This window comes from Tachypleus tridentatus, chromosome 7 (assembly GCF_004210375.1).
Source record: "Tachypleus tridentatus isolate NWPU-2018 chromosome 7, ASM421037v1, whole genome shotgun sequence".
Taxonomy (NCBI): Eukaryota; Metazoa; Arthropoda; class Merostomata; order Xiphosura; family Limulidae; genus Tachypleus; species Tachypleus tridentatus.
Genome location: NC_134831.1, coordinates 180,673,342 through 180,817,520, shown reverse-complemented (window position 1 = coordinate 180,817,520; position 144,179 = coordinate 180,673,342). Strand labels below are relative to the sequence as shown.

Sequence of the window (144,179 nt, the reverse complement as noted above, 5' to 3'; positions counted from 1 at the left end):
CTAGCTGCCTTCCCTCTAGTTTTACACTGCTAAATTAGGGACAGCTAGTTCAGATAGTCCTCGTGTAGCTTTGCGTGAAATCCAAACCAAACCAACGTTGAATAATTGATATCTTTGAACAAACAGGACAGACATACATGCACATCTTAAGGGATGTGCTACAATCTAGCAAAACACCTTCCTTCATGATGAAAGTTATGTCAAGTGGAGGAGCCCTGACCATCAAAGTCGCAAAGAATATCTCAATACAATATTATTAGACCAGGCCACTATAACACAGTGACCAATCATGATTAATCTTGTCAGTTATAACTTATGTGAAGTCAACGTTAAAACGCTTCTGTTATTATCATCAAGACTATAACGTGATTGGAGACTATTGAAAGTAGAAGTAGACATGCACCAGTAATGGCGGTCTTGCAAACTGGGGATATTTCGTGAATCTTCTATAGAGAGATATTACTCTATAAAGATTTTCTAAAACCACAAATTCAACCAACAGTGAGCAACTTGAGATTGTTTAGGCTTAGTTTAGTAATGCCTGAACCTGTAGAAAGTGAGTACAGTGGATGGCGGAAATGATGACCCAACAAGGGACATTAGCATTCTGACGAATCCAAGAACTAATAAATAATAAATGTTACGGGTTCCGAGGATTCTTTTATTTAGTGTGTTGAATCTGAAATATTTGACTGTTCTAATTTATTTCTTTGTTTGTAAGCCTATAGAAAATAACCAACTAGGAAATTGTATCCCTTTTAGAAATATGTGCGTGTTTACAAAATATGTACGTACATATGTGGTCTTCTAAACGTGTGTGAGCCCATTTCATTATACTTAATATCTAATAAGAACAGTTAAAATAAGATGACCTTATTGTGTACAATTGTTTCTTTTGGAATATAACAAACTACTGGTCAGTTAGGTTATTAACTAAAGGTTTGGTTTGTTTTGAATTTTCCGCAAAGCTATTCGAGGGCTATCTGCGCTAGCCGTTCCTAATTTAGCAATGTGAGACTAAAGGGATGGCAGCTAGTCATCACCACCAACCGACAACTCTTGGGCTACTCTTCTTACCAACGAATAGTGGGATTGACCATAACATTATAATGCCCCCACGGCTGGAAGGGCGAGCATGTTTGGCGCGACGGGGATGCGAACCCGCGACCCTCAGATTACGAGTCGCACGCCTTAACCCACCTGGCCATGCCGGGCAAAACAGCACTTCCAATCCACATTGTGTCTTTTCTGATCTCACACCAGTGGCTCAGTGCCAAGTCTGAGAGCTTATAATGCTAAAAAAACAAGGTTCTATACTCGCGATGGACAGAACATAAATAATCCCCTGTTGATAACAACAACAGAAAAAACAGACAATTTCTCGTCATCCATTTCAACTGACGAAATCCCTCGCTGTTAATAAAGTTGTTTCCAGAAATACCCTTGCACGGTAGCGTTTAATCAGCCTGGACGTTCGAATTTTATAAAACATATAGTCACACTAAAGGCCGAGCTTTGTGTTTGAAGTTTTTGGCTCATTTTTTAGTATAGTTGATAAACGTAGACGCTTCAAGAAAGCCTTAAGCACCTTGGCAGGAACAGGGGCGTCCAGAGAATTTTATGAACCCTTCCATTGATTTCTGTCTACGTTTTGTGTTTCTGTTGAGAATTGTTAAGCTAAAAGTCATCGTAAATTCCACTGTAAAGACTGAATTATTTCTAGCATCTAGAAAGTTATGATATGCACATCGTTATGATACGAAGAGACTCACCTTAAACTGACCAGTTCAGTACAGGTTAGTTTGTTTCAAAGATGTGTCATTCTGTTAAGGCAAGTTTGATCTTTCATAGCTATATAGTTATTACAAGAATATTCTGTTCTGATCAAAATAGGTAGGAATTAGATAGTTATAAATAGGTAACCACGAGGTACTTTCCTAAACGATAACCGGATTACTTTAGTTGTGCGCGGTTAAGATTCAATCGTCTTAAATAATAGACAGATAAAAAGATAGATTTATATTTCAATATCTTCAGATTTCAATTCTTTATTAGAATAATAATAAAAAATATATTATCACTTCTCGAAAGTAACAGTCCATACATATTACCACTTCTTTAAAGTAACAACACGTATATATTATTACTTCTTGAAAATAACAATACATAGATATTATTTCTTATTGAATGAAACAATATATACATTTACATTACTACTTCTAAAAATAACAATGTATAAATATCGTTTCTTATTGAAAGTAAAAATATATATATGTTACCACTCCTTGAAAGTAACAATACATAGGTAGTATCACTTCCTAAAGGTCACAATACAAGCCATTAACTATTCTGGAAAGTAAGAATACACACGTACATGTTAATACTTCTTGAAAGTAACAATATATAGATATTATCACGTGTTGAAACTAACAATACATATATATTATTATTTATTGAACGTAGCAATACATATATATTATCACTTCTCGAAAGTAACGATATATAAATATAGTTTCTTTTTGAAAGTAGCAAAATATATATGTTACCAATTCTTGAAAGTATCAACATATACATATTATCACTTCTTGAAGGTAACAATACATACATATTATCACGACCTGAAAGTAAAAATAGATATGTATTATCACTTGAAAGTAACAATACATACATATTATCTCCTCTTGAAAGAAACAATTCGTATATATTATCACTCTTTAAAAATAACAATACATAGATATTATTTCTTCTTGAAAGTAAGAATACACACAAACATGTTACCACCTCTTGAACGTAACAGTACATACGTATTTTGACTTCTTGAATATAACAATACATACACATCATCACTACCAGAAAGTAATAATACATATATATTATCACTTCTTGAAAGAAACAATACATATATATTATAACTTGTTGAAAATAACAAACAACATATGTATATTATCACGTTCTGAACGTAAGAATACATTATATTATCACTTTTTGAACGGAACAGAACATATATTATCTCTCCTGGAAAGTAAAAATTCATACATGTTACCACTTCTTGAAAGTAACAATATGTGTATCTTATCACTTATTGAAAGTAACGAAACATATATATTTCGACTTCCTAGAAGTAGCAACACATACATGATATCACTTCTTTAAAGCAATAACACATATATTGTCACTTATTGAAAGTAACAATACATACATACATATTACCACATATTGAATGTGACAATGCATATATATTATAATATATAATAATATAATAATTATCAGTTCTTGAAAGTACCAATAATACATATTACCACTTCTCAAAAGTAACAATGCATATACATTTTTCACTTCTTTAAATTAAGAATAATATATATTTTACAAATTCTTAAAAGTAAGATACATATATATATTATCACTTCTTGAACGTAACAGTACGTTATATTATCACTTTCTGAAGGTAACAGTACATATATATTATCACTTTTTGAATGTAGCAATATATGTATTTTATCACTTACTGAAAGTAACAATACATACATATTATCACTTCTTGGAAACGACAATACATGTATATTATCTTCTCTTGCGAGTAACAACACATTTATACAATTACTTCTTGAAAGCAACAATACATATATTTTATCACTTACTGAAAACAACAATATGTATGTATTATTTTTTGGTGAAAGAAACAATACACATATGTTGTCACTTCTTGAAAATAAAAATAGATATATATTATTTCTGCTTGAAAGTAACAATACATGCGTACATATTACCAGTTCTTCAAATAACGATATACAAATATAATTTCTTGTTGAAAGTGACATAATATATGTGTTGCCATTTTGTGAAAGTAAAAATACATACATATTACTACTTCTTGAAAAAAAAAAATATATTTATCATTTGAAAGTAACAATACATGCATACATGTTATCACTTCTTGAAAGTAACAATACATATATACATACTACCTCTTTTTGAAAGTGAGAATACATGCATACATGTTACCATTTCGTGAAAGTAACAATGCATATATATTATCACTTTTGCAAAGTAACAATACGTACATACATATTATCACTTTTGCAAAGTAACAATACGTACATACATATTATCACTTCTTGAAAGTAAGAAAACATACATATTATCTCTTCCTGATAGTAACAATACATATATATTATCACTTCTTGAAATTAACAACACATGTATATTATCACTTTTTAACGCGAGAATACATATATATTGTCACTTCTAAAAAGTACCAATAATGCATACATACATGTTACCATTTCTTTAAGCAACAATACATGCATATTATCACTTCTTGAAAGTAACAATATATAAATACATATTACCTCTTTTTGAAAATAAAAATACTTATTTGATATCATTTATTGAAAGTAACGATATATATATCAGGTTATCCCATAAGTAATGTCATAAAATTTAAGACAGAAAGTGTTTCATCATTTCTGTCTTTATAGAAAGCTTTAATAACTAAAATATGTAGTAGGACGTGTATAAAAATGTTCAAACAAATAAAAGAAACTAATTCAACTCCACTTTTTCAGATCATTAATCAAATAAACCTTGTGAAGATGGATGTGTCTGAGAAACACATTAGACATATAATACTTTAGGAGTTTAAAAAAATGCAATAGTGCAGCAGAAACTACACGAAACATTCAAGGTGTTTATGGTACAGAATCTTTCAATGAAAGAAAATGTCGAAGGTGGTTTCAGAAGTTCAGATCAGAAGACTACAGCTTAAGTGATGCACCACATTCAGATCATCCTGTTGAGTTTAATGATGACTTGCTGCTGGCTTCACTTGATGAAGATTATGCTGTAACAGTTGAAGAACTAGTACAGAAGCTTAATTCAACCCATTCAACAGTTCACCGTCATCTGCAACAGCTTGGAAAGGTGTCAAAACGTGGAAAATGGAACCCCACGATTTGACAAAAGCCAATCTTACAGCAAACTTGGACATTTGCACTTTCGTGAACGTAACTCATCTTTTTCGGACAGGTTAGTGACTGGAGATGAAAAATTGATATATTATAAAAATGTTAAGCTCCTCAGACAATGACTTAATGTAGACAAACTGGCTAAAGCACAGCCCAAAATGAACCTCCACCCTAGGAAAGTCTTGTTAAGCATTTGGTGGGATATTGTTGGTGTGATCCACTTTGAGTTGTTGCCACTCAGTGTAACGATTACATGAGACTTCTGTTGTCAACAGTTAGAGTGCTTGAATGTTGCACTGAAAGAAAAGAGGCCTACTTTGATCAGTCGTAAAGGTGTTGTGTTACATCAGGACAATGCACAGCCCCAAACAGCAAGGATCACATCTGTAAAGTTGAAGAGCTAGACTGGAAAAAACTTCCACATCCTCCTTATTCTCCAGACTTTGCCCCATCTGATTATCATCTATTCCGAAGTTTATAGAACTATCTTCATGTAAAAGAGCTTGAAACACATGAAGATGTCAAAACTACCCTCTCTGCATTCTTTTCCATAAACCCCAATAATTTTATAGAAGTGGCATTCAGAAGCTTGTGAATCGTTAGCAGGAAGTAATTAATAATAATGGAACACATATTATTCACCGAATAACATTAAAATCGCTCGAAATCCTTTCTCCCTTTCTGAACCTGAAATCTGACATTACTCAAGGAATGACCTGATAAGTTTCGCTTTCTGAACGTAACAATACAAACATATTATAACTTCTTGAAAGTAACATTACATATACATTATAACTTTTGAACGTAAAAATACTTATATATTATCACTTTTTGAACGTAACAATACATATATATTATCACTTTTTGAACGTAACAATATATATATATATTATCACTTTATCAAGTAACGTTAAATTAATACTACGATTTCTTCAAAGCAATAATACATGTGTATTATCACTTCTTAAAAGTAACAATAGATATATATATTATCACTTCTTAAAAGTAACAATAGATATATTATTTCGACTTCTTGAAAGTAACAACAGATATATTATTTCGACTTCTTGAATGTAACAATACATATATATCATCACTTCTTGAACGTAACAATATATATATTACGACTTCTTGAAAGCAACAATATGTATATATTATAACTTCTTAAAAATAACAATAGATATATATATATCACGACTCCTTGAAAGTAGCAATACATATATACATTACGAATTCTTGAAAGTAACAATACATATCTATTATCCCTTCTTGAAAGTAACAATACATATATATTTTCGCTTCTTGAAGGGAATAACGATTGATATTAAATAACAACCAAGAGATTTACATATGTTATTTTACAATGAGTTGTGCTTCTTATATGTTTTTCGCAAACTTATCCTTTCTTTCACAACGTGTTTTATGTAGGTGTCTGCGTTTTGGAGTGGATAGAACTGGACCTTTGTCCACTCTTGCTTTCCAAACATATCGGACAATAAGCGTAATAGGTTTAAACACGAATAGAACAGATATTACTTTTCATGAATGTTTTTATGTATCGCGTTACAAGCCTTCTAGGATTGTCGGGTTTCCCTATGTAAACATTTTCACCCTAGTTTTTATGCAGGCAGAAAGAGAAAGAAAGGCGGAACCTGCCGTTGTCTCCGCCATTTTAGGTAGCAGTAAGTGACTCTCGGACTTGTGCCGTCAGATTTTGAGTTATGCTCTTTGTCCAGGGGGGCCTGTCTACGCCTTCAATAAAGGACAGAGCCTACTTATTAAATAAAGGGCTCCAAGACTCGCTTGTCTATGTTTCTGAATAAGCAATCCACGTTATTGTCTCCCTTCTCAAGAGGTGATATATAACAAAACCACCGGCGGCACGTGGACGCCATCCAGACCAATTATATACGCACGCTTAGATCAAACACTACACATTAGAGCGTTTGTTGTGGGTGGGGATTGTGTGTCTACGTGAGTATGGAGGAGGGTAATTTATACAGTGACGTAATTAGAACCCACGACTATTAGAAGAATACACAGAAACACACATATACACTTATATATAACATTTGCTTGTTGGTTTCTTCAATCTTGCACAAAGCTACTCGAGGGCTATATGCGTTAACTGTCCATAATTTTGAAGCGATAGACCACAGTGAAGACACCTAGTCAAGACTACTCTGTTACTAATAATTAATAGGATTGATCGTCACATTGTAACGTCCCGACGGCAGGAAGAGCGAAGATTTTAGTGGCGGGACTCGAACCTGTGACACGCAGATTGCGAATAGAGTGTCGTAACCAACAGGCTTTATCATGCCTTACGTATAACAATTTAGAGAAACGCAAAACAAAATAATGACTTATCATAAGAGATTTAGTACGCTGTTTTGTCAAGAATTTCAAAGCTTTATAAGAATGACATGCAATCCAAGGTTTATTATTATATGACATATGAGCAAGAAAGAACATTTTTTCAGTTGAAAAGACAGACAAAAGAGCAGTCGAAATGCGAGCGTCATTTAATATTACATTGTTTTGTGGATTGGCTTTGCTATAAAAGACAGGAACATGGGCTCATTATTCAAATTTAATAATCGTACGTTTTCTTTCATGTTCAGTTGTTTGTAAAGTGTGATTCTTGTACGTTAGATGGCACCAGTGCAACGATGGGAGAGAAAGGAGGTTTTCTGTTGTGCTTAATTTCGGTTCTTCATTGAAACAAAAATCAGTTGTTTCTTTGTCTTAAAATAAAAAGTCGTATCTTATCTGATATCTTTACCATTATAGAATATCAGATTTACGAGATCAGTGGGCTACAACAAAACTCCCAGTTTTCGTAGATAAAAATTACGGATTAAAGTGTTTGTTGAGCGAGATATCGAACCCTAGATTTTAGTCTTGTACGTCTATAAATTCACCGTCAACACACCGGAATGGGTTGTCCAAAATTACGGAAAGAGGAGATCGTAGGCACAATTGTAAGGAAAGAACTAAGCCTAACTCTCATTAGTAACTGCATTGACGTAACATTTTATTTACAAATATATTATACAGTGAATCGTGAAAATTAAGAAAATAATTAAGTGAATAAAAGAGACTAAAGTTCAATCTATGACCTGAAGGGTAAAGGTTAGGGTATTCTGAAGTGTGTGTCGCTTCACTTTGTCTTTGCAGTCTGGTTTGCTTTGTTTTGAATTTAGCGAAAAGCTAATGAGGACTATCTACGCTAGCCGTCCCTAATTTTGCAGTGTAAGACTAGAGGGAAGGCAGCTAGTCTTCACCATCCACCGCCAACTCTTGGGCTACTCTTTCGTCAACGAATAGTGGGGTTGACCGTAAGATTATAACGCCCCCACCGCTGAAAGGGCGAGCATTATTGGTGCGACGGGGATTAGAACTTTTACAAAAAGACACCGTGACCTAGTGTTCTAACAGTCCACAGTTTCAGCTGAAAGGCCGACCATGTTTCATGTGACGGGAATCCACAAATGTGATAAATAAAGTTATCCTCACGAAACGTTCACAGTTAAAAATGTTGCTTGTAGTTAAACGAAAGCCTACACAATGAGCAATTTGTGCTGTGCCCACCACAGGTATAAAAACGTCATGAGCCCTCAGACTTATCGTTGAGTTATTTGGAGGGGGGTATACAAGAAAAGATTAGGCAAGTTTTCACAAGAATAAGCCACCCCATTGGCACAGCGGCATTTCTACGGATTAACGTCACTAGAACTCAGATTTCGATTCGCGTGGTGGACAGAGCTCAGATAGCCCATTGTGTAGTGTAATTCCAGACAAACAAACGCAACGATGAAAACCCTAATGAAGTGAGTAGGTCACGTTTGTGTTACAATAATCATAATACTAACAAAAGAGGAATCCTGAAATAAAGTGTACATTATAAGTTTATAAAAACCTAACTGGAATGCTTTTCTGTGTACTAGTGGTAAAGGCCTGGCACGGCCATGTGGTAAAGGCACTCGACTCATAATCCGAGGGTCGCAGGTTCAATCCCCGTCACATCAAACGTGCTCGTCCTTTCAGTCGTGGGGGCGTTATAATGTGACGGTCAATCCCAATACTCGTTAGTAAAAGAGTATCCCAAGAGTTGGCGGTGGGTGGTGATGACTAGCTGTCTTCCATCTAGTCTTACACTGCTAAATTAGGGACGGCTAGCGCAGATAGCCCTCATTAGCTTTGCGCAAAATTCAAAAGCGAACAAACCTCCAGTATGTACTAAAATTTTGAAAGTAAGTAGATGGATGAATGGATACATGGGTGAATAAATACATACAATCAAACTAAACTTACAGGCAGAGACATATTAATTGAAAGATATTTATATATTAACAGATCCAAAGTACATATAAGGCATGAAAACAGAAATACAGAACCAGAATAGCTTTTTAATGTTTTGACAAACTATGTTATAAAAAAAATATTACTTGTTGTTGTGTGGCTACAAAGTTGGTGTTTTTACGAAACAATCGTTTTTAGCCTGTTTTTCTCCTAATAGTGGCTACTGTTACAACGATGGTCGAAATATCTTGTGTATCTTTGTGCGAAATTCAAAACAAACAAACTAGTGGTAAAAATATGTTTTTTGGTCTGTTCTTTTAAAAATTTCCCGCAAATATACACGATCGCTTACCTGTGCATAGCTGTTACTAACTTAGATTTAATAACCTAATAAACCCATCCCAACGCTCTGCCTACTATTTTCTGATCAAAACGTAGGATTTTTACCGTCAGCGCGTCTTTAGCGGCAAAGAAACGCGAACTGTGAACTTTCGGGTTCACAGTTTGGGCATGTTAACTAGTGTGTCATGAAACCCATACAACTCATTAACATGGCAGTTTTAAAAAAGTATAGAAATTATTAACTAGAAAGAGTTGCGCTGTACTGAAAACCAATTTAACGATATTAAATGTTGGCTATATATTCTACGTTAAAAAAAGAAAGTTAAATAATAAACTATTTTTAATTCCCATTAATAGGTGCTTCAGTTTCAAAATTGATTGTTTGGTTGAAACAAACATTTGCTCATAAAAACATTATTATTTCCTTGTATGTTTCATTTAGAAATTTGATAATATAAGCTATAAAGTTCAAAGGTTGTGGACAAGACCACCCTGCGAAAGAAGCGCGACGGCACGTGCGCTTTGAGCTCCTTACATTTGATACACCCTTAAGAGGGCGCCGGGCGCTGCAGGCGGTGTGTCAGACTCGTGTATGGTAGACTTACGCTATAGTCCAGCCACAACTCACTGCTAATCTTATGAGAGAAGGAGAGAGAAATAAGTGTGTTAGATGCTTGGAATTGGATAATATTTCTTTAATCTTAATCGACTATAATTTGCAAGGCGTCGCTCTGTCCGTGGTTTTGGAAACTTGAAAATTCCACATTCACCAATCACTTCACTGAAAATTCCCTCTACGTGTTTTATGACTATTGAAGGCGTATACTTTAAAAACAACCTTAAATGTACACACAAAATGTTTGTCAGTGTTTTTTTTTTTTTTTTTTAGTTGCCAAGATAAAGTAAAATAAAGAGCTATTGTTCTCAATTCACAACAACCACTCACACAACAATTGAGCTGTGATTTCCTAACAATGGTCCATAGTGGCCAACACAGCAGAAAAGGTTTTGTGTTTCGCAACAATGAAAGTTCTCAGTTAACTAAACAAAACAAAAACTGTTGGGTAAGTTAATGTGGTGAGTTGTAGAAACAGAGAAACTGTGGATTAATGCTAAACCCACAATGACCTCTTCACCAGGATAAACAAAAATTGTGACTCAAAACGTCACACACGTGCAGAAAGCGCCATCATTCATCATTTGGAATCGATACATCAGGTTCAGGGCAGCAAGGTTTGACATATCTCACAAAAGAGTCTTCCAAAACAAGAATGTTTTTGTCCGAGAAACATTTGTAATAATAGAACACATACTGCAACAAGAACTGAAGAAAAATATCAGTTTCTTGTGGAATGTTTATAATTGTTTTATCGTATGTTTGCGTGCTTGTTTTATGTTTCTATTTTCAGGTTTTTATTCTTTTAAACTATTATGAAAACAGCTAAAACCAGACTTATTAATGCGCCATCTAGTGGGTAAAGATTTGTTTGTATAATCGAAGAAAATCCCAGCTGATAATCTTGCTTTATTAATTCTTTTACTTTAAACATTAAACATTTGTGTTTCACTAAAAACACCCCCTCTATGAAGAAAAAAATGTAAGAAAGTCCATCTATTCGTTTCTTTCGAAATTTTCCATATTTTTGAACTGATTGACCCGAGGGAAGGCAGTTAGTTAACAGCATTCACCGCCAACTCTTGGACTTCACTTTTCTTACCGAGAAGCAGGAATTTACCGTCATTCTTAGAACGCTCTCACGGATCTAAAGTGCAAAGCGCATTTTTGTTGCAACGGGGCACGAACAGTACAAAGGACACGCTAACCTTAGATCTACGCCCTTACTGTTTTTATCAAGAACTTAAAGTCGCTCGTGGCATTAAACACTTTTTGGAAATTTTTATTTTCTGACAAGGAAAAACGTAGTTGCTTTCTACAGTAAGGAATGATAATTATTAGGAGATTACCTTCGGAGCACAAAAATCAAACACTTACAAGTATTTCATGGTTTAAAAACCTTAGTTTATTAATAAAATACACTTTCATCTTTACGTTCTAAACAGAGTATTAGAAATATAATAGCAAATATTTCAATTATCAAAGAAAGCGTTTCCTAAGCCAGTGTTTTCTCAAACGTTTCGATACCGGGGACCCGCGCGCTGTCTCTATCAACCGTCGCAAACCGTTAACGTGCGAGTACAATAATAAATCACTTCAATTTACGAGAAGAATACGTTGTGAGCCATTTCTTTTTCGTGTTATTGTTTTGTTTCTATGAAATGTCACGGGAGAGAAAGGTGATTGTGACAGATCAGTGGTTGAGATGACCTAGAATGGTCGAAAGGTTGTTCTCTGCTTATCAATAATTGTTACGCGTAGTGGAATGTCCTAGGGCTGTCCATGATGATGAGAGAAAACAACGAAACGAAAACGGATTTAAAACAAGAGCTAGAAAAAGAGTGAACAATTAATTATAGGAGGTTTCATTAAGGCATCTTTGATAGCTGTTGTTTTATTGCAAAGCTTCATGATTGAGACACTGCGGGGATCGAGCCCCGGATTTAAGCGTTACAAGTCGGTGAACTTACCCGACTGAATCAAATGTCACTTCAAATCAGAAACCTGCCAGCGCGAAAAGCAATATTCAACTTCACTGCTAGATATTTTCTTCGAATCGAAGAGAATTCATCTGCCTTTTCTGAGAAATACTGGTCGTGACGAAAATGTGATGTCTTATTAAAATATCGTTAAATCAAATGTCCTTTCAGTTCTCATCACCTTAGAGTAATTTACGTACTGTCTTTTCGAAATCTAGGTTTTCCTTAACAGCTTACGTTAGCAATTGTATGGCTGTTGTAAATTAAGATTAGACATATCTTTTAATTAGGCTTAGGTGAAATAACTTGTTCAATTACAGTATAGACATTCGTTATTTGATGGCTGGAAGGCGCATTTTTACTGTATTTGACTTCAGATTAAGATATTTGTTACAACATTTGATGAATAATTAAGGTACATGTTAAAGTATTTAATGACGGCAAGGTACTTGTTACTGTATTTGTTGTCTAGTTAATTAAGACAATTGTTACAACATTTTATTTCCGGTTGTTAAGATAGTTCCTACTACATATGATGGTCAGTTAAGCTACTTGTTATTACATTTGATCGCCAGTTAAGGTATTTGTTATTAGATTTGCTGGTCAGTTAAGCTACTTGTTATTACATTTGATGGCCAATTAAGGTACTTGTTACTAAATTTGATCGCCAGTTAAGGTAGTTATTACGACGTTTGATGGTCAGTTAAGGTACTTGTAACTACCCCTGAGACTCAGTTAAGGTACTTTTTATTACTTTTGATGGTCAGTTAAGGTACTTATTACTATGTTTGGATCCGACATGTAAATTTGTGATGCAACCTTTCACTTGAGTGTCAACAGAGTACACACAATACAAAACCAAGTTTTCCTAGTGTTAGACAAGTTCTGGATCTCGAAACTGGTGAGTTGGACTCGAATTCGTGCGATAGACTAAAATGTTATCTGCGATTTAAGCTGTGGAAACATTTAAAGGGGACAACTAATCCCTTGGAGAGACGGAGGGCGTTACTGACTTTTCATCTTACCCTCTAGTTAGTAGATCAAAATATGGTTGCCAGCAGATAGCCTTACCCCAACTTTGTCATTTATTAATATAAACAGCGTCTCAACCACTACTATGTATGAATCATATCCCAGCAGATCTGATAAGTTACGGTATTTGGCTAAAAGCCTCTTCGGCACCGAATGAAGCAAATTTATCATGTTTTGTAAATTGTTATACAATCTTCTTTACTACACATACATGTCTTGTAATAAGTACAAAACACAGATTTCAAAATGGGACTTATTTATGGATATCCAAATTATTGTGCTCTCTGATTGGATAAGACTGAGGGAATGCTCTTGTCATCCATGAGCAGTAAATAGCACCTTTAAAAAGAGTGCATATGTGTTTTCATAAACACATTAATAACTCTCATAAATATTTAAAAGCTCATTTTCTGCTACAATATTTATTATAGAAACAACAATATGTTTTCCAGAAAGTTAATTCCAGATAACTGTGGATTTAGAATGAACGCGTTTATAACTCGGTTGCCTATGTCTTTTGTGGATATTTTTATATTTATGGCCTGGCATGGCCAGTTGGTTAAGGCGCTTGACTCATAATCTGAGAGTCGCGGATTTGCATCCCCTTCACACCAAACATGCTCGCCATTTCAGACGTGTAGGCGTTATAACGTGACGGTCAGTCCCACTATTCATTGGTGAAAGAGTAGCCCAAGAGTTGACGGTGGGTGGTGATGACTAGCTACCTTCCCTCCAGTCTTACACTGCACAGTTGGGGACGACAAGCACAGATAGCCCTTGTGTAGCTTTGCGCGAAATTCAAACAAACAAACTTTATATTTATATGTAATTATCGTGTACTTGTTTCTCTGCGGCCAAGGAAAAGAGTTTTTGTTTGGCTATTTTTGCCTCTTTTATGTGACAATATGGAAAGCACGTGAGTTTAACCGTATTTGTTTATTAACAACGAAGTAGCTCTCGATTGTTTAGCAAAAGTTTCCAATTAAAATACGTATTTTAACTAATGTACATTGTTTCTAGCTAATCACTAGAATCACTAAAAAATATGCGTTTTAACTACTGTATATTATATCCAGTTAACCAACCTTATCGGCTTCTAAAACCCTCCTATGGGTCCGAAATACATCACAGACTTACAATGTTGTTATTCGACGTTTGATTTCTCGTGATGGGCAGATGTTCCAAATATGTAACTTTGCACTATAAAAGGAAAACAACAAAAAACCTTTTCACCAAGTTTAATCTAGGTCTACGACTTTTTCGGTTACAAGGTCCATGATTTTATTGGCAACGGAATCGAAGACTTTATCAGTTACAAACTTCATGACTTTTTCAGTTAAAGGGTCCATGACTTTATCGGCATCAGAGTCCAACATTTCGTCGTTTATAAAGTCCATAATAACACATCAGTAACACAAAATAAGTGTAAATAAAAATAAAATTAATAATGCAAGTAATGGCTTAAAGTATTGCTGGGTTTCTGTGTATTTTAGAAAATAAATGAGTTTAACCAACAGATGTAGCGAATATTCACACTAGGTGTTGTAACAAGTAATAATTTATGGACCCCATCGGCGGTGAATGGTATAAAAACAAGTTAGTATTGTAACAGTTAAGCAGTACGTAGGTCTGATGATAAGTGGATACCTTTATCCACAAGTAGGTCTGATGACAAGTGGATACCTCTATCCACACGTAGGTTTGATGACAAGAAGATACATCCATCCACATGTAGGTCTGATGACAAGTAAATACTTTTATCCTCAAGTAGGTCTGATGATAAGTGGATACTTTTATCCTCAAGTAGGTCTGATGACAAATGGATATCTCTATCCACATGTAGGTCTGATGACAAGTAAATACTTTTATCCTCAAGTAGGTCTGATGATAAGTGGATACTTTTATCCTCAAGTAGGTCTGATGACATGTGGATATCTCTATCCACATGTAGGTTTGATGACAAGTGAATACACCTATCCAAACGCAGGTCTGATGACAAGTGGATACACTTATCCATATGTAGGTTTAATAATAGTCATGATTCTTTGGGACATCACTAATATTGTTTGATAATATAATAGCAGATTGATGGTGGGTTTCTACAAAAATATCGTACCATTCCTCAACAAAAAAAAAACTCCAATTCCTATAGGAAAGTCAGAGAAAGAATGGAAAGTTGAACTTTAATTTCCAGAATGCCAGGAACCTTTCAACGAACAATATGAACTGGTGTTTGAGAACAGGTAAAGAGGTCATCTTAAAATACGTCACCCTAGGACTTTTTTGTAGCAACTGTTTTTAGGTATCATAATCTCTTCTGTTGTGACGATTACGATAGATCTTCTAGTATTTGGAGTAGCCACACGTGTCTTTAATGAGTTGTCGCTACAGAGGTACACACCTTTCTGATAAAAACAAAGGCGGGATGATGACGACTCCCCTGTTCAGAACACTTGTGACCACTGATCCTGTTAACTACCCATGATGTGTTATGATATCGCACCTTGTTTACCACACATGGCACATCTAGTTTCCAATATTGAACCCTGAGCGTATATTGGTGGCTGTTGTCGTCTGGTTTGGGACAATTGAACTTGGCAGTTCTTATCACCCATAATTCTCTGTCTCTTCTGCTCTTTGCAGTCGAGTTCTTACCAATTAGAGTGTCTACAATGACACTACTTAGTTACTATTATTACTCACCAGAAACTTGTTTAAACGTAATTACCCTTGTTTCTGCCATACAAGTCCCTCCTTTAGAATTAGCTGGACATAATGTCTGGAACCTAAACATGCAGAATGTATGATTAATCTTATATCCAGGCACTTTAGAGACCTATAAACGAGGCTGCACCTAATTTGCATTGTCAAAGTCCAAGCAATGCTCTCGCGTCTAATATATGTTGAAATAAACAGGCTTTCTCCTTGTTTGTTAGTTTTGTTTTTTACTAACTCTGTATATGCTATTTATTCTGTCAAATAAAACATATAATAGCGTAGAAAAGTGGACCGAAGCGTGAATTATTGATTGAAGAAACACTCAAAATACAACTCATCTTTTAACAGGAAAACCTAATCAAACCAGGTCACACTTCATGGATAAAACAAGCAGTGAAATCGTTGGGATTTTTTTTTTTTTTTTGAAGAAATGTAGGTCAGAATCAAACGCTTTTTGTAGAAATAACTTACCGAGCTAAGACAGATTAGCTGAAATGTTTTTCATATATTTAATTGTATGTATTTAATTCTAATTTGAATCTTTTCAGTTGAAGTGGTAAGTATGTTACTGCTTTCTAAGTTTTTCGTTGGACGGTTCTGAAACCTCCGAAGCACCAAAGATGTCAGAAAAATTGATGTGTGCTCATATGATGTATCACTTTGACCATTCAGGTCGGGGTTGGAATTTTAATGTCTGCTATAGATCATCGATAAGAAGCGATGGTTTACTCCCAATCAGTGAGCATGTTTACAACTCTTGAGTCGTAAGATTTCGGATAATGAAAAGTGGTTTGACCATGTCACTGTTCCGTGTACAGGAACTTGTCGATGTTATCAGGTCCCATACTAAAATACATCGTGCTTATAATCTTAGCCGAAGGTTGGGCTAAACGACCTTTCGTGACCTCTGTTTCATTGCAGAAATGACAGCTATCAAAACAACTGAAAATAATAACGTTATTGCTGACATTTCGCAGTGGTCATACAAGTTTAATCTTACGAACCAAAAAATAGTCCAGCTAAGAGTTGCGCTCGTGATTAACTTAAACTGATAATAAACTGACAGCGAAGAAATGTTTATTTAACCGGTATCATTTCTTTACCAAAAACGTTTCACCCTTCCAATACAAGACCCTTAAGAACATATATATTCCTAGGCCTTATCATAAAGTCGTAAACTTGTGTGTGTATTACTTCGTTGATCAAACTATAGTCGCAGCGTAAACACTGGACTGTTAAACACTGCAACTTGATCTATACAAAGTAACAATTAGACGTTTAAACTTTCTGTCGGTTTGTGAGGGTTTGATATCTTAAGAGCAGATCGTTGCTTTATTTTAATGTATTTATTTGATATTCTGGTTTTCAAAACGACAAACAAAATACTGACTAAGAGTAATTTATACTTAAAAATATTTTCTTTTTTACCTCTTATCTTCTTTCGGTTAAAAGTTCCAGAATCAAAACTGCAAAACCCATGGCAACTGTAGAATATTATTTTATAACACTACCTGTGGTATACAGTCCAGTATTGTTATAAGATATCGTTTTATAACACTACCTGTGGTATACAGTCCAGTATTGTCGAGAAAACCCACTTTTAGAGAAAAATATATATCTATTGTTATAAGATATTGTTTTATAATACTACCTGTAGTGTACAGACTAGTCCTGTTACAAGATATTGTTTTATAATACTACCTGTGGTATACAGTCTGATACTGTAAAATATATTATTTTATAACACTATCTGTGGTGTTCAGTCTGATACTGTTAAAATATATTATTTTATAACACTATCTGTGGTGTGCAGTCTAGTACTATTACAATATATTGTTTTATAGCACCACCTGTGGTGTACAGTTGGGTACTGTTACAAGATACTATTTTATACCACTACTTGTGATGTGCAGTCTATTACTTTTACAATGTATTATTTTATAACACTATCTATCATGTACAGTCTAGTACTGTTACAAAATATTGTTTTGTAACACTACCTGTGGTATACAGTCTAGTGCTGTTACAAGGTATTGTTTTCTAACACGACCTGTGACGTACTGTCTAGTGTTGTTACAAGTAATATGCCATATTATCATAGAATATAAGCGCCGAACAAATTGGACCGCTGTGAAGTTATTGTTTGTTTGTTGTGTGTGTGTTTTTTTAACTCTACATTATTTGGTCTTTGACCCTAATATTCTCTTCCTTTCACAGAGAAGAAATACCTTGCTAATCGAGTAGGGCTAGCTACAACAGTACGGTGCTACGTCTGTCTTACTGCAGCCTTCGTCGGGCGAGACGATGGCCGTAATGGAAGAGTGAACTCGCCGATCAGTATTGTTTTTAAAGACTTTTGTTCAAAGAAATTATCCTTCTTATAAACAAGTCTGATGATCTCAGATTGGATGACATAGATCATAGATGTCTACCGTAATCAACGTTTTACTAAGATATTGTTCGAAATATTAGTTACGTATAATATCGTATGAAGATAGTGTCAACTAGCTATTGATTTCATTTATACCGGTGATACCGTATTTAATAATCGCCTAGAAAACAATTTGTTAATAAGGTTTATCAAATCGTTTCGTTTTACTTGGAATGAAATGTATTTCAAGAAAGTCAACCTTATTCGATTCAGTAAAAATATAGGAAACCTTTATACGACAAGTACAGTTGTTTGTGTGTGTGCATCCATTTATAACTCGCAAACAATCCTGGACTGATTGTCACCAAACTAAGTATTCCTTGGACCCCTTGAGGTGTTATATCTGCTTATAACTGACAAACCACTGCACAACGATTGTAACTAAACCTGGTTTTATCATAAATTCCCCTCTCGTGAAGTGATGTGGGGCGCTAGAGGGCGTTCGGATCTGACCCCCCGAATGTAATTCTCGTGTGTCGAGTGAGGACGTCAGTAGTAGTTGTTAAAAGTTAAGCTAATTATTTCTCGTCTTTGTACAGAAACAAATATCTGTAAATGTATCCTGCTCATGAAACTCCAACTTCATTTCTAAACGATCGGTCGTCATTTCAACATTAATAAATTTAAAGTTAAGTGGGTTTTGCTAGGAATTTTTGTTTGCTAATTTTAAAATAGATCGCTTATCCTACACTGATGTAAGAAAATTATTTTCTGATATCTGAAACTAAAGCTATTTTCTCACAGAAAAATCTTAACAAATTCTAAATACTTTTGAACGACGTAAAGACAGTTCAAATAAATAACTTAAGAAAAAAAGGCTTAACGTTTCTTAATATCTTAACATAAAATGGGAACCTAAAACAACACGTTCCATCACTACCAGGTGAAGGATGAAACTAGTTGAAATCTTTGATTGATCTCTACACGAGTTATGTTTGAATTCTAAACTTTGGGTTAATTTAAATCACGAGTTTTATATATTTTGGGCTACATTAAAACAAGTTTTATATATTTTGGGCTACATTAAAACACGAGTTGTTTTTTTCTCTCTACGCAAAAGTATTTATGTATATGTGTAATGTTCGTATTTCTTAATTTGAAAATCTATATTTGTAGGAACGTGCGGTCATTCAATCTACACGCCTATTTTCAGAAACACGTTTACCCATTACCTAACTATTTTCGGCACGTGAGCCACGCACCCCTGGAGTCTACCTCCTGACAGCTGAGGTGTTAGAAAGCATTCATGTTAGGTGTGCGTGGGACCGGAAGCTAGTGTCAGCTTGGAGTGAAACTAAAACAAACTATGGTGTGTACTTCCCTGAACCAGAGAATCAGAGAAGAAATAGTTGGAACTTGATTTAAAACTTACCTAAAACTAAAGATGTTCACCCGTAGACATAAGAAACATTATAGACAAGTGCAAAACTAAGTAGGACCTTTATTATCTTGTAATAGGAAACTAACAATTATTTTATAAACAGTTAATAGGTTTAGGACGGTTAAGATGGACTTAACCGTTGCTGATCAGACACTTATGTTGTTAATTGAAGACAAACAAGTTTGTATAAACAACTACGTATAATGGGAATCTTTAGCGGTTGCCCCAACTAACCATCACAGTACAAAATAAACGAAAAAATGTATATATATCACAGGTAAGTTTACAGTTAGATAGACTCCTGTTGACGGACAACAAAACTAAATTTAACTCATACGTTATGACGACATTTCCGGCTGTGATAATCGGATGTACTTTTCAGCTCGTGACCACACATGTGGGTATGTATATAAACATTAAGATTTGAAACTTAAAACCTCAGGTATACAATTGTTATTTATAAACTAAAGCCCAAAACAAACGCATGCACACTAAAAATAAAATAAAATTTAAAAAAAATTTGCATACTATAGGAAAAGACGAGGTGAAGATTTCGGAAGTCGAAAACTTATGAAATTATATTCACACACACGTACTCGAACTCGAGTAACCAAGCACAGATGGCAAACTTTTTTATTTCAATTTATTTGAGTTGATTTCTTGTGTTTCAACGTCCAAGATACGTCTTTAAACTATAGTTTTTTTTCTTTTAATTAGAAAGGTAAATAAATAATTAATAATGTAAAATGATACGTTTTATGTGTATTAACCCTATAAAAGTCACAGAGGAAAAACGTTGGTTTAAATAAAAATATATTCTTTTATATTTATTTGGCGATAGGTTTTTCTTAACTTTTATCAAAATGTGTAAATATCTCCAGTATATGAGGGTCGCGGGTTCGAATCCCCTTCACACCAAATATGTTCGCCCTTTCAGCTGTGGGAGCGTGATAATGTGACGGTCAATCCCACTATTCGTTGGTAAAAGAGTAGCACAATAGTTGGCGTTGGGTGGTGATGACTAGCTGCCTTCCTTCTAGTCTTTCACTGCAGAAGTAGGGATGGCTAGCGCAGATAGCCCTCGTGTAACAAATAAACCTTCCAGTATGTTATAAAATTTTGAAAGTAAGTAGATGGATGAATGGATACATACAATCAAACTAAAATTACAGGCAAAAACAGACAGACAGATTAATTGAAAGATATTTATATATTAACAGATCCAAAGTACATAGAAGACATGAAAACAGAAATACAGAACCAGGATATTTTTTTTTTTATTTTTGGACAAACTATTTTATAAAAAAAGAAGATATTACTTGTCGTTGTGTGTGGCAACAAAGTTGTTTTTACAAAGAAAATCAATTTTATGTCTGTTCTCCTAATTGTGGCTACTGTTGCCACGATGGCCGAAATATCTTCCACGACATAGGCTACACACCTTTTGCTATGATAGGCAGTATTTAGTACTATGATAAGCGAACAATCTTCAACTATGGTTTTGGTTTGGTTTTGGTAAAGCTACACGCGAGCTATTTGCGCTAGCCGTCCGTAATATAGCAGCATAAAACTAGAGGAAAGGCAGCTAGTCATCACCACTCATCCGCAACTTTTGACCTACTCTTTTACCAACGAATGGTGGGATTGACCATCGTATTATAACGCCCCCACGCCTGAAAGGTCGAGTATGTTTGGTGCGATGGGGATTCAAATCCGCGATCCTCGGATTCAAGTCAAGTGCCTTAACCTCATGGCCATGCATGGCCCTTCTACCATAAAAGTCGAAATATTTTCCTTCTCCAAGAAATTGTTTTCTTTTTCTTTGTCCACTGATATACTGATAGTGATATATGAATTGTATGTGTAAAGCCTTCAGTTGGTCTTCTAGGATTATGAATTAACCCTAATCTAATGTTGTTATCATTTCTGACTCTTCTTTTTTCGTTTTCATATTCGTAAAAAAAACAAAAAAAACTTTTTTTCTTTCTTTCTAATTTATTTGGCGGTTTATCTTTCTTGCTTCTGGAAGATTTTCCCATAAATAGGAGGGCGGCTCTGAAGCAGCCAAAGGCTTCTGTCTTTAAGGTGATTATGCGTCTTCTCGAAACAAAGCATAGCCCCCCCCCCTCCAAGAATGAAAGCTCGAGACCAGGTGTTCAGTCTAAAGAGATACACAACGTGATAGGGTGCTCGCCTTACTCGCGAACTGTGTTACGTTCGGGTGAATCTGACAGAATGGAAGGAAGGTAAGGCCGACGGTGGATCACATTCGACATCCACTTATGTCAGCGCCCCCTTATTCCTGTGTTCTTACACCTTAAAAGTGAAGAAAGTTTATAGTCACCTTACAGATGTTTCTATATCCACAGTTCTGCACTTCATCGTTGAAAGGAGTAATAAATACAAGCTCATTTACATAAGCCATGTGGGTGGCCGGTTATAGAAAACATTTACAAATGTCATACAAGAGTTAACTTAAGCCTCAGCTAAGATGACGTGTCTTTCTTTATCTGTTAACTTCGAAAAGTTTCTTTTTAGTAAGAAGACTGGTCTAGTAAACCTGAAACCCAACTCATAAACCTTCGTTTTAGTAAATAGGTTGAGGTTGAACCTAAACTCTGTAAGCAAGGTTTTATTTTTACTTTTTTACACAATACTCCGATAACAAAATGCTTTTTGTCTTTATTAGGACTTTTTTCTTCCTAATCTCATATGTATGCTAGCCGTTTAAAAAGGAAGTTTTCTCTTGTTGTTGGTTACAGTATTCCCTTATCCTCGCTAAATGGTCAGCTGAAACTGGTTATGTAAGTCCTGAAGTTGGGATGTCCAATGGAACGTCCATGTTTTCCTTAAAGCCTTCTGTTTTTCTAACTAAGTGGTCAATAAATTTGCTTTCTAACCTCTAAGCTATTATGAAAGAAAAGGATCTTGGCGAAATGGTTGATCAGTCTCTTAAACCATTCAAGCAGTGTGGTGTTGCTGATGGTAGAGCAATTAGGATTTTAGGTTGTATCTACAGAAATATTGAGTAGGCCCGGCATGGACAGTTGGATTACGGCGTTCAACTCGTAATCTGAGTATCGCGGGTTCGAATCCTCGTCGCACCGAACATGCTCACCCTTTCAGCCGTGGGGGCGTTATAATGTGACGTCAATCCCACTATTCGTTAGTAAAAGAGTAGCCTAAGAGTTGGCGGTGGGTGGTGATGACTATGTGCCTTTCCTCTAGTCTTACACTGCAAAATAAAGGAATAGCTAGCACACATAACCCTCGTGTAGCTTTGCGCAAAATTCAAAAGAAAATTTATTCAATGCAAGTCTAAAGAGGTTATAATGTCATTGTACAGGCCACTGGTCAAGGTCACATTTGGAATACTGTATTCAGTCTTGAGTTCCTTACCTTAGAAAACACACTGAAGTGAAAGAAAGGGTTCAGAGAAGGGTTACTAAAATGATACTTGAGATCGAGGTGTTGTCACATGAGGAGAGATTAAGATCCTTAAAACTGTTTTCTCTTGAGAAAAAGAAGAGATAAAGGGGATCTGATGGAAGTGTTTTAGATTATAAAAGGAATTGATAATAGTGATGCATCAACAGATTTCATAATTAACAGCAAGAATTATAGAACTAGAGGACAAGATATAGATTTATGCAAAGTAGAAGCCAACTTCAGCTAAGACAGTTTTATTTAGCTGCGTTTGGAAGGCAGCAAATTTGAATGAGATTAAAAGAAAGTTTAATAGAGATACATAAATGATAAGGGCTAACTTTAATTTTTTAAAATATATTTAATAGTTTACATTGGCTTAGAAGATGGGACAGCCGAGATGAACCAATAGAGTCCTTGTTGTTCCTAAACGCTATGTTACAAAAGTCTTATGCAGGTTAGTGTTAACAACTGCTCCTAACATAAGACATCGTCCACAATAAGAAGCAAAAAATATTTGTGTTCATTCCCTACTTACCCTTCAGTTATCGCACAAATTCAATCGTTAAAACGTCATCTCTTACATCAGTAAAAATGTAACCACTTCTCATAATAATCCAACGAAAAGGACTGGTGCGTCATTTTTTCTTTCTTTTTCACACAAACGGCCTCTTACAATTGAAAGAGCTAAGTGGTATTGATTTATGACGCTGACCAAAGACCTCAAGCAAATACCTGTGACATTTAACGTTAACCTTTTGACTCTAAGTTTGGCTTTTATATGAGAACAGCCCTTCTTTTGAAGAATAAAAAAAAATAATATATAATAAATAAATGGTAGATGAAAATGAACACAATGTTTATCTTACACGGAATGAAATGTTTATACAACACAATCGTAACCAATTAACTTCCACTTAAAATCAAAACCAAATAGGTTTTTTTTAATTAGTGTTTTAACTCCCGTGCGCACTCCACTTACATTGAAGCAATTATTTCAACTTTCCATAATCGCTTCACTTACTTTGAAACCATTATTTTAAGTTCCATGTTCACTTCAATTACTTGAAAACTACTATTTCAACTTCTTTGTTTACATCACTTCTTTGAAATCATTATTTTAACTCTCGTGTTCACTTCACTTACTTTGAAACTACTATTTTAACTTCCGTGTTTACATCACTTACTTTGAAACCAGTTTGTTAACTTCCATGTTCACTTCACTTACTTTGAAACAACTATTTTAACTACCATATTCACTTCCCTTACTTTGAGACCATTATTTTCACTTTCATTTCACTTCACTTAATTTGAAACCACTTTTTTAACTCCCATTTTACTTTACTTACTTTGAAACCATTATTTTAACTTTCACATTCACTTTACTTACTTTGAAACCACTTTTTTTACCTTTCAGGTTTACTTCACTTACTTTGGAACCATTATTTTATCTTCCATAATCACTCCACGTACTTTTAATCCACTATTTTAACTCCAGTGTTTACTTCACTTACTTCCATATACATTTCACATACTTTAAAACCACATCTTTAATTTCCATGTTTACTTCATTTACTTTGAAACCGCTATTTTAATTTTCATATTCGCTTCATTTACTTTGAAACCACTTTCTAACTTCCATGCTTACTTTACGTAGTTTAAAACCACTATTTTAACTTTTATATTCGCTTCACTTACTTTGAAACTACTATTTTAACTTCCGTGTTTACATCACTTACTTTGAAACCAGTTTTATAACTCTCGTGTTTACTTCACTTACTTTGAAGTTATTATTGTAACTTCCATATTTACTTCACTTACTTTCAAAATAACCTTTTTAACTTCCGTTTTTAATTCACTTATTTTAAACTATTATTTTAACTCCTGTGTTCACTTCACTTACTTTGAAACCACTATTTTAACTTCCATATTCATTTCACTTAATTTGTAAACATTATTTTAACTTCCATATTTACTTCATTTACATTAAAAATCATTTTAACTTTCATATTCACTACACATACTTTGTTTATTTTTTTAATTTTGCGCAAACCTACACCTAGCCGTCCCTAATTTTGCAGTGTAAGACTAGAGGGAAAACAGCTAGTCATCACCACCCACCGCCAACTCTTGGGTTATTTACCAACAAATAGTGGGATTGGCCGTCATATTATCATGCCCTCACAGCTGAAAGGGTGAGCATGTTTGGTGTGACGGGATTTGAACCCGCAACCCTCAGATTACAAGTGGAGTGCCTTAACTCACCTCGCCGTGCCGGGCCCACATACTATGAAACCACTTTTTTAACTTTCATATTCACTTAACTCACTTCGAAACCATTTTTTCAACTTCCATGTTTACTTTACTTACTTTCAAACCATTATTTTAACTCTCTTGTTCACTTCACTGACTTTGTAACTACTTTTTAACTTCCATGTTTATTTTACTTAGTTGAAAAAATTATTTTAAATTTTACATTCGCTTCACTTACTTTAAAACCACAATTTTAAATACCCTATTAACTTCACTTACTTTGAAGTCAGTATTTTAACTTTCATATTCACTTCATTTAGTTTGAAACCACTTTTTTAACTTCAGTGTTCACATCACTTACTTTGGAACCACTGTTTTAACTTCCATATTTAATCCACTTAATTAAAACCATCATTTTATCTTTCATAACACTTCACTCAGTTTGAAACCATGATTTTAACTTCCTTAGTATATTCTCTTAATTTAAAATCATTATCTTAAGTTCCTTGTCCACTTCACTTACTTTGAAACCACTATTTTAACTTCCATATTCACTTTACTTTCTTTGAAACCATTATTTTAAGTCCCCTTTTCACTTAACTTACTTTGAAACCACTCTTTTATCTCCCAAAATCACTTCACTTAATTTGAAACAATTATTTTAATTTTCATACTCACTTCACTTACTTTGGAACCACTATGTTAACTCCCATGTTCACTTCACTTACTTTGGAACCACTATTTTAACTCCCATGTTCACTTCAGTTACTTTGGAACCACTATGTTAACTCCCATGTTCACTTCACTTACTTTGGAACCTCTATTTTAACTCCCATGTTCACTTCACCTACTTTGGAACCACTATGTTAACTCCCATGTTCACTTCACTTACTTTGGAACCACTATGTTAACTCCCATGTTCACTTCACTTACTTTGGAACCTCTATTTTAACTTCTATATTTAATCCACATAATTTGAAACCATTATTTTAAGTTTCATAATCACTTCACTCAGTTTGAATCCACTTTCTTAAGTTCAGAGTTCAGTTCACTTAATTTGAAAACATTATTTTAACTTTCGTACTCACTTCACTTACTTTCGAACCACTGTTTAACTTCCATATTTAATCCACGAACTTTGAAACCACTATTTTAACTCCCTTGTTCACTCCCCTTTCTTTGGAACCACTGTTTTAACTTTCATATTTAATCCACTTAATTTAAAACAATTATTTTAATTTTCATAATGACTTCTCTCAGTTTAAAACCACTTTTTTAACTTCCGTGTTCACTTCACTTACTTTGAAACCATTATTTTAACTCCCGTGTTCACTTTACTTACTTTGAAACTATTATTTTAAGTCCTGTGTTTACTTCACTTGCTTTAAAACAATTAATCTAATTCGTGCTTTGGTTTAATTACTTTAAGATAATTACTTTGACTAATGTGTAATTACTTTCAAATCATTATTATCATTGTGTATTTATTCTTTTGCGACTTGTCTATCTTGACTTTTGTGCTGATCTTAGATGTGTATCTATGTTTTTAGGCTGATATTACACCTGTGTCAATGTTTTACGAGGATATTAGATGCGCATCTGTGAATTTACGCTGATATTACATACATATCTGTGTTTTCATGCTAATATAACACGTGTATCTCTTGTTTTTTGTATGAAATTATCATTGCCTAATTAGTACTGTCTAAAAGTCAAACTTCGTAATATTTTTGTTCCTTATAAAGTTATCCTATTCGTGTGAAGTTTACTACACATTATGGTTTGGTTTGGTTTGTTTTTGCATTTTGCGCAAATCTACACGAGGGCTATCTGCGCTAGCCGTCCCTAATTTTGCAGTGTAAGACTAGAGGGAAGGCACCTAGTCATCACCACCCACCGCCAACTTTTAGTCTAATGAATAGTGGGATTTACCGTCACATTATAACGCCTCCACGTCTGAAAGGGCGAGCATGTTTGGTGTGACGGGGATTCGAACCTGCGACCCTTAAATTATGAGTCGAACTCCTTAACCACCTGGCCATGCCGGTCCCTACGCACTATGAGTCTCTTTCTTTGTTTGTTCTTAAGCCTAGAATTACATAATACGTCACCTATGTTGAACTCATTATGAGTATTGAAACCCGGTTCTTAGCGTTGTAAGTCTTCGGACTTTCCTCCGAGCCAATAAAGGAAAGTGGGTGAGAGGGAGGAAGCTCATTACGGGTTTTACAATGTAAGTATCAGAGAATAGGTGTAAGAAACGAAACGTTGAATGAAATAAGTATGTCCTTGTTTCGGAGTTGAACGTCGTATGTGATAATACAGAAACACACGTTTCTTTGCTATAATCGAGCTTTGATCTTCTTCTATATGTGCATTTAGGCCTAATAAATTCATTATGAGTCTTCACGTTTATGAACGTGTGACTTTGTACTTTAACTCGTTTATATCAAGCACGTGCTGTAAATGCGACTAAGAACACGAGACGTTGATTTATCTGTTTTATTTTGTTGTTGTCGTGTTACCTTCAACATTCGGCTTTTGTTTAAAAGCAAATGAAAACGGAAGATTTTTTTTTTAAACGAGAAAATCTAACAGCAGTTGGAAGAAGCAAAGTCTGAAATAGTTCGTCTCATTTCTCTCCGGTTTGTAAGCTGATCCAATCGGTTCCATTAGTATTAATCACGGGCACTGACAAGAAATACGGCCGAGCCTGGGCCGTCGAATCTCAGAGCGTAATCCGTCATTTTACTTCGACAGGATGTAAGTAGCCGGAAATACTATGTAAAGAAAGATGATTTTTGGCTGAGCTTTTAAGTCTATTTGCCAGATGTTCAAGCTTGAGTCAACATTTCTTGGCTGGTGATCTCTCTACATCACATAACTTTTAAATGTAGTAATTTTATGTGGCTTGTAATTCAGTACAAGATGCAAGATACTCATCGAAACCATTAAACCCACACTAGCTACAATTGTACAATACTTTAAAATGTATGCACGCCACGTAATTTCCTTTGTTAAAACCCCTAATTACTTCCTTTGGTATAATTTTACTTTGAGAATTTAAACAACAGCAAAGTTAGGGAGAGATGGGGGAATAGGAAAATGGAATTTGTTGCCTTCTCTAGATAATCTTTCTATAATAAAACGAAACGGCCATCGTGATTTAAATTAGTCGGATAAACGTATGAGAGTCACTAGTATAAATATTTTATTTCGTATGACTGCGTAATCTGAGGGTCGCGGGTTCGAATCCTTGTCACACCAAACATGCTCGCCCTTTCAGCCGTGGTGACGTTATAATGTGATGGTCAATTCCACTATTCGTTGGTAAAAGAGTAGCCTAAGATTTGGCGGTGGGTGATGATGACTAGCTTCCTTCCCTCTAGTCCTACACTGCTAAATTAGGGACGGCTAGCGCAAATTGCCCTCGTGTAGCTTTGCGCGAAATTCAGAACAAACCAAACCAATCGTATGGCTGAAATTGGAACCCCAAATAAAATACAACGTTTCGCTAGGTTAACCCAGCGAAATGTCAAACACAACGATAATTTTCGTTACCCTGGCGAAACGTTACGGGCTATAATTTTAATTTATTTTGTGATTCTTAGCATACGAAAACTTAGTGTTATTTTATTGGCTATTCAATTCGAACAATCTATTGTTGGCGAGAGTTTTTTCTGAAGTTTGTTTTCCCTCACTTCCACTATCGACTTCAGTGTGTTCTTATGTTTGTGATTTTCTTATAGAAAAGACATATTAGGCTATCTGCTGTTTTAGTGTTGTAAATCTGTAAACTTACCCCTGCATTAGCGGGTGACTATGGACCTCAGAAGCCATGGTTGAATTCAACTAGTTCAAACTAAGTCCATTGTTTTCTCCTGTGGATAAGCACTTTATTTTCTTTTAGTTTTTTGTGAAGAGTGAGAAAAGCCACCATAATTAGTTAAGAAACAACAGACGTACACATTAACTTAACAAAACGATAGTAAAACCTGTTAACTGTTTCGTGTTGTTACGTTTCTATTCCGCTCTGTTTCAATACAAACCGATCGTCGTCTAATGTCCATTTTGCAAATTCAATGCTGCATCGTTTCAGAACGTTTCATAAATGTGGTCCTCACTTTAGGGTCGTGAGTGCTTTATAAACGAAACGGTCACATCCCAATATTCGCTTGGACAAAAGTTGACGGGGATTGCTGCCTTCTCTTTAGTCTGACATTGGAAATTAGGCTCGGCTTAGCGCAATTAAACTGTCTTTTAAGATTTACGTAAGATTTGTGAATAAACGAAATACGTTCAGAAAGTGTCAAAATTCGCAACAACATTACTATAACTATAGCGCTGACAAAGATACATTGTTAAAATTCTAGGCTTAGAGACGAGAAAAGCAGTAAACAAAATTTAATTTAAACATAAAAACTAACGAAAAATGTAGAAGTTATTTAAATGGACGGCACAAAAATATATAGAGTTGTGTTAAAATACGAAGCAAAATGCAAAATAACTAGCTCGCCCCCTAGTGGCACAACGGTATGTCTGCGGACTCACATCGCTAAAACCTGGGTTTCAATACATGTGTTAGGCATAGCCCAGATAGCTCATTGTGCAGTTTTGTGCTTAATCACAAACAATCCCACTAACTAGCTGGGGTACTGGTCCCCTGGACAGAAGCTATGTACATATAGACGATTAATGAAAGATTATTTTAGGACATCGGCCAGGCGTGGCCAGGTGGTTAGGACGCTCGGCTCGTAAGTTGGGGTCGCGTGTTTGAATCTCTGTCACACCAAACATGCTCATCTTTTCAGCTGTGGGAGCGTTATAAAGTGACGGTCAATACCGCTATTCATTGGTAAAAGAGTAGCCTAAGAGTTGGCGGCAGGTGGTAGCTAGTTGCCTTCCCTCTAGTCTTACACTGCTACATTAGGGACGACTAGTGCAGATAGCCCTCGTATGGCTTTGCGCGGAATTCAAAACTGTAAAAACAAAACGCACACAAAAACTCCAAGACACAAAATCTAAAATTAAAAATTTGTATATATCTTTGCTTTAACACAACAAACCTTCAAGCTAAATTTGGTGAAGATCCATTCCTACCCTGGGCAGTAGTTGCATATACATCCAACAGACAGTAGACATTACTATTATATTTATACAAATGAAACCGGGAGCGAATTAGCAGCGAAACGCTTAAAACTGCAGATGAAAAACTAAACAAGTTTAAGAAAACAGATTGAGAACGAAGCAAAACGTTTAAGACTAAAACTTAGAAATTGTTATATAAAAATGTAAGAACTCGAAGATCCGGAAATGAAATACGTTCAAACCTCAATTCGATCACTTTACTTTATGATTTCCAATAAATCCACAATATTAATTTACATAGAATGAAGAATATGGAAGCAGTGAACCGAAACATTTTTATTTCAAGTGTTTCATTTTCCATAAATCAGATATTTCCAGTTAAGACTAAATCGACGTATAATTTTTCTTCTTTTTGTTTTGTGTAGGGGGTAATAAAATCGCCTGGAAATTAGCAATTATTCAATTTATTAAATAACCAATCAAGTGAGGTGGTGTTGGTTAAATTTATTGTACGTTTTTCTCTACATAAACTAAGTTTGGTAGCGACTAGAAAGTTAAATGACTTCTTTGTTTCAGTTGTTGGAATGGTTTGTTTTGTTTTGAATTTCGCGCAAAGCTACACGAGGACTATCTGCGCTAGCCGTCCATAATTTAGCAGTATAAGACTAGAGGGAAGGCAGCTAGTCATCACCACCCACCTCCAACTCTTGGGCTGTTATTTTTCCAACGAATAGCGGGATTGACTGTCATATTATAACGCTCCCACGGCTGAAAGGGTGGGCGTGTTTGGTGTGATGGAAATTCGAACCCGCGACCCTCAATTACGAGTCGAGTGCTTTAACCACCAGTTGTTGAATAGAAGTATTTCCAATATATTTTATGACGTACGTGTACCGTATTAGTAGTCTGTGGTGTATACTACCAATGTACGATAGGGTGTTAAGACCGAAAAATTAGCTGCATTTAAACAAACACAAGAACTCTGTTTATAACGTGTATAAAGACCTCTAAATTAATACCAATATGACTGTAATACCTGCTTAGTTGTCTATCAAACCACTACAGTTGAGCTCCATGACCATCATAGCCATCACAGGTGTCCAACATATCGCTAGAAATATACTCCATTGCCATTATTCTCCATCTGATATGCAAAGTTATACCCCTTTATCATTACAGCACACTTCGTTGTCCATCAGATTTTTAAAGCTATGTCCCTTAACGGTCATAGTCCTTGAATGTTCATCAGATCGTTAGAATTATAACCCATCGTAATGATAACCCGCTTCGTTGTACATCAGATCTCTAATGTCTCATTGCCAGTATATTCTGCTTCGTTAGCGGGTTCGAATCCCCGTCGCACCAAACATGTCCGCCCTTTCAGCCGTAAGAGCGTTATAATGTTACGATCAACCCCACTATTAGTTGGTGAAAGAGTAGTCCAAAAGTTGACGGTGAATGACTAGCTACCTTCCCTCCAGTTTTTGCTAAATTAGGGGCGGATAGCACAGATAGCCCTCGGATAGCACAGATAGCCCTCGAGTAGCTTTGCACGAAATTGCAAAAGAAACAAACTCCTGCTTCGTTGTCCATCAGATCACCATTTACATCCTGTCGTTATCCTAGGTCACTTCGTTGTCCACTTTTAGATAAACACACATTTGTTTTCAGTTGTTGAAGTTGTAACAAACCATTAATTAATTAACCATTAGTTAATTCTGTGCTTAATGTTTATGAATTGTCTATTTTGGAGCTAATTTGTGATTAGTTCTGTACAGCGTGTCTTCTTTTGCATAAGTTGCTGAGAAAACAATTGAAGGAATATTTGGGAAATATATTTGTTAATTCGAACTATAAGCGCAGTTCAACATAAATTTCGTGTCAATAAGAGATCTAATTATATTTCTAATTATGTGTCAGTTTTAATTATGTGTGGTAAAATAGTGGATATTTTAACCATATTAAATCATTGTCTATAGACTTCGATACACTTCGCAGTTTTATATTATTATCAAATACATTGTTAAAACTACTGTTGTTAACAGATATTTTAATAACGTCCTTTATCACGTGATACTGTTTTTTTGTAATTGGATATTTTTTGCGTGCGCGTGTTAAAACATTGTTCAGAACCGTTATGACAAAGAGCAATTCTGTACTGTTACATCCTATTTTTTTTCTTTATAATTCTTGCTCAAAAAGAATGTTAGTAAAATAAGTATTCTGCGAGGTCAAGAAATAAATATATTTTACGTAAAAAAGAATTGCATTCTTTCTTCAACTTGACAACACGTGAGTCATCTGACGTAAAGAGTGACTTCTGGGTAATCTTCTCCTAGTAACGCTGTTCCACCAATCAAAACCTGTAGTTAACACTGTGGCAACTTTCTCATTTGATGGTAGGTCTGCGAACAGATTGTCTGGATACGAATCCTGATGAGCAGACTCAAATAGTCACTGGTTCTCCACTGGATATCTGAATTATGTAAACTCACTGGGAGGCAGCCTGGAGCCAGCAACATAAAACATTTCTATCGTCTCTGCTTTGCAACTCAAAATGACACAAATGTAAATAAAAGGCCACTACAAATGACTGGCGGTGAACTTTACTACTTCGCCGACGGTAACCCTATCGCCCTAGAGCACGAGATTACGAATTGGCTTTTTCTGAGAGATCGCATAAAGAGGTCTTTATTAGAGCCGAAACGCCAATTGTATTCGAGGTTAAATTGTAGCACACAGTTTCCTACCCCCAGCAATTCTTTCCTCCCTCCTCCGCTCTCCCAGACTGGTCAGTTAAAAAGCTACAAGGCTTGTGTAGTTACCTCGCGTATTTGACAAAGAAACCCTCTAGTTACACGATTCATCATTTATGTGACGTCATAGTCTACAAAGACAAGTAAGATTAAAGTAGTGGGGTGAAGGGAAGTAATTAGTTTTTACTTAAACTTAATTTGTTACATAAGATAATATTCAGGTCACTTTCCACTGCAAACATCATTTAAAAAAACACCCGTTAAAAGATAAAATTAAAATTAACCATTTTTCTTACTGTATTTTTTTTGGGGGGAAGGGGTCTTATCCTATGGAAGTAACAATACTTCGGTGATTAATACCTAACTTATTCACCGGTTTTGTTTGATTTGTTTATTTGTACATTCCATATCACAACCATGATAATAATAATATATTTATTTTGTACCAATAGTATACGAATAACCTGATAGTTTCCTATATACTGTTTACGTGTCAAATCCCTTTCTGGTAAGATATTATGTATCAAACTAGAAGAAGGTGTTGATAATGTGTGGTTAGTTTGTTTGTCTTTAAGCACAATGGTAGACAACGGACTATCTGTGCTCTACCTACCACTGGTATCGAAGCCCGGTTTTATGCGTTGTACGTTCGCAGACATGCCGCTATGCCATATAGGTGTGGTATGTCACTTAATTTGCATTCTTATCTAACCGCACGGAAAGGAATGGCTATCCCTCAAGATATGCTTTCTCTAAACGTTCTTTGAAAACTGAAAACCATCTTTGGAAATGTTTATAGTGGAAGTACCCGTCTCTTCTTTGAAGCTTGATTTAGTCATCATATTTGAGTGACCCAGTTTGGCCAGGTGGTTAGGGCACTAGACTCGCAGTCTGAAGGTCGTGGGTTCGGCTCCCCGTCACACCAAAAGTACTCGCCTTTTCATACGTGGAGGCGTTATAATGTGACAGTCAATCCACTATTCGTCAGTAAAAGACTAGCCCAAGAGTTGGCAATAGATGGTAACGACTAGCTGCTTCCCCTCTAATCTTACACTGCTCAATTCGACGGCTAACGAAGATAGCCCTTGTGTAGCTTCGTGCAAAATTATAAACAAACAAACAAACAAACCGTTTTTGTGTAGTTGTTAAGGGAATTCTTAAAACGGAACAAAATATCGAATTTGTAAAAGAAAAATAGATTTTAGAAAATTACCCAGCCAATCTGTACATGTTCAAACATGTTTATTCCATGTACAATTTCTTTAAAATATGAAAATATCACGCATCAAAATACACCGTAGTGTGTCGTGCGGCCAAAACAACATGCAGGGTGTAATACAGTGTGAGTTATTAAGAAATACGCGAGATATAAACTTTTCAATTTCTTCCACTATTCTACCCGTATCGAAAGTACTGAAATTTTATTTGATGGAAAAACATATTTAATTTTCATGAAGTTTTTTCAAATTTGTTACACTGTCAGATCTTTACAATTTACATTTAGGTGCCAAATTTGGTTTAGATACAAGCTATAAGTGCAAAATTATTCAAGAAAAACCGTTTAAATATATCGAACATTTTTTGCGCATACCTACGGAAAAAGTCACTTGAGATATAGTTAACATTAACGGTAGACCGTCTTTACTTTTTGTCATTCGGTTTAAAGACGTCTGGTTTATAGCAGCAAGACTATGAATTGAAAGTACAAACGTATTGGTTAGGCCAAGCAAATTAAATTAGCAATTTCTAGCTCAAGTTTTCAAAATAATCATACGTGTGGATGGTTGTTATTCATTACCAACTTTTAAGCACAAGTTTGCTAAATGTTATGATACTCTCGTAATTAAAAAGAGTGTTTGGTGTCACGTGATATTAGCATAAATAATAATGCTTGATACGGCTATACTGAGAGAATGCGGTGATGACAAAAAACTGTTAATCTAAATTCTATGACGTTACTATAAAGGAAATTATCAGCACTATTTTAGAAAGAGAAAACTAACATCATATATTTTAAAGAATCTGGTTGGTTCTGTAAGATATAGGTCTGTTCCAAATAATAGGGTTGCGATCCTAAAGCTAATGTTGGTTACTATCTACTGTTACTTTCTTACTCGCTGTGTTGTTGGATGTGTAATAACAGAAGGTCATAATATCTAATAAAAAACACCTAAGATGTAAAAACATGTGTAACTAAAACATGATTGAGTGAACTACATGAAGGAATGAAATCAAAATTGACAACCAAACTGCCAGCTACACTTATAACATTGATAATTTTATATCAAATATTCATTCATTGTTTGTTTGTTTCGAATTTCGCGTAAAGCTACACGAGAGTTATTTGCGCTAGCCGTCCCTAATTTAGCAGTGGGTTACTCTTTTACCAGTGAATAGTGGAATTGATTGGCACATAACGCCCCCACGGCTGAAAGGGTGAGCATGTTTGGTGTGATGGAGATTCAAACCCACGACCCTCAGATTACGAGTCGAGCGCCCTAACCACCTGAGCATGCCGGGTATTATTCATTCATTAGTTAGCCAGGCCATGTTTTATGTTAAACATAGTACTTGGCCTGGCTAACTAACAAATGAATATTTACGGTAATTGTAGCGGCCAGTTTAGCCACCAGTTTTGGATTTTATGCCTTTGAGTCGCACCCTCAGTCCATTTTGGCTACACCTTTTTTTCACACCAAAGGTGTTATTGGTCAGATTATTACTAGTATAAAACAACAATAAGCAGTATTTGGTTTTTAAAAAATAATTTTGATGCCAAAACGTTAGTTGGGAAATTTTGTCAAGGAAGGAAATGACATGTTTTTGTCAGGTTTACACAAGTTCGAGCACTTATTCAGTAGTTATATGTGGAAGATGATAAGGGTTAAAAAGAACGATTTCCGGTGGCTCATCGGTTAGCTTGAGAGCTAAAAGCTAAAATTCGGAGTTCTATTCATATGTTAGGTACAGCGCATATGTTTTATCGTGTAGCTCTGCACTTAAAACAAACACACAACACGACTTCATGTTTAGATCTCACCGGTGGTTCAGAAATAAGCTTGGGACTTACAACACAAATATAGTTATTGTGTAAGGTCAGATCAATCTTGGTGGGGGTGAGGATGGTCTAGTGGGAATTGTGTACGAAGAGATCAACCTTGTTGGGTGGAGATGGGTTAGTTGTTATCGTGTAAGTTCAGATCAGCCTTGGTGGGTGGGGATGGTCTAGTAGTTATTGTGTAAGGTCAGATCAACCTCAGTGGGGGGGGGGATGGTCTAGTAGGAATTGTGTACGGACAGGTCAACTTTCGTGGGTGGGGATGGTCTAGTAGTTATTGTGTAAGGTCAGATCAGCTTTGGTAGGTATAGATAGTGTAGTAGTTATTGTGAAAGTTCAGATCAGCCTTGGTGGATGGGGATGGTCTAGTAGTTATCGGGTACGGCCTGTGAACGATTGGTGTCGTTTCTTGCTTCCCTTTACTACAAAAACACACATTCTCAAATTATTCGGTATGGATACGCTATATATGAGATAGACGGTGAAATAGGCTAGTTCTTAACTATCCGTGTATACAGTCTAGTTTGTTAGTTGAAACTTACGGACTGCTAAGCGCAGATAGTCGTTGTGAGTATATACAATAAAATGTTCGCGAAAGCTTTCATAGGATATAAAAAATCTAAAAAGTTTGTTATAAAGACCTAACATAAGGTTTTCGACCCCCAGCATTAAGTCTGCGGGCTCACCCCACAAAAAACAACAACAACGGCTTCCGATACAACACAGATAGCCAATTTTGTTACAGTGCGTAATAATAAACAAGCAAAACTACCTTTTTCTATAATGGAGAAAAAATGCTTTAAACAAATAGATTAAAATCTCTCTCTTGTCACGTAAAGGTTTCTCATTTCACAATAAAGATAGTTTAAACCTCATTGTTATCGTATTATAGATATATTGTTTCTGTTAAACGATTCGTAACTAAGATAACGTATTAAAAGCAAATACTTAAACACTTGCGACTGAATTTCTTGAAGGTTCGATGGTACTGAGAATAGCTTGAATTAAGCTTCTTATCTGTTATGAGACATCTCTTATCATATCCGGTGTCAGGCATTTATTATTTCTTAGTTTATCTGGTATCGGACATCTGTAATCTTGCCTCATGTCTGCTATTTATTATATTATATGGTGTCTGTTATTTGTTATTTTATCTGATGTCTTCTATGTTATATTGTGTCTGTTATTTGTTATCTTATCTGATGTCTGATATATTATATGGTATCTGCTATTTGTTATCTTATCTTATGTCTGCTACATGTTATATTGTGTCTGTTATTTGTTATCTTATCTTATGTCTGCTATATGTTATATTGTGTATGTTATTTGCTATCTTATCTGATGTCTGATATATTATATGGTATCTGCTATTTGTTATCATATCTGATGTCTGCTATATGTTATATTGTGTCTGTTATTTGTTATCTTATCCGGTGTCTGCCATATGTTACACTGTGTTTGTTATTTGCTATCTTATCTGATGTCTGATATATTATATGGTATCTGCTACTTGTTATCATATCTGATGTCTGATATATGTTATATTGTGTCTGTTATCTGTTATATTGTGTCTGTTATTTGTTATCTTATCTGATGTCTGATATATGTTATATTATATGGTGTCTGCTATATGTTATATTGTGTCTGTTATTTGTTATTTTATCTGATGTCTTCTATGTTATATTGTGTCTGTTATTTGTTATCTTATCTGGTGTCTGATATATGTTACATTATATGGTGTCTGATATTTGTTATATTGAGTCTGATATTTGTTATATTGTGTCTGTTATTTGTTATCATATCTGATGTCTAATATATGTTATATTATATGGTGTCTGCTATATGTTATATTGTGTCTGTTATTTGTTATTTTATCTGATGTCTTCTATATGTTATATTGTGTCTGTTATTTGTTATCTTATCTGATGTCTGATATATGTTACATTATATGGTGTCTGATATTTGTTATATTGAGTCTGATATTTGTTATATTGTGTCTGTTATTTGTTATCATATCTGATGTCTAATATATGTTATATTATATGGTGTCTGCTATATGTTATATTGTGTCTGTTATTTGCTATCTTATCTGATGTCTGATATATTATATGGTATCTGCAATTTGTTGTCTTATCTGATGTCTGCTATATGTTATATTGTGTCTTTTATTTGTTATCTTATCTGATGTCTGATATATGTTATATTATATGGTGTCTGCTATATGTTATATTGTGTCTGTTATTTGTTATCTTATCTGATGTCTGATATATGTTATATTATATGGTGTCTGATATTTGTTATATTGTGTCTGTTATTTGTTATCATATCTGATGTCTAATATATGTTATATTATATGGTGTCTGCTATATGTTATATTGTGTCTGTTATTTGTTATTTTATCTGATGTCTTCTATGTTATATTGTGTCTGTTATTTGTTATCTTATCTGATGTCTGATATATTATATGGTATCTGCTATTTGTTATCTTATCTTATGTCTGCTACATGTTATATTGTGTCTGTTATTTGTTATCTTATCTTATGTCTGCTATATGTTATATTGTGTATGTTATTTGCTATCTTATCTGATGTCTGATATATTATATGGTATCTGCCATTTGTTATCATATCTGATGTCTGCTATATGTTATATTGTGTCTGTTATTTGTTATCTTATCCGGTGTCTGCCATATGTTACACTGTGTTTGTTATTTGCTATCTTATCTGATGTCTGATATATTATATGGTATCTGCTACTTGTTATCATATCTGATGTCTGATATATGTTATATTGTGTCTGTTATCTGTTATATTGTGTCTGTTATTTGTTATCTTATCTGATGTCTGATATATGTTATATTATATGGTGTCTGCTATATGTTATATTGTGTCTGTTATTTGTTATTTTATCTGATGTCTTCTATGTTATATTGTGTCTGTTATTTGTTATCTTATCTGATGTCTGATATATGTTACATTATATGGTGTCTGATATTTGTTATATTGAGTCTGATATTTGTTATATTGTGTCTGTTATTTGTTATCATATCTGATGTCTAATATATGTTATATTATATGGTGTCTGCTATATGTTATATTGTGTCTGTTATTTGTTATTTTATCTGATGTCTTCTATGTTATATTGTGTCTGTTATTTGTTATCTTATCTGATGTCTGATATATGTTACATTATATGGTGTCTGATATTTGTTATATTGAGTCTGATATTTGTTATATTGTGTCTGTTATTTGTTATCATATCTGATGTCTAATATATGTTATATTATATGGTGTCTGCTATATGTTATATTGTGTCTGTTATTTGCTATCTTATCTGATGTCTGATATATTATATGGTATCTGCAATTTGTTGTCTTATCTGATGTCTGCTATATGTTATATTGTGTCTTTTATTTGTTATCTTATCTGATGTCTGATATATGTTATATTATATGGTGTCTGCTATATGTTATATTGTGTCTGTTATTTGTTATCTTATCTGATGTCTGATATATGTTATATTATATGGTGTCTGATATTTGTTATATTGTGTCTGTTATTTGTTATCATATCTGATGTCTGATATATGTTATATTATGTGGTGTCTGCTATATGTTATATTGTGTCTGTTATTTGTTATTTTATCTGGTGTCTGCCATATGTTATATTGTGTCTGTTATTTGCTATCTTATCTGATGTCTGATATATTATATGGTATCTGCTACTTGTTATCATATCTGATGTCTGCTATATGTTATATTATGTCTGTTATTTGTTATCTTATCTGATGTTTGATATATGTTATATTATATGGTGTCTGCTATATGTTATATTGTGTCTGTTATTTGTTGTCTTATCTGATGTCTGATATATTTTATATTATATGGTGTCTGATATTTGTTATATTGTGTCTGTTATTTGTTATCTTATCTGATGTCTGCTATATTATATGGTATCTGCTACTTGTTATCATATCTGATGTCTGCTATATGTTATATTATGTCTGTTATTTGTTATCTTATCTGATGTTTGATATATGTTATATTATATGGTGTCTGCTATATGTTATATTGTGTCTGTTATTTGTTGTCTTATCTGATGTCTGATATATTTTATATTGTGTCTGTTATTTGTTATCTTATCTGATGTTTGCTATGTGTTATATTATATGGTGTCTGTTATTTGTCATCTTATCTTATATTTGCTATACTTTATATTGTTTCTGTTATTTGTTATCATATGTAGTGTTAGACGTCTGTTATATTATATGGTGTCTGTTATTTGTTATTTTATGCAGTGTTAGACACCTGTTACACTATTCAGTGTCAGGAACTTGTTTTTTCTTACTTTACTATATTATATTTTATATTATCTGGTGTGGGTCAGCAGTTATATATTATCTGATGTCTGTTATTTGTTGTATTTCGTCAAAGTTCTATTATCTGTCATCTTATCTGAGGTCTGCTATATGTTATATTGTATCTGTGATTTGTTATCTTATCTGGTGTCTGCTATATGTTATATTGTGTCTGTTATTTATTATCTTATCTGATGTCTGCTATATGTTATATTATAAGGTGTCTGTTATTTGTTATCATATGTAGTGTTAGACGTCTGTTATACCATACGGTGTCTGTTACTTGTTATCTTATCTGGTGTCTGCTATATGTTATATTGTGTCTGTTATTTGTTATTTTATCTGATGTCTGCTATATGTTATATTATAAGGTTCTGTTATTTGTTATCATATGTAGTGTTAGTCTTCTGTTATTTGTTATCTTGTCTGGTGTCAGATACCAGTTATGTAACATATTATACAGCGTTGTGAATATGTTGTCTGTCTTTTTACCCTATATTTAAATTTATTTACCATTTTGGAGTCTTGACTTATTTTAACCGGTGGTTGACACATGGCAACTACTGTGTAAAGGAGTGGTGGACGTACGTTGAATATGATGTGTTTTTTACGGCACTTTAATGTGTACCGAATATCTGCTGTACTAAATACTAGAGTCAGATTTCTGTTGAATCCGATTCTGTTATTGTCAGATGTGTACTGTTTTATATCTTATCTGATATTGTATATAGTTTATATAGTGTTAAACATCTGTTATCTGTTTATGTTCGGATTATTTTATCCATTTTGTTATAATATATACGTGTGTGTGTTCTGTCTCGTCAGTCATCTGTTGTAATCTTATTCAATGTCAACTTTCTGTTATCTGCAATCTTATCTAGTGACTTAGATCATCTGTCGTGTTCTATATTTTACAAACTGTCGGTTATTTTATTGTATATGGTGTCAAACATTTGTTAATTGCTAGGTTATCTGGTGTGGGACATTTGTTTTCATATAGCTTCTGTTATCTGTTAACTGTCACCTTATTTTGCTTGGATAATCCGCTAACAATTATCTCATCAACTGTCTAATACTTTGCTAACTCTTATCTCACCGTATTAAAAAAAAACAACAATCGATAACTGTTATTTTAAATGGTTTTTAAGAGTTTTTAACCAACGTATTTCCTGATTTTGAACAGATTTCACTGATACATTTCCTGGTGTCGGACAGTTTTTAAGAGATGTATTTCCTGGTGTCCGACAGTTTTTAACTGATATATTAGCTGGTGTCCGACAGTTTTAAACCGATATATTACCTTGGGTGGAACAGTTTTTAACCAATATATTACCTGGTGTCCGACAGTTTTTAACTGACATATTACCTAGTGTCAGACAGTTTTTAACCAATATTTTACCTGGTGTCCGACAGTCTTTAACTGATATTTTACCTGGGGTCCGACAGTTTTAAACCGATATATTACCTTGTGTGAGACAGTTTTTAACTGATATATTACCTGGTGTTGGACAGTTTTAAACCGATATATTAGTTGGCGTCCGATAGTTTTAAACCGATATATTACCTTGTGTGGGACAGTTTTTAACTGATATATTAGCTGGTGCTGGATAGTTTTAAACCGATATATTACCTTGTGTCAGACAGTTTTTACCCAATATTTTACCTGGTGTCCGACAGTTTTTAACTGATATATTACCTGGTGTTGGACAGTTTTAAACCGATATATTACCTGGTGGCCGATAATTTTTAACTGATATATTACCTAGTGTCAGACAGTTTTTAGCCAGTATTTTACCTGGTGTCCGACAGTTTTAAACCGATATATTACCTTGTGTGGGACAGTTTTTAACTGATATATTACCTGGTGTTGGAGAGTTTTAAACCGATATATTACCTTGTGTGGGACAGTTTTTAACCAATATTTTACCTGGTGTCCGACAGTTTTTAACTGATATTTTACCTGGGGTCCGACAGTTTTAAACCAATATATTACCTTGTGTGGGACAGTTTTTAACCGATATATTACCTGGTGTCCGACAGTTTTTAACTGATATATTACCTGGTATTGGACAGTTTTAAACCGATATATTACCTGGTGTCCGACAGTTTTAAACCGATATATTAGCTTGTGTGGGACAGTGTTTAACTGATATATTACCTTGTGTGGGACAATTTTTAACTGATATTTTACCTGATGTCCGATAGATATTCTATTCAAGAGTTTTATCACATCTTTGAGTAACTGAAATCTTTTCTGCAGAATACGCTTTAAAAAATGGAGACTTGTGGAACTTCAAGAGCTACGAGAAAAATTCTGTCTTATGTGTGGTTTCAAGTGTGTTAGTTTAATGGGAAGTCTGCAGTCAGGACATTTTTTAAAATCTGTTCACAGTTTCTATGGATGAACTATTTTATTCACAACGATCCAGAAATTTTGAAACATGAGAAATCTCATCTGTACTTTATCCTACAAGATGATTGTTTGTTCATAATATTTACGTTGTGCACTTTTCAATAGTTCCCTTGTCACTCAGCGTTATGTCTGAGGGCTTACAACGCTAAAAATTGGATTTCGATACCATTTTTGGATAAAGCACAGACAACTCATTCTTGTTGTTTGTGTACAGCTACAAACATTGTAATCTAATTTTTCACTAAGTGTAGCCTCCTGGTAACTGAGCGGTAAATCTAAGGGCTTACAATGTTAGAATAAAGTTTTCGATACCAGTGGGGGGGCATAGCACAGATAGCCCATGGTGTTCCTTTTTGCTTAACTTCTAACAAAGAATAGATGTAGCCTACCTGGTGGGTGAACGGTGATTCTGAAGTTTTAAAACGCTAAAATGAAAATTCAATACCCGTAGAGGGCGGAGCATAGAAAAGTCACAAATTTGTTTATGTTGACAACAAACACACAGAAAGGAAATGTAAGGTGTGTTTTGTTTGTTTGTTTGTTTGGAATTAAGCAAAAAGCTACACAATGGACTATTTAGGCTCTGCTCAACATGGGTATCGAAATCCAGTTTTTAGCGGTGTGAGTTCGCAGACGTTCCGCTGTGCCAATGAGGAGAATCTGATAATAAGGAACCCCCTTTGAGACTAATAACGTTTATAAAAGTATAATTAAATTTGATAATGAGAACCTTCCTTTTGGACTAATAAAGTTTAGAGATATATAATTAAATTTGATAATGAGGATCCACATTTGAAAGTCATAAAGTTTAGAGATGTATAGTTAAACACGGGTATCGAAACTCGGTTTCTAGTAAAGTGATATCATAGGAGATTTTCCCGCAACCATTTTCGACTTGCAAAAAATAGTGCTAGAACTCCCTTTTCCGTTGGGTTTTATTTTCAGTTATTCTAAATTTCGGACAAGTAATACAACATCTTACTAGACAGATAAAGTGAGGTGTTTCGTTTTTCCAAAACGATCTATTATTATTTACGAATATATATATATATATAGGCGCTGTAGTTTATTATTGTTAAGCCCGGCATGGCTTGTAATCTGACGGTGGCGGGCTCGAATCTCCATCGCACCAAACATGCTTGCCATGTCAGCTGTAGATGCGTTATAATGTGACGGTCAATCCCGCTATTCGTTGGTAAAAGAGTTGCCCAAGAGTTGGCGGTGGGTGGTGATGGCTAACTGCCTTCCCTCTAGTCTTACACTGCTCAATTAGAGACGGCTAGCGCAGACAGCCCTCGTGTAGCTTTGCGCGAAATTCAAAAATAAGCCAACAAATTGTTATTTACTTTTAATTTTTACTAGGTTAATTTTAAACAAAATAATGTAAGTTGACAGTTACTTGACTTGATTTCTGCTTAGTTATTGTAGAAACTTTATGTTTAGAGCAAGTTAGCTTTGTGTTTCTTTTAGATAAAGTGCGAAATAAACAGCGATTTTGCTAAAACATGATCTCTTAGATTTACAGTCCTGGCACGCCATCCGCTTGGCTACTCTCAGCCCAAGTCCTTTCAGAGAGCCAAGACAAAGAAAAACCTTTTCGACGTTTAGTCTAGCTGGCTAACAGCGTTCCACCTAACCATTAGTTTTAAACTTTAAAATATGGACAGCCATGCCTGAATTTCAAGATTCTTTAACCTAACCTTTGAAACGACATGCGTATAAAGTTCCGTTCAGGTTAAAAGCAAAAATTCAATTCCATCTGTTCACGTAAAAAATTCCGTTTCCAGTTTAACATGCACGATTGATATTCGTTTAGTTAATGCTTTAATATGGAACTAGTGACGTCATTCATTCGTCGCAAAACACAAATGAAAGGCAAACCTACATTCACTTACCTAAATCATAGCAAATACGAATGAACACTTCAACTCTACAAGAGATCAAACTTTCATTCCTGTAACTCGCCCTTTTTAAGGGTTTTTAATATAAGCCTAACTTAAGATCTCAAGCCAAATATAGAAGTAGGCCTTCGTGATTCTTTCTTTTGTTTTCCATTAACTTACACAGTTTTGAAATATTGGTGACAAACAGACACAGAGAAACGCTGATGTGTATAAATTTGATTGGTTCTTGTTAAGCACAGCGTAACATGTTGGCTGGTTTTCTGTGCAGAGCCAATCAGTGGTATTAAAATCCAGTTTCTTTAACATTATTGGTTAACATTGTTAACATATATCATATTTTATCATTCCCTATTATTTTTATCATTAGAATTATTTTTTATTTAGTATTTCGAATAGATTTAAGCTTGATTTATTATTAATTACGCGCATTACTACAAGAGCTATCTGCGTTAACCGTCCCTAATTTAACAGTGAAAGACAAAAGAAAAGGCAGTTAGACATCACTAACCACGCCAACTCTAGGGCTATAACAATAAGTGGGATTGACTGATTCATTATAACTATTCACACAACTGAAAGGAAGAACATGTCTGGTGTGACGGGGAATCGAAGTTGCATAGAACTGAGACTAAACTTAACTTTCAACGTTAACGAACCTCGGGGTGACATTGGATGACATATTTGTTTGGAATTAAACATAAAACTATACAATTGACTACTTGTGTTCTGCCCACCACGGGTACAAAATCTCGGTTCCTAGCAATGTGAGTCTGCAGACATACCCCTCTACTACTGGGGATGGAGGGGGATATTGGATTACTAACAAAAATTGTTACTGGCAACGAGAGTATACAACTGATCTTCATAAGTTTGTCTTATGACACTAAGCACTCCTTGTTAGAGATGGTCTGTTAGATTAACTATATTAACTGTCAGGTTCTTGGTTAGCTATGATCTATGCAGGCTTTTCTATATCGGTATTCCTTCACCGATATAGTCATAGGATTCATTCAAGCAACTTTTTGTTGTTTTAAATTTAAATTTAAATTAAATTCGGATGACGAATAATAGTGCCTCTTTTTTTCCTTTCTTTGTTACCAGACTTTTCCAGAAGCAGAATTTGATAGTGACGTCATCAGGTGAACCGAGTTGCTAGTGTAAAATGAAAATTTTCATAGAAGAAAAATAAAAAAATCACCATCATATTTTCAATTTCTTGTTTCAGCTGGACTTTTAATGTGCAAAATTACCTCACATTTGTTATGGTTTTTGTTTACTGTCCAACACACGTGTAACGGTTCCTGTTCAAATGTACAAGGTTACCTCAGATTTGTTATGGTTTTTCTTTACTGTCCAACATACGTGTAACGCTTCCTGTTTAAATGCACAAGATTATCTGAGATTTGTTATGGTTTTTCTTTACTGTCCAACATACGTGTAACGGTTTCTGTTCAAATGTACAAGATTACCTCAGATTTGTTATTTTTGCTTTTTTATTGCACATTTCATGTCTAACTTCAAGTGTAGAAGAAATCAGGGTTAATAGGTAAATAGTCAGGGTTAATAAATACATAATATTGTAATACTATCCCTTACGATAAAAATCTACATTATTTAGATATAATGCATTATAACTATAATTACATTACTTCATTTAATTCCCTCCATAACAGTTGTCGTTCATAAAAACTGGTGATATAAATGGCGGCTAGACCATTACAATGTATGTTTTATCCCAGCTGATCTGACGAACCCTGGCTCTGTGCGAAAGGCATCATCGGCAATGGACATGACAGATGTAATGTAATTTTGTTTACAATCTATATCTAAATGATTTAAGAGAAATAAAGTTGTCCTTTTAAAGTTTCACGTGTAGTTTATAACACAAACCTATAGAACATATTTTCTATTTTGTACCCCATGGGCAACTGCACCCAAATTTTGGCGTAGAGTGTGAAAAAAGGTGTAGAATTATTTTAAATACATCTTTCAAGAGTCAACTACCCTGTGCATGCATTACGAAAAAAAGGAACGGGTGTATTAATGAAATAAAAGGATGGTGATATGTAAGAGAACACAATGCGAGTTCACTTTTTACTAATTTCTATATACCCAGTTCCAATGATACCAACTTTCGCCAGACGCATTTCGATGTGTTAAAGCATGTTTCCAGAACTCACTGAACTAACTGGTAGTAGCACCTTACAAAATGGTTCTAATAATTTACCGTAACTAACCCGAGAGCCAGCAGAGAGTGTCTTACAGTATAAAGTCAGTGTTGATAGTGATACGTAAGGTCTCTTGTCGAGTTAATCTGGGTTAACGTGCGTAAAAAGACCATAGAATGAGCCGGCGTGGAGTCTGATGTCTGTTTCTACTGCTAAGTAAGTCTATTAAATTGACTTCTGGCTTATGCAGAGGAAAACGTTCATCAAATGAGAGACCAACGATCCCGAGTACCTGGCAAATTATAGACGGGTAAATAGGGGGCGCAATACGAGTAAATACAGAGAAAGAATCTGTGAGAAGTGGGGATTGGTTGATAGACGAAGAAGTGAATGATATTGTGTCTTGTTCCAACAGAAAATTCTTATGGAAAAAAAAAGCAGATTTATTCGCTTCAAAGATTTAAATTGAAAGACCTAATGTAAACTTTCCAAACTATTGAACAGTGTTTGTTTGTTTGTTTTTTTAATTTCGCGCAAAGCTACTCGAGGCTATCTGTGCTAACCGTCCCTAATTTAGTAGTGTAAGACTAGAGGGAAGGCAACTAGTCATCACCACCCACCGCCAACTCTTGGGCTACTCTTTTACCAACGAATAGTGGGATTGACCGTCACAATTATAACGCCCTCACGGCTGAAAGGGCGAGCATGTTCAGCGCAATGGGGGATGCGAACCTGCGACCCTCAGATTACGAGTCGTACGCCTTAACACGCTTGGCCATGCCGGGCCGTCATTGAATCGTGATAACGACTACTATGTTACGTGGTTAATGAAATTTATAACGATAATAAACAAAAACATAAACAAGCCCCACAAGCCTCACTCCTTCCCCAATACGAAATAAATTGAAGTGCCTTATAACTACTTTTCTATAATGTTCTTCGTTTTTAAAGCCAAGCAATTCGTTACGGGAAATCAAAACTTGGATTTTAACGTTCCAAGTCCATAAAGTACCAGAAATGGTACAATTATTTATGAGAACTAATATAAAAATATAATTCCTCTTTTACTACTAACGTTTAAATAATTTCAGTTTGTTTCTTTGACTTTAGAATTTAGCGCAAAACTACACGAGGGTTATCTGCGCTAGCCGACCCTAATTTAGCAGTGTAAGGCTAGAGGAAAGGCAGCTAGTCACCACCACCCACCGCCAACTCTTGAGCTACTCGGTTACCAACGAAGAGTGGGATTGACCGTCACATTATAACGCTCCAATGACTGAAAAAGGGAGCATGTTTAGCGTGACGGTATTCGATTCTGTCATCCTCATATTACAAGTCGAGCACCCCTAACCACTTGGCCACGCAGGGCCAGATGATTTCAACGTATTTAGTCAATATGGATATACAAACGTGTCTACTTACTATACATGTTTGTCTAGTTACGAAAGATGTTTTTTTTTTCTGTTTAATTGTTACTTTATCTTATTATTTCATGACTTTTCATGACATGACACGGTTTTTGTATTCAACCGATTTCATGTTTCAAAGAATTTTAATATTTGTTGTTTGTTTCTTGCTAAGCACAACTCTACACAATGGGTTGTCTACACTGTGCCGATCAGAGATATCGAATCCTTGTTTTTAATGTCAGATATCTTTAGGCTTATCTATGAAACATTTCATCAATTTTGTTTAATAGAAAGCAGTAACTGTTAAAAATTATAATGCTAACATTTTAGGTTTGATTCCCGTGGTGGACACAGTTAAAGTTACAGTCCGTTCTTTAGCTTTACGCTAAGCCATTGATTTTTTACAATGGAAACTGTGCCAGATATATTAGCATTTCCATTAAATCAGTTCGTACAGTTATAATATAGAAATCGTCACGCTATGAGTCATTCGTTGTGAGGTTATAATTCATAGAAGCAGCATCTTCAGTTATGTTTATAGGTTAATCTGTTTTAGAATTTTGGGCAGAGTTACACAAGGGCTACCTTCCCATAACTGGCCTTAGTTTTACCCTGATAGTCTCAGGAAAAGATAACACTGCACAACAAAGTTTTTGCTTCTTGAACACTGTTGGGTGTTTCTTATAGATTTTTGGCTGCTGATCATGAAAATCACATCCACATTTGCCCATCACGTACAGTTTTATTGAAAACTTCAGTTTTGCTACAATGAAAAAACGATATCAGAGCAACTGGAATCCGTCAGTGCTTGCTGGCTACTGTTGGACACTGCAACGTGATGCACCGGACATTGAATACAAACGAAAATCAGGAGCAAAACACTTTTAATTATGTTGAACTTAACAGCGTGTTAGAAACATAAACGCAATTAAATATGTTATTGCAGGTAAACAGTTAACTGTCTATTTCTTAGAGTTCCTACGTGATGAAGCAAAACCAAAACTATATTTGTGCATACCCACCAGGTACCTGTTACAATCAGCAAAAACTTTTCAGGAAGCAAAACTTCTCAAAAAATTGTTGTGCAGTGTAGTTAACCACTGCACTAACAACCGACTCTTGGGCTACTCTTGTCTGACCGGAGAAGAAAATTTAATATTCATTATTACAAATTACTAACGGTCCTAAAGTGCAGGGTGTGTCTTTTAACAACGAGGCGTGAACCATGAATTTTCGGAGTATAGGAATAATTTGTAGAAAAAAATATTATTTCCCACGAGTCCAAAACATTAAACGCTAAACAATTTATCCCTTCAGTGACTTATCGGCAAGTTGAAATACCTGTGGTGAGCTAAACACAGATAGCCCAATATGTAGGTTTGTGTTTAACAATAAATAAACAAAGAAATTCAACAAGTTCAAGTGTAACAAATCTGTTACACTTTAGAAATATAATTAAAAAAAACTGTAAAAATTGTTCCCATTAATTATGAGTATCTTTTCAGTAAATTTGAGAACAAATACGAAAAAAAAAACCCAACAAACTTTCCATCATATTTACACAAACGACAGGCGACCGTCGCTCACTTGTTAACGTACCGGAGTATGTACCTTCAGTCCTAGCGTTCGGTTTGTTTGGTTTCTTTTTAATTTTGGGCAAAACTTCACGTCCCTAATTTAGCAGTGTAAGACTAGAGGGAAGGCAGCTAGCTAGTCGTCACCACCCGTCTTCAACTCTTGGGCTACTCGTTTACCTACGAATAGTGGGATTGACCGTTACGTTATAACGTCCCCATGGCTGAAAGGGCGAGCATGTTTGGTGTGACGAGGATTCGAACTCGTGAACCTCAGACTACGAGTTGAGCGCCTTAACTAGGTTCGCTTTTCATTACTGCAAATAACAGTAACAAATTCGCACTCCTCACTCTGGCACAGCGAACTCATTACAAAGTTGACCGTGAGGTCAGATGAGAGTAGCTGAACAGTTGGCGGCGATTGTTATTGGTTAGTCTATCATTTCAAAATTAAGGACGGCTGGAGCAACTAAGCATTGAAAATATTAGTCCGAAAATTTTAAACAAATGAATAATTAAAAGGACTGGAGTCAGGGTTGAGTGGGTTATCAAATATTCAGTTGTAGGTGTTTTGTTGTTGTTCTGTTATTTTGGAATCACAGAGTTTCTAGCAGCTCATTCCTTTTGAGTGTAATCTGTTTGTTTGATTCTTTTAGAGTTAGTACAAAGCTACACAATGAGCTATCTGTCCTTTGCCCACCATGTGTATCGAAATCCTGTTTCTAACGTTGTGAGTCCCAGACATGTCGCTGTGCCACTGGGAGAGTCGATTTCCAGCGGTGAAACAGTGTACAGAAATAAACAAATAAAAACAACCATTGTGTGACTCTATGATAAATAATATTTTCGACTAAAATAGTTGTCCATGAAATTATTTGTATCCGCTTTAATTTCCGTGTGAACTCATAACTTAACATCTAATAGATACCACAAACAATAAATAATAATTCTTCTGGCTATGAGTCTTTTATTTTATTTTTGTATTAGTGAAATGACTGTCAGGGGTCAATAAACCTTAAATACTTTTTTATCAACTAAACATCTTCCTCTCTCCTTAAAGTTGTTAAAGTTTCATATCCTTTGTTATTTCATTAAGATAGACGCATCCGTATTTTCCGATGTTTTCACGAATCGTTTCAAAATATAAACGAATTATCCGGAAGAGATCAACCACACGAATGTCATAAAACATATTTTAGTCACTTATTCTTCTTACACGAGTGTTTATACAAAACAAAATAAAAACCAATCAATTTAAGAAGAAAGGCCTGAATGTCCATCGGGTATACAAATACTTGAATCTACTATAAAAACCAGCATCTGAAATTTTTGTTGTTGTTTTGTGTAACAGCAGGTCTTTATAAAGTTATGGGTCCAATAACAACTCGCCCATACACAGATATGATTTAAGTAAACCCACCGGGATTTTATTCACCAAAGTACACAAAGATATTTAATAAAAGCTTCAAATCAACTTTTTCTCTTCCAGTCCATCAACACATAATACACATCACTAAATTTCGACCTACTTTTGATTCTAAATAGTTTGCTATTTAGTTAAAGCTGCAAAAACTAACTCAACTACAGTTCAATTGAGGCGGATTTAATTTGAAGATTAAAAAAAGGACAAAAGTATAAATATAACCGAGAGAGAGAGCTATAAATTCGAAGTCGTTTTCTCAAATACTTAAAAGAGTGAAAAATGAAAAGTAACAAAATTATCAAGATGAGAATTATGAGTTTCGATATCTATAAAGCGTTTCAAAAATCAACTAACTAATCAGTTATGTGAAGGGACTGTGACCCTAGGAGACAAAATTGAACAACTGATAATCGATTTTATGAAATGATTATATTGATAGTCCGAAAAATATTTTGAAAACAAAAAATAAGGAAAGAGTATGAAATTAAATGATGGATTTGAAACGTTATGAAACAAACTGTAAGGAGACATTTCACTCACTGGAAGAAATAACCAGATGCGTTAATAGTGGAATCTTGAATATGGAGGTCTGTTAATAACTACAAAAGAATAAAACAAGTCGGTTCCTAACTCAGTGAATAGATACATAAATCTATTTACTAAATAAATTTGAATGTGGAACTCTCTCACGACTTGGAGAAGATAGATAAACTGTATTAAGAAAATAACAACGAAATGGTTTTAGAGATGATAACTAGAATTATAAGATAAATTAAAGATCCCGGAATTTCCAGACTAGAGAAAAGTAATTGTAAATATTATTATAAGGTTATCTTTAATAAAATTAATGAGAAGAAATAAAATGGATTGACTTGAGAAAAAAATGTCTAAATAACGGAGCTCTAACTACATAAACTAAAGATCTAACCGCGATGTAGCTTCAGAATATTCATAATCCTACTGAGATTAATTAATCTTATGTTTTTGTCTTAATCTATCAGTAATTTTATTTACATCTCGGATTATCAAATAAACGGCGATATATCGAAGATAAACGTTTTAAAAGAAACAATATATATATATTGTTCAATAGGCCTGATATTTGTGATCAACTGAAAGAAACAAAGTAAGAGAACAAAAACAAAATTAAACATCTGTAGTTTAACCTGATTCTTATCAGATATGTTAGGCCCAGTGGTTTCCAGTGCTTCGCCATCTTTTGGCTTTAACTTTGAAGTATACATATATAAAGCTGTTGAATAATAAATTGTCATTTGCTCAGCAAACATATGCTATATGGATAACGCTTACAGTTTCTTTATTTAAACTTATTTTGGAGTCTTATACACTAACTTTTTTTCAATCTCTCATGAAAATAAAGCCTCGTGTATAGCAATATAATGATTATTTCCCGCTTACGTATAATGTTAGAGTAATATCTTTATTCTCAGCCAGCCAGGTGAAGCATCGTACAAGTACACGTGATGGCCAAACACACCCGCTGATGTCTGTTTCATAAGCAACAAACTGATTTCCCCGAGTTCAGCTGCTTTTTGCTGTTCCTTGTTTCATTGAACTCCACCAACGCCACATCTACAGATGTTCCGTCGCGAAGATGTTCACCAGTGCGGTCGCAGCCCCTGGGCTGCATGTACGGTCGGTCCCTGGTGACCACCCGGCTGACCCATGCACATGTTCATATAACCAGGCGCCGGTCCCCCTGGCCCACCGCCCAGAACACCGTTTTGCGGCAACCCGTTGCCAATCTGGTTGTAAGAAGGACTGGGATAGCCGCTCGCGGATGGAGTGTAAGGGCTGACGTTACAGCTAGTGGAGACCGAGTACGGCGGTGCCGGACAAGGCTTTCCGTCTCGAACGAGCACCGGAACAGCGACTCGTCGGGGAGGGTGCATGTTAGCGGCTGTCAGCTCAAGGTTCTTATCTTGTCGTTGCCGCTTGCACTTGTACCGACGGTTCTGGAACCAGATTTTAACTTGAGTGGACGTGAGCTTCAAGAGACTCGCCAGCTGCTCGCGCTCCGGAGCTGACAGGTATCTCTGCTGCTTGAAGCGCCGCTCCAACTCGTACACCTGGGCTTGTGAGAAGAGCACACGCGGTTTCCGACGGGTCCTCTGCCGCTGCCCAGAGTCAGAACTTCCGGTACCGCTTGCAGACGTTGCTGAAGAACCAGAGTTAGTGTGAAAACTTCCGGTCGAGGGTTGTGACGTCAACAGACAGCTGGATGTTTGTTCTAGTAATAACAGAAAAATCCACATAAATATTATGTGTAAACAATCAAATTTTATAGCAATCATTAATACCTTATAACGATGGTATAACATAATATACCTGTGACTGGAATTACGAAACAAAAATCGACTATAGACATCTAATTATAATTTAAACAAAATGTTTAAAAAGAAAACTGGTTTAGTTTTAAGTTTTTAGCGAAAAAGAAATATATCTAACGACTTTTTAAAATATATATATAATTAAGGAAAGGATTACGTTTGTGATTTTTTTCTGACTTCCGTCTAGATAAAAAACTGGTTTGCTATTTTCTACTTGTTCTGGGCGTAGGGTTGGTTATGGTGATCAAATGTTTCCCGCTGTTTTGTTTTAAGAGAAGAAAGAATTCTCAATTTTAAAATCAGGCCTCCACGTCATGCATGCCTAACACTCTGAGAAGAAAAAAAAAGACTGTGCCCTCTATCGGCTTTTTGTTGACGTTATCCAGAGAAAGGGGGGAAGTGAACCTAGTTGTTGAAACAAAGGATTTTTTTTCTCGAACTTCATAATGGCGCCTTTCATCAAATCAGGAGATTGAAAGTTTTTTTGAAATAACATAAATTCTTATAAAAAAATTGTTGGATTACCATTATCCAGAAAGCGTTATACTTTCAAGTATGGCTTTTCTCTTCAACCAACTTACCTAATGTTAAATTTATTGTTGATAACTTGAACAAATGAGGTTACAGCTGCTGTCAGTTCATCTAATTCTCTGGTAGCTCAGCGGTGAGGTGGAGGATTTTTATACCACTACAATTCGATCCTCTTGTCGGATAACACGCCACAGCACAGATAGCTTATTGTTCAGCTTATCCCTTTGAAAAACAAAACAAATCTTTTGTCCTTCCGTATGCGGTTTAATTATTGGTTCAATAGATGGAGCCACACGTCAAACATGTCCGTTACTTAACTTCACAGTTATCTTGAGTTACTCCATGATAGATTTCCAACTCTAGCTCTAAATATTATTATTGTACGCCTAACTCATTTTCTAGAAGAACAGCGTAGTGAAGTGTATACTGACACATGCTTTTTTCTTCTTAGTTGCGACGCACTGTTTCTAGTTAATATTACACTGATGTTCGTTGCAGATGTAACACAACCATCTCGATAGCGTAAACAGAGCGAACATCTCCAATATGCAGTTTGTAAACATAGACAATCTAGAAATCGCAAGCTGACGGGATACTTTGTCTCACATGGTATTTAAACACATGAAAGATGGTTGCCACGATCACGCCCATGAGTCTGATAACTTTGAGATTTGGCCACGAGAGATCCTAAAACCTAATTTTCAGCTTCAAATATACAGCAATAAAAATGAATAACATTTCCAACGCTTAGAAGAAGAAGAAAAAAAACGATTTACGAGCTAGTCAGATTTTGAATTTGGATTGAATTAGATGTTTATGCCATGATATAATTGAAAAGAAAAATATAGCCCCTTTTTTCTTATAGTATCCTATCACTTATGCCTGTTTAAAGCAACGTGCAATTAAATTTGGTAATGAGTATCTCCCTTTGAGACTAATAAAGTTTAGTGATGTGTAATTAAATTTGGTAATGAGGATCCCCTTTGAGACTAATAAAGTTTAGTGATGTATAATTAAATTTGGTAATGAGGATCCCCTTTGAGACTAATAAAGTTTAGTGATGTATAATTAAATTTGGTAATGAGGATCCCCTTTGAGACTAATAAAGTTTAGTGATGTGTAATTAAATTTGGTAATGAGGATCCCCTTTGAGACTAATAACGTTTAGTGATGTGTAATTAAATTTGGTAATGAGGATCCCCTTTGAGACTAATAAAGTTTAGTGATGTGTAATTAAATTTGGTAATGAGGACCTCCCTTTGAGACTAATAAATTTTAGTGATGTGTAATTAAATTTGGTAATGAGGACCTCCCTTTGAGACTAATAAAGTTTAGTGATGTATAATTAAATTTGGTAATAAAGACCCCCTTTGAAACAAAATAAAGTTTAGTGATGTGTAATTAAATTTGGTAATGAGGAACCCTTTGAAACCAATAACGTTTTGTGATGTATAATTACATTTGATAATGTTTGTTTGTTTTATTTTGTTTTTGGAATTCAACACAAACCTACAAAATTGGCTATCTGTGAATTGCCCACCATGGGCATCAAACCTGGTTTGCAGCGGTGTGAGTCCGCAGACATTCCATTGTGCCACGGAGGAGAGGATCTGATCATGAGGAAACCTCTCTAGAAAAGTTTAGAAAGGTTCTCGGAATTAATGTCTTTTGTTTCTATTTTTCTTCTCATCTTTACCTCTTCTCCAGTTTTTGACATAATCCAAACATAATGTCTTCCAGTCATCATTTGATTCATTTAATTAATATAACAACAATTCGGCTTGCTCTCAGACCAATCCTACAATATAATCACTAAAGGCTATTTTCGAAACTAAACCAATAATATTGCTATTGTCACATTACTCACTAGTTTACTCTCAGTTCAGTTCAAATATTATCACTTATATATGTGTGTGTGTGTAATCTTATATTTAATTCGAGGTTTAATCCACCACTTATAGTTCCATATGTAAATCGTAGTTTGATCCAACTCTAGTCATTACACATTTATTTGTAAGTTTACCCAATAGCATTTCCATTTTCCAATTTATTTTCAGTTTAATCCAACTCTAAGCATTCATATATTTAACTCGAAGTTTAATCCAATAGTATTTCGATTAATCAGTTACTGCTATTAAACTTAATCCATCTCTAGACATCTTATAGATATATTTAACTCTCAGTTTAATGCAAACATTTTGATGTTCACAGGATGTCGGTTTAATTCAACTTTGACAGACGAGTAGTGAACTCCACATTTAATCAGTAGTGAAAAACAGGTAGAGCAAATCTGGTTAGTTGTTTTAAGATGACGCATTCTGATGAATTGTTTGTTAGATGAAAAGAAAAACAACTACTATCTTTACGTAAACCAATGAAATATAGAAGACGCACTGCCCATAGAAATAATCAAAGCACAAAACGTTTTTTTCAAAACCGTTTATTGAACATGTTAGTTGTAAAAAGATCAAAATCCCAACAACAACAACAAGTCCTTAAAACGTTGTTAAAATGTTTTTTTTTCACTTGACAATTTTTTAATACAGAATTTCAAGACTGGAAATCTTTTGCCTTTTATCTTTACTTGAATAACTTCGATTTAGTCTTTGTATTAGACTTTTTTTTGTTTGTTTGTTTGTTTAATTCAGCTCTGTTTACTACCTGGAAAGGTCTCCGTTTAACCAGCTATGTTTAACCAAGTTCTGTTTACAACCTAATCTGGACCTATTTGACCAGTTTTGTTTGTAAGTTGAAAATATTCTGATTGACCAGGTATGTTTACATTTTGCTTAGCACCTCTTTGACCAGTTCTGTTTATAATTTGGTTGTATTTCGATTGCCCAGATCTGGTTACAACCTGGTTAGGTCCTGTTTGACAAGCTATGTTGAAGACAACCTGTTTAAGTCTTACTTTAACCAGGTTAATTTACAACTAGTTAGGTGCCTTTTGACCAGTTCTGTTTATAATTTGGTCGTATTTCGATTGTCCAGATCTGTTTACAACCTGGTTAGGGACTGTTTGACAAGCTCTGTTGAAAACAACATGTTTAAGTCCTACTTTAACCAGGTTCATTTGCGACTAGTTAGGTGCCTTTTGACCAAATCTGTTGATAATCTGGTTATATTTCGTTTCACTTCCAATCTTATTCTCGTGCAGATAAGTATAAATTTTACACGATGGAATGGATTTTGTTATATATATATATACATGCATCTGTATGTTTAAATGTTTAACTAATGCATATTGTTGACTATATCTAAGATATCAAACAAAGATGAGAATATATCCACCACCATAAACAGTTGTAGCTGTTGATTAGAATTCAAACACTGGAAACATGTTCCTAGTGTTTTCACGAATTCAGTTATCTTCCTGCAGAAATGGCTTATAACACCAAAAATCGGGTTTCGATACTCGCGGTGGGCTACAATCTGTAGCTCTGTGCTTAACAACAAACACTTATGCAGGGAACTGTAAAAACAAAACAGAAATCTGTTTCACTGTAGTGTTAGCTTAGTTTTAATTCTAGATAATCTTCTGATGCCAAATTTTTCCTCTCAATTTTGAACTTATAGAGATAACAAAGCTTTTAATCCAGGTGCATTAGTAAACAACGTGTTACGGTGTTGTATAGTAAATGTCAGGATTAAGGATTTGTGATATTAGATCACCTTCTGATAAATCAAGCGTATGATGTTCTAAATATATGGCTAATCCACAGAGATAGAAAACAGCATATAAAAAGTTGTAAACAGCAGTCAATAATATTGAAGTAATAAATTAGGATGAAGGCAGCTAGTCATCACCACCCACCGCCAAGTCAGCAATGAATGGTGGGATTTACCGTCACGTAATAACAGCCCCACAGCTGAAAGAGCAAACATGTTACGAGTCGAGCGCTATAATCACCTGCCGGCCCAACGTGGCTTGGTGGTTAGGGTACTTGACTCGCGGCCTGCAAGATACAGGTTCGAATCCCATTTCCAAACATGCTCGCCCTTTCAACTGTGGGGACGTTAATATTGTCTCGGTCAATCCCACTATTCGTTGGTAAAGAGTAGTCCAAGAGTTGGTGGTAGAAGCTGATGACTAGCTGCGCTGGCTTCTCTCTAGTCTTACACTGCTCTTTTACCAACGAATAGTGGGATTAACTGTAACTTTATTATGCCTTCATGAGTACGGATCGAACACGTGATCTGCAGATTGCGAGCCGAGTGCACTAACAACCTGGCCACGCCAGGCCTCATTATACGTAGAATAGAATACACAGATTATTTCAAATATATATATGTATATATATATCATGTTTTCAAATATAGTCCAAATACTTGTAAAAACAAAGACATAGAGAAATTTATAATACCATATAGTCACGAGTGATATATAAGTACTTACAAACTGTCAAAGAGCGTTGGACATGGTACGTCTCTTTCAGCTATAATCCAACACGAGTCAGAATATACTGTGTAACAATGCATGTACACATTTGACATTATAACAAAGTCTGGTTCACGTGCTTGAACCCATAATTTCCTTAATTTGAACGTTCTGATTCGCAGTTCGGCAATCTAATCAACAGGTCACGCTTAGACCTTTTGTTTTAAGGAAACTAACGACTATAACTTTTTTTTTTTCCAGAAGGGCCAATCATTTAATTGATAGAATGTGACGTTTGTTTTGCCCGTAATAGAAATGATTAATATATTCATTTATTAAGTTGAATTATCTGGTTAATGCCAGCGACTTATGAAACAGCGCGACAAAACGTCACGTAAACATTTCACTCATAATACTAACAATTTTGATGACCCCACAGCAGCTCACCGGTAAGCTCGAGGGCTTATAGCAGAAAAATATCGGGCTCGATCTCTGCGGTGAACGCAACAGCGTGTAGCTTTTTACTTAAGAGTGAAAAAAAGGAACTCTTTTTAAAAATATATATATTCTTAACACTTTATTAAGAAAATACTGTTACATTGGAAGATTGTTAGAGGCCTTTTCCTTTTTCACATGGCCAGGTGGATAAAGTACTGGACTTGTAATCTGAGGGTGACGAGTTCGAATCACAGTAACACCAAACATGCTCGCACTTATAGCCGTGGGGGCGTTATAATGTTACGGTCAATCCCACTATTCGTTGGCAAAGCAAAAGAGTAGCCCAAGAGTTGGCGGTGTGTGGTGATGACTAACTGCCTTCCCTCTAGTCTTACACTGCTAAATTAGGAACAGCTAGGGTTGATAGCCCTCGTGTAGTTTTGCTCAAAATTCAAAACAAACCAAACAAAACAAAACCTAACAGCTGACGTGTCTAGTTCCTGAGTCCGAAGATTCGTTGTTCGCGAACCCCCAAAACGCTGCTCCTCAATTCGGAACAATGGGCCCGGCATGGCCAGGTGGACAAGGTGTTCGACTCGTAATCTGAGGGTCGCGGGTTCGAATCCCCGTCGCACCAAATATGCTCGCCCTTTCAGTTGTGGGGACGTTATAATGCGATGTTCAATCCCACTGTTCGTCAGTAAAAGAGTAGCCCGAGAGTTGGCGGTGGGTGGTGGTGACTAGCTGCCCTCCATCTAGTCTTACACTGCAAAATTAGGGACGGCTTACGCAGATAGTTCTCGTGTAGCTTTGCGCGAAATTCTAAACAAAACAAAACCTTTTTGACGAAGCAAATCTTCGAAGAGGTCTGTAACTAAATAAAGGAGTCAATTTGTAACGAGGCTTGCACGTAAGTTTCTGTTTGGCGCGATAGTCATTTTTTTATAAGTCCTATTATATGAGCCACGATACGGTGAGCGGATTAATATATCGTACAGAAAAGAATAAATTGGCAAAATCCCGATGGTGGCAGCATCTGTCTTAAGAGTATTTCACTAAAGTACACTCGTTAAAAAAAACCGCAGAAACGTTTTACTTTTATCAAAAATGTTCTTAATTACAAATGAGAAACAGGTTTATTGTTTGTTTTGGAATTTCGCACAAAGCTACTCGAGGGCTATCTGTGCTAGCCGTCCCTAATTTAGCAGTGTAAGACTAGAGGGCAGGCAGCTAGTCATCACCACCCACCGCCAACTCTTGGGCTACTCTTTTACCAACGAATAGTGGGATTGACCGTAATATTATAACGCCCCCACGGCTGGGAGGGCGAGCATGTTTAGCGCGACGCGGGCGCGAAACCGTGACCCTCGGATTACGAGTCGCACGCCTTACGCGCTTGGCCATGCCAGGCCTGCAGGTTTATTGAAGAACGTGTTTGTTGAAGCGGAATCACAAGAGTGCAAGATGCGGATTTTTGTTTTATTACATATTACAAAAACAAGAACGACGTCCACGCAAACTACAGAGTATGGGGTCCTAGGCTCGAGAAATACTCTGGACTTTCAGCTTTAAATGCGCTATAGAAGTAATAATGAACTCAGTTGTTTGGTTCGAAGTGCTGACGGCGGATATAGAGGCAGTTCTTCCTCTGTCCAGTAGGTTAAAAGTAGGGGCGGCTACGTCTGAGCCCTAGGAGGAGGAAGTTCTGAGATGGTTGTTTAAGATAATGTCTCGCATAAGATGTCGTTCAAGTTGAAAATTTCAATTCTAAACATTAAAGTTTGAGTGCAACCGCTATGAAGAAAGCTGAGTGACATAGAAACTATTCACCCAACTCCAATCTGAGTGACACTTAAAAACTCTTCATCTGACACCGATTTGAGTGACACATAAAAGCTATTCACCCAATGCCAATCTGAGTGACACATAACATTATTCACTCGACACTAATTTGAATGCCAGGTAAAAGAATTATTCATTCAACTCCAATCTGAGTGACACATAAAAACTCTTCATCTGACACTGATTTGAGTGACACCTAAAAACTATTCACCCGACGCCAATTTGAGTGACACATAGAAACTATTCACCCAATACAAATCTGAGTGGGAGTGACATATAAAAATGACTCACACAACTCTAATCTGAGTGGCACATATTCAGCTGATAATGGTCAGACCAAACACACACACCTGATGTATTCAACTGCTATTGGTCAGACCAAATAAACGCACCTGGTGTATTCAGCTGCTATTGGTCAGACCAAACGCATGCACATGGTCTGTTATTGGTGCGTGTTTTAATTCGGCTTCTGCTCTACTTTACATATGATTATACAGGTTGTGCTGTATGTGGAGAACCACTCGGTAGAATCTATTGGAAATTCTTACAAACGTTACAGACCATTTCCATAGTTTCTCCAAAATATGAGACAACACAAATGTTGTTATAACAGCACTGCAACAGAGAAGTGCTTATAAACAAATACAGTTTTCCGAGATGACTAGAAAACTAGGACCAAGCGACACTCGAACCCTGATTCCGAACTAAATTATTCGAGGACACCACGGTCCTGCCCTTCTTTTTTCTTTGTTGTTGTTTTAAGACTGTAATTAATATTACTTCTTAATGGGTATTTATAATCAATAGAAATGAGGTTTCATCTGGTTTATGTTTGGTTAAGGGCAGCACCCGGACATATCAAAGCTAAGATCTAACGGAATGTGAACTCAGGTCATTCGACAAAAACATCAGTAGGCATTTTAGAATGGAAAGCTATAGAGACTAATGTTCTCGCTGGGTTATAGTCCCAACTAGTCAGGAGACGTACCTATTGTGAAGAGTGTGAGCTTGTTTTCTTATTGTACAGCCACATTGGGCTATCTGCTGAGCCCATCGAGGGGAATCGAACCCCTGATTTTAGCGTTGTAAATCCGTAGACATACCGCTGTACTAACGGGGAGCTATTGTGAAGAAGAGATTTATCTCGAAAAACAAAATAATGCCTTACATTTTCTTCCCACCCTCAGCGATAAGTTCACGTGTTTTCCTCCCACGTGGGGAATAATCTCCCAGACCTGAGTCTGTACGTTTGACGGACAAGTTTCTTTGTTGTTGTTGTTTTTAACAGAACAATGTGGTTTTCTTGGATGTAACAACTGCTCGCAACTATACAAAAAGAAATGCGTAGAATACGTATCTGTTCTTCGTACCGATTTATATCCTATTTCATAGGTGGCGCTATAAAAGACGCCGAATAAAATCCTTATTCGTTAAACGATATGTTTATTCAACATTGTACTCATTAATAAAAAACAAACAAACATGGTTACTGCATTCTGTTCGTGCTGGTCAAAGTTCATATCGGTTGTGCCACCCACCTCATGCCTAAAGCGGAAGACACTTTGGTCAAGGCCTAAAAGCAACCTTACAGCATTGTCTCACTCATGTTACACACACAGGCCTAGAATCAGTAGTGCTATGTATCCATCCGCGTGGCTTCTGTAGTAAATATCTAGTTATAAATGTTACAACTTACGAAAGGTTACAGTGTTTCTCGTATATGAACAATAAATTTATGCTTTTGTCTGAAAATTACCGTATGGCAAAGGGACGTGTCATATGTAACGTAAAGTAAAATATTTTAAAAGTATCAAATAAAAACGAGTCATTTAAAATAACCTGAAACTTCCTTTTAAAAGTAACCAATAAAAACGAGTCATTTAAAATAACTTGAAACTTACTTTTAAAAGTAACCTATAAAAACGAGTCATTTAATATAATCTGAATCTTATTTTTAAAAGGAACTAATAAAAACGAGTCATTTAATATAACCTGAAATTTACTTTTAAAAGTAACCAGCTTAAAAATAATAAAAGATAATTCATTTTTAAAACAATCAAGCTAGGATAATTCGTATGTAAAGCATACAGAAACTTTGAAAATATTTAATTTTAAGCCAAATGTACGTTTGTTTTTAAACACAAAGCGACGCAATGGACTAGCCTTGCTCTGCCAACTGCCAGTATTCAAATCTGATTTTTAGCGTTATAAGCTCCCAGACCTGCCGCTGAGCCAAGGGGAACCAAGTCAAGTGTAAATATGTCACACGTTCAAACCCACTTCTGGTTGTACCAAGTCTGCAACCAATAAAAACAAGACACACACACACACACACATATAACAAGTTAAAAGTTAATTTTATTACACGATCAAACTTCTAGAAAGGTTAACTGCAGCAGTGAACTAGATTCAACCAATAAAGTCGAGTAACAAAATAAATCGTTCGATTTATTTTCAACTTCAACGAACAAAAATAAGGGGAAAGAATTACTAAAGTTACAGATAATCCAATTTTTAGCCTAACTGTGCCTACAAGAATACCTCAAAAACTTTGTATTTCTGCTGTAGAAACTGGCGTGTTTGTTTCAGTGTGCACATACACAGCGTGTGGTGACTAGGGCTTAGGATGAATCTGTATGTGGTAGGTTCTGTGACACGCTAAACAAAACACAGAAAAACAGTCAATCTCACACGGCTCCAGTTACGAGCAGCTGGGCCCGCAGCGTTTATCACCGTATTGCTGGTAAGTTATCTTAATAATAGGGATCGTTAATGCCAGCGTCGTGCGTGATCATCTGAACAGGCATCGACCTTCAAGACATTACACTCTATTGTCCTTTTAATGGCTGATATCTTCATCCCTCCTACTCAATCTCCCTCTCTAAGAAAACAACAACAACTAAGCTTTCCTTATCAGCACAAGCTGCTCAACTAATACCACCTAGTAGAAACTAAAGTAGTATTAGTATTCAGAGTGTGTTGGTTTGGTTTGAATTTCACGCAAAGCTACACGAGGGCTATCTGCGCTAGCCGTTCCTAATTTAGCACTGTAAGACCAGACGGAAGGCAGCTAGTCATTACCACCTACTGCCAACTCTTGGGCTACATTTTTACCAACGAATAATGAGATTCACCGTCACATTATAACGTCCCTGCGGCTGAAAGAGTGGACATGTTTGGTGTGACGGAGATTCGAACCCCCGTCCCTCAGATTACAAGTCGAGTGCCTTAATCACCTGGCCATGCTGGGCCTATTTAGAGTGTGTCGGAGAAATTGCAATTGTAATTAAAGGAGGTTCATTAACTTAGCTCACCCCCACCCCGGTCTACTTCAGAATATTTATAAGATTTTCGTCTTTGTTTTAAAGTACAACTTTAATGTTTGGTACAGCCTATCTGAAGTTGCAGCTGAAGGAAAACAATGACGCACCACGTTAGATGAGAAAACACTTCTGTATTTCCATATTTCGTGTAATATAAACATATTACTTTAAAATCTTTGCGAAATATTAGTATAATTACTCAGCATTTAAAAGCTGTTTTGTGATGTTAACGAAACTAAATATCATTAGTATTTAAAAAAAAAACACTCGGCAGTTGTCTCAACTTTGTTTACGACCGCGCGTGACCTGTAATAGCTGATATTCTTGAATGCTGATCGAAGGATCCAAGGTCCGAACCGTGCTGTCGCTGAATAAGCTTCGTGCTTTTAGTTGTAAAAAAGGCGACCACCAAACTGTACTGGGAGTTGAACGAAGTTCTCGTGACGAGTTACTGTCTATACGGTAAGTATTTTAAAAATTAGGGGTGGGTATACCTGAAGTCTAGAGGTCTCTGATGTCACCATTCAGCCCGTATATCACATAAAGTGCTGTTCGGGTTTAAATCCCTGTTAAATTTATTTTTTTATGTTTTGCAGTTTCTACATGTTCATATAATCACAAACTTCTAATCTGTGGTAAAACCTGCTTGCTTGGATATAATAAAGTTTTCGTGGCTAAAAATAAACAGAACAAACTAATTGAACTAAGTTACATTGTTCGAAAGCTAACCAAGACATAAATAATGAAAACATTTCCTTGTTGTCTGATTTTTTATTTTCAGAGCGACTTTTTCAGATTACAAAATTAAAATACATGGAGATAACACAGTAACTCCAAAGAAAAGTTCCATGCTGAACTTTCTTTTAGAGAAAATCCGTATTAGATTATCCACTGTGTCCTCCGCGAAGAATCGTACCCCAGTTTTTAACATTATATGTTCGTAAACCTACCGGTGTCCCATCGGGGTACACCAGAACAGTTGATTTAGTTATGTGTAGTCATATATATAGCTGTTAAGAGTAGTCGTTCCTCGGATACTGTTTGATTAACTTATGCAAAGCGTTTCTTAAGTCCCAATTACTATACAATTCCTGTTTCTAAACGCAACATTACTTGATACGATCTGATTTTATCAGTTTTCACTGATCAACACGATACTCTGGCGGTTGACGTTTTAACACCCGTTTAGTTCAAACTTCCAAGTCTGTGTTTTTAGTAGAAAGTTGTTTGTCGTTAAGCTCAAGGATACACAATATGCTATCAGTGTTCTGCCCACCACGGGTATCGAAACCCGGTTTCTAACGTTGTAAGTACGCAGACTACCGCTGTGCCACTGAGAAGCTTTAGTAAAGAACAGCATTAGCTTCCGAGAAAAACGAAATAGTTCTCTGAGGACTAGTAGTTTCAGGATATAGTTACTGATGATATATGGGTTTATTTTATAACCATCTTATTGTTCCAAGTACAGTACGGTTTTAAAATAGAATACAAAGCGTGGTACTGAATATCAGTGCTAAGAAAAACTATATTTATTTCTTCATATTATAAATAACCTTTGTACATATTATTCTACGACAGTACACTAAACGAACACTCTCTTGATGTCTAAATATTAGAAATGTTTTATACTGTCCTGGAAACCTTAAGTGATACTTAACCTTTCCTGTTTTAATATAACACTTCGTATTAATCTGTAACCTTTCCTGTTTTAATGTAACATTTCATATTAATCTGTAACCTTTCCTGTTTTAATATAACAATTCATATTAATCTCTAACCTTTCCTGTTTTAATATAACACTTCATATTAATCTATAACCTTTCCTGTTTTAATATAACACTTCATATTAATCTATAACCTTTCCTGTTTTAATATAACACTTCATATTAATCTATAACCTTTCCTGTTTTAATATAACACTTCATATTAATCTGTAACCTTTCCTGTTTTAATATAACACTTCATATGAACCTGTAACTTTTCCTGTTTTAATATAACACTTCATATTAATCTGTAACTTTTCCTGTTTTAATATAACACTTCATATTAATCTATAACCTTTCCTGTTTTAATATAACACTTCATATTAATCTGTAACCTTTCCTGTTTTAATATAACTATAACTTTCATATTATCCTGTAACCTCTCCTGTTTTAATATAACTATAACTTTCATATTATCCTGTAACCTTTCCTATTCTATATTGTATGTTTCTTCATTTCCCTCTACTGATCTATGACTGTTATACTGTTCAACAGTTCTTTCAAATAATCCATACACCCTTCACACTATGACGTCTTTTATCATAACTGTCTATGCTGTGCTATAACCCTTCATACAGTTCTATACTACTTTCATACTCAATGTTTCAAGATCTCTTTCCATACCTAAAGTAAGCCTTAAAGCTTTACTTTATCTACTGGGCTATATTCACGTTTTTGTCATATTTCATTTTGTTTGTTTGTTTTGAATTTCGCGCAAATCCACATGAGGGCTATTTGCGCTAGCCATCCCCAATTTAGCATTATAAGACTAAAGGGAAGGCAGTTAGTCATCACCATCCACCGCCAACTCTTGGGCTACTCTTTTACCAACGGATGGTGGAATTGACCGTCACTTTATAACGTAGGGGTACCACCACTCAAAGGTCGGGCATATTTGGTGTGACGGGGATTCGAACCCGCGACCCTCAGATTACATTTCATTTTGATCTGATCTATGTGATAATATGCTTTAACGTAATAAGCCTTTATCATTTATAAGATTATTTCAGATCTTACAGCTGAAGTCAGCGATTTGTCCTGCTCTTCTATAACAGTTAAAAAATTAAAATTTTTTATGACAGTTCAAAATGGTTTCGGATCCCAAGGTCCAAGTTCGACTCTAAATATATCTCTGAACGTACTCTGCTTTTGCTGTGAATGCGTTTTAACTACGATAGTTAAACCCACTCTTCGGTTAATAGTGTCCGTGTAAATTACTGCAATGTGGTTGTCTTTCCTCTGGTCAACAGTTCAAAATCCCAGGTGGATTATGCCTAATTTTTATGGGTGTCTAACTTGGCCTATTAACCCAGCTAACATCCAAGTTGAAAATGTCGAATAAATGACCATTATAACCTATGTATTTCTTTGATACCACAGAATGATGTATTATTTAGTTATGCAATAAAACATTTTAAGAATTACAAAAATATAATATTTACTTGTTTTTTTAAGAATTGGATCAATATATGTCTTTTCTTTAATGGGTAAAACGTTTTAAAAATTATAATAAAATATATATTTTTATTCTTTGATTGTGCAATAAAACATTGTAAGGATTACAACACTTTAGATGTGAACTGAAACATTTTGTCAGTTGCATTTTTCTACATTCTCCAGCGATTTAACTACACTTCCTAAAAACGAATTTTTACACAATAATTCAGCAATATTTTACCGAAAATACGATTTGTTTGTTTGTTTTTTTGTTTTGGAATTTCGCACAAAGCTACTCGAGGGCTATCTGTGCTAGCCGTCCCTAATTTAGCAGTGTAAGACCAGAGGGAAGGCAGCTAGTCATCACCACCTACTGCCAACTCTTGGGCTACTCTTTTACCAACGAAGAGTGGGATTGACCGTCACTTTGTAACGCCCCTATGGCTGGGAGGGCGAGCATGTTTGGCGCGACGGGGATGCAAACCCGCGACCTTCAGATTACGAGTCTCACGCCGTAACGCGCTTGGGCATGCCGGGCCGCCGAAAATACGAATCCAGAATTGTTTATAATATTTAAAATTTGGCTCACAGCGAATACCCAAAACATTTACACAGCTAGCGAGCATCTCACTAATCTTTCTCCATGAAAGTGAGAAAACTTGTATGACAAACGATTAAGGGCATTATGAGCCCCGACACAACTAACCATCATCCGCGAAATGAAGTCTGTGATGACGAAGAGAACTCTCCAATAAAAAACCCATTATGTTGAATCTGGATATACCTCTTAGCATCTTAATCTGATATAAACAATGATTTTATATTGACTTCAAACGACACTGCCAAATTTAAAAACATTGATCTGTGTAAACGCGGTCCTATTAGAAGACATCCATGAACGGTGGAGAATGGGTAAAATATTTTTAAATACGACTTTGTCGTCCTTCGCAGAAATTTGTTGCAATATAAATCACAACGTTGGACAATACTGCGTAATCATTGTCATCAAGACTGAGCGGATATTTGACAGAATGTCTCTTAAGGTTACCTTTATCGTCTGTTGTAGAAACTTGTTGCAATGACGATAGCGGTGTCGGACAATAGTACGTAACCATGCCAATTAAGAATACTTTGTTTGTCCTTCGCAGAAGTTTGTTACAAAATAAATAACCGCGTTGGACAATAGTACATAACCATGGTCACCAGGAGTAAGCACGATATCATAAGTTTTGATTAACCATCAGTAGAAAATGTTCTCAACTGTTACATTGTCTACAAACATCATTAGCCATGCTTTCGTTAGAGAATTGTATTACTTTAAAATACCTATATTTTCTAATGATACTTAAACACTTTACCTCAATTTCCATGAGGGCAACAATGTCTCTGTCAAAAATATAAAATCTTTTTTTTTCACTTAAACTTGAAAAATTACACGAAATGCAATGCCAGTAGACCTTTTGGGGGCCCGGCATGGTCAAGCGTGTCAAGGCGTGCGACTCGTAATCCGAGGGTCGCGGGTTCGCATCCCCGTCGCGCCAAACATGCTCGCCCTTTCAGCCGTGGGGGCGTTATAATGTTATGGTTAATCTCACTATTCATTGGTAAAAGAGTAGCCCAAGAGTTGGCGATGAATGGTGATAACTAGCTGCCTTCTCTCTAGTCTTACACTACTAAATTAGGGATGGCTAGCGCAGATAGCCCTCGAGTAGCTTTGTGCGAAATTAAAAAACAAACAAACCTTTTGGGACTTTTTTTTCAGTTTCCATTTTGAAATCAATTAAGGTGTCGAAATTCTTCTAGCTGAATCCGGTGTGTCAGTTTGTGTTTGTGTGAAGAATATAATTATTTCTGCTTTGTAATGCTCGACCTTATTAAATCCTCTTCACTAACACATAATTGATTAATTTAGATTTAAACCTAACTCTGAAATTTAACACCGCGATACGTTGAATCGAGTATTGTGCATGTGTTCTTGGAGATGGTAAACACAGACCAAAAGAACAGTTTCGAAAACTTATAGTGTCGGTTATACGAAATACTAAAGTAGTTCTAATGACGTCAATGAGCTCGTGAATAAAGATATTCTTTAGAATAAACAAATAAAATGTTAAGTATGCGTAACTTACATATTTATTAAATTTTTGCTGTTTTATTTTTTTTAATACCTGGACATTTGCTGGAGTATCTGCGATCTGTCCAAAAGAGACAATCAGTCACTTCCAAGGTTTTAGTGTTGTAAGTCCACCAACGGTTTAACCAGTATCCAGGTTTTAGTGTTGTAAGTTCTCCAACGGAGTAACCAATCCCCAGGTTTTAATGTTGTAAGTTCTCCAATAGAGTAACCGACCCCAGGTTTTAGTGTTGTAAGTTCTCCAATAGAGTAACCGACCTCAGGTTTTAGTGTTGTAAGTTCTCCAATAGAGTAACCAATCCCCAGATTTGAGTATTATAAGTCTTGCACCGGGAACTATCACTCCCTAGATTTTAGTGTTTAGTCTTAAACTTACTGTTGGTCCACCGGAAGACAAAGGACTTCTATTGTTTTTATTTTTCTCTGCGAATTTTCACAAAGTCATGTTCAGCTGTAGGATATTATTTTTACAGTTAGCTCTCTTTTACTGCAAGGGTGTTAAACAAGATAATAATCACAGCCATTTACTGTAAAGATAACCAACAACATAGGATAAGCGACAGAACTTTATTTTAGTGTAACTTTACTTGTATTATAATACATGTATACATATATTTGCCAATCGGAATACATGCCACATTATTTAAGTTCTAGCGACAACTTTCTCCTTTAAACGTAACATCATATATGTATATAACACGAGATTTTATTTCCTTTCAACTAAAGTAAAAAATACCAAAGAAGGAAATACGATTAAATGTTTATAACTGCAAACAAATAACAAATATCTGTTGTTATAGTAAGATCAACAAATTGAGATTATCCGTTTAATGTGGGCTTTAATAAAATGTGAAGGTTCAGTACTGAATAAATAAATGGTTTTCGACCATTCTAATTATGTCCTAAGTTCTTAGGGCTCAGAATCTTACGTTCTACTAGAGGATTAGCGGTAAACGTACATACGCGTGAGATAAAAATCCAGCGTTCGATTCCCTGTGGTGGGGAGAGAGAGTGCATAGCTCATCGTTTAACTTTGAGCTGATGTTTTGATTTTTTGTTTTCGCGCAAAGCTGCACGAGGGCTATCTGCGCTAGCCGTTCCTAATTATGAAGGGCTAGATTAAAGGGAAAGCAGTTAGTTAACAATACCCAACGCCAACTATTGGGCTTATTTGTTTGTTTTGGATTTCGCGGAGAGGTGCACGAGGGCTCTCTGCGCTAGCCATCCCTAATTTAGCAGATTAAGACTAGAGGGAAGGCAGCTGGTCATCATCACCCACTACAAACTCTTGGGATACTCTTTTACCAACGAATAGTAGGATTGACTGCTATATTATTACATCCTAACAGCTGAAAGGGCAAGCATTTCTGGTGTAATAGGGATTCGAGCCCGTGACTCTCAGATTACGAATCGAACGCCTTAATCCACCTGGCCATGCCGGGCCTTTGCTCTGAAGTAATGATAAATGATTTTACTGATACATCAAGGGTCTTTTTTGTGTTTCCTTTTTACGCTCATCCATTACAAATAAAACCGTATTTCAAGATCCACCCCAACATCTAAGGCAATATTTTATGATAAATTATATCATCGTAAATAACAGCATTTTTTATACTTCCTTCCCACCCCAAGTTAATAATATTACGATCCTTTCATTCAGTCTTCCTTTGTATTATCGGAGTTTTAAAATCTTTATTTGGAAATATGTATTTTATATTTATAAACAAAATAACTGGGATTATAAAACACAACTAAGCTATAGTTATAATGACTAATATATTGTACGCAAGTGAAAAATTATAATTAATACAGTTTATATGATAGAAAAATTATAATTAATACAGTATATGAGAGAAAAATTATAATTAATACAGTGTGTATGAGAGAAAAATTATAATTAATACGGTGTGTATGAGAGAAAAATTATAATTAATACAGTATATGAGAGAAAAATTATAATTAATACAGTGTGTATGAGAGAAAAATTATAATTAATACGGAGTGTATGAGAAAAAAATTATAATTAATACAGTGTGTATGAGAGAAAAATTACAATTAATACAGTGTGTATGAGAGAAAAATTATAATTAATATAGTGTGTATGAGAGAAAAATTATAATTAATACAGTGTGCATGAGAGAAAAATTATAATTAATACAGTGTGTATGAGAGAAAAATTATAATTAATACAGTGTGTATAAGAGAAAAATTATAATTAATATAGTGTATATGAGAAAAAAATATAATTAATACAGTGTGTATGAGAGAAAAATTATAATTAATACAGTATGTATGAGAGATAAATTATAATTAATACAGTGTGTATAAGAAAAAAATTATAGTTTTTTTAGATTTCAATCATTCTTTGTGTTTCTTTTGTGATCTCTCTCGCCAGAGACTTCAAAACATTTATCACACACAGTTTAGTTCATTCGTTGAAGGGTTATATTTGATTTATCGCATAAAGCTACACAACTGGTTATTCACACTGAGTTTGCCGTAATAATTAAATTCCGAATTGTGCTTTACATCTACCAGAGAACTAGTTGAGTGCTTTGAAGGTGGGCTAATGTTGAACAAAATTTCGTATGTATCGTTTAAACAATGACAGACTAGTTATCACAAAATACCAAATAATAAAATACATCCTTCTAAGCAAGTTGAGCTACAGAAGAGCCATTACTTCAGTAGTGAAATACAACCTTCAAAACAAGTTGAGCAACAAAAAAGACGTTACTTTCGTAGTGAAATGCAACCTTCAAAACAAGTTGAGCTACAGAAGAGCCATTATTTTAGTAATGGAATACGACCTTCAAAACAATTTGAGCTATAATCTCAGGATACTACGAATACATTCGAATTTTTATTGTTTCTCACCTTAAAACAAAAACTACAGACTTTTCCAAATTTATGGAATTTTCGTTTATTAACAAAACAAGAAAAATTTAACACCTGGTGCTCAAAAATAAAATAACTACATCACACACACACACACACACAAAAGAAACTTCTGTATGCACAAAAGATCAAACATCTTAGTTAATTCCGAATGTATGATGTGCTACCGGTTTACAGACAATATGTACTAAGACATGGACACTGCAGTTCTTTAACGTACTTAAACGTTTTGCTTCATTGATGTTGAATCTGAAAAAATAATTACTGCTGCTATATAAACTTACACTATTATATGACTATATACACTTCGTTACGAAAATTACATACAGAAAGAATGATGGTAAATACTTACTTTACAAATCGAAACAATGTTCGCAAAGCCGACCAATTAGATTATCTATTGCAAACGAGTCCAGCGCGTGCGACATTGTATCACAACCAATGAAAACCGAGAGTCTGAAAAACGTATAAATTTGAGCATACAACTGGACCAGAATAACTTAACAGGAGCGTAGGGATAGGTGGAAGCAAGGGACCTATGATAAAGATAACCATTAATGACATAATGTTGTTTGCTCTTTTAAATCTTAAAGCTGAAACGTTATTGGATAAGCTTTAAATTCTCCTATATAGGAGATAGCTTAGATGAACTTGACCCTCCCAGATCCTTACCAAGACAGATCAATCTTTCAGTTCTGCGAAAAACGTTATATAATAATTACAATTGCTTTAACACTTGATTATATGTATTTCTAAGACATATATCACTCCTGAAGTTGCTATAAAGAGAAGTATTGAGTAACAAAATATATATTCTGTTGGAGAGATCGCTACTGTGTTTATCTTAACAGTTCTGTTGAAGTAACAAACTCTTGTCAGGATTACCAGAAAAAAGCTAAGAATAAACCTTTAAAAATACAGCAGTAAACACACATGAAAATAATAATACCTCACCGGTTGTTAAAACAGCAGTGGTTCTTTGTAATAATCGATAAATATGAAAAATTACTGACTTTCAATCTTACTGTATAATTATACAGAGGAACCAGGAGTAGTTACATACTGTATACTTATAGAGACGAACTTGGAGTAGTTACATACTGTATACTTATAGAGACGAACTTGGAGTAGTTACATACTGTATACTTATAGAGACGAACTTGGAGTAGCTACATACTGTATACTTACAGAGACGAACTTGGAGCAGCTGCATATTCTATAATTGTAAAGACGAACCTGATGTAACTACGTTTTGTATACTTAGCAAATGATCCAAGAAAACGGACAGAACAAAAAACCACAGAAATATTTACAGAAAGATCCGGGTGAGAAACCCCTCTCAAGTTTTCCTAGCGATATCTCGAGAGCAGGAAATGACCCAAGTATCCACTGTCAGAGACTTGTTTCACCATTTGATTGTTGGGAAAGTGTTCCATTGTGCTTTCCAGAAGTGTGCAGAGATTGTGTGATGTTTTTTAACCCCTAGCGACATTTATAAAGCGTAGAATGTTTATTTTCAAAATTGAGAGTAATAAAGAAGAACCTGATAAATTAACAAGTTCAGAGTAAATTTGGAGACGGATTCTTTCGACCGAGGAGAAACGAGATAGAGAAATCGACCTTCAAAGGTTTGTTAGTGGTAGAGAAAGGCCATAAGAGAAGTTTCAGATAACGATAACCGTAACCAAAACTAGCACAATATCATCTTGTTTTTCCAATCATTTCTTTCTTTCAAATGTTATTCGATGATGGATTATCAGGTGACAAAGAATGATCATGGGTCGTGGTGGTTGTTGTCAAGCGCAAAGCTACACAAATGGGCTATCTGTGTTGCGCCCACTACGGGTATCGAAACTCAATTTTTGACTTTATAAGCAATGAGATTTTCCGCTGAGCCACCGGGGAAAGGGAAGAGGCGGGAATATCATGGTAAAAGAATGAAATTAAATTAGTGTACGTGCATGATTACGAGGGAAGGGTGTGCTAAGTAGGAAGAGGGGCACGAGGGAAGACCTTGCAATAGACCAAAACATCAACATTGACAAACAAACATACACACACCAGTAAGTGACTACAATGCAACTTCTTGTTTTCTAGTGACTTAAGTAGTTGTAATGTTGTATTTAAAACTAAAATCACCGACTTGTTTTTATACCGTTCGCAGCCATATGTTCACGTGACTCGAATGTTATTAGAAACCCCGAATTTAACTAAGTCATGGGCCCATAAACAAAATGTGCCCCAAAACACGGTGACTAAGTCTACGATTCTGTATAATAAATGTTAGTTCTAGAGATTTCTACAGTGTAACGCTTAGGACACAAACTATGTATATTTCAGATTTCTACAGTGTAACGCTTAGGACACAAACTATGTATATTTCAGATTTCTACAGTGTAACGCTTAGGACACAAACTATGTATATTTCAGATTTCTACAGTGTAACGCTTAGGACACAAACTATGTATATTTCAGATTTCTACAGTGTAACGCTTAGAACACAAACTATGTATATTTCAGATTTCTACAGTGTAACGCTTAGGACACAAACTATGTATAGTAAATGTTAGTTCTAGAGATTTCTACAGTGTAACGCTTAGGACACAAACTATGTATATTTCTTTTGTCAATAATGCTTATGCGATTAAAAATCGGGTTACTATGCCCGTGGTGGGCACAGCACAGATAACCCATTGTGTGTTAACAACAAACAAACTGTCAGTAAGACATCTATAAACGACTACAGTGGTGAATAAACTGATGAGAAGAACAACCAAAACATTCGGTTCAGGACACGACGACTAGACTTAAAGAGAAACTAACAATGTATAAATAGATAGCTCTGTGAAAGGGCTAATTGAAAATCAAAGCCAGTGTACGAAACAACAACTTAGAGAGAAAGACACACACATATATACATATTTTGCCATCTTATCAGCTTCTCTCCCGTAAGCTTAGCGGTGAATCTAAAATCCGGACTTCGATACCAGTGGTAGTTACAACACAGACAGCCCATTGTGTTCTTGTGCCGTTAACAAAAATCAGAGTTTTATGTGTTTTTATGTTAGTTCTAAATTTATACTAATTAATAATTGGTTCAAACTATTTCGAAGGCTGGGGTTCGATACGGCGATTATTGTACTCGGACTCAAAATACTAGAATTCATAATTCACGATCTATTACTATAAAAAGGCTCTCCGCACTTAGAGACCCCAGTTGGAAGCGGATACTGTTTATAAGTTGCTTTTCCGTTAGTCCATCATCTCAAAATTAGGGATAGATATGTGCAGGTATCTCTGTAAAAGAAATTCTAAGATAAACAAAGAAAATCAAACTATTTCCGTTTCTTTTGTTTGTGTCGTTAGTGGTAACAGTGGTTTGTTTGAAATCAGTTTAAGAAAGTAACAACTATCTGTACGTTTGTTGTAAGAAATAATTCTTTCCTTCCTTTAAATTCAGTTCCGTTTGATTAACCACGTGATAACAACACTTCTTTTTGTTATTTAATCTTATTATCATTATAAGAATTATATCTTAGTTCAGTAAGAATGGGTTGAGGACTAACTTCAGTGTCGTAAGCTGTCCAAACCGTATGGATATTACTGGGATTATGGTCGATAATATCGACGATATATAACTGATGAATATAATATATTACACATATGATGAATTTTTAAGACAATACGTGGTTCTAATTAGACTGAAGTATGGATGAATTTCCAGTGATAGTTATAAACCTTATACAGGCGATAATACAATTCAAGTAAACTGGTCATAATTTTCTGTTTTAACTGTATACAATACGACTGATACACGACAAAATTTATAACTATTTGATTGTTCATTGACTTGTATATTTAAACATTGTATAAACGATACTACGAGATGCGAACATTTCGTATTTATCTAAGTATTCAGTGATTTTTTTTTTGATAACCTAAGATAACCTTGTTTGTTTGTAGGTAAGCACACAGCTATACAATTGGCTTTCTGTGCTCTGCCTACCACGTGTACCGAAACCCGGTTTCTTGTGTTGTTAGTCCTTAGACATACCACTGTGCCGCTGAGGGAGCGATACTAGGAAATATGAAATAATTGTGTATTATACTAGTCCGTCTATTTAAACTTTGTATGAATGAATAGAACAAAATCATAAATAATTTACATAAAATAGAGATAAAAAATCAACACAGACGCCAAATATAGTCAGTTGTAGTTATTTAGATATCAAATGAAGTTATTTAAATATTATTTTGATGTCATTTGTAGTTATTGAAACATTATTTTGGTGACAAATGTAGTTATATAAATATTTTTTTGTAAACTAAAGAAATCTAAATTATCTTTTGTTGTCAACTGTTGTTATTTAAATATCATTTTGTTCAGAACTAAAGTTATTTAAATGTTACTTTGATGTCAACTTTAGGTATTTAAATATTCTTTTGTGTTTATCTATAGTTATTAAATATTCTTTTGTGTTTATTTATAGTTATTAAATATTCTTTGTGCTTATCTATAGTTATTAAATATTCTTTTGACGTGAACTGTACTTACTTAAATAATATTTTATTGTCAACTATAGTTATTTAAACATTGTTTCGGTCACAACTGTAGTTCTATAAATATTATTTTGTTGTCAAGTAGAGTTATTTGAATATTCTTTTGTTGTCAACGGTAGTTACTTAAATATTATTTTATTATCAACTGTAGTCATTTCAATATTATTTTGTTGTCAACTATACTTATTTAAATATTATTTTGATGTCAAAAGTAGTTATTTTAATATTATTTTGTTCTACTGTAATTATTTAAATATTATTTCTTTGTCAACTGTAATTATTTAAAGCTTATCTTGGTGTCAACTACAGTTATTTAAATATTATTTTGTTGTCAACTATAAATATTCAAATATTATTTTGATGTCAACTACAGTTATTTAAATATTCTATTCTTGCCAAATATAGTTATTTAAATAATTTTATGTTGTCAACTGTAGTTATTTAAATATTCTTTGGTTGTCAACTCTAGTTATTTAAATATTCTTTTGTTGTTAACTATGGTTATTTAAATAATATTTTGGTGTCAACATCAGATGTTCAAATATTATATTGATGTCAACTTTAGCTATTTAAATATTATTTTTTCTCTACTATAATTATTCAAATATTATTTTGTTATCAACTGCAGTTATTTAAATATTATTTTGGTGTCAACTGTAGTAATTTAAATATTATTTTTTGTCAACTTTATTTACTTAAATATTATATTTTTGTCAAATATAGTTATTTAAAAACTATTTTGGTGACAACTCTAGTTATATAAATATTTTTGTCAGCTACAGATATTTAAATCATCTTTTGTTGTCAACTGTTGATATTTAAATATCATTTTGTTGACAACTAAAGTTATTTAAATATTCTTTTGTGTTTAAGTATAGTTATTAAATATTATTTTGTTGTAAGCTTTATTATTTAAAAATTGTTTTTGTCAACTGCATTTTTAAAAATTATTTTTGTCAACTGCATTTTTAAAAATTATTTTGATGTCAACTTTAGATATTTAAATGTTCTTTTCTTGTCAATTATAGTTATTTGAATGTTATTTTGGTGTCAACTGTAGTTATATAAATATTATTTTGTTGTTAACTGTAGTTATTTAAATTTATTTTGATGTCATTTGAGTTATTTAAATATTATTTTGATATCAACTTTAGCTATTTAAATATTATTTTGTTGTTAACTGTAGTTATTTAAATTTATTTTGATGTCATTTGAGTTATTTAAATATTATTTTGATATCAACTTTAGCTATTTAAATATTATTTTGTTGTTAACTGTAGTTATTTAAATATTATTTTATTCTCAACTTTATTTATTTGAACATTATTTTGATATCAACTCCAGTTATTTAAATATTATTTTGTCAAATGTAACTATTTAAATGTATTCTTTTGTTGTCAACTGTAAATATATAAACATTCTTTTGTTGTGAGTTATAGCTATTTAAATATTATTTTGTTTTCAACTGTAGTTATTTAAATATTATTTTGTTGTCAATTGTAGATACTTAAATATATTCTTTTGTCTTCAAGTTGTAGTTATTTAAATATTATTTTGGTGTGAACTATAGTGATTTAGATAATATTTTGGTGTCAACTGTAGCTCATGAAATATTATTTTTGATATGAACTGTAGCAATTTAGATATTATTTTTATGTCAACTACAATTATTGAAATACTGTTTAGGTGTCAACTACAATTATTCAAATATTATTTCTATGTTATCTGTAGTTATTTAAATATTCTTTTGGTGTTATATGTAGTTATTTAAATATTTATTGTGACATATGTAGTTACTTGATTTTTTTCGAATGCATTTTTGCTTAGCATTTGTCCAGTTCAATATCAGTATTTTGAACTGTGAAGCTTCAAACAGATCTTTCTGAAGAGAAAATATCTTACACGAGAATTTCTCTTGTTTATTTATGTTTTATTTTACGCAATAGTTTAGTTTGGGTGCGTTCTACATCCTTCTTTGGGGTTAACTGTGCCTAAAGTAAACTGTAGCATGTGATAAAAGCTCGACTACTTAGTACAAAAATAAAATATAATGTATTGTTTCTTTAAAATTGCTTACCCGCGGAAGAGAAAATTTAAGTATTTTTTGTACTAAAGATGTAGTCATCCACCAGAGGGTGCATAATGTGACACTTTCATTTTTTATGATTGTTTGGGTTTGTTTGAATTTCGCCCAAAACTATACTACGGCTATCTGCGCTAGCCGTCCCTAATTTAGCAGCATAAGACTACAGGGAAGACAGCTAGCCACCACCACCCACCGCCAACTCTTAGGCTACTCTTTTACCAACGAATAGTGGGATTGACCGTCACATTATAATGCTCCCACGACTGAAAAGGCGAGCATGTTTGGTGTGACAGGAATTCGAACCCGCAACCCTCAGGTTACGAGTCGAACGCCTAACCCACCTGGCCATGCCGAGCCCATTTGTTATGATATTCTACTTTTCGTTTTTTTGTCTTGTCTTATTTAGATTTAATAGTTCTTTATCAACAGATTCATTAATTTTTATAAATTCTCTCATCTCACAATACTCAAAGGTATTAATCTGCGTCTGTTTTCTGTTTGTGAAAAACTCCACTTTCTAAAAATACGAAACACTTAAGATTTGGAAGTTTAAGTAAGACGTTTTTAGTCCTAATTCTAACTTGTTCCAATTCTAAACGAAAGCACCTAAGCTGACTATATTATTCTTACAAAATAATAATGATCGAAAATCGTAAACAGGATTTAAAATTTTTTCTACTCAGTCCTCATTGGTTTAGTTTCCGGGTGTGCAACAGTAAGATTTGGGGTTCGATTCCACGTGGTGTACACAGTACAACAACATCCTCATTTTCTACTCAGGGTCTGAAGAGGATTAATCATATATTTACGATCTGAGTGAGAAAGCTGTAACATATGCGTTTAACAAGGGGTGGCAGGTAGGGTGATATTTTGTGTGTGGGCTTTGAAACATATTATCTAAATCTGGGTACATTTTAAATCGTTGTTTGTTTTCTTTCAACTTCCCTCTTTCCCCCAAATTAATTTCAATTAAAAATAAATCCAGATATTCAAACTGAAACTTGGAACCGCATCAGAAAACAATTTAAAGCTGAAAGTAAAATATTCAAAAAATGCTTACAAAGAGAAAGAGAGGAAAGGAAGTTGACATGTGGACTAAACCGTGTTTCTCATAATATTATCCAATCAGCTTGTTTGTCTTTATCCCCCTCCTGCTTCTTGTGGTAATTTTTAACTATATTACCTGACATTTCAAAACAGAAAACAATTTTGTTGAAAGTTTTAATCAGTTGGACTATTCAATTGATGATCTCCTTTTGACGACCCAAGTTTTTTGTTGTTTTTTTTAACCAAACACTTTAGCTTCTGGAGTAGTTCAAGATAGTCAATTATTTTAACATCTTATTTACAGAGTTAAGCCTAAAGGATCATATTTCAAATGAGACTTGAGTAACGCACGAAGTGTCGTGAAAAAAACCCACAAAAAAACTCTAAGAATCATTTATAGTTTTTTCATCGGAGAAATTACATTTTTTGTATGTGTTTAACAAGGATTAGAACATGTTTTCAGAGGAATAGGGTTGTTCTAGACAAAGATTACAACACGTTTTTAGAGGATTAGGGTTGTTCTAGACAAGGATTACAACATGTTTCTAGAGGTTTAGGGTTGTTCTAGACAAGGATTACATGTTTTAAAGGATTAAGGTTATTCTAGACAAGGATTACAACATGTTTTCAGAGGATTAGGGTTGTTCTAGATAAGAATTACATGTTTTAAGAGGATTAGAGTTGTTCTAGACAAGGTTTACAACATGTTTTCAGAGGATTAGCGTTGTTCTAGACAAGAATTACATGTTTTAAGAGGATTATAGTTGTTCTAGACAAGGATTACATGTTTTCAGAGAATTAGGGTTGTTCTAGACAAGGGTTACAACATGTTTTCAGAGGATTAGGGTTGTTCTAGATATGATGCTTATTTTCCTATGAAGATTCTGATTTTAAAAAATTCAGCGCACGTGAGAATGCATTCGAGGTAAACTTGGAACTAAACTTGGGAGCAGGACGTTTCGAAACGTGCTGCTGAGAAAACCTCACGCAAATCAGAGTGGAAAATATTCAGTTTACTGCGTAAACTAATATCTAATAACTAAAATATATCTAAATTTTAAAACTTTTATTTAGAAACACTACTTAATGGTTAAAGCTTAATTAATCCTTAAATAACTGTTATGGGTTTTTATACTATTCACTACGGGGGAGGATATTTATATTTCATCACTTTCCGTTAAATACAACGCAAAACGAACTGTCTAAAACATATTGGATTAGATCATTTATTTCCTATGTAAAACACATAGGGGACGCCAGCAGTAATTGCACTAACTCTGATATTTGTGTTAAGCATCTATGAGGTTTGTATACCACGATTGTTTTCCTGAACGAGTATGTTTGTGTATGTTTTATTATAGCAAAACCACATGGGGCTATCTGCTGAGTCCACCAAGGGAAAATGAACCCCTGATTTTGGCGTTGTAAATCCGTAGACTTACCGCTGTACTAGCGGGGTACTCTCCCTGAACGAATAAAGTCATAAGCCCCACAAGTAGTTTGATATATGAATAGTTTAGGAAAAGTATTTGAAAAACAAATTAACACGAGCTATCAAATAAGTTTTAGTATTCAATAAATCGCCCATCCTTACAATAAACTGTAGTGAATTGCATTTAATACGAACAGTAATACATTTGCGTTTGTGTATTGGTATTTTAGTGGGGTTACACATTCGATTTTTTAAAATTTCAAAACCATTCAATATACGTATATTGGATACAAAATCTTGTCACAAATATTACCCCTTAAGCTGATACATCGATATTAATAATTTGATTGGCCCAGCATGGCCAGATGGTTAAGGCACTCGACTCGTAATCTGAGGATCGCTGGTTCGAATCCCTGTTACACCGAACGTGCTCACCCTTTCATCCGCGGGTCGTTATAATGTGACGCTCAATCCCACTATTCGTTGGTAAAAGAGTAGCCCAAGAATTGGCGGTGGGTGGTGGTGACTAGCTGTCTTCCCTCTAGTCTTATACTGCTAAATTAGGGGTGGCTATCGCAGATAGCCCTCGTGTAGCTTTAGGCGAAATTCAGAAAAACCAAACAATAATTTCATCAAACTTCATTTTAAAAATCATGTAACATAAAAGAAACAAAACCAAAACCAAATATACCAGAGAACAAAATCACATGTTTCGAATGCCTTTCGAACGCAGTTTCTTCATAATCCGAATGATTTTCAGAGGCAGACCTTCAATAACCTGAACATTTTCAGAAACCAAACTTTCAGTAACACGAGCGCTTTCTGAAGGTGTAGGCAGGAGCTTCATATTGAATATGCATCATGACACAAATACATATTTCTATAACTGTTTTTTTTTATATTGTTTTCGGGTTTTCGCGCTAATCGTCCTTAAATTGAAAAGTGGCAGACTAAAAGAAAGGAGACCAGTCAAAATCATCCACTGCTAACTCTTTTACCAATTCAAAGTCGGATTGACCATTACATTATAACATCTCCACGGCTGAAAAAGCGGAAATATTCAGTGACAAGATTCGAACTCGCGACTCCACAGATTAGGAGCCGAGCGTCCCTAAAGGCCAAGCCATATTTGTAACAAACATACTTTATAGTATATATACGCTCGCACGTGTGACATTAAAATAGTACAAAATGCACATTAAATTTCAGCTAACACGCGAGGTGAAAGACCATGTCCGTTAGTTTTACAGTTCATAAAACAATTGTAGGTATGTGACCCAAGAATTCGTCACAAACTAACTCGATTAGGAACTGGAATTTCCAACGAACGACCAAAAGGAGGACAACCAGTTAGCAACACCTACCACCATAATTACTTTGTCGGCTCATTACATCAAATAAAGGAAGTTACTGCCATTTTCGTAATACCCCCCACAGCTGAAAACTTGGAGTGAACTTGGACCTTCGGATCAGCAGCCAGGATCAGATACTGGAATTTCCAAGTTGTATTGTGAATGCGGAGAATAATGAAAACTAAAATTAACTAAGCCTGATTATGCACGTTCTGACAACAAGCAGTTCAAGAAGGCCTTGTTTGTTTAGCAATATCACAAAGAAAACTATACATAAGATGTTCTGGTAAAGCTTACCCTAATTTTACTGACAGATTAAAAGAAATGCATTAAATCAAGAGTACCAACCGCTATCTCATGTATGACCGAGTGGTAGGAGTTTACCTATCATTTTTATACCGCACCTACATCACCAAAATAGTAATAGGTTGAGAACCATGAACCTTCGAATTCAAACCCCAGACACGCCTAACCATTGTCATGCTCAACAGATTTTTAATCGATTTGGTGATCTGCAGATTAAATATGGTTACATCGAGACTAAGCGATAACATCCCATCGTGAAACTTTGTGTTCGACAAACAAATAATAATAATTAGAATAACTTCTTTTATGTCTTGAATAAAAACAAAAAAAAAAATATGAAGGTATATAGTAGAACATACATGACAAACTAGCCAAGTCAATGAACTTAATGATTAATTAATTTTGTTTATAGAAAAAGTGTGAATATTTTACAGTTACATTAAAACTCAAAAGTCAAATATTTTTTCAGTGTGGATTTGGGAAGTGTAACTGAAATGATGACTGTGTTCAACACTGTCGTAATTTGGTGTTGAGACAATGTATTGGTTTCCTTCATAAAGCAGTCATCATATAACCCAGAACTGTAACTCAGTCCTTAATGAAGGAGTCAGTATATAACCTAGAACTGTAACTCAATCCTTGAGAAAGGAGTCAGTGTAGAATCCATAATTTTAGCTTAACTTCTCACTATGCAATCAACGTAGAACCCAAAATGTCACCCAGTCACTAGAACCCAAAATGTCACCCAGTCACTAGTGAAAGAGTCACCACAGAACCTGAAACATCGTCTCAAAATCAAATCAGGACATGAGAAGACTGCATGAAAAGTGTTGTGTGATTAAAACATTTCTGGTGTTGTCTAAATCCTTCAAGCTCATATGTAGCGATAAACACACCACAGAGACCCACTCACCTTAACACAGATGATTCACTCGGAAGATGACACGCATAGTTATTTACAGTTATAAGTAATTTAAATCACTTACAATACCAATATTTATTATTACGTATGGTTGTTATTTTATTTCCTTTCACCTTTCACCTGTCCATTATTGACCACTCTATCCGCACCTGCCAGTCACGTTAGTTGTAGTTTTCAAGCTAAACTCCAAGTCAGTAATTAATTAATAACTTTCCTTTACATACAGAGTTTTGTTGCTGTTATTTTTAATCTATTTCCACATCAATGATTATTACATTCTACTTACGCCTACTCTAATTCAGGAACTGATTTTGCTCTTGATCGTATTTCGTTGCTAATTCAATGCACATTTTCAACTAAATCATTGAGCTACATTAGGCCTAAAAAAAAATCTACAATCAGCCCTCCAACTCAAACGCTTTTATATTATCTCGTTGGTTCATTGATTAACATAAACACGTATTTCAATAAAATTTGTTTCGGCCTCATGGGTAAGGCGCTCGACACCAAGTCTGACGGATGCAGGGTTGAATCCCCGTCACCGAACATACCCGCCATCTCAGTCGCGGAGGCGTTATAATGTTACCGTCAATCCCACTATCCGTTGGTAAAAGAGTAGTCCACTAGTTGGCGGTGAGTCTGTCGACTAGTCGCTTCCCTTCCAATCTATAACTACTAAATTAAAGACGGCTATCGCAGATAGCCCTCGTGTAGCTATGCTCGAAGTTCAAACCAGATTTCTTTTATAGGTCTAAGTCACAGCCAGGAACTTGATACGTATAGTTTATGTTCTTCAAAGGCAGCGAACATATAGAACAGTAGGAAATACAGTGAAACTGAAACCAGGAGAAGTTCCTACCCGTGCATGTGAAGGAAAATTAATCCTAGATATCATTTTACAGTATCACTGGTTTATCTACACGATTTAAAAAGACTTATGTTGGCATTGAAAAAAACAACAACAACAAAGAGAGAGATTACAGATGCAGTTGTTAAGATCCGTGCAGTTAATAAGCTAGTGTTAAACTGATAATTTGGAAATGTATATGAGCGAATGTTCCAAATACCCTATCTTTTGTTTGTCTGTCTCTATTTCTATCTGTGTATCGGTTTCGCCTGTCCATGCTTCAGTTTACAAATTCTTCTGTCTATCTCTCTATTTGTGTTTTTCATGCCTACGTTGAAAATTAATTTTTCATCTGTCTATTAATCTCTCTTTCCATCCATTTGTCTGGTTTTTACGCACTATATTAGTTCCTTATGTCCAGTTTAAAGTTTACCTTTTCGTATGTTAGTTAATAATATTTTTACTTCTACTTTGTTGTCACCTAAATATTGGAATTGGGTAAATACGTGTAGTAACATCTTTATTTGTTACTGGCTATCGTGAGTCTTACGTGTAACAACTCATTTATTTGTTACTGGCTGTTGTGAGTCTAACGTGTAGCAACACCTTTATTTGTTACAAGTTATTGTGAGTCTAACGTGTAGCAACACCTTTATTTGTTACTGGCTATTGTGATTCTTACGTGTTACGACACCTTTATTTGTTACTGGCTATTGTGAGTCTAACGTGTAGCAACACCTTTATTTGTTACAGGCTATTGTGAGTCTTGTACAGACATATTCGGTTCACTTTTGTTTGTTATGCTTTACCACGATTTTCGATCACTAAAATATGTGCTCTCTCAGTATTTCTAGATGAAATAGCGTCCTTCTTTTATTGGCTTGTTTCTTTTACAGTCACCATTCGAATGTCGCATCTATTTTTAAACCACTTTCGATAACGCTCTACAACAATCATCAACTGATTCAAGTGTTGTACATGTGAATTTGTCCCACTTTAGGCTATTTTTGTTGTTATACAGTTTATCATAGCCATGATGAGATGGTTTAAGGGTTACCAACGCGATACAACATTGCTACATTAAGTTTAACTATTATAAAATTCATTATGATCATGCTGAACACTGAGTTTTGAAAGTCTAACTCGTAAATTGTCCACTTTGATCATGTTGAGAGAGATTTCAGGCGTTAATAATCTCTTATACCTTCGATTCATTATTATCACTAAAGGGACTTATAGGTTAGTGGCCTGAAGCTGTTGAAACTTCTATACAGAAGTTCATTTGTTATACAACACGTTTTGATCACGCTAATGTGGTTTAAGTTTTTAAATAGACAACTGATGCAGTTTCTTTTCTTAATGGGCTTTTCATTTTGAGGCACTCTATCAAGGTAATGTGTGTGTGTATATACAATAAAAGTTGTAGTGATACACGTCGAAGTAGTGACAGGTTTACTGAGGCGTAACCACAGAGGAATTGCATTAAGTTTGAATCTGAACGAACTCTCCACATAAATCAGTCAGATTGCTTATTTTTGTGTCCTAAGAGTCCTTTCTAAATGGGCCATCATCATCTTCTTCCATTTCATTGAAGAGTTTCCCCTCGACAACATGTGTTCTTCTCGTTATTAGCTCTCGCCAGCGGCTGTCTCCTTAGCCAAGAACCTCTCTTCATTCATTCTCATGCTTTAGTGGTTTGGAAGTGCTTCATATTGAGGACCACGGGACGACCGGTCTAAGAGGGCTCAGCTAAACGTTCGCATATATTTACCTCTCCTGTACTTTGCTACTGCCCAGTCTTTCACTGGCGTGTCTGAGCGCAGATCTTCAGACACGTGTGTACTAATGTTCTTCTGTATCCTAGAATGGATCAGTTTCATCCACGGCAAGCTGTTGTATAGGTGGAACAGTATCTCCTACTGATATGCCTTTATGAGAATTCACTTTTTGATTGTGTATGGAGATTTGTTTTCTCTAAGCAAGGGGATCTTTTCAACTCAAAATTCCAATTTTTATTGTCATCATGAGTTGGATAAATGACGTAATGACGGTGCTTGCTATCTTACTACCAGAAATGTGATGCTGTAGTTTATAATGTTAAGTTGTATCAGAAAACCGACGCAAGGAACGTTAATGTTGAATGCATTGTTCAGTGGCATCATGCAACAGATCTGGTTACCGGCTAATTATTCATTGTGATCATGCGATCTGAGCTGTATACGTTAAGCTTGTTCTATTGTTCAGGTCTGTGTCCATTCCTTTGATGTTATTGTTGTGTTCAGTGATTGGAAAGGTAAAGTACACCTTCAAATCTGAAACAGTGTTAACACTTTAAATAAAGGTGTGATAATACTTAGGTGACTATTGTTAAGTAAATTATTGTTGTGGTAATGTACTCGACTTTTTACTTTTATTCATTTTAGAAAATTTTAGAGTGAGTAAAGGTTATATTAACTGCATTGAACATTAACTGAGAAATAATAGATTGGTTATTAAAATCAGTAAACGTTCACCTGAGATATTTATCAAACTGTGCACGGAAAAAGGGATCTTTTTCATGTGGTCCGATGTAAATTATAACTTCTCCTAATCTCACATATTGTGACGCGTCGTTCTAAATTTGAGAAGTGTAATATTACACTTAAGTTACATTGTTTTCGTGGTACCTAATGCCTATTTAGAGTTCAGGCTTTGAGAGATAGGACATAAGATATAAACTGTTTTATTTAGCAATTTACATTGTAAGATAAGAAATGTTAAACCTGTAGGGATATTATGGTATTAACATTACCTTTATCATTATAACTATGTTATCGTTTATATTTATTGATAGGTAAGGTTATCACGAATGCAACGCCTTATTGTTTGAAAGTATTGTCGTAACGTTTAGCTGCGTGAAATGCTTTATCTTAAACTATGTGATATTCATTACAGATATAGAATAGAGTTCACGTTTTAAGTAACAGGAGCCATATAATAATTGATTTGAGTAATTTTTATATTTCACATAATACTGTCTGAAGGATATTACTGTATTACCTTTATCAGTGCTATATCAACACCTTTTTTTATAGATTATTTCTAAACAAGGTATTGTTATGACACGTTAGTTGCATTTTGCATGACAATGGTATCAGTTGATAACAATGACCTGTTACATAGGGTGGTGTTAAGAGACAACAATAACTTTATAAACAACATACAACAGTGACTTGTTAAATAGGAGTGGTGTTAAGAGACAACAATAACTTTATAAACAACATACAACAGTAACTTGTTACATAGGAGTGGTGTTAAGAGACAACAATAACTTTATAAACAACATACAACAGTGACTTGTTACATAGGAGTGGTGTTAAGAGACAACAATAACTTAATAAGCAAAATAGAACAGTGATCTGTTACATAGAAGTTGTGTTAAGAGTAACTTGATAAACAACATAAACATTAATCTGATATCTTGTATTTTAATAACCTAATATATGACAGTAAAGCTAGTAAGTCACAATGTCCTGATACATAGTACGATGTTGGTAAACAACAATGAGAAATGAAGCCTGAACAAAGATGACATAATATAGAGTAGCTGTGTTAGAATATGTTGCATGGTATTAGAAGACAAAAATAGCTTGACATATAGTATGGTGTTAGAAGACAACAATAACCTGATAAATGGTATGGTGTTAGAAAACAATAATATCCTGATACGTGGTATAGTGTTAGAAGACAACAATAGACTGAAAAATAGTATGGTGTTAGAAGACAACGATAAAGTGATATATAGTACGGTGTTAGAAGACAACGATAACGTGATATATAGTATGGTACTAGAAGACGACAGACAGACTGATGTATAATAAGGTTTTAGGAGACAACAATAGACTAATAACTACTATGGTGTTAGAAGACGACACTATACTAATATATAGTATGGTTTTAGAAGACGACAATAGCTTGGTACGTGTGTGTTGTTGAAAGACAACAGTGACCTGATATATATATGTATACTATGGTGTTAGAAGACACCAGGAGCAGCAACTGGATACATTAAAGCAGTGTTAGCAAATAAAAATTTCCATCTGGGAGATAATATTCTCAGCACTGTAATAATGATACGTTAGATGACTGTATTTTTATAAATATTACATTGAACCGTTATAGAATACTCTGATTGTATTTTATGATAACGTTGTTAAAAACTTACGTCACAGATTGAGTATATCAGTTTTGTTATCAGCAAAGCAGTGAATGTTACCAATCACCACTGTGGACATCGTAAAGCAACGGTTTTCAAGTAGCTAGAGTCAGTTAGAAGGACTTGTAAGTCAAAGTTGAAAGGTTTTAAATTTGTAACATTTGTGCTTTAAATGCAAAGTTTCACTGCTGTCGTTTAATAAACCTTCAGAGGCGTTAGCCACTATTTTTCAAATACATTCTACCTGTGAAATATTATTGTGTCTGACCTCGAGTCTTTAGTTTGATATTGCGACTGGAACGTCTGTTACAATATTCAGCAATTTTAAAAGAAACCTTAGAAAACTTACTTTTAACAGTCGCAGAGGCTCGAAGGGACGCAAGGTTGTCCGACATCTGCCGTACTTGTGGTTGGGGTATCGGCTGATTGCTAAAGCCCATTCCGTCCAGCCCTTCACTAAACCGTAGTTATAATACTGCGTGTCAGTGTTGACAGCGGGGGAGGACTAAAAGGTGGACATAGGTGCGACAGACTTTGCACGTGAGGAGATGTCATTGGAGGCGCAGTTTGCGGTGTTGTATGAGTCATGATGGGCGGCTGGGGGTTAAAGTCTCGCAGGTAGATGGGAGAGGAAGATGCGGGAGACGGTGGACCCAGGGTGAGAGGTGGAAGGCTATTGTCCGTTGGGTCTTCAAAAAACACTTTGTCCAGGTTGGTTGAAGGGAAGAAAAAGTTCTGTTGGTCAAATCCCAAGCCGTCAAAACCCTCTTGGTTGGTTAGGTTTAGAATGTCCTTTACCGAAAAAGGTGTGCCAACAGAGCCTGAAGATGCAGCACTGGCAAGCATGGCGAGAATCTAGCAGCGGGGCTGAGGATAATCCATTAGCGGATACAGCCACTCAACCTTGTCAAGAGCCAGGACAAACAACGGCCAGTTTCGGTCAAGGATCGAAAACAACAAAATCGTCAGCTTCTCTTACTCTAACTGGACGTTAAGTGGAAATGGTATCAGACAGCCATTGGCTTTTTGTATTCGATAGTATTTTGAGGTTAGTTGTGGTCAAGGAAACGGTCGTGAACAGCTGGCAAAGATGTCATGAACCGGCTAAAGCAATAAAGAAAACAACTGAAGGCCAGTGTTCGTTACTGGAACACCCGTCCGTTGTTCTCGACTCTATTTAAGATCCACTGCAGGAGAGGTCTGATCGTGGCTTTGTAGTATGGTGCAATCAGTTTCGTATATCCGTAATCACGTCACGCCACCAACATCAAATATCGAGCTGCCAGGGTTCAAACCATAAGCTTTACTCGCTGGCCCGGCCCGGAGAGCGCCCCCACATACCGCCAGTAGCGATAACAGTAACTCCCGCCTTCACTTTCAGGGCCCGTCCTTCCCGAGCTTTATCTCGAAAATGTTCGAAGCAGGAAGTTACGTAGTGAACCTTCCAGTTTCCCCTACCCCCTTCATCCCCTGGGGTACCGTTTTGCTCGACTTGACAAGCTGCGGCTTTGAGATGAAACACGAGCTTGTCGTTGTTTGGGGAGGGTTGGTTAGGGGTCAAACGTAAACGTGTAAATCAAATGGATGAAAAATCACCTCAGTACAGCTCGCTGATTGGCTGATTGTATATGCCTCGGAGTGTTGACTTTAAACGGCACCACTAATGTATGGGGCTGGCCTACAATATCCACCTCTGCTGTACGTTCAGCTATTCCTACAAAAATTTCATCATTTTTATTATTCTGAACTGAGATAAATCCTCGAAAGCAGAGCGATATGTGCAGAAGGAAGAGCACTTTTTTTTTGTGGGGTTGGGGGCATAAATTTACGAGAGACTTAAACAGATTTGTGTTTTGAAATTCCTTAGAGAAACACTGTGCCTCATCACTCTCAAATCGTAAGAAACAAATAATAATAAATTGAGTAAGACGTAACGCTCTCTTAAAACTGATAAAAAACATTTCAGTTCGGAGTCTATACACATAAATATATGTTTTTCTTTTAACTGATTTTCCCGTAAACGACAAAGAGTGAAATAGACCTGTCTAGATCGTGTTCACTTTGACAGGACTTTAATTTAGTGATATCTAATCAGTTTCCTTTGAGATTAGCCCTAAGCAACAGGTCAGTCTGTAGAATTCTTATGAAACAATGCATTTAAATGAGAATATACAGCTTAGACTAAGCTAAAATCCTCTCCTAAGGTTCTTGTGGACAAGTTTATCTACTTTTTCACCAGTAACTCTTTCCCATTGGTTGATTCCCCTCAACGAGGGTTAACGGTAAACGTCTAAAGTGTTACTACGCAAAAATTCGTCATTCAATTCCGGTGGTAGACAAAGTATAGGTGACTTATTGAATTTCTTTGCACCAAAAAAAAAAAAAAAAAGAACTGTTTGAAATTCTTTCCGATAAGAATTCCTTCTACTCATAGCCAGATTATCTACTGTGTCCGGGCCCAGGAGCACAGACTCTAAAGCGTGGAGTGGGGACATAAAAAATTAACTTTGTTTCTGGTATACTTTCTTGCAAGAGTTTATCCAGTTCGCGCCTTCTTCGAGATATGTTTTTAATCAAATTTTCCAGTTCAACGTTAATCAATTTGTACACATTAGAAAATATAAAACTTATTGTTTCAATTTTTGTCACTTGCGCTGTTGTGTTTTATTATTGTGACTGAATTTAAGTCATTGGTTTTATGTTAATGAAGAAACCTATTTGTGCTCACTTGGTATTTGATTTTCACTTTTTATTGCTCGATAGAACTAAAGTAAATTTATGGACTCCTGAGCTACAATTTTGGGGCTCAATTCCCCGTGGTGGATACACCAGATAACCCAACGTGACTTTTCTCTAAGTTTTGCTTTCTGTTTCACCATTTTATTGATTTCCACACAGGTAAGTTTGGGTATTAATATGGCTCTTGATAAAAGTGGTAAGGTGGGGTTGAAACCCCACCTATTTCTAGTGTCCAGGGGTGTGTGTTTAGCTGATTCGACACTGCTTCTACTAATTTGAGTTTCAGAATTTTACGTAAAACATGTATTTTAGTGTTTCAGACATTTTTCCAAAATAATTTCTTTTGTTTCAACTTTTCAGATATTCCGGCAACAGTTCCTTATAGTTACATATTTCAATTATTCCGACAACAGGTCGTTGTACTCAATGTTTCGGATACTTTCTGTTTCCAACTTGTTGGCAGCAGTTCCTTCCAGTTCCGTATTTCAGATACTCCGTTAGCAGTTCCTTCTAGTTCCGTTTTTCAAATATTCCGGCAACAGTTCCTTCTAGTTCCGTATTTCAGATATTCCGGCACAGTTCCTTCTAGTTCCGTATTTCAGATATTCTGGCAACAGTTCCTTCTAGTTCCGTATTTCAGATATTCTGGCAACAGTTCCTTCTAGTTCCGTATTTCAGATATTCCGGCAACAGTTCCTTCCAGTTCCGTATTTTAAATATTCCGGCAACAGTTCCTTCTAGTTCCGTATTTCAGATATTTTGGCACAGTTCCTTCTAGTTCTGTATTTCAGATATTCTGGTAGCAGTTCCTTCCACTTCCGTATTTCAGATACTCCGTCAGCAGTTCCTTCCAGTTCCGTATTTCAGATACTCCGTCAGCAGTTTCTTCCAGTTCCGTATTTTAGAACCTTCTACTCAAGGATTTAAATATCTAACTCTATATTATTTCAAGATCGTGTTCCCCATTTAAAAAAATGATGCAAATCCCATTTATTTTTGTGATTTACGGAGCATTATTTCACGTAGTCAGTCCCCCGTTGGGACAGCGGTAACTCTTCGAATTTCCAACGCTAAAATCATGAGTTCGACTGCTTTCGGCGAACACAGCAGATAGCCCATTGTGGCTTTGGTATAAGAAAACGCACATGTCACATAATTATATCTTATTTACTTCTCTTGCAGCAAAGCTTCATTGGGCAATCTGCCGTATCCATCGGGGAGGGGTATTGAACGTCGTATTTTAACGTTGTAAACAAAGCCATTGTTTGATAAATCTGAGAAGATTTACAAATATTTAATCTTGGATAATCTTAATACCAGTTAAGCGTTTGCTATGTGATTATAAACAGCTGTTGTTTAGACTTGCTATCAGTCACATATTATGTCATGAATTAAACAGATTCAGCAATCAGTTCTTCGATTCATTGATTTATTTATAGGTTCAGAAACCAATGGACATCATTTCTTACATTTTTGCTCATAAGACATATGACTGGTTACTTTTTAACCGGGTGTCCACCCCATCACTGATAAGCTTAAAACCATATGTTTGCTAGTGTAACTGAACATTAAACAAAATCTGTTTTTCAATAGTCAAGAAAATTTATGAGCTGAAAACTATTAATCTGACAATTACACTTATTACACGTAATAAGTATTACGAACGAATACCCAATAATCCATTGTCTTTAAGAGATATACGAATAATAATGATATTATTACAAATTCTTACGAACAATCCTTCGTAGATTAAAATTTCACTTTCACTAATTACAAAACGCTCCTTACCTGGAACAAGTTAAAGACGTATTGGTCACTAATCGGTGATGTAAAAAACTAGAAGCAGTTGAACTTTTTATGTGTTCTTGTTTTATCTGTTTCAAAATTTTGTTCAAAACTACTACACAAGGAAATTTTGTGCCTTGCCGTCTTAAATGTTGTGCTTATAGGCTAGCAAAGCAGCTAGTTAACATCATATACGAGGGTTTATATCCTTCTTGTTTGTTTCTCTTTGGATTTTGCGCAAAACTACACGAGGGCTATCTGCGCTAGCCGTCCCTAATTTAGCAGTGTAAGTTATAGAAGGAAAGCAACTATTCATCACCACCTACTGCTAACTCTTGGGAAACTCTTTTACCAACGAATAGCAGGATTGTCTGTTACATTATAACGCCCCGTGGCTGAAAGGGCTAGCATGTTTGGTGTGACGGGATTCGAACCCACGACCCTCGATTTACGAGGAGAGTGTCTTAACCACCTGGCCATGCCGAGCCCATTGTTATTGTAGCAGATCCATTGTTCCAAAGTGAGGATCCACGTTTTGGAGAGCTCGAGAATCACGAATCCTCGAACTCACAAACTGGACACGTCGGCCGCTAGGGGTCACAGACACACACACTGCTAGTTTTATTTTCCTCTAAAACACGTGGTTTCGGTATTAGTAGCTCTTTTCTTTTATTGGTGGTGACTTTGAGCAGACTTGACAGTCTCCGTTCATCAAATTCACTTAACAATATCACCTTTCAATTTCACATATAAGTATCCAGCCGTTATCGCAAAAATAAAGTTACTAGTTACACTTAATGGTGCATGAGGGTGGTTACAACGTTGAGTCTATGATGCAAAAAATAGGGTTACTTTTGGGTTACAACTTTCAGTCAATTATGCAGAAAATACGGTTAACATAGGGTTACAACCTTCTGTCAATGATGTAAAAATAGGGTTACTATTCTCATTTAACAGTAGCCTGGTATAACCAGACGGTTAGGGAGCGCTCGACTTGAAATCTGAGAATTGCGTCCTAAATTAAGGACGGCTAGCGCAGATAGCCCTCGTATAGCTATGCGCGAAATTCAAAACAAATAAATGAATATCACTTAATGATGTAGAAAGAAAAAGAGTTTTTACTGTCACTTAATGATGCCAAAAGAGGGTTAATATTGCCATTAAATAACACCAAAGAGGGTTATTCGTTTCATTTAATGATGCAAGAAAGAAATAGATGGTTACCGTTTTCTCTTAATGATGCCAAAGGAGGTTTATTAGTGTCACTTAATGACGCAAAATTCTCACCATTGTTAATTTTAACAACATCCATTACTGAGTTTTACCTTCTTAACAATATATTACATGTTACGAAAATTCCAAGCTTTAAGACTATTTTGCGTTAAAGGAAAAATGATTCAAAAGTGGAACAATTCACAAATAATATAGAAACACTGTACATCTGTTCACAAAATTTCTTAGCTAGTTTTATTGTTACTGTCGTCTACAGTGCGCTTAGTTTATAATGTCGAACTTTACTGTAAAAATATAATAGCACTTATTAAAAAAATGTAAAAAATACATAGATAAACATAATAAAAGCATTTACATTGAAAAATAAAACCGGATACTACAATGTACATAATTGTCCTAACGACGAAGACGGAAATCTACAGTAGATACAGTTGCAATACCAAGTTGAAAGATTACAGTGGATAAAGCTGCGTAAGATATAAAGTTGAAAAACTACAATAGATACATTGCTTTAAGAACCAAATTGAAATTATACAGTGGATAGAGTTACATAAATTACCGATTTTGGTACTTTGTTTGTTTGTTTTTTATAAAAGTATAAACAGACACGCTCTAAGACAAAGTAGCCAGAATTCTAGAATTTCTGTAGCCACCTTGTGGGCAGTTTTTTCCTCATTCAGATATTTCCGAAAAAAAACAGAAAAGGCTTAACACTTTTTTAATTGAAGCATTCTTTATTCTGTTTGTTTCTTATTAAGCAGAAAGATACACAATGGACTATATTTGATGTGCCCATTATGGGTATCTGTTTTCTCCAGCTGACCTTGCAAATTTGTGCAGACTAGTGGTAATAGCGTCGATCTATGGGTCCGAGGTTCAGAGTATCACGTACAGTTAGTTACTGCTAAAAGAAAAAAAGGTTATACACCACACTCTGATACCCTAGCAGCGATATAAGAATGACAATCAAATCTAACTGTTAGATCTGACAGGAATAGCCTGAGTGTTAGCGGTAGGTGGTGATGACTAGCTGCCTTCCCTAGAGTCTTTCACTGCTATATTACGAACAACTAGAGCAAATAGCCCTCGTGTATCTCGCAAAATTCAGTAAACAAACAAATTGGTTGGTGTACTAAGTATTGATACATTACAGGATATTTTCTTTAACTTCTCCAAAAACTCGAAATAAGAACAGATAGAGTTTTAATTCGAGATAACGACTTTAGGTTTTTATATTATCAAAGTACACTTTTGATGTATTAGAAATCACATTGTTTTAGTTTATTTATTTACTGTTGAAAAGAACTTAATCAAAAAGTCTAAATCTATAATCTCATTATAAGCCTCTTTTATGAGATTCAACTGTCAGTTAATATTCTACTATGTAGAATTATAAACCTCCTCAATTGTCAATTAATATTCTACTATGTAGAGTTATAAACCTCCTCAACTGGCAGTTAATATTCTACTACGTAGAGTTATAAACCTCCTCAATTGTCAACTAATTTTTTACTATGTAATTTTCTTCCAGATAATATTCTACTACGTAGAGTTATAAACCTCATCAACTGTCAAATAATATTCTACTGTGTAGAGTTATAAACCTCCTCAACTGGCAGTTAATATTCTACTACGTAGAGTTATAAACCTCCTCAACTGTCAATTAATATTCTACTATGTAGAGTTATAAACCTTCTCAACTACCAGTTACTATTCTACTATGTAGAGTTATAAACCTCATCAACTGTCAATTAATATTCTACTGGGCAGAGTTATAAACCTCCTTAACTGTCAGTTGATATTCTACTACGTAGAGTTATAAACCTCCTCAACTACCAGTTAATATTCTACTATATAGAGTTATAAATCTACTTAACTATCAGTTAATATTCTACTGTGTAGAGTTATAAACCTCCTTAACTGTCAGTTGATATTCTACTATGTAGAGTTATAAACCTCCTCAACTACCAGTTAATATTCTACTATTTAGAGTTATAAATCTACTTAACTATCAGTTAATATTCTACTGTGTAGAGTTATAAACCTCCTCAACAATCAGTTAATATTCTACTACGTAGAGTTATAAACCTCCTCAACTACCAGTTAATATTCTACTATTTAGAGTTATAAATCTACTTAACTATCAGTTAATATTCTACTGTGTAGAGTTATAAACCTCCTCAACAATCAGTTAATATTCTACTACGTAGAGTTATAAACCTCCTCAATTGTCACTTAATATTATATTATGTAGAGTTATAAACCTCCTCAACTGTTAGTTAATATACTACTACGTAAAATTATAACACTACTTAACTATAAGTTAATATTCTACTACGTAGAGTTATAAACCTCATCAACTGTCAATTAATATTCTACTATGTAGAGTTATAAACCTCCTTAACTATCAGTTGATATTCTACTATGTAGAGTTATAAACCTCCTTAACTGTCAGTTGATATTCTGCTATGTAGAGTTATAAACCTCCTCAACTGGCAGTTAATATTCTACTATGTAGAGTTATAAATCTACTTAACTATTAGTTAATATTCTACTGTGTAGAGTTATAAACCTCCTCAACAATCGGTTAATATTCTACTACGTAGAGTTATAAACCTCCTCAATTGTCAACTAATATTCTATTACGTAGAGTTATAAACCTCCTCAATTGTCACCTAATATTATATTATGTAGAGTTATAAACCTCCTCAACTGTCAGTTAATATTCTACTACGTAGAGTTATAAACCTCCTCAACGGGGAGTTAATATTCTACTACGTAGAGTTATAAACCTCCTCAATTGTCAACTAATATTCTATTACGTAGAGTTATAAACCTCCTCAATTGTCACTTAATATTATATTATGTAGAGTTATAAAACTCCTCAACTGTCAGTTAATATTCTACTACGTAGAGTTATAAACCTCCTCAACTACCAGTTAATATTCTACAACGTAGAGTTATAAACCTCATCAACTGTCAATTAATATTCTACTGTGCAGAGTTATAAACCTACTTAACTGTCATTTGATATTCTACAACGTAGAGTTATAAACCTCATCATCTGTCAATTAATATTCTACTATGTAGAGTTATAAACCTCCTTAACTGTCAGTTGATATTCTACTATGTAAAGTTATAAACATCCTCAACTGGCAGTTAATATTCTACTACGTAGAGTTATAAACCTCCTCAGTTGTCAACTAATTTTCTACTATGTAATTTTCTACCAGATAATATTCTACTACGTAGAGTTATAAACCTCATCAACTGTCAATTAATATTCTACTATGTAGAGTTATAAACATCCTAAACTGTCAGTTGATATTCTACTACGTAGAGTTATAAACCTCCTTAACTGTCAGTTGATATTCTGCTATGTAGAGTTATAAACCTCCTCAACTGGCAGTTAATATTCTACTACGTAGAGTTATAAACCTCCTCAATTGTCAACTAATTTTTTACTATGTAATTTTCTTCCAGATAATATTCTACTACGTAGAGTTATAAACCTCATCAACTGGCAGTTAATATTCTACTACGTAGAGTTATAAACCTCCTCAATTGTCAACTAATTTTCTACTGTGCAGAGTTATAAACCTCCTTAACTGTCAGTTGATATTCTACTACGTAGAGTTATAAATCTTTTCAATTGTCAACTAATATTCTACTATGTAGAGTTATAAAGCTACTTAACTATCAGTTAATATTCTACTGTATGGAATTATAAACCTCCTCAACCATCAGTTAATATTCTACTACGTAGAGTTATAAACCTCCTCCATTGTCAACTAATATTCTACTACGTAGAGTTATAAATCTCCTCAATTGTCACTTAATATTCTACTACGTAGAGTTATAAACCTCCTCAACTGGCAGTTAATATTCTACTACGTAGAGTTATAAACCTCCTCAATTGTCAACTAATTTTCTACTATGTAATTTTCTACCAGGTAATATTCTACTACGTAGAGTTATAAACCTCATCAACTGTCAATTAATATTCTACTGTGCAGAGTTATAAACCTCCTTAACTGTCATCTGATATTCTACTACGTAGAGTTATAAAACTCCTCAATTGTCAACTAATATTCTACATCGTAGAGTTATAAACATCCTCAATTGTCACTTAATATTATATTATGTAGAGTTATAAACATCCTCAACTATTAGTTAATATTCTACTACGTAGAGTTATAAACCTCATCATCTGTCAATTAATATTCTACTATGTAGAGTTATAAACCTCATCAACTGTCAATTATTATTCTACTATGTAGAGTTATAAACGTCCTAAACTGTCAGTTGATATTCTACTATGTAGAGTTATAAACCTCCTTAACTGTCATTTGATATTCTACTACGTAGAGTTATAAACCTCCTCAATTGTCAACTAATATTCTATTTCGTAGAGTTATAAACCTCCTCAATTGTCACTTAATATTATATTATGTAGAGTTATAAACCTCCTGAATTGTCAACTAATATTCTACTATGTAGAGTTATAAACCCCTCAACTACCAGTTAATATTCTACTATGTAAAGTTATAAATCTACTTAACTATAAGTTAATATTCTGCTATGTAAAGTTATAAACCTCCTTAATTGTCAACTAATATTCTACTATGTAGAGTTATAAACCTCCTCAACTACCAGTCAATATTCTACAATGTAGAGTTATAAACCTCCTCAACCATCAGTTAATATTCTACTACGTAGAATTATAAACCTCCTCAATTATCAACTAAATTTCTACTACGTAGAGTTATAAATCTCCTCAATTGTCACTTAATATTATATTATGTAGAGTTATAAACCTCCTGAATTGTCAACTAATATTCTACTATGTAGAGTTATAAACCCCCTCAACTACCAGTTACTATTCTACTATGTAAAGTTATAAATCTACTTAACTATAAGTTAATATTCTGCTATGTAAAGTTATAAACCTCCTTAATTGTCAACTAATATTCTACTATGTAGAGTTATAAACCTCCTCAACTACCAGTTAATATTCTACTGTGTAGAGTTATAAACCTCCTTAACTGTCAGTTGATATTCTGCTATGTAGAGTTATAAACCTCCTCAACTGGCAGTTAATATTCTACAATGTAGAGTTATAAACCTCCTCAACTACCAGTTACTATTCTACTATGTAGAGTTATAAACCTCCTCAACTACCAGATAATATTCTACTACGTAGAGTTATAAACCTCATCAACTGTCAATTAATATTCTACTGTGCAGAGTTATAAACGTCCTTAACTGCCAGTTGATATTCTACAATGTAGAGTTATAAACCTCCTCAACAATCAGTTAATATTCTACTACGTAGAGTTAGAAACCTCCTCAATTGTCAACTAATCTACTACGTAGAGTTATAAACATCCTCAATTGTCACTTAATATTATATTATGTAGAGTTATAAACCTCCTCAACAGTCAGTTAATATTCTACTATGTAGAGTTATAAACCTCCTTAACTGTCAGTTGATATTCTACTAGGTATAGTTATAAACCTCCTCAATTGTCAACTAATTTTCTACTATGTAATATTCTACCAGATAATATTATACTACGTAGAGTTATAAACCTCATCAACTATCAATTAATATTCTACTGTGCAGAGTTATAAACATACTTAACTGTCATTTGATATTCTACTACGTAGAGTTATAAACCTCATCATCTGTCAATTAATATTCTACTATGTAGAGTTATAAACCTCCTTAACTGTCAGTTGATATTCTACTATGTAAAGCTATAAACATCCTCAACTGGCAGTTAATATTCTACTACGTAGAGTTATAAACCTCCTCAATTGTCAACTAATTTTCTACTATGTAATTTTCTACCAGATAATATTCTACTACGTAGAGTTATAAACCTCATCAACTGTCAATTAATATTCTACTATGTAGAGTTATAAACATCTTAAAGTGTCAGTTGATATTCTACTACGTAGAGTTATAAACCTCCTTAACTGTCAGTTGATATTCTGCTATGTAGAGTTATAAACCTCCTCAACTGGCAGTTAATATTCTACTACGTAGAGTTATAAACCTCCTCAATTGTCAACTAATTTTTTACTATGTAATTTTCTTCCAGATAATATTCTACTACGTAGAGTTATAAACCTCATCAACTGTCAATTAATATTCTACTGTGCAGAGTTATAAACATCCTCAACTGGCAGTTAATATTCTACTACGTAGAGTTATAAACCTCCTCAACTGTCAACTAATATTCTACTATGTAGAGTTAAAAACCTTCTCAACTACCAGTTAATATTCTACTATGTAGAGTTATAAACCTCCTCAACTGTCAACTAATATTCTACTATGTAGAGTTAAAAACCTTCTCAACTACCAGTTAATATTCTACTATGTAGAGTTATAAACCTCCTCAATTGTCAACTAATTTTTTACTATGTAATTTTCTTCCAGATAATATTCTCTTACGTAGAGTTATAAACCTCATCAACTGTCAATTAATATTCTACTGGGCAGAGTTATAAACCTCCTTAACTGTCAGTTGATATTCTACTACGTAGAGTTATATACCTCCTCAACTACCAGTTAATATTCTACTATATAGAGTTATAAATCTACTTAACTATCAGTTAATATTCTACTATGTAGAGTTATAAACCTCCTCAACTACCAGTTAATATTCTACTATTTAGAGTTATAAATCTACTTAACTATCAGTTAATATTCTACTGTGTAGAGTTATAAACCTCCTCAACAATCAGTTAATATTCTACTACGTAGAGTTATAAACCTCCTCAATTGTCACTTAATATTATATTATGTAGAGTTATAAACCTCCTCAACTGTTAGTTAATATTCTACTACGTAAAGTTATAAATCTACTTAACTATAAGTTAATATTCTACTACGTAGAGTTATAAACCTCATCAACTGTCAATTAATATTCTACTATGTAAATTTATAAACCTCCTTAACTGTCAGTTGATATTCTACTATGTAGAGTTAGAAACCTCCTTAACTGTCATTTGATATTCTACTACGTAGAGTTATAAACCTCCTCAATTGTCAACTAATATTCTACTTCGTAGAGTTATAAACCTCCTCAATTGTCACTTAATATTGTATTATGTAGAGTTATAAACCTCCTGAATTGTCAACTAATATTCTACTATGTAGAGTTATAAACCCCCTCAACTACCAGTTACTATTCTACTATGTAAAGTTATAAATCTACTTAACTATAAGTTAATATTCTGCTATGTAAAGTTATAAACCTTCATAATTGTCAACTAATATTCTACTATGTAGAGTTGTAAACCTCCTCAACTACCAGTTAATATTCTACAACGTAGAGTTATAAACCTCCTCAACTGGCAGTTAATATTCTACAATGTAGAGTTATAAACCTCCTCAACTACCAGTTACTATTCTACTATGTAGACTTATAAACCTCCTCAACTACCAGATAATATTCTACTACGTAGAGTTATAAACCTCATCAACTGTCAATTAATATTCTACTCTGCAGAGTTATAAACGTCCTTAACTGCCAGTTGATATTCTACTATGTAGAGTTATAAACCTCCTCAACAATCAGTTAATATTCTACTACGTAGAGTTAGAAACCTCCTCAATTGTCAACTAATATTCTACTACGTGGAGTTATAAACATCCTCAATTGTCATTTAATATTATATTATGTAGAGTTATAAACCTCCTCAACAGTCAGTTAATATTCTACTATGTAGAGTTATAAGCCTCCTTAACTGTCAGTTGATATTCTGCTATGTAGAGTTATAAACCTCCTCAACTGGCAGTTAATATTCTACAAGGTATAGTTATAAACCTCCTCAATTGTCAACTAATTTTCTACTATGTAATTTTCTACCAGATAATATTATACTACGTAGAGTTATAAACCTCATCAACTGTCAATTAATATTCTACTGTGCAGAGTTATAAACCTACTTAACTGTCATTTGATATTCTACAACGTAGAGTTATAAACCTCATCATCTGTCAATTAATATTCTACAATGTAGAGTTATAAACCTCCTTAACTGTCAGTTGATATTCTACTATGTAAAGTTATAAACTTCCTCAACTGGCAGTTAATATTCTACTACGTAGAGTTATAAACCTCCTCAGTTGTCAACTAATTTTCTACTATGTAATTTTCTATCAGATAATATTCTACTACGTAGAGTTATAAACCTCATCAACTGTCAATTAATATTCTACTATGTAGAGTTATAAACATCCTAAACTGTCAGTTGATATTCTACTACGTAGAGTTATAAACCTCCTTAACTGTCAGTTGATATTCTGCTATGTAGAGTTATAAACCTCCTCAACTGGCAGTTAATATTCTACTACGTAGAGTTATAAACCTCCTCAATTGTCAACTAATTTTTTACTATGTAATTTTCTTCCAGATAATATTCTACTACGTAGAGTTATAAACCTCCTCAATTGTCAACTAATTTTCTACTGTGCATAGTTATAAACCTCCTTAACTGTCAGTTGATATTCTACTACGTAGAGTTATAAATCTTTTCAATTGTCAACTAATATTCTACTATGTAGAGTTATAAACCCCCTCAACTACCAGTTAATATTCTACAATGTAGAGTTATAAACCTCCTTAACTGTCTGTTGATATTCTGCTATGTAGAGTTATAAACCTCCTCAACTACCAGTTAATATTTTACTATGTAGAGTTATAAAGCTACTTAACTATCAGTTAATATTCTACTGTATGGAATTATAAACCTCCTCAACCATCAGTTAATATTCTACTACGTAGAGTTATAAACCTCCTCCATTGTCAACCAATCTTCTACTACGTAGAGTTATAAATCTCCTCAATTGTCACTTAATATTCTACTACGTAGAGTTATAAACCTCATCAACTGTCAATTAATATTCTACTGTGCAGAGTTATAATCCTCCTTAACTGTCAGTTGATATTCTACTATGTAGAGTTATAAACCTCCTCAACTGTCAACTAATATTGTACTATGTAAAGTTATAAACCTCCTCAACTACCAGTTAATATTCTACAATGTAGAGTTATAAACCTCCTCAACTTCCAGGTAATATTCTACTATGTAGAGTTATAAATCTACTTAACTATAAGTTAATATTCTACTATGTAGAGATATAAACCTCCTCAACTATCTGTTAATATTTTACTGTGTAGAGTTATGAACCTCCTCAACTGTCAGTTAATATTCTACTACGTAGAGTTATAAACTTCATCAACTGTCAATTAATATTCTACTGTGCAGAGTTTTAAACCTCCTTAACTGTCAGTTGATATTCTGCTATATAGAGTTATAAACCTCCTCAACTACCAGTTAATATTCTACTATGTAGAGTTATAAATCTACTTAACTATAAGTTAATATTCTACCATGTAGAGTTATAAACCTCCTCAACTACCAGATAATATTCTACTACGTAGAGTTATAAACCTCATCAACTGTCAACTAATTTTCTACTATGTAATTTTCTACCAGATAATATTATCTTACGTAGAGTTATAAACCTCATCACCTGTCAATTAATATTCTACTGTGCAGTGTTATAAACCTCCTTAACTGTCATTTGATATTCTACTACGTAGAGTTATAAACCTCCTCAATTGTCAACTAATATTCTACTACGTAGAGTTATAAACCTCCTCAATTGTCAACTAATATTCTACTATGTAGAGTTATAAACCTCCTCAACTACCAGTTACTATTATACTATGTAGAGTTATAAATCTACTTAACAATAAGTTAATATTCTACTATGTAGAATTATAAACCTCCTCAATTGTCAATTAATATTCTACTATGTAGAGTTATAAACCTCCTCAACTACCAGTTAATATTCTACTGCATATAGTTATAAACGTCTTCAACAATCAGTTAATATTCTGCTACGTAGAGTTATAAACCTTCTCAATTGTCACTTAATATTATATTATGTAGAGGTATAAACCTCCTCAACTGTCAGTTGATATTCTGCTATGTAGAGTTATAAACCTCCTCAACTGTCAGTTGATATTCTGCTATGTAGAGTTATAAACCTCCTCAACTACCAGTTAATATTCTACTATGTAGAGTTATAAATCTACTTAACTACCAGATAATATTCTACTATGTAGAGTTATAAATCTACTTAACTATAAGTTAATATTCTACTATGTAGAGTTATAAACCTTTTCAACTGTCAGTTAATATTCTACTGTGTAGAGTTATAAACCTCCTCAACTGTCAGTTAATATTCTACTACTTAGAGTTATAAACCTCCTTAACTGTCAGTTGATATTCTACTATGTAGAGTTAGAAACCTCCTTAACTCTCAGTTGATATTCTGCTATGTAGAGTTATAAACCTCCTCAACTGGCAGTTAATATTCTACTACGTAAAGTTATAAACCTCCTCACCTATCAGTTAATATTCTACTATGTAGAGTTATAAATCTACTTAACTATAAGTTAGTATTCTACTATGTAGAGTTATAATCCTCCTCAACTACCAGATAATATTCTACTACGTAGAGTTATAAACTTCATCAACTGTCAATTAATATTCTACTGTGCAGAGTTATAAACCTCATTAACTGTCAGTTGATATTCTGCTATGTAGAGTTATAAACCTCCTCAACTGCCAGTTAATATTCTACTATGTAGAGTTATAAATCTACTTAACTATAAGTTAATATTCTACTATGTAGAGTTATAAACCCTCTCAACTACCAGTTAATATTCTACAATGTAGAGTTATAAACCTCCTTAACTGTCAGCTGATATTCTGCAATGTAGAGTTATAAACCTCCTCAACTACCAGTTAATATTCTACTATGTAGAGTTATAAATCTACTTAACTACCAGATAATATTCTACTATGTAGAGTTATAAATCTACTTAACTATAAGTTAATATTCTACTATGTAGAGTTATAAACCTCCTCAACTGTCAGTTAATATTCTACTGTGTAGAGTTATAAACCTCCTCAACTGTCAGTTAATATTCTACTACGTAGAGTTATAAACCTCCTTAACTGTCAGTTGATATTCTATTATGTAGAGTTAGAAACCTACTTAACTCTCAGTTGATATTCTGCTATGTAGAGTTATAAACCTCCTCAACTCTCAGTTAATATTCTATTACGTAGAGTTATAAACCTCCTCAACTGGCAGTTAATATTCTACTACGTAGAGTTATAAACCTCCTCAACTACCAGTTAATATTCTGCAATGTAGAGTTATAAACCTCCTTAACTGTCAGTTGATATTCTGCTATGTAGAGTTATAAACCTCCTCAACTACCAGTTAATATTCTACTATGTAGAGTTATAAATCTACTTAACTATCAGTTAATATTCTACTGTATAGAGTTATAAACCTCCTCAACCACCAGTTAATATTCTACTACGTAGAGTTATAAACCTCCTCAATTGTCAACTAATATTCTACTACGTAGAGTTATAAATCTCCTCAATTGTCACTTAATATTCTACTGTGCAGAGTTATAAACCTCCTTAACTGTCAGTTGATATTCTACTATGTAGAGTGATAAACCTTCTTAACTGTCAGTTGATATTCTGATATGTAGAGTTACAAACCTCCTCAACTGTCAACTAATATTGTACTATGTAAAGTTATAAACTCTCTCAACTACCAGGTAATATTCTACTATGTAGAGTTATAAATCTACTTAACTATAAGTTAATATTCTACTATGTAGAGATATAAACCTCCTCAACTATCAGTTAATATTTTACTGTGTAGAGTTATTACCCTCCTCAACTGTCAATTAATATTCTACTACGTAGAGTTATAAACCTCCTCAACTGGCAGTTAATATTCTACTACGTAGAGTTATAAACCCCCTCACCTATCAGTTAATATTCTACTATGTAGAGTTATAAATCTACTTAACTATAAGTTAGTATTCTACTATGTAGAGTTATAAACCTCCTCAACTACCAGATAATATTCTACTACGTAGAGTTATAAACTTCATCAACTGTCAATTAATATTCTACTGTGCAGAGTTATAAACCTCCTTAAGTGTCAGTTGATATTCTGCTATGTAGAGTTATAAACCTCCTCAACTACCAGTTAATATTCTACTATGTAGAGTTATAAATCTACTTAACTATAAGTTAATATTCTACTATGTAGAGTTATAAACCTCCTCATCTACCAGTTAATATTCTACTATGTAGAGTTATAAATCTACTTAACTATAAGTTAATATTCTACTATGTAGAGTTATAAACCTCCTCAACCTTCAGTTAATATTTTACTGTATAGAGTTATAAACCTCCTCAACCATCAATTAATATTCAAATGTGTAGAGTTATAAACCTCGCTGAGTCTTTCCTTTATCTTGAAGAAACTCAAGATGCTGTTTATTTGTTTGTATTTAAGCACAAATCTACACAGTACTCTACTCAATACGGGTATCAAAACCCGTTTTCTAGCGTTGTAACTCAACAGATATGCTGCTGTGCCACAGGAGGGCCGAAAGATACAGAGTTTTTTTAGTTCTTTATTCAGTGTTTTTACTTAAAACCAGATATCGTGACGCCAAATGAAAGTGAATTGGTTTCGTTTTTCTTCAGTTTACGTTGTCATTTGACACACTTTAAACAACAAGTCCCTTAAAATATGCTTTTGTAAAAATTCATTTTGACATACTATTAATGCAAATCTCAACTACATTCCGATCTTACTCTGACAGTAATTTAAAATATTGTAAGCGATGAGGATGTAAGTTTACCAAGTAATATTACAGAACCAGCTCGTTCCGTTATCTGGCTTCGTTTGGGTGAGATTAATTATCTAGCATATGAAAAAAATAAACTCGAAGTTAATTTAATTCATCTCTACTGATGTATCCCCTGAGGCAAAGGAATAACAGCTGACAACCAATGGGCACAAATATAAGAAAGTTTAGTTACTAACTAGTGAGTGTTACATGTGGCATATGGATTAGCCTGTCTGGTCTGTGTGTCAGAGGGTTCGTGGTTCGCGTTCACTTACCTCATAAATGCGCTCCATACGTTGTTATAAGAATAATGGCAAATTTTATTATTCGGTCAGAAACCTATCCCAAGAGCAGATTGTGGGTGTTGTTGACTAACTAACTGCCTTCCCTCTAATCTATAAATTCAAAAAGTCTATCTGACTGGTAATCTGCACAGATAACCTTTGTGTAGGTTTTACGAATATTCTAAAACAAACAAATATAATATAAGCTTCTATTTCTTCCTAAAACTATCTTGATTTACTTGACTGGAAGCGTGGAACAGAATCACTTTCAACTAGAAAAAGAAATAAACGCTACCATTTCTCACGTCCTAAGTAGCACATTGCTGTCTATGGACTTACAATGCCAGAAAAAAAGGGTTTCGATACCCGTGATGGGTAGAGCACAGATAGTCCATTGTGTAACACTGTGTTTAACAACAACCAAACTTCGTTTTCCGCTTTCCGCTTCACGTAAAATATACTTTATAATATTATCTAACACTAATATTAACCTTCTATCATGATATTCTCTAACACTAATACTAACCTTCTATCACGATATTCTCTAACACTAATACTAACCTTCTATCATGACATTCTCTAACACTAATAATAACCTTCTACTATGATATTCTCTAACACTAATATCAACCTTCTACTATGATATTCTCTAACACTAATATTAACCTTCTATCATGATATTCTCTAACACTAATAATAACCTTCTACCATGATATTTTTTAACACTAATATTAACCTTTTACCATGATATTCTCTAACACTAATATTAAACTGTTACTGTGGTATTCGTTTTCCAATACTAATATTGAAAACGTAATAGCTAAAAAATACTATTATTAATATAAAGGTTTGAAAATATTTGATATGAACAAAGTAATAAACAATTCTAATATTGTAGATTATCAAACATTCATTTCAAACGTTTCTTAAATTTAAAAACAACGAACTTTCGATTTACTTTCATTGTGAAATATATATTTTCGAAGAATGATATTTTTACTCTTAGCTGTACCTTTTTAACTATTACATTTATATAGAAAAACAGGGATCTTGTTTACTTTGCGTTCACAGCGAATAGTCTGTTTTAAAGCGTCATAATACTGTATAAAAGAATTACAATTTTTGTAATTCGTTACGTAACTCGTACGTAACTCTGAATATTAACACATATCCGTGTTAGTCCATGGTAAACGCTTATTCGAGTATCAGCCTGACTTAAGCTGTCATCACTAACCCTAGTCAGGTCACCAAGATATACCACCAATTTGTTAACTTTGTTTCTTGATGGACCTGGAAAATCAGGATAATAATTCCCCACTTCTTATGGATCGGAATCTTAAAATCAATGATAACTGAGTTTGCTCAAGTTTGGTCTTTCTCAGAAATTCACCTCATAACTATGACGTAACTTAGTGAAACGTAAGTCATGTTGGTGAAGCTTAGGTTTCGAACAAGATTTCTTTGGCTCTGAGTGATTGCTAAAATTCTAAGATTATAACACATATTCCCACATATATATATATACACGTACATTTTATATGCTAGTCTTCTGCAAAGAAATATGTTGAAACCTTTTCCACGTCAATTTGATCTCTTTAGAAAAGAAAAGAAAAACTTATACAGTTTCTTGGCTTGTATTTAGTTTTTCTCATTTAATACATAAATCAGATTTGTGTTGAAATATTGGATCTTGTCTGACCCACTTAAGATGGCGCTTAATAAACTTCTATTTCCTGTGGGTTTGTTTTGTTTGTTTTTATTTTTTCTGTAAAGCTACACGAGGCTATCTGCGCCTGCCGTCCCTACTTTTGCGGTGTAAGACAAGAAGGAAAGCAGCTAGTCATCACGACCCACCGCCAACTCTTGGGCTACTATTTTATCAACGAAAAGTGGGATTTATCGTCATATTATAACGCCCCCACGACTGAAAAGGCGAGCATATTTGGTGTGGCGAGGATTCGAACCTGCGACCCTCAGATTACGAGTAGAATACCTTAATCACTTGGCCATTCCGGGTCCTTTCCTGGAGGAAAATAAGATAAACAAAACATGCTATGACAGAAGTCAAGAACTGTAAAGTGAGCAAGACGATTCACTGAATCGAGAGTGAACATGTTTCAAAGCTGCCCCCTATTATCACTTTATCGTCTCTGTCGTCTTTGTTACTATAGTCGTAACCCAGCCTGGCTAACTAACCATTCTACTATAGTTATATCCCAGCCTGGTTAACTGACCCTTCTACTATAGTCTTATCCTAGCCTGGCTAACTAACCCTTATACTATAGTCGTAACCCAGCCTGGTTCACTGACCCTTTACTATAGTCGTATCCCAGCCTGATTAACTGACCCTTCTACTATAGTCGTAACCCAGCCTGGTTAAATGACCCTTCTACTATAGTCGTAACTCAGACTGGCTAACTGACCCTTCTACTATAGTTATATCCCAGCCTGGTTAACTCACCCTTCTACTATAGTCTTATCCTAGCCTGGCTAACTGACCCTTCTACTATAGTCGTATCCCAGCCTGGTTAACTGACCCTTCTACTATAGTCTTATCCTAGCCTGGCTATCTGACCCTTCTACTATAGTCGTATCCCAGCCTGATTAACTGACCCTTCTTCTATAGTCTTAACTCAGCCTGGCTAACTAACCCTTATACTATAGTCGTAACCCAGCCTGGTTCACTGACCCTTTTACTATAGTCGTATCCCAGCCTGATTAACTGACCCTTCTACTATAGTCGTAACCCAGACTGGCTAATTGACCCTTCTACTATAGTCGTAACCCAGACTAGCTAACTGACCCTTCTACTATAGTCGTATCCCAGCCTGGCTAACTAACCCTTCTACTATAGTTATATCCCAGCCTGGTTAACTGACCCTTCTACTATAGTCTTATCCTAGCCTGGCTAACTGACCCTTCTACTATAGTCGTATCCCAGCCTGGTTAACTGACCCTTCTACTATTGTCTTATCCTAGCCTGGCTATCTGACCCTTCTACTATAGTCGTATCCCAGCCTGGTTAACTGACCCTTCTTCTATAGTCTTAACTCAGCCTGGCTAACTAACCCTTATACTATAGTCGTAACCCAGCCTGGTTCACTGACCCTTTTACTATAGTCGTATTCCAGCCTGATTAACTGACCCTTCTACTATAGTCGTAACCAAGACTGGCTAATTGACCCTTATACTATAGTCGTAACCCAGCCTGATTAACTGACCCTTCTACTATAGTCGTATCCCAGCCTTGTTAACTGACCCCTCTACTATAGTCGTAACCCAGCATGGTTAAATGACCCTTCTACTACAGTCGTAACCCAGACTGGCTAACTGACCCTTCTACTATAGTCGTAACCCAGCCTGGTTAACTGACCCTTCTACTATAGTCGTATCCCAGCCTGGTTAACTGACCCTTCTACTATAGTCCTAACCCAGCCTGGTTAAATGACCCTTCTATTATAGTCGTATCCCAGACTAGCTAACTGACCCTTCTACTATAGTCGTATCCCAGCCTTGTTAACTGACCCTTCTACTATAGTCCTAACCCAGCCTGGTTAAATGACCCTTCTACTATAGTCGTAACCCAGACTGGCTAACTGACCCTTCTTCTATAGTCTTAACTCAGCCTGGCTAACTAACCCTTATACTATAGTCGTAACCCAGCCTGGTTAACTGACCCTTCTACTATAGTCCTAACCCAGCCTGGTTAAATGACCCTTCTATTATAGTCGTATCCCAGACTAGCTAACTGACCCTTCTACTATAGTCGTATCCCAGCCTTGTTAACTGACCCTTCTACTATAGTCCTAACCCAGCCTGGTTAAATGACCCTTCTACTATAGTCGTAACCCAGACTGGCTAACTGACCCTTCTACTATAGTCGTATCCCAGCCTGGTTAACTGACCCTTCTTCTATAGTCGTAACTCAGCCTGGCTAACTAACCATTCTACTATAGTTATATCCCAGCCTGGTTAACTGACCCTTCTACTATAGTCTTATCCTAGCCTGGCTAACTGACCCTTTTACTATAGTCGTAACCCAGCCTGGTTAAATGACCATTCTATTATAGTCGTAACCCAGACTGGCTAACTGACCCTTCTACTATAGTCGTATCCCAGCCTTGTTAACTGACCCTTCTACTACAGTCGTAACCCAGCCTGGTTAAATGACCCTTCTACTATAGTCGTAACTCAGACTGGTTAACCGACCCTTCTACTATAGTTATATCCCAGCCTGGTTAACTGACCCTTCTATTATGCATTTCCAATCTTATTTCTTTCATTCTTATGATTCTAATCAAAGGCATGACAGTTATAGTACCAGATTCTTAAAGTGAGGCAAGCGAGATCGAATCCAATCCATCGAACAAGTTTTCCCTCCCAGACGTGGGGTGGAGGTGTTATAATGTGATAGTGCATCAGACTATTTATTGGTCAAGAGTAGCCAATAATTGGTTATTAATGGTGGTAGCTAGTTGTCTTTCCTCTAATATGTCACTTCGAAAATGAGGAGGGCTAGCTTAGCTCAAGTGTCTCTCGTGTAGCAGGTTTGTGCGAAATTCAGTAAAACAACAACAAATAAAAATGTGATTGTTTTACCATCTACAATTTTACCGATACTAATGAATACACGTCTTTAATGTTATTTTCCTATGCTTTACTTTCTCATAGTTGCTATACCTGTATCAGCCTTTAGTCAGCCATGGCTACCTCTCTCTTTACTGGTTCCCACTTTTTCCTATCTGGGATAGTAAAATCTTTATGTAAATAACGTGTGTGTAACATTCGTAAATGTCGTGTATATAAAGAACTTAGTCCTAAGTTTACAGAATCATCGGCCATTTCAACCTCAAACAATAAATGAAAAAGGCTTAATGTTACCTAGCAACGTCGTACAGCCTACATTAGAAAGGAAGCTAATTTACGTTAATAAAAAATTAAAAAACAATAACATTAAATAAATATTTGCCGCAGTTATCCTGGAGTTCATCTGAGATTAATTAATTAACAATGATTAATATTAACAAGATGGCACGTTTATTATGATATATTATTCAAACTGTGAACACTGAATAATATTAAAAACATCCATAAAATCAGCGTTGTTTCATATACATCTGGAATAACTCCATGTTCAACAAATGTCTCCCTTAGGACCATACCATGTCAAGCAGCAAAGAGTTCCCTTGTTGTCTCCAATCGAAGTGGCCGGAAGAGGGCGCTATATGTGATATTGTGCGTGTCTCCATGATTAGCTTTTTATCAAATACTGTCTCAAGGATTTGAACCAGATTTGGCTATAAGATCAGGGATGCCGAGATTTGTTTGTTTGTTTGTTTGAGAAAAAGCCACGGATTATGTAATAACGTTGTTTTTATTGGTTTTTTTATCAAATGGTCTAAGACTAGTTGATATGCTTCAAAGCTTCTAACGAGGTAAGTTCACTGCTGTTAGAGATGCGATAACTCCTGCCTAGGTACGTCGCATTTCTCGAGGTGTGTCAGCTTCTGTTGAGATGTGTTTACATCTACTTGTTGATTTGTTTGTTTGTAGTTATGTACAAAGCTTCTGAAAGGGCTATCTGTACACTGCCCATCACGGGTATCGAAACACGATTTCCAGTGTTGTAAGTCTGAAGACATGCCGCTGTGAAGCATTTACACCTGTAGAAGTGAATCGCTTTCCTTGAACAAACTACGTTCGTTGCCACTAAGTTGTGTTGTTGTTCTTATGATGTACCACTTCTGTCGAGGTGTGTTGCTTTTCTTGACGTGTGTGTGTCACTTGTCTTGGCACACACTTCTGTTTTAATACTCCACATTTGAAGCTTAAATTTGTTGTCTTTTTTTCTCTGGGTGAAATTTTCATAATAGTGAGAGACACTTAACATTTGACGTAAAACTATTACCTGACATACCCAGTGTCACAGCTGTAAGTCTGGAAGCTTATAATAATAATATCTAGGCTTCGATACCCCATGACGGATAAGGTACAGATAGCCTATCATGTAGTGTTGCGCTTAACAACAAACAATCTTGAGCATGTACATTGTGATAAATTATTCCTCGAAAGCGAATAATTCGTGACTCTACCTTCCTACTTTCGGAGTTTTCTACAGAGCGAGTTTTATGTGTTTAATTGACAGCTCGTCTTGATTTAAATGAAAGTTATACCTTTTGTTTTTTTAAGGTTTTCGAAATTCTTTAATCTACGACTTATATAAGTTACCATTTGTTTCTGTCAAACCAGAATAAATCGAAATGTCGCATTTCTACGTTTATGAGACCAGAAAAACCGAGTTCGCTTTATTACTAGAGATGTTAACTGGATTAAATAGACGTAGTACATTCTTTAAAGAAAAATATACACTGCCTTTCGATTTATAGTAATGTATTTGCTTTAAGTGCACCTAACTTCACGTATGGATTCCTTGCTGTTATTATAAATTATAACTAGATTTCTGACAAATGTTAATAGTTATCTGTGTTTGTCAAGTCGTATAAATAAAATGAAGTGTTATAATATCAACTGAAAATGAAAGACATCTATCTCATTGCATGGAACACATTCAAGCACGTGACAAATAACAACCTCTATTGAGCGCCATCTACCAGGAAAAATATTATCGAACTACACTGTGGTTTTTTTTTCCTATGTGTTTGCTTAGGAGACCAGCTATCCCTTTAACTGCTGTTAAATTGCAAATAAAGGAATTATTATAATTAACATCACCAAAGCCCAGTTTTTTAATCTATATTTTGGTGTTTTCTGACCTCTTCATTTTAAAAACTACAATTACTATAACTTATAACTATAATTACTATGACGTTTTTTGTATAACTTAAACATTTATTATCTATTTTTGACTCAAACAGTTTTGTTATATGGAATAAATTCCTTGCTTCCCCACACTCCTTTTGAGAAACTGTGGCAGATACAGTGAATATGTTTGTTTGCTCTTGAATTTCGTGCAAAGTTACACGAGGGCTATCTGCGCTAGCCGTCCCTTATTTAGCAATATAAAACTAAAGTAAAGGCAGCTAATCATCATAACCCACCGCCAACTCTTGGGCTATCCTTTTTTCCGAAGAATAGAGGGATTGACTCTCACATTATAACGCCCGCGCGGCCAAAAGAGCGAGAATGTTTGGTATGACGCATTTACGAGTCGAGCGCCTTAACCAACTGGCCATGCTAGGCCCAGTGAATACTTGTGAGGCACAGTATGGCAGAAACCGTGAACACATTAAAGAGAAACTGTAACTGATGCAGTAAATGCTTCTAAGAAACTATTGATAACCAGAATATCATAGAAGCTATTGATAATCAGAATATCATAGAAGCTATTGATAATCAGAATATCATAGAAGTTATTGATAACCAGAATATCATAGAAGCTAATGATAACCAGAATATCATAGAAGCTATTGGTATCCAGAATATCACAGAAGCTATTGATAACCAGAATATTATAAAAGTTATTGATAACCAGAATATTATTGAAGCTATTGATAACCAGAATATCATAGAAGCTATTGATGACCAGAATGTCATGGAAAATAAAGTTAACCAGAATATTATAGAAATAATTGATAACCAGAATATTATAAAAGCTATTGATAACCAGAATATCACAGAAGTTAGTAAAGGGTTATCGTTAATAACCTGGTTTTTCGTCATATCTTTGTTTCTTTTAACTAAGTGGGCTTATGTGACGTAGACTCATTGCTTTCCGCATCACCTTATCTGTATAACAAAATTTTTAAAGTACATCTTAAAATAGACATACAAACAGTGATATCGAACGCATTAAAAAGAGTAGTTGATATTTTATCACAGTGATTTGTCTTGAGAAACTACTGCTGGAGCTGGTGTATGCTTTTATCGGGTTCCTTAAACGATGTCTCTACACCAGACGTAAACAAAGATTTCTTTAAACATGAGTGGTGTAGAAACGAAGTCAAAGCATCCACATCTTGATTGGTTAGTTTTCTTCAATCAATCGTCAATATATCCTGCCTGGCCAATCTTGTGCCGAAATATTCTGATTATATATGTTGTTGTTTTTTCAAATTGAAAGTTTTCTTACAGAAGCAGCCCCGCCTACTTTAAGGTTTGTACTACCAATAAAATTGTTCCTTGAAATATATACTCCACTATTTCCAACTGTTTAATAAGGTTACTACAAATTGGCTTAAAATATTATGAAACGTTGACTTAGGTTTCTGCAAATTGTGAGATTGTTTTATAAAGGGCTTCGCCTCCCTTGCTCTTTGTTCTTCAAAGGTACAGCTGTAAGTCTAAGGACTTACAAAGCTAAAATTCGTCATTCAATACCCCACAGCCTAGTGTAGTGTTATTCTAAAACACATATATTCTATCTTTCTATTTATGAGGTGGGGACTATATCCTACAGTGTATCTTTTCACCAAGTTTTCTGAATGCTTGGGATCACTGTCTTGCTGAAAAATTAATTCCTTTCCATTGGGTCTCTGGTTTCTATAGAAACGACAAGATGCGTGAAAATAATCCTGCGTGTACCAGTCAGTAGTCAAGATACCATCAATTTTGTACAAATCTGCAGCCCATCCAGTATATTTTTCCTCAGCATGCTTCGCTGTAAATTTTGTACATTGTCTATGATGTTGCTATCCTCTGTCTGACGTTGAGAAACTATGGATGATTGTTGATAAACAGCGTATCTGATATTCTTTGGTAAAGAGCGCATTTCTATAGCTTTACTCAACACGTATTTAAAGTCTAATTCCCATGTTAAGCCCGGCATGGCCAGGTGGGTTAAGGCGTGCGACTCTTAATCTGAGGGTCGCGGGTTCGCATCCCCGTCGCGCCAAACATGCTCGCCCTTTCAGCCGTGGAGGCGTTATAATGTGACTGTCAATCCCACTATTCGTTGGTAAAAGAGTAGTCCAAGAGTTGGCTGTGGGTGGTAATGACTAGCTGCCTTCCTTCTAGTCTTACACTGCAAAATTAGGGACGGCTAGCGCAGATAGCCCTCGAGTAGCTTTGCACGAAATTCAAAACAAACAAACCCATGTTAAAATTTCACGATTCAAAAGAGTTGTATCACATGATAGTGATGCCCTCTAGTATCAATAGTCTTTATTTTACACACCCTCTTCAGGGATTTCTACTGGAACATGAAACCTGTGGCATGGAGCGGCCTTAACCAACAAAACTTTGATTTATGCGTATATCATTATGGTCGTTTCTGTCCTGGATATCATTAGCGAGAAGAATATGACTGCCTGTACTGTTATAAGAATTATGTTGATGTGGTACTATCTGATTGGCTGGTTCGTCATTATTTACAGGTAAAACAATGCTTGAAGAAAAGAGAACCAGTCCCCCTGGAATCAGGCTTTGGTTAATAATAAGTGATATAGAAATTAGCTACGAATGGGATGATTATCACATTTTTCCCTTGGGGAAGTCTGTTAAGAAATATATATATATTTCATAAGTTAGCGCTAAATATGATAGCTATTAGTAGGCATTATCTATTCACTTTCTTTGGCTTTGTAAACATAAAAATTCAGTTCAGAGCAACAATACTAACACTGACAGTCAATCGCAGTGAAGGAGTAGACCAATTTACAGGTTAAGAATTTACTTTAAACAGGAATGATAACAATATTTAGAATATAAATGGATAACGTTACTGTGTTAGAATATATTTTAACAGGAATATTCCAATATTTAGATCACAAATGGATAAAGTTATTGTGTTAGAATATACTTTAAACACGAAATGTTCCAATATTTAGATCAGAAATGGATAAAGTTACTGTGTTAGAATATACTTTGAACACGAAATGTTCCAATATTTAGATCACAAATGGATGAAGTTACTGTGTTAGAATATACTTTGAATACGAAATGTTCCAATATGTAGATCACAAATGGATAGCGTTACTGTATTAGAATATACTTTAAACAGGAAATATACCAATATTTAGATCACAAATGGATAAAGTTATTGTGTTAGAATATACTTTAAACACGAAATGTTCCAATATTTAGATCACAAATGGATAAAGTTACTGTGTTAGAATATACTTTGAACACGAAATGTTCCAATATTTAGATCACAAATGGATGAAGTTACTGTGTTAGAATATACTTTGAATACGAAATGTTCCAATATGTAGATCACAAATGGATAGCGTTACTGTATTAGAATATACTTTAAACAGGAAATATACCAATATTTAGATCACAAATGGATAAAGTTATTGTGTTAGAATATACTTTGAACACGAAATGTTCCAATATTTAGATCACAAATGGATAAAGTTACTGTGTTAGAATATACTTTGAACACGAAATGTTCCAATATTTAGATCACAAATGGATGAAGTTACTGTGTTATGATGTATTATTAACAGAAAATATACCAATGTTTAGATTAGAAATGGATAAAGTTACTTCAAATAGCTTTTTTTTTGTTTGGGAATTTCGCACAAAGCTACTTCAAATAGCACTGATATAATGACTGTTAGTGTTAAAAATACAAAAATTGTAAAATTGAGAAATTTTCAGAAAGTAAATTCCCTCACGCAGCTAAAGAAGACAAAAGTTATAATAAAGTCTTTTATACTCCGCTTCAGATTCACTCTTACTATTCCTGCCTGTAGTCTAGGCTAATACTTACCATCTGGTGAAGCTGGTTGTGAGATGAAAGTGAGGCCTATAAGCCAGGCAAAGACAATGTAAACATTCATATTCAGCTACTATCACATGTCGTCTTTGTTTACAAAATGGCCGCTGGAGATCCGATACTGCGGTCGCCTTTGGTTTTTGACATAATTCGCTTATCAAATTCCGGGCCCAGTCACAGGCCTGAAAAGATGCATTTGGGTAAGTACGAATATAGAAGGCTTTCAGAGAGAAAAAAACAAAACAAAAAAAACATCGTAACCTAGAAAATAAAATAACAAAAAAAAACAGCATCGAAAAACAGGCCAAAAGTTAACGCCCTCTAGCAAGCGATGGTAGAATAGAATGAAATTATTGTTTGTTATCCAAAAACCGTTTTCTATTACCTCAGAGGAATTTAAGTCATTTTATTAGCTGACAATCATCTATTGTGAGCATTAGGATAAACTAACGCCAGATAACACTGAAAACACAGAAAAAATAATACAGTAATATCACTGACATTCCATTAATATCCGTATTAATTATTTGACTTGTATTTCTAACATTCCTCTTATGAAGGAAATTTTTTGTCTACCAACGTTAATTTTACTGAAATAAATAAAATGACGGTTTATTGTATTCATGTATTTGTTTATTTTTTATTAAGTGTCCAGCTGCACAATGAACCATCTGTGCTGTGCCTACCACGGGTATCAAAACAGTCTTAAAATATTCTGTTGGCTTTCACTACTATCCTTGACAAAATGTTACATCAAACTAATTAATTAGAGTTTAAAAAACTATTAATTGTTTTACTTGTTCAATTAATCACATTCGTCAGATATATTACTCTCACCAGCAACTCTTTAGGATTGGTTAAAAGTGATATGATATGTTTATAGTTTTATAATTGGTCCTGGACAAACCCATTGGTTCTTGGACAAGTTTTTCGATCTAATTTTGCAAGGACGCATTTATGAAAGTCTGTTTTCAGTCGACAAGTGATTAGTGCTTGACTGACCTTGGCCGAAATATTTCATACTTGATGGTTAAATATATTAGGTTGAGGAATAATTCGTGAGCGTTTTTAAATAATTTCATTCAAGCATTACATGCAAGACTATACAATACTTCAATGCATGAACACATTACACCCAAAACATTTATTATGATACTTTATTTCATGTAATACCTAGGTATACAGTATGCATTGTTTTAAACGAAATTGCAAGAAATTAAATGCGAAAAGCAGATGGTGTCGAAAATGCTCGATTTTGCCCACTTGACATTCCATTTAATAAGCTGAAAATGAAATCAAAAATTAAAGACATATGAAAATCAAACACACCATCTATTAGAGCAAAAAATTATCTACCAAATGACATGAAATATTTTGCGAAAGCGTTTCATTTATGAATATATTTTTTTAACTTGAAAAAAACGCTCACGAATTATTCCTCAACCCAATAGAAAACGTTTTATCCTATTGCCAGTAGAGGACGCTTTTAACCCAATGTGTAAATAAACATTTTTTATAGTAAATATATTTGTAGCCCATGTACTAAAAGCTAAAAAATATATTGTAGTTCAGGCCATCAGTGTCATTAAAGTAATTATTGAAATAATTACTTGAGTAGAAAAAATTTATTCTCTATCTTTTTTAACTCTAGAAGAAGGCCCTGCATGGCCAGGCGGGTTAAGGCGTTCGACTCGTAATCTTAGGGTCGCGGGTTCGAATCCCGATTGCACCAAACATGCTCGCCCTGTCAGCCGTGGGGGCGTTATAACGTGACAGTCAATCCCATTGGTAAAAGAGTATCCCAAAAGTTGGCGGTGGGTGGTGATGACTAGTTGTCTTTCCTCTAGTCTTACACTGCTAAATTAGGGACGGCTAGCGCAGATAGCCCTCGTGTAGCTTTGCGCGAAATTAAAAAACAAACAAACAATCACTGTATAAGGATCCTCGTGTGAAAACAGACATTTATTATAATAAGAAATGTTCAACTGCTTTATTTCTTTGTTGACGTTACTCGAGGGCTATCTGCGCTAAATGTCCCTAATTTGAAAGTGAAAGACTAGAGAGAAGGCAGCTAATCAACAAAACCCACGTCACCTGTTAGACTACTGCTTTTACCAGATGATAGTGGGATTGACGTCATACTATAGCATTTTCCACGACTGAAAAGTTAAGCACTTTGAATGAGAGGTTTCGGACCTGCTACCTGCAGATTGCAAGTGGAGTGCCCTTAGCATTAGTCCATGCTACGCCCTTATTAACTTTGAAATACATAGTTTCTGGACGTTAAATGATATCAAATTATGAAAGTTATTTGCAAAACAAACTAAGAGATTTATCTTATAAAATATTAGTTAGGACTAATCAAATCGCTCGATAACAAAGTGAAAATTTAGTTTTCAAACTGATTTAAAGAACGAGCTGAGCCACAGATGAAATTACCTTCATTCTTGCACTGGGCTATCCTCGATAACAGTGTCCACAATATTCTTAAACTAAGATATTTGGTAATTTAAGGATGCATAACATGCAGAAAAGATGTGCTTAACATGACTTACAACACGGGCTATCTGTGCTCTGCCCACCCACCGAGGGTATTAAACCCAGTTTTTTAGCGTTTTAAGCATGCTGTGCCACGGAAGGAGGCAATAAACATTTCACTCAGGCCTCTCTCAATACATCTAGTTGAACTAGCACACAAATTATTATTTAGGGTTAATTGGCTAACGGTTACTGGTTAAAACACAACGAAAAAAAACACGCAAAATATCGATGTCTTTATCAGTCTCATAGCAGAAGCTTTAAGATGTGCAGTTCAGTACTATTTTGAATGCGTGAAATGTAGTTAACAAAATCACGTGATTCTGGTAAAGAACGCTAAGCCTTGCAAAACTGTTGGACAACTTAATTGTATTTAACCAATTAATGATCAATTAATGGGTAATGTTGTGTTGATTTATGAAACATGGTCTTTCAAAAGTAGCAATAACATTATAACAAAAATTAATTATTTGAAATGTAGTTTAATCAGTACTGATGGTTCAACTTTGAATAGTCTTACATACAATATTGCTTTATTACACTTCAGATATAAATACGTTTGCCAATATGAATTAACTAATTCGGTTGCTGTAGATCCGAATTGAAACACACACTTACTCACAGTGACAAATTCAGTGCACTTCATTTACACGTTTTTTTTATATTAAGAAAGCAATATCTTACGTAGGAAAACGTAAAGCAGCATTAGCAGTCCGTATACTAGGCTTAACTTAGGTGTAGCTTCGATTGGTTTGGTCTGTTTTAAATTTCGCGCAAAGCTATGCGAGAACTATCTGCGCTAGCCGTCCCTAATTTAGCAGTGTAAGACTAGAGGAAAGACAACTAGTCATCACCACCCACCGCCAACTTTTGGGCTACTCTTTTACCAATGGGATTGACTGTCACGTTATAACGCCCCCACGGCTGACAGGGCGAGCATGTTTGGTGCAATCGGGATTCGAATCCGCGACAGTGTAAGGCAGCTAGTCATCACTACCCACCGCCAACTCTTGAGCTACTCTTTTACCCACGAATAGTGGGATTGACCGTCACATTATAGCGCCCGTGGTTGAAAGAGCGTGCATATTTTGGTGTGACGGGGATTCGAACTCGCAACCCTCGGATTATGAGTCGAGTGCCTTAACCACCTGGCCATGCCATGCCTTGTACATTTGGAAATGATAATCAGTAAGAATTAACATAATATAATCTAACACGTACGCCGATGAAACGGACTTGGAAACTAAATAAGCAAAAGCAAACAAAACAGGATAATTACACCCTTTTTCCTTTAACAATGAAGCAAAGTAACTGACAACTACAAAAACACTGTGTCACTAGGTGGCGTTACTGAACTAACTCAGTTCCCTTTGAATAATAGAAACGTGTATGTTAAAAACCAAAAGAAATCTACTTCAGGCCTGTCTCTAATTCAGAGTAGAAATCGTGCCGGGAACCAATTTGGTTGTGTTGGGGTTATTGTTGTCTTTCTACTCCGGTGGAAGTACGGATTTTCAATGCTAACATTCGAGGTTTGATTCTCCGTGATGGACACATTAAATAGCCTTGTGTGGCCTTGCTAATAAAAACCAAAACAACAAATGTATTGCAGATACAAAAATTAGATAAATTAAAGACAGCTCAAATAATACAGATATGTTAATGCTTGTTTTTTAACAGTACGTACATGGCAGTCAAATATGTTCAATATTTGTGTTCAACAAAACGTTAGAGTTTGTATAATCTATGTTCTACACCAGTTTAACTGGACGTGAAACAACATTATCACTATGTAACAAAATTTTTACTTTTTCTTGTTTCTGGGCAGAAAGTGTTATTTCCCAGTTGCTTATGCCTAAAGTAAATGGAAAAGACCTATTTTTCTCTTCAAACTTTGCTTTTGTGACCTGGGTAATGAAATGTTCAAGTTAATTCATTTTTCCAGAACATTCCTGGTAAATTCAGTGCTGAGTAGCTGATAATGAATCTTCTCGAACTTACAAGAATTTTCAAAAACTTTCTAGAATGTTGTAGAACTTACAAGAATTTTCTAGACTGTTCTAGAACTTACGAGAATTTTCAAGAACCTGTTAGAATTTTCTAGAACTTTCCATAGTAATATATATATACAGGGGCTCACCACTCACAACTTCAGGTTAGTTCTAACTGCCTAAATGAGCACATAGATCTATCTGATTTTATCAAAGGTGGCATCAAGAAGCTGCAAGCATTCTCCAGACACATTCTGCTATGTATGTGGCCAATTTATCAAGACAAGAGAGAAAAAATGCTCTGTGACAGTATCTGCTAAAATGTGTAAGGCCTACAAGACACATTTCGACATGTTTGTCAGGGATCAAGACAAACCCTGGGCACCTCATTTTACCTACGAGCATTGCAAAAAAACTCAATGTAAGACGGATAATTTTTGCATGCTTGAATAGTAAGATTTTATATTATATAAATTTTAGACATTTTAAAATTTAAATATCTTTTTTTATTTTCCTGTAGTATAGAAAAATATCACAAAATATTTTGCATGAGCCTCTTACACATCAGTTGTGGATGAAATAAATTTATTCTTCATAATAACAATTTTATTTTGTTCTTTTGCAGGATGGTACAGTGGGGAAAAGAGAGCCATGAAGTTCGCTATTCCAAGAATTTGGCGTGAACCTACTGTGACCACTCAAGCAATTACTACTTCTGCATAGTGGACCCTTCCAAACGTCGGGCTGGCAAGAATGCATCTGCCATCATGTATCCGGACCTTCCATCATCCATCGCCCCAGTGTCTGAGCTCCTTGTACCCACTCAGCCAGAGAGAAAGCAGCCATTCTCAGAAGAGAACAGCAAATCAGAAGAGGAGGTAGACGTTGAAGATCCAAATTACAATTTCAGAGGTGCAGCTGGTGAGAAAAACCCATACTGCCCCAACCAAAGAGACCTCAATGACTTGATCAGAGATCCTGGTCTAACAAAGTCGAATGCCGAGACTATATCTAGGGACTGATACGTGAAAGTGATTTATATTACTCTCAAATTACCCCATCTTATATTACCCCATCTCAAAATACTACTCACTTCTAAACATTTTTGGTCATTTTTGTATAACTTGAGTATAAATACATGTAAATCGTGATCCATATGTTGTTTTATTTAGACCTTATGTAAATGAAAACGTGCAAATTTGCCCGTTTTTACGTAGAAAATAAGTTAATTTCTAAATTTCATTATCCAGGTCACAAAAGCAAAGTTTGAAGGGAATAATGACCATTTTCTGTACTTTTACAACTTAAGCAATTAAAAAGTAACACATACTATCCAGGAACAAAATTTGTGTTACATAGTGTAATCAGAGATCACGTGTGTTTGTATTGGATAACGCCCTGCCTGTGACGCAGCGATATATCCGCGGATTTACGAAGCTAGAAATTGGGTTTCGATATCCTTGGTAGGCAGAGCACAAATAGCCCCTTGTGTAGCTTTCTGTTGTACTTCAAGCAAACAAACAAATATTGGATAACATCAAATTTCACCTTTAGAAACTCAGAAAATCCTTCTAAGATCCAAATGATCCGGATCATTATTCGTAGTGTGATTAGAAGTCTAAATCTTAATGTGTCCATGAAATGTTGTACAGATCCGACCAAATTTTATAAGGTTATTAACCCTAAACAGCGAAAATACCCTATCTCCCCTTTATATACATATATAAAATGCTGCAAAATGATGCAGAATCTGGATTCGGATCCTGACTTCCCATGCTTAACATTTTCGTGTAGATCTGGTCAACTAGTTTTCGAAATGCGCGAGCAGAAACACAGATAGACACATAATAATATTCTATAGTAAACTTTTACGTTCTGTTTTGTAATAAATGTGAACACATTGAAACACGTCACTCACATGCATCTGCCGTATCCAGTGCCGATTAGGCCTGTCGCCTAATTCCAAGGTTCCCCAGGCTGGCTCAGACACAACAGATATAGTAGTGGTTTATCATCATTTTTGATACACAACACGGTGCAAAACGTATAAACCAGAAACGTTGCTAACACCTTTAAATGATTAAGAACGCAGTTTATTTGTTATATAGCAAAGCCACATCGGGCTATCTGCCGTGTCCACCGTGTGAAATCGAATCCCAAATTTTAGCTTTGAAAGTCCCGCCGGTAGATAACCACACACAGTACACAGTGTACTCGTTGTGACAGAAACCGTGGTCAAAATTAACTGTTAACCCTGACAAAATAACGTTCATTGTAATTGCTCGTGAAGTGTTTTATGTTCGTGACTCAGTTTGAACTATTCCAATTCGTTAGCATAGTTTCGTTAATCGAGGAAAACTAAAACGTTTATAACAAAAACGGTGGGGCCAATCAACGTTTGTAATTTCCAACCATGTGACCTAGTCATAACTCTTTTTTTATTATTTTATTTTACATAACAAGCCAAGATTTTATCTATTTTGCCTTTAAAGTGTCGTTCTAAATCCCCATCAGTTTTTTTTCTGCTAATAAGTTCAGTCGGTCTATCGAAATAAGCTTGATTAAATAAACAGTGAAGACTGTACCAACGTTCCAGTATTATATAAACAACATTTAAACGATCTACGTGTTCCAATAATAAAACGCCGAAAACGTTGTTGATGTTTCCTTATTTCGAGATAGTATCACAAACCGAAAAATAACAAAGAAACAGGGCATCAGATGTTACGGGTTTTTGGGGGGATTTTTCTAGCTTACGGTTTCTCTCCAAGTCAGTCATTTCCACACAAGTACCACCGTATTTATTTCCATTCTGAGATTCTTAGTGTTTTTTTCTTTGTAATCGTTTTCCACGAGACCGAGACTTTGATTCCAATATTTAAACTAGTGAGATGAAGAGGGGTTGTCTAGGGGTTAGCGCGTTGTGCCCTAAACTAAAAAGAAAATGAAAACAACAAGCAAAAACGTGCTTCGTAGTTTAAGATCTTGGGTGCGTTATAAGAGTAACGATCAAATCACACTAATCGAGTACGATAACCCGAAAGTTGGCAGTGGGCTCTTTTAACTAGCTGCCTTTCCGTCAGTCTGAGTTCAAGACTAGATAGCCTCTGCCTTCAAAGTAAGCCTAAATCGTGTCGCTTGTTACTTTATGAAGGACCTTTGAATCGCTTTATTGTGTTAGATATGAAATGATTAAAAACCAAATAAGAAACGTCGTTTCTCTGTAAAATCTACAAAATCACAACCTAGAAACTTTCTTGTGATTCGAGGAACACTTCTATAGAAGAAAACCTCGTCTTTTGTTTTTCTCTAAGGACCTGTGACAGACAGTGAGTGTTTTTCTTTTAAGCTGTTGGCCCAGCATTGCCAGGTCAGGTGGTTAGGGGACGCTCGATTCGTAATGTGAGTGTTTTTACTTACAGCAAAGACACATTGAGCTATCTTCTGAGTCCACCGAATGGAGTCGAACTTCTGATTTTAGCGTTGTAAATCCGTAGATTTACCGAGTGTCGTAGGTTCGAATCTCCGTTACACTAAAGATGCTCACTTCCTTTAAGCCGTGGGGGCGTTATAACGTGTGGATAATCATACTACTTGTTGGTAAGAGTTGGCGGTGGGTGATGATGACCAGCTGCCTTTCCTCTAGTCTTACACTGCTAAATTAGAAACGGCTAGCGAAGATAGTCCTCATGTAGCTTTGCACGAAATTCAAGAAAAACAAAATATTTAAAGCTTATAATCTGATTCATTATAAATTTATGGAGGAAGATGGTGATTTCATGAACCGGTTCGTGGTTTCATCCGTTATTACGAATCGTTATTACTTATCCGGAGTAAAAAATAAACTTTTCTAGTGGGCAGAATTTTATCTAAAAACTTTTCAAGTAATGGCATTTATATTTTTATCTCTAAGAGACGGGCCAATATTAGGATGGCTGGTACGTGACTTACATTAACTCTATCTCTTTCTCTTGATGGATAAACGTATATATTTAGAAAATAGTAAATAACACACAGTAAAGCAAAAAGATCATAATAGTCTATTTTCTTGAAGGTATTCTCTTCTTCAGCATGCCATGTTTGTGAGCTGTTCTTGCGTGTATTGTGCGCTACCTTTCCTTATCTGTCGCCTAACTCGTTAAAACGGAACGGTGAAATCAAAACAGTGGCGGCACGTCTAAGTTACCAGTCGCTATGGCACTACGAATGGTAGCTGTTGATGGGAGACGATCCAGCCTCCGTTTCCATTAGGAGCACGAATTGCATGTGTTAGATGTTACGAGCAACCTGCTAAATTGACACATTAGCTTCCAAACGACATTGATAATAGAGAAGAAAAAAAAACTTTACGAAGCACTTAGAGTGTGAGTTTGAAGCTGTGGTTGTCTGTTTATGCAGCAGTGAATCAGATGGCAGGAACTATGTGATAGAAAACTCAATATTATATCACACGTCATTTGCGTGCAGAGTTCATCTAACGTTCTGCTGTTTCGAAACTTAATATTCCAACGCATCGTGTGGAAATGGAGGCAAAGAAACCACGAACTTACGTCATTAACGAATCTGTAATCTACAGAAGCACACACAGTAACTGAACATAGGAAAAATAAACAAAGGCAGTGTGAGATCACAATTTTTCTGTTTTGTTTTTCGTACTTTTCACGTCTTTATAGCGCATTACACAGTCTTTTATGGTAAATATTTTACGATTAAACAGTCGATTATAATCATTAGGTTTTATAAGGTCATGCTTTCCGGTTTGTTGGTTTTTTTAACGCCGAATTTGGGTTGCAAGCTCGTGCAAAAGCCACCACGAACTGATACTTTAGAGTTCTCTGATCCGCTGATGTTCCGGAATATGTATGAATAATATTTTGTGGGTTTCGTCCGGTGTAATGTTTTAAATAAAGGCTCCTTTCAGTCTCAGCAGCCATTAAAAAAAAAAGTCATAAAAACAAACAAAAAACTGTGAGTCGTCTAGTTAAGTGTCAGAACCTGCACAGTTTGCGTAAATCAAACTTTGTTTGTTTTTTATTGGTTTACTTTGTGTATATTTCTTCCTATTACTGTTCGTATTCGACCTATTCTTTCCATAACATTTGTTAAACTATACCCAGTGATTTTTTTTGTTTCGTCTGCAGTCTAACCCAGAGTCGAAAGGATGTCTGTTAAATGCAAGTAAGAACTTCTGAGCGAAACCAAAGAAGACTGTGTTGTGATATACTAACCACAATATATTTGCTACTCCAATGCCGATGATGCCCTTCGTACAATACCAAGATTCTTTTTAACCGGCCGGTATACGACAGCTAGCAGTGACTCAAACGCAATCTGTATTATACAACTGCAAGAACAAAAACTATTTTGGTGTGAACTGGATTACGGTGGTGAAATGTAAGTTTTAACAGATTTATTTTAAGTCACTACAAATCAAATTTAGGGTTAAAAAAATCTTAACACTAAATTTTATATTTATTTTAACAGTATATATTAATATTATTTTTGTTTTTGAATTTCGCACAAAGCTACTCGAGGGCTATCTGTGCTAGCCGTCCCTAATTTAGCAGTGTAAGACTAGAGGGAAGGCAGCTAGTTATCACCACCCACCGCCAACTCTTGGGCTACTCTTTTACTAACGAATAGTAGGATTGACCGTCAGATTATAATGCCCCCATGGCTAGGAGGGCGAGCATGTTTGGCGCGACGGGGATGCAAACCCGCGACCCTCAGATTACGAGTCGCACGCCTTAAACACGCTTGGCCATGCCGGGCCCCTACATGTTAAGAAGTCTTGTAATCCTGAACCGACTTAGTCGTTATAAGAAAAACTGGAAAACCAGGAGAGAAGTATTATAGTGAAGTCCACTTAACGAGATAATATTGAAATTAATTATGTTACTCCCGTTCCACCAATCATGCTCGCCCTTTCAGCCGTGGGCGCGTTATAATGTGTCGCTCAATTCCACTATTCGGTGATGAAAGTGTAGCCCAAGAGTTAGCGATGGTTTTTGATGACTAGCTTGCCTTCCCTCTAGTCTTACACTAAAATATTAGGGACGACTAGAGCGGATAGCCCTCGTGTAGCTTTGCGCGAAATTCATAAAACAAACAAATATTAATTATGTTCTGGTTATTCGCGCGATTTCATTTTTACTTATTAAATATGGATATAGTTTACAGTTTACAAATTGTTACTTTATAAACTGACTACTAAGTACTGGCTTTTTTTTGTATAAAACCTTTAAACTTTTAGTTACTGCCAAAGAGAAAAAAAATATTATTTTCATCTTAATACTGCTTTTGGTGTGAACTTCTGTTTCAAGCTGGCGAACCATAATTATAATTAATTAACTGGAAAAGTGTATAACAATAGTATTCGAACACTACATGGCCCGGAATGACCAGATGGTTAGAGTACCTTACTCACAACTTGAGGGTCGCAGGTTCGAATCCCATTCCCACCAAACCTGCTCCCTTTTTCAGATTTGGAGGCATTATAATGTGACGGTCAACCATACTATTCGTTAGTAAAAAGTAGTCTAATAGTTGGCGGCGGGTGGTGATGACCAGCTGCCTTCCCTCTAGTCTTTCACTACTACACTAGAAATGGTTTTCGCAGACAGTCCTCGTATAGCTTTGCGCGAAATTCAAAGCTAAACAATACTTTGTTCGCTGTAGCCATTGCCAACGAAGCATTTCGCTCAATCCAGAGCTCATCAATTGTTTTTTAAAACAATCGTCCTGTTGTGAACACCTTTTTTCAAGCTGACGAAGCACGATTCTATAATTAATTGTACTTGTCATTATATTAGGTCTAATGACAAGTAAGTTAATTATAAGTACCGGGTCACTAAAAATTTATACAGATGTTTCAAAAAACGTTTGGTATACTAAACTACGTGGGCTGCACGATAAGATCAGAAACACCAAAGTTCAACCCGTGACTGGGAACAGTTGAGCCTGCAGCAGCCACCACTAATAAGGCTACTAGTATAGCGAGACTGGCCATTACTCTTATATCGAGTCTTCAGCTGACAGTGCAGAACATGCTCAACGGCACATCATAGCTCGAACCTTGGACTTTTTTTATTCATACCCCTACACATTAATCACTAGGCCATGCCGGCCAATATTCCAGCGAGAGAAGAAGAAAAACATAACAAAGTAATCTACAAATACCAAATTGTAAATATATGTTTGCATTTTTTATCTAACAGTATGACTTACATAAATCATGCATGTAGGGACTGGTAATGTTTTTCGAAAAAGGAAACTCAACGCTATGTATTTTAAACGTCAAAAACAAAAACTATATATAACAAATAAAGGGGTGATGCGCGTGTGTTTTTCATATAGCAAAGCCACATCGGGCTATCTGCTGAGTCCACCGAGGAGAATCGAACCCCTGATTTTAGCGTTGTAAATCCGTAGACTTACCGCTGTATCAGCGGGAGTACAAAGAGGTGATGCTCGAGAACCAATAGGACTAACATTTGTGATAAAAATCGCTGCATTTTAATGTTGTTGCTCGTCACATACACCTTAGCTCCTCCATTACAGATTTTAACTTTGATAGATAGATACTGATTTAATAATATGTTTACTTCTACTAATGTTCAATCTTTGCTAATTTACACTTTTTGTAAAGTACTCATGTCATAACAGTTTTCCTAAAATTAATGTTTAGAAACATGTGGCTTTTTAAAACTAACATTGCCTGTATATCTGCTCCCCTTTTTATTTACTACTCGCAATTTATTTTAATATTAGTGATTTTTTTTAAATAGAAGTATCATCCTTTACTAATTACAACATACCAGCACGAATAGTCTACCATAACGCCAATAAGTTTGTTTGTTTTAGAATTTCGCACAAAATTACTCGAGGGCTATCTGTGCTAGCCGTCCCTAATTTAGCAGTGTAAGACTAGAGGGAAGGCAGCTAGTCATCACCACCCAACGCCAACTCTTGGGCTACTCTTTTACCAACGAATAGTGGGATTGACCGTAACATTATAACGCCCCCACGGCTGAAAGGGCGAGCATGTTTGACGCGATGGGGATGCGAACCCGCGACCCTGAGATTACTAGTCGCACACCTTAACACGCTTGGCCAAGCCGGGCCTCGTCAATAAGTCTATTTTGCTTGAAACAAAACAACACATTAGCATATAACGTATAATCACATTTCTAGAAGGTTTACAATCAGATTTTCCCCACAACAAACATCACTGACAGTTGAGATTAAATTATTTTAGAACAAATATTTCCTAAAATAATTAAAAATATTCAACAACTGTATATTACTAGTTTAGCTCTGTGCATTTTCTTTTAGTAAATCCACGTCGGGTTATATGTTGCGATTCACTGAGAGGAATTGAACGCGTACTTTTAGCGTTGTTACGAAGACTTACCGCTTTCCCACCGGCGCTCGAATCTTTTTATCACATTCTGCTCGCGGTTCTATGATATTAATGTTATTTTCAATTACATTGATCTTGAAATAAGTTACCGATATTAACCCTAATTTCCATTAACCTAACGATATATAGGACATTAGTTTTGTTTTCGTGTCATACAAAACTGAAATAGAACAGCCCCAAGATATGGCGGTGGGTGCTGTTGACTGACTAGTTGCCATCCCTCCGTTGTATAAGTTTAAAGTTATGGACAGCAAAAAGCTTGAACGAAATATACTTCCCAATCTCAAAATATCTAAAACTTTCGATTTTAAACAAACAAATAACTCGCCCACAGTTCGCAAAACTTATTAATACTTCTGGAGTTTCTAATTAAATTATCAACTCAGAACAACTTTACTGCAGTGCCCAAAAGTGGGCCTTAATCGCTGACGGTCATTCTGGCTCGTATACGTCAGTGTGAGTGACCAACAAAAACAAGTAACACCTGAAACCAGTACGAAGGTAAGATTTAAAAACAAAACCTCTCTGTTTGACTTGTTTCGTTTAACCTGTTGTGAACTTATGATCGTAATTTCTCATCAGAAAGCGAATTGACTGTGGCCCAGTAATTAACGTGCGCCAACCTGCGAATACGTCGATTCATTTTTGCGTCCAGTTTCGTTGTTACACTGACAGTGAAATCTCGCTATTCGATTACTGTATCCTGAGAGTTGGCGGTTGACGCTGTTGACTAACTATTCTGTTCCTAGTCTAGCAGTTCAAAACTGGCCAGGTGGTTAAGGAACTCGACTCGTAATCCAAAGGTTGTGGGTTCGAAACCCCGTCGCACCAAAACATGTTCGACCTTTTAGCAGTCGAGGCGTTGTAATGTGACGATTATTCCCACTATTCGTTGATAAAAGAGTACCCAAAGAGTTGGTGGTAGCTGCCTTCCCTCTAGTCTTACACTACTAAAGTACGGACGGCTAGCGCGATAGGCCTCGTATAGCTTTACGTGAAATTTAAAACAACCGAAATCAGTTCAAAACTAACGAAGAATAATTGTAAACTATGTGAAAGCGCTCGAGTTTTGAGTCTCCTTTGAAAACTACAATTTTTGCATGTAATCCTGTGTGCTAACCTCTTAATCAGAGTTATAACCTATAAGTACGGCTACGCGCAGACAGATCCTGCACAACTTCGCGCGTACAAACAAGCAAACAAACATTAGGAATAAGTTTGATTGACACTGAGTCGAGACCGTGAAGATCCGGTAGGGGGACAGGTTTGTGATTTACAGCCGGCCAAACAAACAAATTTTAAACCTGTCTGAAGAAACATCGATTAATGGCGTACCACGAAACCTTTTCAACGACACTTGTAAAAGCAACGACCCATTTACAGTTTAACATTACACGACGTCCCCTAATTGCTCTCGGATGTTCCTCAAACGCTTTACGTTTTTAAACAAACGGTCTGGTCTTCTCAAAGAAAATAAATAGGTCTCTCTCCATTAATTTATATATGTGATTCCTTCCTACTTGTATGTACAATAGACGTCAGATATAATTTCCCATTAAGTTCTAGTCACACTTCGGTTTTACTTTTATTCTTTCTTTTCGCGAACAAGAAAGTTGTTTTTGTATATTCTCACGTGCGTTGCACATTCATTGCTGCAACCAATAGCATTTTGACTTCCTAACGCTGAAATTAGGCTAAACTAAGCTCATGAATGTAAGTTTAGTAACCTGACGAAGACGTGAATCCAATATAAAGTATTCTATCTTGAAGTTCGACTTAAGCATAATGTGCACGCGCTACTTGGTTCTATACCATTTTGTTATTTATTGGTTCTGATTTTCCTCAAGGCACCATATAGATCTATTTATTTTTGGGCATTTCGCATTTGTCCCAAAGTATTGTATGCTATATTGTTACTGTTAGGTGTTCTGATATCTCTCTAACTATTGTATATTTCCTTTTTTATTGTTTGGTATTTCGGACGTGTCTAAAGGGACTGTATATGTGTATATTGTTTCCTTTCTTTCTAACGTCGCGTATTTCGTGTTTCTTTACATAATGTGCACAGATACGCTGCAGTGGCTCTCCTTACTCTAAAACATAACACTCAAATTCTGTATTTTGTTGGCCCGGCATTGCCAGGTTGGTTAAGCCGTTCGACTCGTAATCTGAGGGTGGCGGGTTCGAATCCCCGTCGCACCAAACATGATCGCCCTTTCAACCGTGGGGGCGTTATAATGTGACGGTTAATCCCACTATTCGTTGGTAAGAGTTGGCGGTGGGCGGTGATGACTAGCTGCCCTCCCTCTAGTCTTACATTGCAAAATTAGAGACGGCTAGCGCAGATAGCCCTCGTGTAGCTTTGTGCGAAATTCAAAAACGAACACACAGTATTCTATCCCTACTATGCGCATAGCTCGAATAAACCTTTCTACACCTTTCTGATTAATCCACGAGACTTTTATGTTGTTTATACTTTCTTCACGCGGGTCGTTTGATACACAATAAGCTGCTCGTGCTCTGCTTACTGCAGGAATTGAACCCACTATGACGTATCTCGTTTCTTTATATTATATTTAGAGTATGTTTAGTTAAGATCATTTAACCTTTGTTAAATGTAGGTCTAACACGATCTCGTTATTTGGGTTTAGCTTCGAATGAAAACAGCGATTTTTTTCCTTTCTATGCGAATCAGTGGTAAGTTTACAGACTTACAAAATTAAAATTAGAAGGTTCAATATCCCGCGGAGGGCAGGATGCAGATAGATCAGTCTGCTGTTTTGTTATAAAATGATCAAAGCGTTAGATTGTAGAACGAAGGATCCAAGATTCGAGACGTCCTGTATCTGAGACACTTCCCACATGTAGGAGCTGTTGGCTGGCTTTTTTTAACCACCGGTCAGTAATTCAAAATTAGGGACGACTACTAGGAATTGGCATTGGGGTTTCTGACCTAACCGTTTAGCCACTGTGTTACATAAAATACCCTGTAGTTTGGAAATATTAACTTTTTGAGCAGATCACAAGTAGCTCATTTTGTGGCTTTGTCTTTTGTAACAAACGAACAGTCTCAGAGCTTGACACTGGGTGGGGTTAGGTGGCGCTGTACTCGAAAATTAGAATCACATCTACCCACATCAGCCGTGGGGAAAATTATAAAGTGACGGCTACTATTCGTCTGTAAAGAGTAGTCCAAACGTTGGCGGTGGGTGCTGTTGACTAGCTGCCTTCCTTTTAGTCTATCACTGTAAGATTATGGACGGCTAGTCCTCGAATAGGTTTGGGCGAAATGAAACTGACTAATGATACGTTAGTTCTTTGGTACATTGTGTTTGGACGTTTCTCTTTGAAGACTCCTTTGCGTTATGCATCTGTAACCCTTTTGGACTCAGATGACGTAATTCTCAAATACTGGTTGTTCTAACTCGTCTTGCTGGGTGAGCGAGCTCGTCAATTCCAGTTCCGAGCTTCTCTGATCACACGTGTGTGGTTGTCATGACTACAACCATGAGAGTATAGACAGAGTTAAAAAACTTCGAATGGGATGTTTCATAGCCAAGATAAGGACGAATTACGACAGAAATGGTCATTCTTAAACAATGTATAAGTTATAGCAGTCCGTGAGCTGTCGTTTCTGAACCATGGTCTGTCTCTTCTTTGGATAGCTTCGACGATAAGTGTAGTGGCTTAGAAGACAAATCAGCGTTATCATGCCAAAGCTGACACAACTCTAAGTATGGTCCCAGCACAAACGGCCCCATGAGTAGAATAATGAAGCTAATGGATAAATTTAGAAGTCAGAAGAGAGAGGTAAAAAAGAACGTCCACTTGTGGTATCTATTATAGAGAATGTTATGATTATGGCTACTGCTGTGTAACTCGTCACTGTTGTTGGTTTTTTTGTATATAAATTTTGTCTTTCCGTTTTAGGGTATTGCTCTGTTAGTGATTCTCTACGACAATAACGCGTCTAGTGTGGTATCTTATATCGTATTAGAATATGACCAGCAAGCCGTCTTTCACTACTCTGGAATCTAAATGAATAGCCAGAACAGATCAGAGTAGATGTTTGTTCTAGAATTTCACGCAAAGCTACACCAGAGTTATCTGTTCTACCCGTCCCTAATTTAGCAGTGTAAGACTAGAGGAAAGGCAGATAGTAATCACCACCCACCGCCAACTTTTGGGCTACTCTTTTACCAACGAATAGTGGAATAGGCGGTCACATTATAACGCCCTCACTGCTGAAAGGACGAGCATGCTTGGTGTGATAGGGATTCAAACCCACTACCATCAGATTACGAGTCGAGCGCCCTAACCACCTGGCCATGCCGGGCCCAGTGCAGGTAATTCAAAACCAAAAAACACTCCAGTAAGTGTAAATATGAAGGCAGGATGTTATTAAATAGTTTATGTAATTATCTCACAAAACGGGTTTATATGTATAGCGTTTCAAAATTTGGAAATTTGGTGTAGTTCTTGTTAGGCACTAAGCTACAGAGTGGGCTATCTGACCTTTGCTCACCACAGTATCTAAACACGATTTTTAGCATGATAAATAACCCTGCAGACTTATCACTGATCCACTGAGAGCTCAATAGTAAATGACAGTTTTAACCAGAAATGACAAACTGCAGCTCTTCCCAGTGGCACAGCGGTATGTCTGTGGACTTACAAAGCTAAAAACAGGGTTTCGATACACGTGGTGGGCAGAGCACAGATGGCCCATTGTGTAGCTTTGCGGTTAACTTTAAATAAACAAACTGCAGTATGGTCCCCAGAAGCAACATACAAATAGTTACTATTTAAGTTCCATTTCACAAAATTTCATTAAGCAAGCTAATCTTTTGCCGTTTTCCGAAGAATCTTTTTCAAGAAGTAGACAGTCAGCCAATAATATCAAATCTTCCCTCACATCCAGGTGATTTTAGTGTTTTGTCTACGTTCATTGATAAGATAGTATGATGTCAAAATATCCGTCATCTCGAGGTGAGTGTTCTGGTTTTTCTACATATATAAACAAGGGAATAGAAAGATATAATTACCGCCATCTGCAAGTGATTTCAGCGTTGCATAAGTACATCAATAAGACAATGGACAGTCAACACTTTCCTCAACATCAAAGTAAAAGTGTTGTCTTCGTACGCAAGTAAAAAAAGTTCGGAACAAAGATTTATTTCCAATTATTTTTAATGTGTTATCTATTTATATTAATAAAACAGTAGAGTCTGAAGAATTTTAATGTTGTCCGTGTAAGTACGTGAACAAGATAGTGTTGGATGAAGCAAATTGTACTGTGTTGTCTACGTAAGCTAGCGAATGAGTTTGTTATTTTAATATTCAGTATTACATTCAAGTCATTCACGATCTGGCATCCTTATTTTAAAATAAAGTACTGAGAAAACTAATACTGGACACCCAGAAAATAAAAGTGGTTTCTTGAAAACTATAGGCCTGGCATGATAGGTGATTAGGGCGCTCGACTCGTAATCTGAGGGTCGCGGGTTTGAATCACCGTCGCACCAAACATGCTCGTTCTTTCAGTCGTAGGGACGTTATACTGTGACGATCAATCCCATTGGTAAAAGAGTAGCCAAAAAGTTGGCGGTGGGTGATGATGTCAAGCTGCCTTCCCTCTAGTCTTACACTGCTAACTTAGGGACGACTAACACAGGTAGCTCTCGTGTAGATTTACGCAAAATTCAAAACAAACAAACAATTCCTGTTGTAAGATTTAGCCTGCACCTTCCTATTCAGCGTACTACTAAGAAATTAAACTTGCACGTGTGGTCAGTAAGATTTTTTTGTTGTTTAAAGGTTTTTGCGCGTGTCGAAAATCATAATTGTTGGTCAGTTTTTCATTACTTGTTTTATAAATTTTTGAATTTAAATGTACCAACGTTGGTAAAAGAGGTTGTGTTAGGAAACAATTTTGGAGTTGTTAGAACATTGTCATTGCTAAAGGGGTCTGGGGACATATCCCCCGGAAATTTTTTTTAACATTTATACTATGTGCTCGAATCTTGAGCCATTTTAACCATAAGTACTTCCTATACACCGTGTAATGTATTGAATAAAATGAACCAAGTTATGATACACAAGTTGTATCTATATATGCCATGGACAAGCGGCCAGAACATGGCCTGACTGACCTTACCGTGGCTCTTGAAGATATGACTTCTTAGTGTTTGTTTGTTTTGGAATTTCGCACAAAGCTACTCAAGGGCTATCTGTGCTAGCCGTCCCAAATTTAGCAGTGTAAGACTAGAGGGAAGGCAGCTAGTCATCACCACCCACCGCCAACTCTTAGGCTACTCTTTTACCAACGAATAGTGGGATTGACCGTCACATTATACGCCCCCACGTCTGGGAGGGCGAGCATGTTTAGGGCGACGCAGGCGCGAACCCGCGAACCTCGGATTACGAGTCGCACGCCTTACGCGCTTGGCCATGCCAGGCCTTAACTTCTTAGTGACTCGATGGTAAATATCCATGCTTATAACTCTAAAAACAGGATATCAATACACGTGTTTGGCACAACGCAGTTAACTTATTGTGTAGATAACTTATTGAGTTTAACAACAAAAACATGATCTGGGCACATAAGCCTCAAATTGTGTTTCAGGGAGTTTTTAAAGTCCTAAACCTCAAATTGTGTATCAGGTAGTCTTTGGAGCCCTAAACCTCAATTAGTGTTTAAGGGAGATTTGGGAGTCCTAAACTTCAAATTGTGTTTCAGAGAGTTTTTAAAGCTCTAAGCCTCAAATTGTGTTTCAGGGAGTTTTTTTAAGTCCTAAACTACAAACTGTGTTTCAGGAGATTTTTGAAATCCTGACTCTCAAACTGTGTTTCAGAGAGTTTTTTGAAGTCCTCAATCTCAAATTGTCTTTCAGAGAGTATTTGAAGCTCTAAACCTCAAATCGTGTTTCAGGGAGTTTTTGGAGCCCTAAACCTCAAATTATGTTTCAGGGAGTTTTTTTAAGTCCTAAACCTCAAATTGTGTTTCAGGGAGTTTTTGAAGTCCTAAACTACAAACTGTGTTTCGGGAAATTTTTGAAATCCTAAACTTCAAACTGTGTTTCAGTGCGTTTCTGGAGTCATAAACGTCAAATTGTGTTTTATAGACATTTTGGACTCATTAACTACAAAATTATGTTTCAAAAAAGGTTTTAGAGACATATGCCTCCATATGCAGATTACCAGTGTTTATTTCATTTCAATTTTGATTTTTTCCATGCAATTACTAATAACTTGCTGTAAAAATTAAAGCAGAATGAAAGTTCAGTTCGATTTCATTTAAATTTGTTTTACAACAAGCGTAAAAGGAAAAAGTTAAATCTGTATGAAAAGTGGCCAAATGTCAAGCTTATTCTTCGTCGCCAGATGGCGGTACACACAATACCTCAGGAGAAAAAAAAAGGGGGGTCAGTGGAAATTGCTCTAAAGAATACAAGTTGTATTATTTACAAATTATCTGTAAATTTCTGTACATTATACGTTCTTTGGAACTCTTTGATGAAGTTATTTGTGTTCAAAATAAGTCCAAATGGAGAGATGTATGAGTAATTTTCAACTACACGTTTACAAAAGAAAGAACAACAAATATAGATGTGTTTGTTTATCAAGTCACGTTGATTGAAGACATTTTAACGAAAGACACGTTCATTAATTCATGTTTACCGAACGTGTGTTCATGAAGCCATGTTTACCAGAGACGTGTGTTAACCGAAAGCGTGTTCATAAAATCATGTTTTCTAGTTCAAGTTTACCGAAAGCGTGTTCATAGAGCCATGTTTACTAATTCGTATTTACAGAAAGCGTGTTCATGTTTACTAGTTCATGTTTACCGAAAACATGTTAATAACATCATGTTTACAAAAGACCATGTTCGACGAAAGACTTGAGCAAGTCGCCTGATTTAAGCTTGCTGCAGTTACAGAAAGTAAAATATCAAAATAAAGATTTTTGGAACTAGATTACAGTATGTATATTGTGCCAACGAAATAGACAAATCGCCACAAAAATAAATAAACAGAAAATCTGTAAAAAAAGCTTGGTTAAAATGTTCCCCACACGCTGTAGAACAATTAATCTGTGTGTTCGTTCGTCTCGGGGTAGTATAGAATCCTCCCCCTACCCCCCATCCTCATGGCGTTCATCAACCGGGCACGCTATTTGTTCTACTGGCCACCTTTCACACAACAGCAATCTGGGAATTGTCACTGAAACATGTGCTACAGATTTCCTGCTGGCTCAGAACACCATAACAGCTAAGGTGAGGAAGACCTAGCCTTATAGGGATAAGCCGATCCGCTATGTCAGCTGAAACAAGAGCAGTTTATGGATCCTCTCCGTACAAATGGGGAATGACTCATACATGGTTTAGTTATTTCTTTATGTGCGTGTTTCATTATTATTGTTATTATTTGTGTCTGATGGTTTGTATCTAAGTGCTCGATGAGAAAAATCGAGTCAAGTAAAAAAAAAAAACATACACACACACAAAATGTTTCTCGGTTGCACACTGCTTCCTGAAGTGTAGTGTGTACATTTCTTTTTCCTACCCACAGTTTCTTGGTTAAACATTTTTTACTGTAGTATAGTGTGTTCGCTCACTTTTCCGTCCACTACGATAAACGTTATTGAAGAGGCTTCAAAGGAAAAACTGTAATCATATTGAATTAATATAAAAAATATCCTTTTTTTTTTTTTACAATCCCGCTAGTGGACAGCGTGTAGATTGTCCAATTGTGCATAGCTCTGAGCTAGAACAAACCAAGACACAAAATTAATTTTTAAACAAAACACAGCAAAATGGAGAAATAAAAGAGTGTTACCTTGTAATGGCTTATTTCTGTATACATATAGTCACCTTATATATACATGTTTATAGCAAATCTACTTTGAGCACACAGGTATAAATAACCCTTAACGAAGCAAACACAAACACAATCAAATCACGTCGGTTTTAAGGACTGATAAGACATATATATAGTCAAGTAACGACGGTTTCAAGGGCTGATAATATACATATAGTCAAATTACGACGGTTTCAAGGACTAATAACACATATATTATCAAATCACGAAGGTTTCAAGGACTTTTAATACATACATAATTAAACCCCGGCGGTTTCAAGAACTGATAATATATATATATAGTCAAATCACGACGGTTTCAAGAAATCCTAAAACATATGAAGAAATAAATTTTTCTAACGACTAAGCTGCCTTCCCACAGACAAACCTCTAAACTAATGGTTATACATTAGCTCATAAGTTGACACTAGAAGTTCGTAAATGTTCATTAAATCAAAATATTAATACTTTTAACTATTATAAATTTTAATACATCTCATCAGTTTAATGAAATACTAGAAGCTTTGTTAATGTACAGTAATTTATCAAACTTTACTGTAGTTAATTAGTTTTAACATTGTTCAGTAGTTTTAAACATCAAATATTTTAATATTGTTCGGTAGTTTTAAACATTAAATGTTTTACTATTGTTCAGAAGTTTTAAACACTAAATGTTTTAATATTGTTCAGTAGTTTTAAACACTAAATGTTTTAATATTGTTCAGTAGTTTTAAACATTAAATGTTTTAATATTGTTCAGTAGTTTTCAATATTAAATCTTTTACTATTGCTCAGTGATTTTAAACATGAATTGTTTTAATATTCTTCGATAGTTTTAAACACAAAATGTTTTAATATTGTTCAGTAGTGTTAAATATTAAATACTTTAATATTGTTCGGTAGTTTTAAATACTAAATGTTTCAATATTGTTCAGTAGTTTTAAACATTTAGTATTTAAAACTACCGAATATATTTAATATTTATACTACTATATATAAAATATTTAAAATATTAAATTCATTTTAAATCACTGAAATAATAAAAATAATATTGAAAACTACTTAATAATATTTAATATTTTAACTTTAATAAAAATATTTAAACTATTAAAATTAATTTATTTTAAAACTTTTTAAAATAGTAAATTGTTTTAATATTCTTCGATAGTTTTAAACACAAAATGTTTTAATATTGTTCAGTAGTGTTAAATATTAAATACTTTAATATTGTTCGGTAGTTTTAAATACTAAATGTTTCAATATTGTTCAGTAGTTTTAAACATTAACTGTTTTACTATTGTTTGGTAGTTTTAAATATTAAATGTTTTAATATTTTTAGTAGTTTTAAACACTAAATGTTTTAATATTGTTCAGTAGTTTTAAACACTAAATGTTTTAATATTGTTCAGTAGTTTTAAACATTAAATATTTTACTATTGTTCAGTGTTTTTAAACACTAAGTGTTTTAATATTGTTCAGTAGTTTTAAACACTAAATGTTTTAATATTGTTCAGTAGTTTTAAACATTAAATGTTTTAATATTGTTCAGTAGTTTTAAATATTAAATACTTTAATATTGTTCGGTAGTTTTAAATACTAAATGTTCCAATATTGTTCAGTAGTTTTAAACACTAACTGTTTTACTATTGTTTGATGGTTTTAAATATTAAATGTTTTAAACGCTAAATGTTTTAATATTGTTCAGTAGTTTTAAACATTAAATTTTTCAATATTGTTTAGTAGTTTTAAGTATTAAATGATTTAATATTGTTCAGTAGTTTTAAATATTAAATGTTTTAATATTGTTCGGTAGTTTTAAATACTAAATGTTTAAATATTGTTTGATAGTTTTAAATATTAAATGTTTTAATATTCTTCGGTAGTTTTAAACGCTAACTGTTTTAATATTGTTCGGTAGTATTAAATATTAAATGTTTTAATATTGTTCAGTTGTTTTAAACACTAAATATTTTAATATTTTTCAGTAGTTTTAAACACTGAATGTTTTAATATTATTTAGTAGTTTTAAACACTAAATGTTTTAATATTATTTAGTAGTTTTAAATATTAAATGTTTAAATATTGTTCGGTAGTTTTAAACGCTAAATGTTTCAATATTGTTCAGTAGTTTTAAACACTAAATGTTTTAATATTTTTCAGTAGTTTTAAACACTAAGTGTTTTAATATTGTTCGGTAATTTTAAACATTAAATGTTTCAATATTGTTGAGTAGTTTTAAACTAAATGTTTTAATATTCTTCGGTAGTTTTAAACGCTAACTATCTTAATATCGTTTGGTAGTTTTAAACACTTAGTGTTTTAATATTGTTCAATAGTTTTAAACACTAACTGTTTTTTGATGTTGTTCGGTAGTTTTAAATATTAAATGTTTTAATATTTTTCAGTAGTTTTAAACCCTAAATGTTTCAATATTGTTCAGTAGTTTTAACACTCCTACGAAAAGACGTTTCTAGTCCTGATTTCTCCAAGCCCGTTCCCCTGGCTGTGGTTTCGCTAGATAGTAGATAGGGACAGTGGGAATCTCGTTAATCCATGCATTAATGGATTTAAATGGCAATTTCATTTAAATACAAAATTATTAGCCTAATATTAATAACCTTTCAAGTTGCTCTGGGGCCTATTAGGCCCCACTTTTCGTAGGAGTGTTAAACACTAAATGTTTTAATATTGTTCAGTAGTTTTATACATTAAGTACTTTCCTATAGTTCAACTGTTTTAAATACTAAAAACTGATGCTAGAAAGTGGAATACCACCAACTCAGTAAGTTATTACGTGAACGCACCCAGAACCAGATCTGGCTGTAATTAATGTTATTAGCAACATTATAAATTCATTACAATGACAGTATTAAACAATAAAGTATCCATTAATGGGGAGAGCAAAATTGAATTTAAGCCTATTTATCTTGAAATAATCTGATTGACCTCGCGCAGGTAGGAACATGCGCTCCTGGTGGTGATACCTTAAACCTTCTTTCCTAGTTGTCTTAAATTCCTCATTCTTCCCACCACCATTTTCTTCTATGTTCCTTCAATACTGTTTAACAAACTTGTTGTTTTTCTCTCAAACAGTAGAAAGTTTTTGTTGTTGTGTTTAGTAAGATTATTTCAATTGATTTCAAGGAGTGTCTGGAAAGATAAACACGTGTTTTGTGTGACCAACCCAAGTAAAAGAAAATTGAATTGATGGATTAAGGAAGGGAGACTTAACATGTTTTTGGTAATCAAATCCAGCTTCAAGACTATGGAATTAATGGACCAAGCACTAAAGACGAAACGTGTGTCTTATATGGTTAGTCCAGCTCAAACAATTTATAAATTTACCAAATCAATAGATCACAAATATTACACCATTCGCAATACTTCTGAAAATATAATATCTACTTTTATCATATGTCGTATAGAGCTGGACGTGGGCGAGCTGGTAATGG

The 144,179-nt window shown here is 34.9% G+C and overlaps 1 protein-coding gene and 1 long non-coding RNA gene across 3 annotated transcripts; both read right to left on the bottom strand.

Annotated features, from left to right (window-relative positions):
* Window positions 1–51,578: 51,578 nt before the first annotated feature.
* LOC143257884 (uncharacterized) lies at window positions 51,579–90,392 on the bottom strand. The gene is made up of 3 exons (XM_076516909.1): window positions 89,896–90,392; window positions 87,015–87,133; window positions 51,579–53,847 (listed from the first exon to the last, which is right to left on the bottom strand). Exons 1-3 carry the CDS (start codon window positions 90,282–90,284, stop codon window positions 53,216–53,218), a joined length of 1,140 nt encoding a protein of 379 aa, XP_076373024.1. The 5' UTR covers window positions 90,285–90,392; the 3' UTR covers window positions 51,579–53,215.
* A 5,178-nt stretch (window positions 90,393–95,570) lies between these two features.
* LOC143257388 (uncharacterized) lies at window positions 95,571–125,822 on the bottom strand. 2 transcript variants are annotated; one of them, XR_013031832.1, is made up of 3 exons: window positions 125,366–125,822; window positions 118,913–119,100; window positions 95,571–96,099 (listed from the first exon to the last, which is right to left on the bottom strand). It is a non-coding gene; the product is annotated as an uncharacterized LOC143257388 (long non-coding RNA). The 2 variants fall into 2 exon arrangements; XR_013031833.1 differs by having other exon boundaries at window positions 95,571–96,096.
* Between the last annotated feature and the right edge of the window lie 18,357 nt (window positions 125,823–144,179).

Excerpts from the sequence above, each read along its gene's own strand:
- LOC143257884 (XM_076516909.1), bottom strand. The coding sequence starts at position 90,284 with ATGCTTGCCAGTGCTGCATCTTCAGGCTCTGTTGGCACACCTTTTTCG. Across the intron at positions 87,134-89,895 it reads AGTATTATAACTACGGTTTA|CTTGCCGTGGATGAAACTGA; the intron begins GTGAAGGGCTGG and ends CCTATACAACAG. Across the intron at positions 53,848-87,014 it reads AGTAGCAAAGTACAGGAGAG|AACAAACATCCAGCTGTCTG; the intron begins GTAAATATATGC and ends TGTTATTACTAG.